The following is a 144,179-nucleotide window of genomic DNA, read 5'->3' as shown; positions in this document are numbered from 1 at the left end:
CCATATTCAGCTGAAAATTTTATCTAGTTCTTTTCAAAACAATCAATAACTTTTTTGAAGAAAATCTATGTTTTAGATTCTGTTATATCTATCGTATTTTGTATCTACCAGTTAAATAAATCTAAAATTTACATCTGATAAAGACAAAAAATTATGCGAAAAAATGGCAAAACATATATTTGAAATCATTTTAGTATCCATATCGCATTAAATTTACAATTTATATGTATTTAGTTTACTATAATGCTTAAATGTATTTTTTGCATTTTTATTGTCGTTTTGGTTATATCATTATATTGTTAAAAATCATCTTTTTGCGGGGTCTTATAATTAAATATTCATACGACATTTATTTTTTTTATAAAAACGCTTGCGTACTCTGCATTTTTTTGTTTTTAAAATTCCAAATCTAAAGCTGAGATTGCTTGTAATTAATCTGCATTAATATACAAGAAGATCATAGTATTCTCAAGTTATGAGATTGGATCTTAATATGCATGAAAATCAGTGTATTATTACTAGATTTTATTCAAATAAATTTTATTTTTAAAAATGTTCGATCGAAAATAATGAAAAATATTGAAAATTTTAACCCTAGGCTCTTCTAAATCTTAACTTTAAAGAAAAATAGGAAATAAATATTTCTTTGAGAGGAAAATATCATTTTAAAAGTTATTTATACAGCAAAAAATATATAAATGCGCTTAAATCAATGTTAAAATAATTTAATTATAGCATAAAATTATTTCTAGAGCCATTTTTTATGAAAAATAATAAATAAATTCTAGTTTTGTTTACAAAACCTAATTATAAGTTTCTTAATTTTATTTTAAAAAATTTATTTGTTTTCTTTTAGATGTACGTTTTTATATAAATATAATAAATATCTTAAGAAATAATCAAAAATTTTTAGCATATGTTATAATTTAAAATAAGTTTCTAATTATAATCATTATCGATCATGTTTCTATTTTTTTAATATTTATGACAAATATTTTCTTACACTTAAACAAAATCTAATTGTATAATACATGAAATATAAGAAAAAGTCAAATTTTGTGAGAATAAAAATAAATGCAACCATAATCACGGAAAAATAAATAATCTCTAAATAAATTTCCTTATTTACTTATGGGATATTTATAGTCAATAAATATGTTTATTCAATTTAAATATAATTTTTTTAGTCTAAGCTAATAGTTTAGAAGAATATGATCTGATATTTTTAAGAATGGTTCATAAAATTTGTTTTTTTCTGCAAACTTACAGTTATAAAGCAAAAATATAATTTCAAGAATTTTCAAAAGCATTTAATTATTCTTTTTAATCTAAGATATATTCTAATTTATTTATCTAGAATAAAATATTAAATTATTCCATTTTTTTATTCTATAAAGAGCCCATATCAGGTGTTGATTTCAATTTTTGTCAATTATTCCTAAATGCAAAAGTATTTATTGCTATATTTCTTTGAAATTTGTATCTTCGTAAAATTACATCGTGATTTGTAAAATACATCGAGACTTAAAGCTAAAATTTATTTAAAACGGATTTTAGCGCTTAAAATATAAGAATAAACCAAACTTTTATAATTTTGTACTAGAAATGTAAGCCAGCTTAAATAATAACAATTTTTTATGGTATAACTGTGCGATAAAGCTTCTGATTGCTTTAATTTTTTGTTATTGAGTCGCATTATTATTATTTGGCATTAAAATTAGTCAAATTTTATAATATTTACAACGAAATTACCTGGATTTTCTATGAAAGAGCGAACACATTAATATTCACCGTATACTGTATATTATTTCAAATCTACTTTCTATGATTTTTATTTTTGTCGAAAAATAATTATATTATATAATTCTATATCTGTGACTGTGCATCGATTATTTAGCTTCAGAGATGAAATCATACATTTATAGAATAAATATAATATAAAATCAGTTTGAAATTCAATTTGTTGTTTTTTGATGGATTTCTATTCCATTTCTCATATAATCCATGCCCATCTATGTAATTTGTATAAAAGATTATACCCCTAGAAAAAACGATTAGTGCTGTTTTAATTGGTTTGAAAAGTCTAATAATTATATCATATAGCTTTTAACCTTTATCTATATTAATTTTACAACCTTTAACAAATACTTACATCTTATATTATTATAAGTATAATTATCATGAATTTTCTTAACTCTAAACGTATAAAGATAGAACCCCAAGATATTTAGCACTATATATTAAATATTAATGAAAAATATGATTTCAAAAATGTCAAAACACAAGTTTTAAAAAAATTTATTTACACTATTATGTTTTTACATTATATACCTTTTTCTAAATTTGTAAAGCTAGAATTTAAAAATTTCTTAAAGAAGACATGGATGAATAAATAGTTTTAAAATGATACAATGACATAAAAAAAAATTACCTACATGAAATTAGAAATAAACTCGAATTTTAAATATACTTAAAAATAAAAAATATTCTGGCTTTTCATGACTTTAGATTATTTTTATATGTAAATAAATTGAAACACTGTAAAGCAATGTTTTCGCTCTGGTCAAAAACGTTTTGCATAAATGGCCCAGATCATTTATTCTTTATTATATTTTTAGCTATTTAATCTTGTTAAAAAAAACTTCGGTACGTCTCTTTATAATAAATTAGTCTAACACTTCTTTCCACTTCGTCATATTTACAATCTTTCTAAGTCACCTTCTTCTTTCCAGACTTATTAGTTAACATCAATAAATTAAATTTATTTATTTTAGTGCTAAATTGTTAGTTATAGTTTTAGTTCTTAAGCACAAATTTCTCGATCTCTCGTGCGCACAGCGTATTAACACTAGCAGCTATTTTCTCCTCTCTATTGTCCTATTCATTACAATCCTCTGTTCAAGACTTATTATTTCGTGCGTTTTTCCCAATTCCAAGGTTTGTATATATGCCTCAATCTAGTCAGTTACTTCGCGTACTTTCAGATGCCTTTTATGATATTGTGTTACTACACCGTCTCAAGTTATAAAAATAAAATAATTTTTGTCGTGCAATTTTTTATTAATGACAGCTCGGATGCTAGCAGATCATACTTTCTGAATTTTTTGTCTTCAAATATGTTTATTTTTATATGCTAGTCACATAAATTTCTATGAGAATGATAGGGGTTTTCTTTTTATTCTAATAAAAGATATCAGAATTATCATTTCTTAATTTTATATCGGTTTTTATTCTCGTATCTACTTTGATAACCGAGCATTCATTTTCCGTTAATTCTACTACTGTGTGTCTGCGTATTTTTTTGAAATTATATTATCTTGATAGCATAAAGCAAATACCCCTTGGTATTACGTTATGTATTTCTGTAGTATAGTCACGGCCAGTATTTTTTTTACAATTGCTTTCCAACTGATTTACAGTTTTAAAAAGTCATCACAGTGAACATCATCAAATATTTTTTTTTGAATTTTGTAGTTAACCGGCATGTAAAACCACGGGTAAATAATATTTGGTAGATCTAAAAGTTTTAGGAATAAAATTCCTGGGAATTAAGTTATTCTTATATAAATATAAATAAACATGTAAAATCAAGACACTTGAACACATCTCATATAAGAGAATAAGAGCAGCTGATGAAGATAGATTATGGCAATGTGCCAAAAGATTTATTAAGGAGTTGTGCAATATTCCCAATGGGCTGACTATATCTCAGTAGATGGAATTTATAAAAAAAAACTTAACACATAAATAAAAAATAATTTGAACATCGAAAATGATGTTATTGTAGATATATACTGAGGGCCTGTGTTTCATTGCCTTGATTAAAATGGATTTGACCTGCTTTTATAACTTAACAGAAGTTGTGAATGAGGAATATAGGAAGTATGACAACTTGGTGAATGAACTCGGTTTAATATGCAAATGTAAAAAAAAAATAACACCATATGTAATGACTAGTGATGGGGTGGCTACAAAATTCTATAAAAAATATGTTAAGGTGTTAAAAATACCCGACAAAGTAGAAGCATACGAGCAAGCTCAGACACTTCGCAAGACACTTAAACTCATCCTATTTGACAGAGGAAGAGCAGTGGACGAAGATAGATCGGGACAAGAGGCCAAAAGATGCATTAAGGTGCTGTGCAATATTTCTAATGGGCTTGTTACATCTCAGTAGATGGAATCTATAAAAAGAAGAAACTTAACACATAAATAAAAAATCAAAATGGACCTGTGTAGAGTGTAGATGTTTTTAATGTGATCTAAGGACTGTATATAAAGTGTCAAAAATTTAAAGGGATATTTAAGCTAAAGGTAATAATTGGATTAATTTGTGAAGAAAATCCTTATTATACTTGGCTTCACCAATTAGCCCAAGAATTTATAATTCAAACAAAAAAAGGAATATAAATAGTTTGAGACACGTAAACTACAAATATACTTGTATTTAGAATGTTTTATTGAATATGAGGGTTCTAGTGGAAAATATCGAGGAACTGCAGTAAATGGATGTAATTTACGACACCTTTCTCGATATACACAAAACTTGACAAGGGCAAGAAGCACATGTCTTTCTTTGTAAAGCTCTTTTATAGGTGTACAATAAAGCTTGTTCACAAATTGTACGTATTTAGTGGTGAATTCATTTTTAATAAATTATTATTTATTATAAAAATTGTTTTATTTATCTTGCTTAATTTCGAGATTTCCCATCTTGTTAACGATTTCATCCTCTTCATCTGAATAATTACGTTCATTATAATCCACATCAGTGGCTTCTTCATCATCAATAAAAATATCAGGCCTTTCTTTAAATAGATCAGCACCACTCAAACCTTCTTTCAAAGCTTTAACCCTTTTTTTATGAAGTTCTTCTTCAATTTTTTTCTGCTCCTTCCATTTATTAAAAGTATCCTCAGTCAATGGAGTCAGGTCTTCATCAAGGGTTTGTCTAGTCAATTCTATAAACTCCTCCAAACTAATTTCAACATCACCAACCTCTTTTAATTTATGTATATCCTTACAATTTAAATTAGGACACGTCCAGCTTTTCAAACAATGTCCAGAATTAATTGCATCAATCAGAAATCTACATACGAGTTTAGAATGTGATTCTTCGGATTTTATTTCATTGTCAATTATAACAACCTTCTTTTCGTGCCCATATTTACATTTATCTCCCTTTTCACACATCTTATTCAGAAAATAAACACACGGAATTGTTTTTGGATCTGTTCCAATTGGCGCTTTTGGTTGTACAAGAACTGGTCGATTGGCTTCTTCTAACTCTTTCTTCTTCTTTCGCTCTACAACTGTTGTTGTATTTATACGCTCTATCTGTTTCTTTACTTCTCGTGATTTCTTTTTGTTTTTCATACCGAAAGTTTTGTCTTCTATCTCTTTTTTTGCTTCTTTGGCTGATTTTGGTTTTTCATTCTTCTTTACCATTTTCACGGTTGGATATTAACTCAATTCTAATTTTTACAAAATCAAATTTTTATGGCACCATTTTAATTTCCTTAGAAAATAGCAAAGTCTTGTGCTTAAATGAAATTTTTTATGATAAATATTAATTTAATTCTAGCGATTTTAGGCAAACTTTTATCTTTAAAAATCACAATAATTACATATACCACGGTCATATGGCAATATTTTCAAAATATTTAAGTTAGAAAGAAAAATTTAATACATTCACCACAAACGTATATTTTTATTTTGAAAATATAAAAAACTCAGATTAATTCAGCTACGAAAAATATTAATTACCGGTTATAAAAATGAATATAGTATGTAATTTTTATAATTACATTATTATTAAGATTGTATGAATCATCTTTATTTTTTTCTTTAAATACCATCCTACCACTACTTATCTATATCTACAATAAATATTTGATATGGTATGAAGATATAAAACTGCATTAAATTATATTATAATAAATGTTTTTCACCTCTTCATACTTATATTTAAAGTCAATATTGACTATGGTATTATGATGAAAGGTTATTTTAAAATAATACCCTCACGGTTTTTAGTCCTAAAATAAAAAAGAATTTTAATAAAAACATTTTATTATGTTCAAATATCTAGTTCGTATTCCTAAATTTCTATTTGAATTGAAAAATGATCAATAGGATTCCTAATTTATAAAAAAATAGGTTTCTTCGTTTAAAACTTAAAATAAAAAAAGAACTCAACTTTGAAATTTATATAAAAATTAAAGCCAATTTCCGTATATTTACGCCCCTAAAAATTAATTTACTATCAAAAAGTATGGTTTTTCTGTTTTTGAATGTTATTTTCAGTTAATATTTTTACATATAATGATTATTAATCCATTTGAAAATTTTAATACTTATAACCATACAGTTTGAATATGTCTTGATTTGAATTAGATTGATATATAAAGTTTTGATGAAAAAATTCAGATTACGTGAGCCTTTAAATTTTAAGTTTTTATATAATATTAACCCATACGTTTCAATCTATTCAAAAAACTTGGAATGCAATGTATTTCAACCTTATGTTCATATTATGTTAACTTTATTAATATTTATAAACAAAATACATAAATATCGCGTTATCTTAATTTTTTTAAATTTTTGATGCCTAATATTACGATTTTCTGGTATTTCTAACAATACAAAAAAAAATTTGGCGCACAGTTAATTTTTATACCTCTTTTTATTTATGATCTTTGTTTTATAACCACCAATCGTTTATTGATATACCTTATGTATTTTAATAAAATTTGTTTCAATATTTTTATTTGTATATTGATGCTAATATTACGCACCAGAAATTTTCGTTTTTTTATATACAGTGATAAAATTTTTTGTTGGATTGATACATCCTAGACCCTAGATATAAAATAAAAAGTACAGCTATTGTAGAAGTTATTGAGCACAGCTCTATGAGAATTTCTATACTTGAAAATATAACAATACTTTTTTTACAAAAAAATCGAACTTACATGTTTTTTCAAGGATTGATTTATATGGCTATTTGACACCCTTGTCAAGATTCCTATATTTATTTATATTCTTATAAGTATATACTGAATTTTTTTATATAAAAGGATTTTAATTAATTCTATTAAATTGTTGGATAGATATACTAAATCAAAAATTATTTATTTTATAATCAAAATTCTGTGCACGAAATATTGTGAAATCGACAATTAAAATATAATGGCGTTTTCGTAAATAATAAAAGTAGATTCCCAACCAGTTATTGTCATAAAATTGGAATGTATTATAAAAATTGAATAGCAAAATGAATTCACGCAACAAAAACAATAATGTTAGAATCACTTTGCTAAACTCATAAAAAATCTACATTAATAACCATAGAAAAAATTATAAATTCAAAAATATTACGCTGACTTTTTTAAAAAAAATAGCCTCCTGTGACTTATCCATAAATTTTTGTGATATTTTTTCTAAAAATAATTGAAAATACATACACGGATTTTAAGAGTATAGAAGAATATTTTATGTAAAATATATACGAAATAACATCACTTAAACACATATTTTGAATTTAAAGTATAAAGTAAAACATTTTAATCAGTATTTTTTATAAAAATTCGTCGGTTTCTATATTTTAAACGGTTTAAAGGGCAATTATAAATTTTAAATAAAAAAAATATTATGCTATTTCCTTCTATTTATAACGATTTAAATATTTAATATAATATACTAAAGTATACCTTTGACTCTTTGTTTTAAGATCATGTATAGTTCACTGGATACAAATTAATTTTTTATATTATTCCGCTACGCAAAGGAAAAAGCATCTTAATTCTTGACAAAGTTTCTCGTGTTAAGTATATATGTACTAAGGGTTCGTAATTTTATAATTTTTAAGGGCGATAAACTGTTTGAGCCCCCGTTACATTTTTTAAGATCGCATTAGCCTTTCTAATAATCAGAATATACAATGAACTTTTGATTCAAGCTCTCTCTAATTTATCGTAGATGTTTTTTTAGTCCGGTCATCATAACAGCCAACCTCAACTCTTATTAAATATAATTCAGTCATACCAAAGACACATAGTCCATCAAATAAATTTCCTTTATAATATTTTCAGTTTCCAAATTTACTCGAACTTATTTTGGATTTAGAAGCAATTACTCTTAATTACTCATGATTCTTAGTATTAAAATCTGCAATATCTTCTTCGTATACTCTTTCTATAAACCGTGCAAACAAGTGGTATTAAATATAAAGGCGTCTATTGCAAGGATAGCTCGAGTATATTTCAATCTTTAATAATCCAGTCAGGATTTTTAACATACATCATTTGATAATACAGAATATTCAGACCATATAATGATTAAGAACAGTTGATTAGCACCCCTTTAGATTTATTATAATTTTTGTGTCTTACATTTCAGACTTTTTTTAATCTTTAATTGTGTAATTATCAAAAATTAATTTATCTTCACTTGTCTTTGATTTTTTATAGGTTATTTTTAAGGGTAAAAACAAAATTATTTCTGATATGGTCAAAATTGAAAAGGGATCGACATATGTTACATTCATAACTGCTAAAACTGTAAAAATTTGACTGTTTTTGTGCTCTAAATCATATACAGTATTTTCGACGCTTTTTTAGCTTCGTATAGTGATACAACAACTAAAAAATGTGTTTATCTATATAAATAATAAACGCCCAACTTAGTATCAGATTTAGTTTTTCATCTATCTTAGTGGTTTTATAAGTCGTATAACAAAAATACTTTTCCCTTCAAATAAGAATTTAATGTGGTAATTCCTTAAAACATATTTGAAAATTAAATTTTTGGTTTTAAATATTTCATGTTCAAATTATAGAAAAAAAAGGTTGGTTTAATGCTGTTGTGAATTCCAACTGAAACTGAAGCATACGCATAAAAAATTGGATTGTGATAAGAGACTTGAATCAATAATTATTGAAGAAGAAAATTATTTAAGTATAATTTAAAGATAATGAGTCAGAAAAAAGCATTGAGCAATCATAAATTTCGCGTAATAAAATTTGAATAGCTGTAATCAAATACTTTCCTAAATTATTTTAATTATACATAAAATTTTTGTTTCTAAAATTAAATAATACAGCTAACAAACATTTTTCAAAAAAAAGCCTAATTCATCCGACCATTGATATTTTTTTTTTAATTTAGTATTTTCATGAAAAATACAACGGAATCTAAACAAAGAAAATATTCAAAAGAAAAAAACCTTATAAATACTAAAATATAAAATGCATATGTTAACTAAAAATTTTTTGGGCATTTATAAATCTAAAATTAAACATGTTCTAAAAGAAAAAAACATTATAAATTCGATTTTTTTTCTATAGAAACCTTTAAAAACTGAGATTTTATTTCAAATTTGGCCACGTCTACTTTTTTCTCTTTTCACAGATTTATGCATTCATATAAATTTTTTTTATATTTATCCAACTAGGAAATAAAAATCTATTTTGAGCCCATTTAAATTATTAAAAATAAAAATTAATTTTCAAGCATTAATAAATATTTCAGGGTTATATCTTAGATTTGGGTTTCAATCAATAGTTTATGGCAGCCATTTGTTTAAATTTGAAGTAGTTCTTTTGATAAAAACACTTTTTATTATGTATTTTTTTAATTGAAATACGATTGAGCACAAAAAGCTTGATAAAGGCATAAAATCTAGGTTTTTTTTTCGTTTTTACATTTAAATATGTTTTAAAATATTTCTATTTGCCTCTGGGTTTGTGTTGAAGTGGCATTATTTGATAAATCGTTTTTTAAATATAATAAATTAAGTTCACTGTAAATAATAGGAATTTACACATGAGCTACTTATTAATTATTTTTATTCAATAAATTCAAAACCATATTATTTACTTAGGATCAAGATTATATTTAACGAAATATATTTTCTCGCTTGTGCAGTTCTAAATAAAAACAATTCATGTTGACATATACTTATTATATTACACAATTCCATTTCAGAAAATAAATTTATGTGCGTTTCACACCACTCTTTATATCAGTCTTAAAGGACATATGCCATATTTTTCTTAACGCTTTTATTCCAAGTTATGAAAAATAAAATATTATCAATATTTAAAGTTTAAATATGATTTTAATCTGGCATAATATCATCTTTGATAAATAAACAGCCTCAAAAGAGTAAGATTAATGAATTAATTTTGTTTATATATAAATTAAATGTTTAAAAAGAGAATGGTAAATATTTCGACACAAATATAGAATATAGATCCTGCTGCTTCTATAAGCTTTTTTAGCTTTTCTATAGATTTTTAATTAATACAAATTTAGAAATTTACTTTTTAAATTCACCCAAAATAAAATAGAATTTACAATTAGATAATGATCAAATTTCACCCTAAAGAAATGTTCACATCAGTTAACAACAATAAAATTAAAGAAAAACAAAAATCAATTAATCTCGAAAAAGCACAGTTACTAAAGATATATACATATGGATTAAAGGCAAATAATTTTACGATACTAGATGACTACATGATTAAAAACGAAGAAAATAAAGAAACTATAATAGTAATGAAAAGAATTCTTAAATACAATGATCTGAAAAATTGTACATCTAAAGAATTTTTAAAGAAGTATCGGAATGTTTGGGAGGACGAATTCTTGGTCCATAGATTGCTTGAGAAGGTTTTGAATGAAGAAAGCTATGTAAAGGCAGGGAAAATCATCAAATTTTGCGAGCAGAAACAGTTTTATAACTACAAGTTTTATGAAATGAAGCGACGGTTTTATAAAGAAAGAAGAGTTATTGTAAATATAAGCAAAGAATCTGGATTTCAGGAAGAAAGTAATATTTAAAGAAAGTTGATTGCGATAAGTGAAAGGTTTTATTAAATAAAATAAATATAATGTGATTGAAATACCTATCATGCATCAAAAAGAAGAAAATCCAATTTTGGTTTTTAAATTTCTGATCTTATTTTTGGAAAATATCAAGGCTATCAAAAACTATGGAATTTAATAGACCAATTTGATAAATTTTAAAGTTTATTGTAAGTTTCAAAATTATTGGAAAATTTTTATTTGGTCTTCTAAGAAATCATAAAAAATTTAGGGAATATTTCTAAATTATAATTAAAGCCGCAAGCAAAATATGCAAAATTTTATCGTTTTCAAATATCTATTTAAGATAATGGTTTAAAAATATTTGATAAATTATGTGCAAATATTCTCTAGCATTTATTCAAAAAAAAAATTTTCATTCGTTTCCTTGTTAATCGAAACAAATTCATCTATTCACCTTATTTATTACTCATAATATTTTTTGTTTGTCTCGATTTGTACAAAATAACATTTTTAATAAAAATCTGAATATATATCATAACTCATCTGTAACTCAAAAATATAAAAAGATATGTTAAAAAGTTCATGGTGGATTTTTTTTAAAAATCTGAAGCTTGTTGTACAGTTTAATCGAAGAAAACGCATGAACTGAAAGATCTTCGTGTAATTAGATTTTTGAAAAAAGATTTTAAATAGTATGTGATAGAATAGACCATTAAAATGCCTTAATTAATAGATAATTTTAACAAATTCATGCATTTATAAAAATTTAAACCAGATGCCCCTCGCTAATCCACAATTGATCAACAAGAATATACCCAGTATCATAATGACGAACGGGACTGTCACAAAATACCACGATTCATATATTTATTATCATGGAAATTAGCGGAAGCGGAAAACATTTACAAACTATCGAGTAGGCAATGGCATACGAAATAATAAATCCCTGTTTTGAAGATAGAAAGGTGGAGGCTGTGGTGATTATATGATCGAAAGTAGCATAAAATGGTTTAGAAAGAAAGTGAATTAAGTAGTTTTTTAAAGGTAAAGATATATTTAGGATACGATTTAAGGATATAGTAGGGTCCGAAAAGACACTTGAAATAATAAATCTTTTAACGAATACATATAGATTATGCGGTCTGAAGAGATGTAGTAGTGTTGAGTTAGATAGTTTAATTAATAATTTCATAAAAATTAAAATGTATATTATGTGTTTTATAAAGAAGCATAATAAGGTTGAGAAAGGCGCTTGATATAATATGTCCCTATATTATAAAAAATAAAGATTATTCGATGTAAAGCAGTATAATATTGCTGAGTAAACAATTGGATCAATAAGTCTTTAAGCTTGACGTTATTTTGTTCGAGAACGTAAAGATGTGTGTTTGAAAAAGGTATTAAACAAACACCTCCGAAGAGTATATTAAGTTTTTCTTGGTTAAAAAGGATAGAAATAACTGATGAATATATTTTATATAAGAATGATGATGCTGTGAATACGAAATATCATAAATTGTATATCAATGGGTTAGGAATACTGCAGGAAACGTACGCACAAAACAATAGGATTGGGTAAACATTTTAACTAATAACTCTTGAAATATGATGAAACATTAAGGATATGGTAAAGACGATTTTTCAGAAGGACGTTTTAAGCACGTCTGTTTCCCAGAGAAATCCAAATTTTTTTCTAAGAAATTTAGATAGCTAAAAATTAATTTAACCAATATTTTTTATTTATTTATGGGTGTAATGTTTTCTTTTTGCTATAGATTACATCTACCGTGATGTAGACAGCTCATTAGGAATAGCCCACAACTCTATAATGCATCTTTTGACACATTTCCCAGATCTATCTTCGTAAACTGCTCGTCTTCTGTAAAGTGATATGGGTTGAAGTATCTTGAAATAACTGATAAATTTTAATTTATTGGTTATTTCTCTTTTTATCATTTTTATCTATTTAGACGTGGTCTGCATATTGGGAATATTGCACAACTCCTTGATGCATCTTTCTCGACCTTCCCCTGATCTATCTTCATCAACTGCTCTTCTTCTCTCAAATGAGATATGTTCAAGTGTCTTGCGCCGTGTGAGAGCTTGTATGTATGCTTCTACTCTTCCGGTATTTTTAACTCCTTAACATATTTTTTATGGAATTTTGTAACCACCGCATTCCAATTGAAATTAATCGATTAATAAATATATTTATATAAGAATAATTTTTAGTAAATTTTTATTCAAGATAAAATGTACATATTTCATCTAAAATAATAATAAAATTTAAATGTCAACCTTTTCATCCCGAAAAAACCAGTATTTTTCAAGATTTTGCTTGCTGTTTTATTTTTTAGCTTCATTGAGGAATACAGAGAATATTTCAGTTTTAATCCATAAGAATATTAATGTTTATACTTTTTTTGAAACAATAATTACTACACATATTCATTCAAGGTCATAATTGAAGTTTTTTATTTTGAAATTCGATCTATTCCTATGTATTCTAGAGCAATTAATTTCATGTGAAGGTTCCTGCTTTAACAAGAACGTTTTTTTACTGTTTTATGTTTATTTAAGAGTTACCAAAATGCTAAAATTGGCAAAAATTTACAACTATAAATTGAAACAACTTCATGTATTCCTAGGATTCATGATTAATTTCAACAGAAACCTCATCTTTTTAAGAATTTCAGATTAATTAAAAGGGAAACATTGCAAACAGTGATATTTCTACTTTTATTATTGTGCACTATAAAGTTAGTTCTTTTTTTACAAACTACCCCTAATGAAAGCCTAGTTTATAACTATACCCCACAATTAAATTTTTTAATTTTTTGAAACGGTTTTGATAGCAGAAAAAAATAAATGAAACAAAAATCATTGATCAAAGACACGTAAATTCTAAAAATAATATGAAAGAATGTTAGTTAGAAGAAGATAACATATAATTTACTTAGCACATTAACACCACGTAATTTCATATCGTAAATGTAGTTATCTAGAACCTTCACATTTATAAATACAGATAATGAAACACATGTGCATCACAATACCAAAATATTTATAAATACGCATTAGTTCGTTTATATTTTATAAGCTGTTTGGTTTTTAATTATATTTTATAAAGAAAATTATGGGAAAGGCTGATAACTTTTTATTTTTAGGTCTTTTATTATTTTATGTAAGAAATAACTAAAAAATTGTGAAAAAAAAGCGTTTCGATCTTTCGACATACTCGATTGAAATATAATGATTTTGTTTTAGACAAATATTTTTGCGAAAGAAAACCGAATAATAATGATTCTATGAGGTTACCCTATTCTCAAAGATTTAATTTTAGAAAAATATTATATAACATTTTTATATTAAAATGATGCCTCAGCACTAATATATTTAAAAATTCATGATTAACAATTCCAGATACTATTTTGCTCAAAAGACATCAATATATTTGTCCAATATTAGACGTAAAGCATAAATTTTTAAAGTATTCTTAAATGGACGAAAGAGCCAACCCTCACACTTTTTTACATTTATTTCATAATATTTAGCATTGCCTTGGCATGTAATAATAGTATAAAGATAAATTATTCTGTTTAGCCATTTGCCAAAAACTTCAGATGCAACAAATTTAACATTTACAAAAATAATTTTTCGATATTATTCGATTGGTTTTAAAAATTTATATACACCCTCGTGTTCTTATAAGCGTCCAGATATCTGTTTTCCAAACTGAATTTTATAATTAAATTCTATTTATGGAAAATAAAATAAAAGAAATAATATAATTTTGAGATTAGATTCAAATACATATATATTTTTATTTTTATGTTATTATCACAATGAATAAAATTTTCAGAAAAAAATATTGATAAAAAATCAATAAATATCTTTAATACATGCATCATCTTTAGTATCAGATACAGAATTGCAAAAGGTATCATCTGTAAATAATTTTTAATATATGCGTCAAGTAAAAGATACCAGAAACAGAATTTCAAAAATCATCATCCGTAAAATAAGTTTTAATGTATATGTCAAGTAAAAGATATCTGATACAGTATCAAAAAAGCATATGTATATATGAAAGCAAAGATCAATATTCATCATCTTCATTATCATCAGGAAAATCCACAATTTCATTTTTCTGGACATCTAAAAAAGGTAAACTTTTAATTTTATTATTATCAATCGTATTTCCTTTTTGAACCACAAATTTCTTGCCAACTTCTTTAAAATCACACCCGATTTCATAAATCTTTCCGATTTTTTTCTTCTTATTGCAGTAATACAAATAATCGTCAGAGACTTGAAAAATTTCATTGAAATAGTAGCGTAACTTTCTAAAATCACTAATGGTTTCTGAATGTACAATAAATATGCAATTTTCGTATTTTAAATTATCTAATAAACAGCAATATTTTTTTAGATCTTTTTCGTCTATGGTATATGTTGTATGTCTTGTGAGATTGAATTTTTGAATTATCTTTGATGCTGTGCAATTATAAGTATCGATAATTAAAATCATTTTATGGGTTGGTATATTTTACAAATCTATCATAAAATTGGAATGTAATTGTCAAATACAATATATGCAGCGTAAATAATTGCCTATAAAATAAAAAAAAATTTCAGTTTTTTTTGTCATTTTTCTTTGACTGATAATATTTTTCAAAATTTGTGTGGTTTAAAACAAAACATGCAGGGCTTTCATCTGTTTAAGAGCATGGGGGTTGTATGATCGATGAAAAGTCAATAAAAATTTTATGAATGATTCAATGGTTTATATAGACATTCAAGTGGGCCAAATAACACACAAAAATATTGTTCTAGAAAGATAAAATAAATTTTAATGACTCATGAGATATATAATTTACTATGTTATTTGTCTTATTATTATTAACAGAGACGAAAAAATGATGATATTTTAAATTTATAAATTTACCATAACTTGCAACAGATTCTATAATTTATCATATCAAAAATAATAATATGCAAGTTTTATAAATTTACCATAACTTGTATTGATTTTTATGTTCAATTACCAAATATTAATGCTATTTTTGCCAATCTACTATAACTTATAAGATATTTTAGTTCCATTTACAAAATATTATTTCTAGTTTTTAGGTCTTAGACAATTCTAAAAATCAAATCGAAAATATAAGGTATATTATACACAAAAAAATTTTGATTTTATTAAAGAGTACGATAGTTTCTGGTATTTATTTTGGTGATTTAATGTATAGATGCCTGCATATAAATATCAGAAAAAGAAACCGAATGATATTATCGTATATTCCAGCAACTTTTTGGTCAAACGTAAATTTATTTATATAAAAAAGACCGATAATTATTGAAATTTATTTTTTCGAAATGAAAAATCCATCCCGACCTATTAAAACCAACAATAAAGACGTTTTATCAACAAAAATGATACACAATACTTAAAATTAAGAATATATCACAATATATTCAATATTATAAAAATGTGATAATTTTTAATAACTCGATAAGGATACAGGATTTTCTCCATTAAAAATTACAATTTTGTATGAATAATTATCATTCAAAGTGATTATTAAAATTTCATAATATAACTAATATAATAAAATTAAACCTATTTAAAAAGTGACCTGATACTACAAAACCGAAATCACCAAACCAATATTTATATTAATCTAAAATTTATAGATTGTTATTGTTGATTTTTACTTAGAAAATACATGCTTAAAAATGATTGAAAAGGAAGCAAGTAAGTTTTATTTACTTAAATTTATTATGAAAATATAAGATAATAATATTATTATTTAAAGAATTGTTGTGTTTTAGTCTTATAACATTACTTTTTACATATTTTAACCTATTTAACCGGAAAAGAATGAACTATAAAAACTAAGTAACATGAAAAACAAATTAGTGCCTTCTTCAAATAATTCAAATACATGAAAATCTTGATCTATATTGTTGGAAAAAAAACAGATTTGTCTAGGATTTATGGGATCTTGGGATATTAGGAATATACTATAGAATTAGAAAAATCAATTTACGTTTATTTCGAAAAAAAATTTATAAAGATATCCTTTTAAATCATTTATTTAAGTTAATGAGAGATTTTTTAAAAATTTTCAATTTTGTGCATAAACGTTTGAAAATTATAATATCTTTATAAAGGCAAATTTTAATTTAAACATTGCCCAAATTAAAATGATTAATAAATCGTATTTCCCACCTTTTTTATATTTCCTCGTATAAAAAATGAAATAAATGATTTTATAAAAGGGGTTAAATTATCGATCTTCGATGTTACTATAAAAAATAAGAGTTTAAAGAACAGAGATCTTCATATATTCAACAACCTGAAATATATGAAATATAATTACTGAAAATAGACAATATAAGCGGAATATTTACAAAATATTTCATACACCCAGACCATATAGATTTAATTGTGTAATTTTCTTTTTAACATCGATATAAATCTTTTGAGAAGCGTGCGTCTTTGTAACGTGAACATATGTATTTTATAATCTTGTTTTTAATATCCATATAGATCCTTTGAGAAGTTATATGTGCATCTTTGTAACCTGAACATATATATTTTATAATTTTGTTTTTAATATCCATATAGATCCTTTTAGAAGTTATATGAACATCTTTTCAGCGTGAACATATGTATTTTATTTTATAATTTTGTTTTTAATATCCATATAAATCTTTTGAGAAGTTATATGAACATCTTTTCAGCGTGAACATATGTATTTTATTTTGTAATTTTGTTTTTAATGTCCATATAGATCCTTTGAGAAGTTATATATGCATCTCTTTCCATTTCATTTAAATTTCCCATTGGATTTTTAGCCCATCCAACATAATAGATAGGTTTTTTAAAATTAGAAGGAAAATTAAAATTGGATTTCTCAAATCCCATTGATAGAACAATCGTATCATAAACACGTGACACAATTTTTCCTTTGCAATTTAGTGATACCTCATAGACATTATCTATTTTTTTTATTCCCTTTACATCCGTGTTGAAAAGAAAAATCGCTTTTCGATCACCACGTGTCTCTTTCATAAAAATGTTTATTCGTCTTTTTAAAGATCCAGTATCTGAAATTGCCACCTCATTATCCATATTTGTTTTTATCTCTACATTTTCCAATTCGAAAACATCTCGAACACCTGCATTCGTAAAAGCACTTTCTAATGCGTCTTTACGACTTAAAACAGTTACATTTTTTACATCTTTATTGTTATTGAATATAAATTTTATAGCATCCATGGCTACATTTCCACAACCAATAATCAGTACCCTTTTTCCTATATCTGGCTTCTGATCTATACATCCATTATAATATTTCGCTATATCAATAGCATGTATAAAATCTGTTTTATTCATAATATATTTTTTAGTATTTTTATATATTATATTGAATTCATCATTTATATTATTATTCTGAAAATCACTACTTTTAATTGAATGAAATTTTCCGTGATTATTATCAGCTGGTAAAATGTTATTATCAATTGTTTCCTTAATATTATTTGATTTTAAGTTATTCAAATACTTACGCGATTCATCTAGGCTGCAATCCAAACTTTTTAAAGTCGGCATACTATTTGAATATTCATTCCCAAAACTAAAAATATTCTTTGGCTTATCAGAACCACATGCCACAACAAAAGCATCATATCGAGGTTCCAACAGTTTAAGTTGTTTTTCATTATCTAAAACACATTTCCCTAGTTTTAATTTAAATTTGCTGTTCTTTAAAACATCATTGAACATTTTTGGATCGTATTTATTGTAAAATGAACAAAGTATATTGCCACATATATTTTTCTCTCTTTCATATGCCGTTACAGTTAAGCCATTTTCAAGCAAGTATCTTGATGTGTAGAGACCGGCTGGTCCTGCTCCAATCACACAAACTTTCATCGGGGTACATCTTTACTGATTAAACTATTTGATCACAACATCTGGAGCTGTAACATGAAAATTAGTCCGAACAAATATAAAAAAGTATGAACATACTATAATATAATTCAATGGTGGATACAAAATGCTTAATTTAAGAGAAAATTTTATATGGAATCTTTTTAATACGTTTGAGTGTTCAGCATTCACAAAAGATTTAAGATTTCAATAGATATTAAAAGCGAATTCAAATGTGAATTATTTGATTGATATCAACTTTATATTTTAAATCAAAAGATACTCTAATTTTTATGTATGCCGGTACATTATTTATATTACTGATTATTTCAATTTTACTTCGAAATCTTGCACGGTCATTGATTATTTGGACTTTTTATTGTTACTATAAAACAAAAAATTATATATTTGCCTCCCAATATTGCACTATTTTAATTAATGTCGATATATTGGTGATATTGCTACTTATTTTAATTTAGACTTCATAATCCTATTCTTTTTATCAATCGATTCAAAGTATTTCATATTCGCAATAGAATGCCAAGAAATCATACTTTGTTTCTATATAAGCATTACAAAAATTAAATCATAATTATGGTCAATTAACTAAAAATTAAATCATAATATAAAAAAAGCTAAATTAATTTTATTTATTCGTAACATCCCGAACCCAAAATATCTACCTTGTGTTCTCTTAAATTTAAAAAAAATTGCCCAAACTTACCCGTTCGACATAAAAAATTGCGTATTTCGATTTCTAAAAGTTGTGATCGATCCGTGATATCATCCAAGTTTTCTTCTAAAACAATATCATTAGCTTCATCATTTTGGCCTAAATTTCCTATTCCCGGCTCCTGTTGACTACCAGATAAATTGTCTTTGAGAAGAATAAATTCCATTAAAACAGCTTCCCTCAATCGAGAACCCGTAAATGGTGATCGACCTTTCCAATCAAAAATATTATCCTCCAAAGTTGTTCTATCTACAAATTCATTCTCACCATCTACAAGTAAAACTGGATCCTCCATCAAACAGCCAGTATAAGCATCAAGGAAAATTTTAGGGGCCTTTATTCCGAATTCTTCGGCTAAATATTTTATTGCCGCTTTCAAACAAAGTTCATCTGGTTGAAACTCCATTCTATAAATTACTATTTGATCGTATTTATTCACTAAAATAGTGTTTTCTTTAAAGTTTATTGATTTTAAAAGATCAGGTGCAGCTTCTGTTAAATCAAGAAAAACAGGATTTGTTATTTTATCACCTGTAACAAAATCAGTACAGCTCAACAAATACTCTCCTAAAAATAATAACTCTGTTTTTGTTAGATTCACATTTTCGATCTTAACTACCTTAATTGCATCTAATATTTCTTTTAAACAATCAATACTGCAATTGTTTTTCAATATCTCTAATGATCCTTCATTTACGACATTATTTGCAACATTTATCATGGTTAAAACGCCAGTCGATTCACCTTCCATAACAATACCATGTATCTCAGCAGGAACTTCTAATTTATCAATTTCTTTATTTAAATTATCGATTTCTTCTTGAGTTTTATTATATTTACTTGCATCTTTGGTGCTTTTTAAATCTATTCGCCAGAAGTATTTGCCTTCTATATATTCTTGTATTTGTGATTTTAGAGTCGCATTCATCGACGATGACGAGAAATTGTAACTTATTTTATTACTGAATCGATTAAAAAGGTACTCCACTCGAAATCGCGATGGAAATTTCGAGCTACTAAAGTACCGCAATACGAAATACAGAATGTCTAAATCTTTATCCTCAACTTCATAATCTTTTATTTCGAGAATGTCGTTAACCACCCTTTGTACTTCACTTGGTTCAAACGGATAGATATTCGGTTTTATAACTTCTATTGTTTTCTGATTCTCGGCTTTTCTCCTAAATATATGGAAGAAAAATGACAATAATATCACTAGAATTATAAAAAGTATTGCTAAAATACCGAATCCATATTGTATAATTAATGATTTATGTTCCTCCTTCATGACACAATTTTTGTTGTAAAAATATTGCGCTCAATATAAATAAGAAATAACCACACAATCTTGATAAAAAGAATTATTATCAAGAAATTTGTTTTATATCTAAATTTTCAAAAATGCAAATGTATTTTTAATCGATGATTTTTTTATCGAAAAGATTGAAATTTTGTGTTTTTTTGTCGAAAATATATTTTTATGAAACTTAAAATGTAAAACAAGAATAGTACCATATGTGATGTCTTGGGATGGGGTGATAACAAAATATCATAAAAAGTATGCAAGGTGTTAAAAATCCGGACGAAGTAGAAGCATACATGCAACCTTTCACACTCCGCAAGACATTTATACTTATCTCATTTGAAAGAAGAAGAGCAGTTGATGAAGACAGATTAGAGAAAGGTGTCAAAAGATGCATTAAGGAGTTGTGCAATATTCCCAACACGCTGGCTACGTCTAAATAGATAAAGTCGATAAAAAGAAAATTAACCCATAAATTAATAGTAATGATATGAAACTTATTAAAATATAGTAAAACAAATATTCATGCTTTTTCGGCCATAATAGAAATAATTTGCATTGATTATTTAGTATTTTAATGGGCATTACGTGAATTATTCAAGCTATTATTATTGGTTTTTAATATGTTTCATAACTTTATCATAATAGAAATTAAAAATTTGTAAAATCCTTTTTTAATAATCTTATTATTACAATAAGCCGACGATATTTTGAAATATTTCAAATATCATTAAATTTAGCTTATTAAAGGTTAAAACTGTTAATCTCAAATGAAATTTTAATAATCTATATCCTTTCTTATATGCTTGCTCAATGACATTGTAATCTTTTACAATGATAATGGTTGATAAAACACAATGGCAATATAAAACCTCGGGAAATAATGGTAGTAGGTATTGTAAGTCAAAAAAAGACTAGAAAATTATTTATGGAATCAATCTTAAAATTCAATTTTTTATTAAATTTTCAAATAAAAAAAAACTTCCATTTTTGAACAATTTATATGAGTTTAAGCTCAAGTTTTAGTTTTATATAACCATATTTCCAATCTAATCAATTTTTATTTCAAAATATAATCATTTTCTAATAGAAAAATATATAATTATTTTTTACATGTATTGAAATTATATTTTCAGGTTGCATTACGTGTTACTAAATAATATAGAAACTTACTTAAATAATTGAATCTAATATAACGAATTTAGCCAGAATTCGGCCATTATGTGTGTTCGATTGAATATTTTAAGCTAAATTCAGCCAATAGTTAAATAATATTGTTTAAATGAACTTATACATTTATGAAAATTTTTATTCTTACAAGAAAGAACAGTTTATTTTTTTTATTTTTATATATACATTTGCCATGCTATTGCGTTTATTTTACTCTTTTAAGTCAAAATCAAGAGTTTAAATTGTTTGACTTTCTTATATTTACTATTTATTTTGGCAGAGTAGGTATAAAATAGTTTTGGTTAGTTTATGCTACTGTAAATTTTTTTTTACGATAATTACGCCTTAGAATGTATTTCGAAAATACAAATCACCTTTTCAACTTCTTAGCTGGGGTCATCACTACATTTATTTGTTAAATAAATCATCGTGTTAATACAAATATGCCAAGTTTAGGGTATTTTTACATATAAAATTACAAGTTATAATATTTTAAAATTTTTGACAAAGTTTAAGAAAAGAAAAATCACAATTAAGATCAAACTAAAATGTTTTATTAAAAATTAAATGGCATTAATAATGTTTTAGCAATTTAATGAAAGTTATAATATGGAATTTTTCAATATATATTTTTGCATCGAATTTTAAGCACAAGGATTTTTTTAAACGTATATTAGTTATTTGAAAGACTAAGATCGAGATGATAATATTTTATTAGTAAAATAAAATAAATTTCAGATTTTTATAAGATTTTCTATTCAAATGCTACCCGTACGTTTCAATACCATTGAACTTTTAGTTTATAGTTTTGCTCAGCATATTAAATTTTGAGAAAATTTTTTCTATTGAAAAAAGACATCTTTTAGTAACCATATGTATTTTTTTGGTAATATTATCTATTATCTATCATCTTCAATATGTAATACGAAATAAAATTAAGACAATATTTGAGAAAAAAGGTTAAATTAATAAATAAAAATAAAACATAGCTTGATTCAAATATAAGAATATATTATACGTACATTTTTTTGAAAAACTCTAAGATCATTTTAAAGACGGGTATTAATATTCAGAATAATTTGAAAATGTGAAGCTATGAAACCGCGCTTCACTAGCGAATTTAAATATTTTAATACAAAATGCAATTAAAATATAAGTACCATGCGACATAAAATCTGATAGTTTGGTCACAAAATACCATAAGTCATATATTACGTAATTAAGAATTCCAATTTGAAGCAGAACTATGCACACAAACAATAGGGTCTGGAAGAGGACAGGAAATAATAAATCTCGAAAAATTAATAGAAATTGTGGATGTTATAAAAATGCGAAGATCGAAGGAAGAAGCTGGCAAATATGCTCTATAAATAATAAACCGGATCTTTATAAAGTTAAATTTAGTTTGGTTTTATTCTTTAAACCAATTACACCTTATATTTGATTATCTATACGGAAATTCTTACAGAAGCAAAATCGATCCTTTAAGTAAATAATGTATCTTAGAATCATATACATTTCCTTCAATGAAATAAATGATCTCCTTTACTTTATATTTATTCCCACGCCTCTTGTTAATATTTATTTAAAAATTTGTATCTATTCTCAGTTCCAACTTTTTTTCTGCCTTTTCCAATATTTTCACATTTTATGATTCCTCACTTTCATATAAATTTTGTATTTTAGAGCTTCTATATTAAAAATTTTTATTTCAAATATTTAGTTGCAACTCACCTATCTAGAGCCCAAAAGGAATCATTTTCTAAACACGAGTTAATTGCATTTCTCGTTGTGTATGTTGCCATCAGAAAATTTTAATAACATAAATTATAATGTATACTATATGATCCGTTGATTAAAAAGAGAACTACTTGTATATAGTTTTCATAATCTGATTAATTGGTACATAATTAAATTATAATCGAATTTATTTGATTTCTATTACTTTTAGGAACTTCGCTTTATATTAATAGGAACCATTGCTTAACTGCTGCGTCTATTTGTGGGACTCCCCCAGCACTTCTTTTCACAAGTAATCACCACGGATTTGGCCCTTTCTCATAGACGGCAGTCATTATGTGGAGGGAATGGGATTCTGTCTACTGAGTATCGCTAAGATATACAAGCTAAAACCACAATCTACACTTACCTTTATCCTTGCTGAACGGTGTTGGATCTTTTCCATATTGGAGGCACAGTTCAACGGCTTATTCAGCAACCACCTATTTCTCGTGGCTTGTCAATGCTTTATGGTTTATCTTTTATTTATCACTGGCCGCCCTCTTAGGTACTTTTCTTTGGAGTAAATCCGTTTGAAGATATGTGGGGTGGGTGAAAGTGGAACCCGCGACCCCTTACAGTAGTCCGACTTGTAGACCACTCTACCATACCACTCGGTATATAATTAATAAAAGATTTTTTTTATTTTACAAAATATGGCTTGAATGATAGTAAAATTATGTGTATAAGAAGAGGCTATGGTTTATATATTTGAATTTTTTTCTTCATAGTCTCGTGTTATAGACACATAAATGCCTGGAAATGTTTATTTAAGAATATCATCTTAATTAATGATAATTGTATTTTTACTAGCATTATTTTGCAGCGAAATATAATAGTAATATAAAGAAAATAAATTATATATATCATGAAGCAAAATAACCAACCAGATTAAGGCATATATACGAATCTTAGGATTGTGAAAACCCTTGAATTAATAAGTCTTGAACGGAGGAGAGGTATTGAAGAAGCCATTAGAGAGAAGAAAATAGTCGAAAGTATTAATATGCTGTACGCACGAGAGATCAAGCAAGTTGTGCTTGATAGCAATAACTAAAATAATAACGAATAATTTAGCCTTGAAATAAATAAAAACATGAAGCAAATCATCTAATATTCACAATGGAAAAATAAACATAAATAAAAGCTACCTAAAATCTAAATATTATATTCTACAAGTTCTTTCATTTAATAAATTCAAACGCTCTATATTGCCCTGAATTTTTTTTTACAACATTGTTAAGTGTAATTACGTGCGGATAATTATGATTGAAGTTCATTTAAATTTTTAGAAAAATCAATTATTTAGTCATTTTTGTCAAAAAATTCAATAAAAGATTTAGTTATTTCGATCCTCTACTGATCGTTAAAAATTTGAATTCAATAACAGTAAAATTAATGTGGGTTCTTGATATTCTGTACATTTTTTTAGGCGGTCTTCTCTATTTAATTAAATGCTTTTTTAAACTTAGTATTATTTGCATTGGAAATTCCGGAATAATTTTTCTTGACAATCAAAAAAGTTGATTATATTAAAATAATATTCAAACAAGTCTATTTACTATGATATTTTACCAAGTAAATTTTGCATCGAAAAGCTTATATTTCCATTAAACCTAAATAATTAATTAATTGAAATTGAATTTATTTATTACTTGTCGACAAAATTAATTTTCCATACAAACCACATTTTTTAAATTTTCGATTAAATCTTTGCTGAAAAGACTGTCAACCGATAGCTCCAAATCAGGCTTGTTGATAATAGCCATAAGAAACTCAGTATAAGTTTCAAATATATCAATAACAAGATCTTTATCATCAATAAACTCATCAATAAATGGAAAAACCATGTTCATCAGCGTATAAGATGCAATAATATTACCGCCTTCAACATTATCAACATATGATGTATTGTCTTTAATTATCTTGTTTAAAATTTGTATATGAAGGTAAAGTAGATTGGAAGCTGTGTACATCAAATCGCAAAATTTAATTTCTTTTGTGTTGCATATATTGGATTTACTAAGGTTAACAAATATTTTATATTCTTCTCTCGATAGATTCTTGTATTTCTTCAAGCTGTTTCTAAAAAAATCTTGGTAAAAACCCAAGACTGTATGGTTTTGGCTTATCTTCTTTAAAATATTCAATAATTCTTCAATTAAGAAGCATCCGGTTGTCATTTTTAGTTATTGGGGTGAACTTTCCAAAATAAGTTCGAAGCCAAGTCGGTTGTGTCCCTATAAGGAAGGTATATAATAATTTAAAAAATTGACACCTTCAAACTCCAGAGAGCTAAAAATAAATGATTTTCGTATGTCTTAATTCCAAATAAAGCAAGGAGCGCAAAGTGTTTTCACTTTGCACAGATAATATTCTTAAAATAATAAAATGCATCGAAATATACGTTATATTCATGTATTATATTTATGTTTAATCTTGTATAATGCTTCTACATTTTTTTTATTCACTAAGTTTAATATGATTAGTTTTCATGACTATATATTATCCATATTTTGCCATCTCTTACATTCCATCTACATCCTACTTCTTTTGGTGCTTATGGTACATCCGTTTTCCCTAGTTGAATAGTTTTATATGCAAGAATTATATTATATTATGAAGATAACAAATATTCTTAATAATAGCATCACATGAGTAAAATTCGGTAAATATATATTTAAAAAATGGATTTATACTCAAATTCTACCTAAAAGAAATAAAAACCGTTTTAATTATAAAATGATGCATATCAAGACATCCAACTAGAATATAAAATATCGTTTTCCTTAAAAATAACATTTTATTCAAGAAAAGCAGACAAACAAAATAAAGAAACAAGGTTATGCTTTGTAAATTATGGAGTGCAGTTAAAAATAACAAAGTATTTCCATTATTTTTGGAATTTATGTAAAAAATACGAATTATCTGTAACTTTAGTTATATATTGGCTATGTATCATGCCTAACAGTGAAAAAAAAATCCAGTAAGAACACAAAGCAAGAACGATGAAATTCCAATACAATTAGGCCCGTCTTTATAACAAAAATATAACACCAAGAGCTTTTGCATTTTAAAAGAAATATTATTCACCTTTTCATTTCTAAAATATAATAAATAAAAAGTGCTCTAATTATTTTTTCTATACATTTAGATAATAAGGTTTCTATTTATTAATTATAGGCAGAAAAAATTTGAGCACAAAATGTTTTTTATCCATTATTAGGGAATCGAATTACCATCATACCCCATTACTTGAATAATCAAATTGGAAAATTATATAAAAATGCCTAATATCCGCTATACCACCGAATTCTGAAAAAAAATGCATCTATTTAGCACTAAAAATTCAGATTGAAGCATTGGAGATTACCAAGATTACACTTGAAGCAAACTGAAATTTTTTTGTATATTTTCACATTTATAAAATTGTGTTTAACTTTCGCATATACCTTTAATGTTATTTCTCTGTTACAAAACCATACAAATAGAAAAAAACCATTTAAAATATACATAATAAAATTAACTAGATATCAGTCATAGAAGCATATAAAATTGTATGTTTTAGTCGATAAAAATCCCGTTAGTGTTTATAAAACATAATTACACAATATAAAGTGGGCATGTTTGAACAACTTTGAAATCATTTAATTTTTCATTGATGCGGTTTATTTTGTATTTAAAAGTGAAAATCATTTTCATGGACGTGGGGGATTTTTATATTGTGGAAAATGCTATAGTTACTAAAATCAAGGTGTCAAATAAATCAAGATAAAAATGATAAATATGCCAAGATAGATCATATCTATGCAAGCCCGAAAAAATCTAAAAATTATACTATTATTGAAGCATTAAAAAAAATTAAAAAGTGCATTTTATTGTTAATTTTTACATTTTTATATGAAATTTGATTTTATAGCCGGTACATGCTTATATTTAATGATATCGAATTTAAACTTAGATTTCTATTATAATTTCATATTCACCGTATTAAAATAAAAAAACACATATCATATCATCGATGATTTATCATGATGCATTGAAAACCCCAAGTACTTTTATATCATTTTAATAAGCTGAATATTCTAAAAATAAGCGCCCGAGAAATTGTTTGATAAACGGATGATATTTAATATTTATCTTTTAGTCATCTATCGAAAAGGTTTTTTATCTTAAATAAGAAATCGTAATACAAAAAGAAGAATATTCTATATATGTAATTATTTTGACACTACCTTTCAATTTTTTTTGAATGTACATCAAAAAATATATATTTTATAGTCTAAATGGAACATGAGGAACATCTTTTACATATCTTAAGATCAGAATGTTATAGAAATGTGCATAAAATACATGAGCAATGATTTAAGTGGCAAAACGATCAATTGTCATTATTTTAATTTTCTTATTTTCCTTCTAATATCAGTACCAAAAAGATTCATGTGTCGTTTAAATTTAAAAAGATTCATGTATAAATATTTTAATGGCATGTCTTACCAAATGATAAATAAAAAAGACCATTTATTGCATTTTCATATAAGCAGAGTGATAAATTAATGTTTTTAAAGTGTGTTTTAAAATAGGTATATAAATAGAGAACATTAAATAATTTCACAAGTGCATATCGATGAATATATGTTTTAAGGCGAAATTTTACTCAACAGAGTAAAAAAATCCCATCTACTATAATTTAGTATCTACAGATACAGTACCTTAACAGTTTGAACCAAGCCGATAGAATCACCGTTACGTCAAAACATCCCGTATACCAAAATGGGTTTTATTATCCGTACTTGCGTTCTATAGAATCATTTAAAGTTGTTTCAGCGTCACAATTAAGTGAATATTTAGAACAGTGAGCTTTTTTTACTATGCGTCGGACTGGCAGTTTCGGGTGTAAGTCCTTGCAGCAGGGAAGCATTAATTACTGGTTTTATGGTTTATTAACGCACTTGCGTGGAAGGATTCGAACCTTTAATTATGAAAATATAGGATTCTAGGTCAAAAATTTGATCACACAACCTTCACGTATGTTTTAGAATATATAACTAGATAGATAATATAAAAGATCAATGTTGCGCTTTACATGCAGATACATTTATAGATGTTTTAATGAATTTTTATGGTGAATATATCGAAGAAAATCTCGAACGCAGAGGATAAGAATTTGAAAGACTGACTTTATCTCCATAAAAAACAAATTATAGCAGGTACTGGAAATGAAGCATTATTATCAATTTGACCCATTACCTTTACAAGGGAATGAATTTTGATTAGCCATAAAAAAATAGCACGAAATAGACTTGTGAAAAAAAAGTAGAAAATAAGCGGGAGAGAGAACTCTTGCATTTCTTATTTTGACCAATCACAAAATATTTTTTTTAACCCCTTGTTTAAGTCAATTATTAACGAGTTAAAAATCCAGGACGAAGTAGAAGCATACATGCAAGCTCTCATACTCCGCAAGGCACTTGAACTCGTTTAATTTGAGATAAGAAGAGCAGTTTTGATGAAGATAGATCAAGGGAAGGTGTCAAAAGATGCAACAAGGAGTGTGGCATATTCCCAATATGCTGACCACGTCTAGATAAATTGATAGAATTGATAAAAAGAAAATTAAATCATAAATAAAAATAAGATTTATTACTAAGTTCTCGATGAATAACTACAAAAGCAAAACCAACAAAAAAACATATTAAAACATAATTTTAAGTATTTTTATCATTTTAATATAATGGTTAAATGGTTAAATTTTTTATTATTGTGAATAATTGCCAAAATTAAATACGATCCAATCTTTTTTCATGGTAGATATCTTTTTAGTATCTATGATCTTTAACAGCTCGAATTGACTTCAAAAGTGTAAGTGAACACATCATTTACATGTTTAACAAGCTTAAGACTATCAATGGTTGTTTTATGATTGAAACCAGATGCAAACGAATCGATATAGCCTATAATATATCCGTGTACATTGTGAAACACTGGAAAACATGTTCCATGAATATATTTCTTAAAAAATATTTTTCAATTTAGATGGTGAATAAACGCATTTCACTTCTTTCACTTTTATCCACCATATTTAAAGCCCACATGCCATCTACACTGTACCTTCAATTATATCTCCGACAATCAAATTTACTTTCATCTGCTTCATAAAATATATTATATCATCGATTATGTTTTTCGTTGCCTGAAATTTTTTCTAATGTCTCTTCGGATATTATTTTTACAGACAATTGTTATTCTTCAAATATCTAAATCTTTATTTGTTTAACCAGATAATATATTCTCAAATAAATCTAACATTACGTAAATTTTTAAATACATGACTTTAAAAGATTTTAATTTAGACATTGGTCTACTTTATGAAATATAATTTATTATGTTCTATTCTCTTATTACAGGCTAGTATTCATAATTCCATATATAAATCTGACGGGAATCGTTCTTTTTTATATCCTCTAGTCTCTCTATGTAAATTTATGGCTGTAGTTTTTGTTGTTTCGCCTTTTCATATATTTTTTAATATGGGAAATTCAAAAAAATTGGAAACAAAAAGTACGATACACTAGAGTCTCAATAAGCAAATAAATGCAATTTCTTTCCAAAAGATACAAGCAAAATTGTATCTTTATTTACTTATAATCTATAACGAAAATAAATAGTTAATAATACATTCCCCTGATTATTAAAGCACACTATATACTATGATATATAATAATAGTCTATAAGGCTCACTATAATTAAAACGCAATTCTAATAAGTGATGAGGCATTAAAAAAAATAATCACCGGATTACAATAAAATTTAAAGCGCTTGAAAAATCACCAAAATAGTTGATAAATTAATAAGGCACACGGATTTTAATATATTATAACAATAATTATAGAGTACAGTAGCAATGAGTAATTAGACAGTTGATTGAATTATTCAAATACAAGTGCCACATGATGTTAAATTAAAAATAAAAATACAGGTTAAAATACTCAAATAATTCAAAAATTCGCATCTAAATAAAATATTTTAGACCAAATGATGAAGAAAAAATTAGATGACATAAAAATTATATTTGATAGATGATTTTGATATTCTACAACAATATTAATCTATTTTAGTCAGAAGATGTCTACTTCTTCAATTTAAGTAAAAAAAAACCAAAATATTGATGCTTGGTCTTTTATTGCCACAAAAATAATACTAGTTATTTTCTACACCCCTCAAATCTACAGAGTTGTAACACCTGTAATATAATGTTTCCCGCAATTTCAATTAGATTGAATTGATCAGGAATCACACACCTTAAACTAATTTTTATCATTTTTCAAATTAAGAATACGAAATTTACGGTCATAATTATTTTGAGGTGTTAGTTTTCTTATTTATTTAATGTGTTATCGTTTACCCTTGCACTCTAGTATGATTTGAAAATATAGCCATCGTACAGAAAAAAATATATTGCGAAAAAAAAATTTATCTGTGTAATTATCACCAATAATTATTTCATATTTATCTGTGACGCAATACTTGTATTTTAAAAATACAGGTATCCTATTTAATTTTTTTGTAAAGCTAATTGAATTAATTAGAGGCTCGATAACATAAAATCTTTATAAAATTTCACTAAAATGCTCTAAGAAATTATTATGATTTTTCGGGGAATTTTCTATTTGAATTACTAAACCTATTTCTCAAGGTGTTATTTTTATTGGTTCAAATTTATTGAAATATAAATTGTTCATAGGAGTTATTTCATATTGATTTTGATAATTTAAATGCGTTTTAAATATATACATAGCTTTTAACTGTATATTAGTGTATGTAATTTTTTAAAAAATATAAATGTGCTATCAATATATGAGAAAATGAAATTATGATTAGGATAGTAAAATAAAAAATCAATTATAATATGTTTACATTTTTATTTATTCAAAACTATTTATATCTGGTATGTTCAGAAATTATAGTTGCAAAGATACATGATGCCTATAAATATTTCAGAACAGATCTTAGAAAAGGTTTTAAAAAAGAAAAAAAATCAGATGGTTTATACTAAGTGCATTTTAGATTAAACATTTTTCGACGCGAAAATATTCTAAAAATTAAATGTATTTTTTTATGATTTGCTCCGTTAAGATGCCGATGCTATTTCGTTTTTCATATCATAATCTACGCATTTTATTCATATATTTATTGAAGAATTTTTATTTATTCTAAATATTAAAGCTAATGAAATTTGTAGTGAACCGTTGTTAAATCACATAGCTAACTTTCTGTTTAAAAAAATCAAAGTTACAAAATTCTATCAATGACAAACGTGACAGACTGTACTATTAAAATAATAATTTTAATTAGATTACAAAAGATTCGAAATATAAATATTAAAATTGATAATTAGTTTTAATTTTATTTATGGATTAATTTTGTTAGCACATCTATTTCCCTTAACCAAAACCCGGTTTTCAATTAGGAATATCACAAGCCTATTTAATCTATCAATTGATATCTTCCTTTGATCTATACTCATATAAAGCCCCTTTTTTTAATGATAAAGATTCAAGTGTCTTTTTAAGTGTGTGAGATTGCGTTCATGCCTCTATTTCGTCCTGGGTTTTTAGCATTTTAATATATCTTAAGCGCAATTTTGTAACCACGCCCAATCAGATTCAGACAAATGGTGAAATTTTGTTTGTAAATTTCGTCCATTAAACCAAGTTCTTTCCTATAATGACTTACTTTTCATATTTCTCATTCATAACTTCTGTTAAATTATCACTACATGTTTAGCTTAATTCAATCAAAGTAGTAATAATTGATTTTTTATCTTATAGTTAAATGATTTCCTATTTCGGATTTTAAATAATGTTTGTATACTTATCTGATTTCTTCCTTAATGAACGTATATTCATTTACGCGGATTTCTTGACCTGAGAGAGTTTTGATATTTTTACTTCATATAATTGGAGCACCATGATAAAACAAAAGAAATGAATCCATTATTTAATTTTCATTTGTGTGCAATCCAATTGTAGCATTTTATTGAACATAGTTGCTAACTAATTGATTTTTTCATCGCAATTAGCAATGAAAACACAATTAATTAACTCAAAAGGACATTTATGTCCTAAATAAGACACTTTTTTTGCTCTATAACTTGGTTGAACAACAACGTCTTATATCCATCTTTTTAATCTAACAATGTAAAAAATATTGATATATGGTTTAATGTTTTTTTATTTTAAACAAATTTGTCTTATAATTAGAACAGCCATTTCTGTACATATATTAAATACAATTAATATGAAACTCACTATGTAGGACAGTCTAGATTCGTATCATATGCTATAAACAGCTATTTTTTTATATCATATGGTTTTGTATCTTTGACTGTGATAGAATATACATTCCGAAATCTTTTATAAAATGATAATTAAATTTTTAGATTTTGTACCGATGCGTAGCAATTTCATAATAAAAATACAAATAATAATGAAATGAGCACAAAAATTAGGCACTTGTACTCAGAATGGGTTATACAGAAAATAGTTTCGTAAATATCACTGAAAAATAACTTTATTTTCAAAAAAATATAAATAAAAATTTTATTAGCAATAATTATATGTTTAAATATTTGTTAAAATATATATAGATCATATTTATACGCACAAAATTTTAAGTGCATTTAAAATTTTAATTGTTTTTTTTATCATATCGATATCCAATTATATGTTTAACCGCACAAATATCCAGTCAATAATTTTTAATTGTAATTTCTGTCTCTGTTTTTTGTATAAATTGAACCGTTCTGATTTCAAATCGAATTATTTGACATTCATATAATTTTAAATAGGAAGAAGCGAAGCATAATATTTGTAATAACTTGACATTTAATTTCCAAATAAAACACAAAGAAATATAAATAGTCAAATCAAAATAATTTATATGAAATTATTTTATCCAAATTTTGTTTTATGTTGTTTACAGACTGAAAACTTTCTGAACGAATATTTTAATGGCTATATACTCAAAACCAGCCTAACCGACTATTTTAAATTGATGTTATCATCTATTAATTATGATGAAATTCAAAAAAAACAACAAGAGAAATCACTAGAGCATTTTAACACTGAGGAAAATGGCTCATTTATATTTTCCATTCTTAAATTGTGTTCGATCCAAGATCCACTAAATATACACGAAAAAAACGTGAACCATATACTGAAAAAATTTACTGCGAATATAAACCGGGCAAATAAAGACAATTTTGTTAAAAATACATTTACCACTTTAGATTTTATAAATTATGAACAAAATTCGCCTAAAAAAATTCACCTTGAAATTTCAAATTTTATGGTTTTTGTATTGAAAAATGATTACAAACTTATGTACAATGTTCTTTGGAATTCTAAAACAGGAAGATGTATTTTATGTGCGAAGTGTGAATCATACAAGAATATATTAGATCATCATACTGTTAAAAAAGGCAAGGTGCCAAAATTTAGTGAAAATACTTTTGATATAATCGATTCTAATACAAAAAACCTCTTAAATTTTACTTTGAAGGAATCATCAAATACAGAAGAAGCCGAATGCTTTTATATTAGAATAAATAGAATGTTTGATACATTTTTATGTCTAAAACTCGAAGAAATATTAACTGAACTTCAAAAACAAGAACCTAAGTTAGGAAATGTGAAAGATTTTAACGTGTGGTTTGCAAAAATATTTTTAGCATTTAAACTTACTTTGGGGTTTTTCTTTTGCAGTGAAATGTCATATAATTTTTTTCTGGATTTTTATATAAGAACAGGGATGAAACTTTCTTTTGTTTGCGTAAAATCGAACGAACATACAGTATCCTCCAAATCACATAAAATTTTAAAATTTATAGAACGTTTAACTGAAGATAAAAAGATAGAATTTGAAAAATTATATGATATCACCAATATAAAGTTCAAAAACTTGGCAAAAACCAAAGTTTTGTGCTATAATTCTAATCTAAAATTGATCGAAACATCTTTTATTGAAAATATAAAAAGTACGAAGAAGATTATCGATACAATATTAACTGAAAATCTTTTTTGTATACAAATTAAAACGAATAATAAAAAAATATATAATTCGAATTCAAAAAAAGCTAAATCCTTGAAAAAAGATATTAATAAGCGTATTGAAAGTAAGGATTCGAAACGGAGCATAAAAAAATGTGAGTCTTCGTCCGAAGTAAGTAAAAATCGTAAAACTAATAACGTGGCATTAAATGAAAATAATCACAGAAAAAATGAAAATATAACATTAAAAGAATACGAGAAGAGAGATAAAAATGTTACAGATACTGAAAGCACCAAAAAGGAAAATACAGTCAATAGAAAAATTGAATGTGTGAATGGGAATCTTCATTGTAAAACACAGGAAAATATTTTTATCAACGCGAAATCACAAGACTTAGATTTAAATGCAAAAAATAGTTCGAAAATAGAGAATCCTAGTGTAGAAATTAATAGAGACATAGATGATCATGACAGTGAATTTATAAAAAAAACAAGAAAAAATAAGCATCAAAAAATAAAAAATATATTAAAACATAAAATCTGTTCAAAAGAGAAAAAAATACACAGAGAGTTAATATCTGATATTCCAAAAATCAAATGTTACCCAAAAGATACTGCTAAAGCTATGAAAAAGAGTGACAATTGGGATAAAGAAAGCCAGACCGATACTGTGAAAGAATCAAATATTAAATACTTAGAAAATTTATGCAATAAAGATCATATAAAATTAAATACAGAGGCTTTTAAGTCTAGCGAGGATTCAAAAAATAGAATGAAATGTTCTTATTTGGAAAACAAAAGCAGCATTTTTGCCAAAGTAAAGTGTACAAGTATTTTAGGGTGTGAAACAGATATTAAAACAAATTGCGATTTAAAATCAAATATCTTAAAAGAAAGACATATTACAAAGAAAATACACCCAGAAGTGTTTCAAGGTGATGCAAAGATAAATAAAGATTTTGATTACTCATTGGAAACAGAAAATAAACAAGATAAAAATTTTGAATCAGAAAAAAATGAAATCAACCTTGCTCACAAAAATAACAAAGAAAAAGATTTAAGTTTCGCTGTGGAAAAAAATGATGCAGAAAATATATTCTTATTTGAAAATTCTAATGATAAAAAACCAAGATACGTTCCCATTTCAATTCGCAAATTCATGGTATGCGAAAATTTAATACATATTTATATATATACTAATGAAGCGCCCATATTTTATGTACCAATTCAACAAATAAAATCTAACCCTGGTGCATCAGCTGCCGCTTTTGAGAACCATAATATAAACAAATTGAAAGAGGATTCAGATCTAAATATTGCAACAGGTATTTCTTTAGCTGCATACAATTTTATTTCTATAAGCGAAAAAATATCTGATCATTTCTTTTCTGTTGAAAATGATATATGTGCATCTACGTATTATTATAAAGGTGATCTTGCTGTAATTCTATATTGCCCTTGTGGCAAGCAAAAAAGACTTGTATTGAGGTATTGTTTTGTTAAACCACAGAATAAATATTCTATAAAATTACTAAAATTAAATTCCAGTGAGGAATCTGATGAATACAAAAATTCTGAAACATGCACAAATTTTTGTGAGACAAATTTAGCATGCGGATTTTATGATCTTGAAGATCATAAAAATCATCTGGAAGAATACAATCGTAGCGAAAAATACAGAAAAAACAATGCAAGCGTTGATAATTCATTTTATATAGGACTAATAATCAACTTTCCAAAACAAGAAGAGGGCCATATTATAGCTGTTGAAATCCGCCACACATATATCATTGAGACAAATATAGGCTTATCGACCATATATGTTTATTCTAGTTGATTAAAATTTTCTTGATGCAAACTTTTTTCTATTCTATAAAATTCATTCGATCTAAATGTAACATCTAATTTAAAAATCCGAATTTTTCATGCCATAATCTCCTAATGTCTTCGGTTTCACTTAATATTTTGTTTAAAAAATCAATTCTGAAGGCTAATATTGATATAAAAGTTATAATTTTACATTTTTATTATCATGCATTCATTTGAGCTATAAAAACATCGTTTCGAAAAAATTACTTACACCTGCCTTTTAAGGCTCACAAAAAGTTAGACTAAATATAAAATTTACCTTAAATTTTTTTTTACATAAATTTTAAGAGCTAGCAATAAGATATATAATCTAGATGAAATAAAACTTGAAAAATAACACAAAAACTCTGTTTATTTCCAATAGATATCAAATAGCTTAAGTTAATAGGAGTAATAAATAAGCATATAAATAAAGTAAACAAAATATGTATTGAAAAAATCTAAATGTATCACGAAAAAATATGTTTTTATCAATATCGAAAACAAATGATTTAATATAATTCGGTATATTCAATAGAGCATGTTTTTTTTAAAAAAAAATGTGTTCTTGAAATCAAAAAACTTAAATGTGCTAGAATATTTTATAAATCTATAGAAATTATTACTGCTGATTATCTGCATCATATGTATATTTTGAAGATTAGTTTGTTATTCATAGGCGATGAAATAATAGCTATTATTTAGGTATTATGTATATTGCAGGTAATGATATATATTTTTTTATTTTGGTATTTTTTTTCTGTATAATATAATATTTGTAGATATTTTCTCTTATTTCTAAAAAGAAATAATGTTCCATATTATCAATCTTCTTATTAAACTGCTAATTCTAATTTTCAAGGATACTGCTATGTTGTTATTATAATTCCACTATCATAATTATATTAGACTTTTTTATAAGTTCAATCACATATGCAGTTTTCATTGAAGTCAGCAGCTCTATTTTTTTAAATACATACACGGGAAAAATAATTTGTCCAAAATTGCATATTATAGAATTTAAAATATAAATATTATACAAAAACTTATAAATAAAGTGAACAGTTGAAAATCTAACAGAGAAATTGAAAACATACTAATGTTGCAAAAAAGAAGTAGCATACATATAAGTTTTTACCTATCATAAATCCATAAAAAATTAATCTAAGATAGACTTTTATGAATAGATCGTAAACGCTACAAAGTTAATCAAAAGCATCTTTTCTCCATTTTCATTTGAAAACTTCTCTAATCCCTGAAGTTTGTGATTAAAATAAAGAATAAATTTATAGCAAGATTTAAATTTAATATACGACTCACATTATATTTATTAAACCTATTGTGCAAAAAAACTATATAGTATTATCAAGCCTTTTAAGACCATTTTTAATATAATTATTTTTATGGTTTTATTGTGTCTTTCTTTTAAAAAAATATTATAAATATTTTGACTGAATTAATTATACAATAGACTTATATATTTTATTTTCAACTAGTTTTTCGGGATTGAAGCAATCACTGCCCCTGTAAATCATGCAACTACTAAGACGTGATCATTGTTGTCGTCACTTCGGTATCCTTGTAATTTTATACCACTGAAATGTAAACCCTTTTTCTAAAAGCAGTACATCTTAAGTAAAAGTAATTTTTACTTCTTTTTTTTCCGATGAATGGACAAATTTTGTAATTTTATAATAACCCCAAAATACACTTACCTTTCAAATATGCTACTATAGTTTCCCATAAGATTTTATGTAAATGTAAAAAGTACACCCATGTATTGGTAAAATCTATCGAATATTCGCTACTTTAGCTTTAATAATTATGAGTTGATAAGACAATGGACTGAGTAAATATCCATTACATTGTGTTTTTATGCCATTTAATAAAATACTATATAAAATGCTTAAATAAATATATTGGAAATAATACAGTGCAAAACAACTTAATAGGTGAATAAAAACCCCTTTTTTGTATTTAAAACGTTGATAATCGTAAAAAGCCACAATCAGGCATATTTAAACATAGAGTATTTTTATTAAAGAGATAGTGATATATTAATTAACTTTCAAATACTAAAAAATAAAATTTGAAATAATTATTCTTATCTTAGAACGTATTTTAGCAGAAATTTATTATAAACTGATAAAACTTTTTATATATTGATACTTACATTATATATTTTCTAAACCCTTTGGCAAAAATTTAAAAGTAGCTAAGATAACATATAACACCGTATGTAATGACTTGGGATGAAGTGGTTACAAAATTATATAAAAAACATGTTAAGCAGTTAAAAATTCCGGGTGAAGTAGAAGCATACATGCAAGCTCTCACACTCCGCAAGAGACTTGAACTCATCTTATTTGGGAGAAGAAGAGCAGTTGATGAAGTAGATCATGGGAAGGTGTCAAAAGATGCCTCAAAGAGTTTTGCAGTATTCCAAATGGGCTGACCACATCTAAATTGTTAAAATTGATAAAAAGAAAATTACCCCATAAATAATATAGCTAAGTTTACTATTAATAAATCCCAAAAATTATTTAAGCACACTCAAACTATCATATCGTCGCAAAATAGATGACATCATAAAATTTTAAATAAGAAATAAATTGGCTTATACCATTGAGAGATGAAGAAGTTAATATAAAAATTCAAAACTTAATCTTCAAAACGCAATTATATGCTTATAACTAATATTAATGCAACATATGAGTAATTATATACACAATTTTTTTATTAGGTCGCGAATAGAAGAAACAAATCACTTTTAAACATTGTTTTTATAAAAGAAAAACAATGATTTACACATATGTAAAAATATTCGAATTCATGCTGCAACTAAGAATTTTTATGTGGTAATTTCTACTACTATTCTGCTTCTTATGGTAGTCATAGTTTAGTGGTCTAAAAATTAGACATAGAAACTAGAATTTAGATGATTTGAACAGCAACAAATTATACACAAGGGAATTCTTACAAATTTTACAGCAGCTATAGCCGAAAATCTGCAAAGAATTAAGCAAGCACTGTTTGGTAAACCCCCAGTGGAAGATCGATTCCAGCTTTAAACATGTATGTGGTTTGGCGCTTAAAAAACAGACCCGATTCCAAAAAGCGAATATTAGTAATCGAACCTATATTGCTATTTTATATATATACACCCATAGATAAAGTAATTGGCGTAGTCACTACTGTTTTGCCTCTATATGATGTGCAATATCATATCGAAGCACCAAAACTCAAATATAAAAGACAAAGTACAGTCGAAAATAAAATTATGCTATATAAAATTTACAATATTCTCAAATAATTAGATGATAAAACAGTTTTTCTAATAAAAAAAAAGTTAATTATACCGGCATTCTAACTAAGTAAACCTATCCGTGTTTACAAGATTGATAAAACCAAATCACTGAAATGTAAAAAAGGATGTAGTTTCATCTATTCTCTTGAATATATATCAGCAATAAGATCGAAAAAATTATAGATGATGAATATAACTATATTTGATGCGTAGAAAACATAAGAAACCAAACAAGAAAATTCATGTTTGTGAAACAGATAAAAAACCGGTAAAATATTGATTCTAATATATTTTGGTTATAAAAACAAATACAGGGTAAGTTAGAATCTTTACAGATGAAAACAGACATATAAAAGATGAATTATGATAGAAAAATCTAGAGGGGCTGTATTTAAATTTTAAGACTAAAAGAAAACATGCTAAACCGAATCTATTGATTAAAATAGAGTGTAATTTTAGTATAAAAACATCATTAAGCAAATAGAAATAATAATAATAATTGAAACGAAAATAATATAAAAGGAACAGATAGAACACATTTTTTAATACGAAAACAAAGAAATTCAGAAAAAATAGAAACATATGGCTTAAAAGCTTTACGGAAACCTAGTTTTGTTTTCCGGCAATACTGTTTGTTGATTTTCTCAACCTAATGTTCGTGCAAAAAAAGAAACAAGTAGATGCGAATGTTATGACTAGAAGATATCTAAAAAAACCTAATTTAGTTACTAATAGAAAACCTGTAGCTTGGAAAAATGAAAAAAAGAGTTTTTAAAACCATTTTTAGATTTAAAATATAAAAATATAGTATTTCAAGTTTATAGGTTTTAAAAATGCTCTCTGTGATTTAAATATTTCAAACCGGCAAAAAATACATGCTGAAACTTTATTTTTCAGCTTTTTGTATTTCCGATCGTTATAAACATTACGTACTAAGTTCGATTTCTGGTGTTGATAAAAGATGATACTGCTCACATATATACCGACTAATATATTAAAGTTGCCGTAAATATGTATATAATGAAAAAAACTTCAAAAATCCCCTTGTGGATGCGTTTTGAATATGTGCTGTTGTATTTTGTAGAACAACGAATCACCTCATCAATTAAAATTAGTTTATTTTAATAATATAGGAACTATAGGCAAATCTATAAATTTAATGTTGATATAAACACATTTTTAATTAAAAATGCAATATCTATATATCAAAGCAATTAAAATATTGCAGGAAAATGTGAATATTTATGATATATGAAAAAATTCTGACATTAAAATACTAAAAACTAACAATATAATATATTTTTTCTAAAAAATTGCAGTATTATGTACTTTTAGATGGATTTTTATATCGTTTTATTGCTAATTTTGTATTTAAAAATATTCAAACAGCCCATTAATTTTTTTAAATATTCATAAAAAACAAGTAAGTCTTAATTTCAAAAACTAAAAGAGCAAAATTGTGATTTTTTTTACAATGGATTCACATATTATTTTAAAAAAGTTTTGTTTGATAAAAGTGTGACATATTTTTTTTCTTGACATATCTTTATTGTTATTTCTTCTAAGTCATATAATTTGTTGCTTTAAATACAAGATTTTTTTGTAAAACGATGATTTTTAATGGTAAAAAAATATGAGATTATACCTTTAAGAAAGTTTTAGACATCTTAAAAATACTTATATAAAATAATACATTTTTGAGGCTTTAGTTTATAGAACTCTATAATTTTCTCTTATAAATTACAAGAAAGAACTTGCTATTTTTCATATCTGATATTGAAATAAATTTTCAAAAAATAAAATTTTTATATATTATTCTGATTTCATCTTCCATATATCATTTAGTTAATAACTTTGATTTTAGATATAAAATAAGAATTTATATAAATTGATAAGCATGCCAATAATTTTATAGGTAATTTTAACAAATTTTATGCCAATTAGCCAAAATAACTTTGTAATTCATATTGATATGTTTTCTTGGTGAATTTTCATGAACAATTAATAGTAATCTAAAGACTTTGGCTCTCTATATTCATTAAATGAAAGAAATTTTGCAATTTTCTTTTTATTTATGTATTAAAATCATGCAAAAGATAATCTTATCATGTTTTTCGTACTTTTTATTTTTAACTATATTATTTGGTTTCTATTTAAACTGGTAAACCAACCTCACAGGGTTTTAGTAAGGCCCGTTCTTTTAAGTATGGACACATGTGTAAAAATACGATGGATAATATAATACACTTGTTACATTTGTTATCAAGAATTATATTCTATTATCGTGCATTTTTTAATTATTAATCAAAATTTAAATTTTTACATAGATATAAAAAACACAGATAAGAAAATACACATTATGTTTTAATGCGTTGAAAGTCAATTTTCTATTCATATACTCTACATAATTTGTGTACGCATATTTATCATTAAACTGAAATGTTTTAGATTATATATATTTGAGAATAAAAAACACACAAAAAATGCATAAACATGTTTATTAAAATTTTTTGTTTTAATAGACATATAGTTGCATCGAATATTATTTTTATAAAATTAGTATCATATATGTTTTTAAAAGATTAATATATTGGGTAATTAAAAATTTAACAGTTAAAGAAGCTAGATTTAGAATATGTAAAAGAAAAGCAAAATCGCTTAGAATAAGGTAAGTTTACAGAACAATAAGATAATACTTCTCTAGCTACTTATTTAAAAATAACTTTTTGAAAAATTTAATCATTTCTAGACTTTTTTTCGGGTACAAACCTTTAATGCATATCATAATATATAGTAGAAATAAAAAGAATTTGCAAATTTTAAAAAATTTAACTACACGATTTAAAAAAAAATTCTTAATCGGTTATTGCTGCAATATGCAACTGATTTTTTAAAAAAAAATATGTAAGTTGCACAGCTATGTGTATTTTTAATATTACATAATCACAAGTGCAGCTTTTGATTTATTTTCATGTATTCTTTCTATATATATTCAATTGCTCAAAAAATACATATTTTTTCCTAATCTTTTTTTTGGGAATTTTGCAAATTTATATGCGTTTATAAAATAATTTGGTGCCAGAAAGATTTTTTAAATAAAAAGACAAAATATATGTTGAACAAAGTTTATTTAATGATGCAGATTAAAGAAGAAAAAACATTAAAAAATTACAAAAAAAAACTTAAGAAATATAAAAAATACCAATTCTACGGGCTTTTTGCCGTAAAAATTAAAACGCGATTCGATATTTTTATAATAGTGATGTTTAGAACTTTTTCATTCCACAAATGTTGCGATAATACACATTTTAAATGAAAAATTCAAATAATTCACCTTTTTTTTATCTGAAGTAGATAATTTGATAAATTTTTGTGATTTTTCTAATTGTTATCTGTTTCTTTTTATTTGCGTAAAAATGGGATGCGGACAGCTAATGCATAATTTATCATGTATATTATCTCGGTATTTATTTTATTAATTCATGCTTAAATATTATCCATCTGCAAAAAAGATGCTTACTAAATTTTTAGATGCAGAGTATGATACTTATCTCGATTTAAAGTATCATTAGGCATGAATTTTTTATCTATTTTGTATTTTTTACATTTGAATATTTGCCAATATAGTTTGTTTACAACTTAATAAATTTTAAATCAGTTAATATTGGAATTTACACAATCGCCACATATAATACCTATTAATACAATTAGACAATAAATTAAGATCAAATTCTGATTTAAAATTAATTATAATATTTTAGTTTAGAACTTTAATACTTAAGTTTAGAAACATGGCATGAAACTAATTATATGCGTGAAGAGCTATTTTTAAGCTCTTTTAAGAGATATGATTATCATAAAATCGATCATTTTAATCCTTTCTAATTCACAAATGAAATTCTAAGAATATTTTTAAAAAACATTTCTTTATGTATCATAAGTAAGAATATCTTTTATAAAATAAAATTATTACATTTGATCTAATTATTCCCATAAATACAGATAAAAGTCATAAAATAAATAGAATCACAATTTTGAAGCATAAAAGTAAAAAATATCACTGTTTAGTCACGGATTATATTACAGGGCTCAGCATATATAATTTTTTTACTTAGTTTTTGCAATTCTATAGATATATTAGAAATAGTCAAAATATATAAATAGAAAAATAATGCAATGATTATTAAAAATATTGAAAGAAAAATGTTTATGGTTTATGAATATGGATGTTGATTTATATGCGTCGAAGTATTTTTCAGTGGACAAACTTCAATTTTAAAGCATCTTTTCTCACAAAAAAAATCGTCTCTACCATTGTAATATAAATTAAATATTAGATTTTTTGATTCAAATCAAAATACACATAATATGCTAATATTCCAATGGAAATTTTAATATATTAAACAATGATAGTAAAAAACAATTGAGATGGCTTTTCTATTTAAAAAATTTCCTAAGAAATTAACAGTCGTTGTAAACGGAAGAAAAATATCAGTTTTTCTATTATATTACTACAGATTTTCCCCCTAGATTCGTAGATAGTCTTTGGATATAAATTTATATATTACCCCTTCAACAATTTTTTTTACTAAAAATTCATCGTAAAGCTTTTATTTGATGTGTTTCGATATTTTTGTTTTAATATTGATTTTTTTGTTAAATTTGTGAACTGAAATGAATTTCGATTTTTTACATGGTTGTTATTATATTCTGTGTCATTATTTTAATTATTGAATTATGAATTAGTTTTATTTTCATGAATTTTTTTTAAAAATCAAAATTCCATCCTAAAATAATGTAATTCCATGAATATACAATGCTTCATCTCTTCTAATTGTTTTTAAATATCATAACTTATTTGCATTAATTAAGATCAACAGATTGAATTATTTGGCTCATGTGCAAAAGGTAAAAATAATGCTCGAATAACAATTTTTTTAATTCTATAAGTATAGAAGATTTTAATAAAGAATGGCGTCACACACAAAAACTTAAGAAAAATGGTGATCATCAAATAATATAATGCGCATTTAAAATTTAAATTTCAAAAAAAATAAAAGAATGTGCGCTATTCTTGAGTTGTCATCATATTTTGAAAATATGTTATCTAATTAAGCTTTATCTTGTTACCTTCAAAAAATACGCCTTTCAGTAGCAAAAATTTGTTCTTCTATCATAATAAACAACCATAGTTTTCCCATAATATGATTTTCGCTTCGATAACCGGCCAATATCATTATATCACAATCTCGAAGATTGTTTAATAAAATAAAAAAAAGATCACAGAGCATAAAACACGGAAAATTGGTTCAAATTTATAAATTTATTTTCAATAAGAATTTAAAGCTGTTTAAAAATGGTATTAGCTTAACAATACAAATTATTTTAGAAATTTCAATGTGTTGACCCCAAAAATAATCATTATTATGCTTGACTCGAATGCAAAAATATATAATCGTATTGTGTTCTATAAATCATAAATGACGATTAAAATCTTATATATTCAGACATGTTGCACATATTTTTCAGTTAATGCAAAAACTGCCTAAGTTTATTATTGAATTAGATTTATGAAGCATATTTATTTCCGAAGAAGATACGGTATATAGTTAGTTTATAAACGCAGAAATTTTGTAAATCTTCGTGTGATTATAGATAACATTCATACTTGCTAAAAATTTCAATATATTTTTACACTATCATAACCTTCTATTATATAATTTTTATGCAAACATTATAACAGGTTTATGGACATAAATTTTGTAAATAAATATTTTACATATAAAAAATAAAATAATACAAAACCTTATAATAAATGGGCTTATCGTTTTCAGTTTAAGTATTTATTATTAATTTTATTTAATTATCTGAATTTCACAAACATCGTACTTTTACCGTATCATTTAGACGAAAATTAAAATATAATGTTTTGACTCGGTATATTTGAAAAATTAATTAAATTATAAGAATATAGTAAAAATGCTAAATATCCAAAGAAAATCCTTTAACCATAAAATTTACTGCCTGATGCTTAAAGCATAATATATAGATCTTATATCATCTTAAACTCTCTTTATTTGGATCTAATGTGAAATTCACACAATTTAGGTGATACAGCATACGATGGATATTTTTTTTAAATATGTCAACATAAGAAAAATTTACGGTTTTACAGAATAATTGATTGTAAATCATGTTTATAATCCATTTTTGAATAAAAATGCATATATAAATGTGGCAAAATACTTATTTTTATTATAATCTAACATGCATCTATATTATTGTATTTTGTTGGTAAGTAGAATGATATTTAAACATTATAATAATTAAATATGTGATTCTAACTTCAGCGAACTACTCGTGATGCTTAACTTTTGTCTAGATGGTTATATGAACATATGTGCAAAAATAAACCGTTCATAGAATAAAACCGACAATTTATGACGTTTAATCCCCAGAAACACAAGATTACAACAAAATATTCTTATTTTTTTGGCTTAAAATAGATATTTAGATTATTTATTTGATTTTTATCACAATGCTTTGTTCATAGATCTTGAAGGTTGTTTTATGATTGTCATAAATTTAACCAATAAAAACAATCATCGGTCAATTTACAAGAACACATTATAGAGTTTTTACGTTATAAAACAATATTAATGCTTGAATTTTCTCATTAAATGAAAACACCGAAATTCAGCGCAAATAAAAATAATTTTGGCAATGATTTCCTGATATAAAACCTAAAAGGTATTTCTAAACCCCCCTCTTTTTGCAAATATTGATTAAATCTTCCGTGTCAAAGGTAGTATGTACGTTAACTTGTATATTATTCTAGAAGTTTACTCGCCTTAAAGCCTGGGTTCAATTTCTCTACCTCTGTAACCATATTTATTTATAATTTGACAACGTTATTTTTTATTTTTGGATTAAATTATTTTTTATCAATTCAATCTATTGAGATGTAGTTAGTCTATTAGGAATACTACTCAACTTATAGATACATATTTTGACACCTTCCCCTGATCTATCTTCATCAACTGCTCTTCTTATCTCAAATGTGATGTGTTGAACTGTTTTGCGGTGTGTGGCAGCTTGTATTTATGCTTCTAATTTGTCTGGGATTTTTAACACCTTTACGTATTTTTTATGGGTTTAGATTTTATTCATAAAATTTTTTTACATAACTCTCAGTATATTCTTTTGGAATCATATTATGCCAACACACATCAAATTATTATTATTTTTTATTTTACGATTCTCAGAAAGTCTATACTAAACTGTAAAAATATACCTTTGATTTTTCATTTTTAAGCTTGTTTGTTTCCGATTTAAGATCTTTCATTTTCTAATCTAAAGATGTGGCTTCTCACATTTTTCCTTTAAATTTGCATTTTATTTTGATATTGCTTGCTTGGACTATAGAAAAGAGTGTCTCCACTGATGCTTTAATCTTTGATTCTGAATGATTTTGGCATATAAAAAAATTGGATTCGGATAACCGAGACGCATACATAAGTCTTAGATTTTTTTAAAATTACACATCACCTGTCTATACGAAGGATTTGATTTGTAAACTGCATATTTTTTTTATATTTTTGCAATCACAACATGATTATATCATTTTTATTAGTTGGACTAAATCTGTTTTGTTATACTATTTAGGGATTTTTACTATATTTTCACTTCCATTGATGCGTGAACTTCTTGTATATGCTGAACACCTGGATTACTTTGATTTGAAATTTTTTAAATTGTATTGTGTATAACTTTTAGGTAACTAAGATATGCTTTCTATGTTCCATTCGATTACCTCTGAAATTTTAGTTTTATTATAATTTACTAGCCCGAATTTTGTCATTAGTAGATCTGTATATTGTCTTTTTCCAATAATAACACGTAGACCAGAATTTACTTTAGAATTTCGATGCAAGAAGATGTTCTTTATGATGATTCCTTGTGCGTGATTTTGTTTATATCGGTGTTCATCTTCATTCAGTTCATGCATTTATTTATTCGCATGAACCATTTTCACTCGTTATTAAGTTAGAAAAAGACTTCAATGTGAGAATGTACAATTTTTGAAAACAGAATTATTCATATTCCTAATTTTCAATAAAAAAACATATTTTACTATTTATATACTTTCTATAGGGAGGGGGAGGGGTAATCATGATTTTAGCAAGAGTTCAGAAAATAAAAATAAAACGGGTTTTTTTACATTATAAACTATTCATTTTTATATTTTTTATGGGCCTTTTTAGCGAAAAACTACCGGATCCATAATTTTACAAATGAATTTCATTTTTTTTTATAAAAATGTATATGCTTAATTTTTTTGGATTACAAAACTATAAAACCAAAATCATAATTTATCGATGTGTTTAGTAACAAAGAAAATTGTTTTAAGTAGATTTTTTGGGGAGCATTAATGTATTCAGAGACATTGAATTTTACTTTTTCGGGCTTGTAAATAATAAAATTTTAAAAATTAAATTCTAGTAATTATTTATACGAAACAAAAACCCATAAGCATGTTATATCGGCACGTAATTTTTTTATTTCACACACGCAAATTTATTTTAAAGTCTGGAATTTCTTTTCATACATTTTATATTGATACTTATAAAATTGATCATTCTAGAGACGTATTTTATTATTTAAACAAATCGATAAAGTAGATCATTTGTTTTTATGGAAAATCGATAACTTTCTTATTTGGTTTTTATTTTTTGCAAATATATCTGGTACTACTACAGATTTTTTATTGTATTCATGATTATATTGTAATGGGACCAACCCATCAAATCTGATATAACTACGATTTTATCCATACTTTATAAATCGACTTTCCTAATAAAAGAAATTTAAGAAACAACAATTTCTAAAAAGCTTTTAAAATCAAAAGAAATGCTAAATTATCCAAAGTTCAAAATTATAATATTGATTGACATAAAATTATTTGAAAAGTGAAATGTGGGTAAAATCACTATCTACAAAATAAAAAAAATTGCAGATAAAATAGTAATATTGTGAAATTAAATGCAGAAATCAAACAGAAACTGTTTTTTTATAATATTACGATAAGAATAGAATTGAGTTAAGAATTCATGGAATGTAAAATATATTGTAAAATTAATTCATCTGTTTGGTTAATTTCATGTATATTTACGACAGCAGCTTTTTATACATTTCCAGTTTCAATTGAGTTTTAAATTATTGTTTATAAATTAAATTTACAATATAATTATAAGTGATTACTTGAGCATAAAAATATACATATATTGACTGATTCTTTTTTTTTAATAACAACAGTTCATTTAAAGAAGCCTACACCCGAACAATAGGATTGAAGAACACACCCGAGTAATAATTTTTTAAGGATAAGATGTATTTCGGACGGTGTAAGGCTGATGTGTTTTAGAAGAGCACGCTGAAAATTAGTATTATAGAGCAATCTAAATTATTTCACGAGCAAACATGAAAATTTAAAAGAAAAATTAGCTCTTAATAAATATTTACTCAATAATGAATATAAATATATTCAATAAAGTACTTATACTCTGAAAATAAATAATAAAATTTATTCCATAACTGATTATATAAAAATAACTCCCAATTATTATATAGCTTTTTAAAATTGCATTAAATGTGTTTTAATTCGTTTTGGTATAATAACAGTAAAAAAAAATTCAATTACATTTCATTAAATCGCTTGTAAACTATTTCTCCTACATTTAAAGATAAAAAAAGACCATATTTATCAACTTTAGATTATACCATTAATCAATCAAAATCATTCTGTTATAAAAACACTGATGTAATATATTTGATTAAATTGTACGTGGCTGCTATATCATATATAATTGATTAAATAACCACATAATATAAATAAATCTTCAGATGCGTTTTGATTTATAATTTTTAAAATAAAAAATCATCAATTTGAACTAAAGTTATATAATATGAAATACGATTTTGTAAAAACGGTTTTTAAGTAATAATGCGTAATTACTATTTTAAATAATGTATAGAATTATATGGATTCTAGTTTGCTTTTTTAAATTATAAAATTTTGAAATATCTTTATTCAAACCAAAATGGCATGTGGTTGTTGTTTAAATTGGACCATAGTAAATATTTTTTTTAATCGGATTAAAGATTATTACGATTAAAATATAAATTTAAATAGATCAATGTTGAAAGTTATTGTATTTTCTGAATAGCATAGATTTCTTCTGCAAAAAAAATGGATTATTATAAATTCTTAAATTTTTTATTATAATTTATAATGTAGATCATAAAATTTACAGATTTCGTTCTATTATACTTTAAAATTAATTTTATATGACAGATCATAAAAAATAATTTCGTTCTTTTATATTTTAAAAATATACTTAAATGAAAGATCATAAAATACAGATTTCATTCTTTTTATTTTAAAAATATACTTCAATGTTAGATCATAAAATACAGACTTCGTTCTTTTATATTTTTAAATTATTTTAGATGTTAGACCATAAATAGATTAAATTGTGTATATACGATTTACAATCTGTTTAGACGTCCTACAAAAATTAAAAGCAAACTAGTATATAGTTGTGTTAAGAGCTATGTATATTCATAAATTTACTCAAGCAGCAGTATTTTGATATTTAACAGCGTTTATAATTACTAAAAATACATGTCAATTATTTTAAATCTGATGCTTTAAAAATCTAAAAATAAAAAGCAGCTAATTTTGATCTTGTCAATTTAATTATAAAAACAATATAAAAATTTAGAAATTTCAGTCTGATTATTATAATTTTAATTTCCGCAGTTCATAAATTATTTTTAAAAATTCAAATCATAAATGTTCTGCTTTTATCAATTTATAATTTTTAGCTGCTAGAACGTATATATCTTTAACTAAGACCTAAATGCTTTTGGTTAATCTAGTGAAATAGGGAATACGAAAATAAAAAGCTTTTTTTATGAATCTAATTACTAAATAGTTCATATAAAATAAAATAAAAATATAGTTTTACTATCGCTTTCTAGGCCCATAATTTATCTAATATTTAATAGAAAGCTAGAAAAATCACAACCTAAACAGCGTTTCTTAACGCTGTACAGGGATTATAGCTCTCATACATATATGTGGCTTGGCTACCAATATCAATATTATGATTAATATGAACATTTACAAATTTTATATCTAAAAAACTTTTTTTTCTAGAAAAATATATTTATATCATTTCTAATTAAAATATAAGGATCATAATATGGCTTGTGTTAAGAAGAGCTTATTATATTTTTTTAACTAAATAATTTAATTTTTTTTTTAGTAAATAATCGGTTTTTCAACAATACAAATTGCATATCACAAAAACAATGTGTTAGATGATAAACCATCCGTATTAATGATGATAATTTACATTATTATATATAAAATTGTCTCTTATAATATTATCAATTAATTGAGATGCGATATCGAAATGTATTTGTAAAATATATTTATATGGTTTCTATAAGATTTGAATATGCGGATGATGTCAAAAGACACAATAATTTGTTTTACAATCATTCTGATTTTTAAATGAGTGTTTGCAAAAGAAAATAGACATTATAGAAAATTAAGATCATGAGTTTATCGGTGAATGTTTTCAATGATTATTAATGTATAACTGCTTGTCATTTCTTAAATAAGCCTATGCAAAACAGAATAAAGAGTCGTGGAAAATAAAAACATAAATACAATAGTGAATGGATTCTATGAATATTATAAATACAGTCGGCTTTACATTTCCATACAAGACAGGGTAAAAGAAAATAGAGAATTTTTGAAATTAGAATCATGAATTTATTGGTGAATGCTTTCGATGATAATTAATGTTTAAAGCTTGTCATTTCTTAAATAAGCCTAGGAAAAATAAAATAGAGAGTCGAGGAAAATAAAAACATAAATACAATAGTGAATGGATTCTATGAATATTATAAATACAGTCGGCTTTACATTTCCTAAACAAGACAGGGTAAAAGAAAATAGAGAATTTTTAAAATTAAAATCATGAATTTATTGATGAATGCATCGATGATAAATAATGTGAAACAGTTAACGCGAAATTCGTCAAATAAGATTTGGCAAAACAGAGTAGAGAGTTGTGCATAATAAAATCATAATACAATAGTGAATGGATTCTATTAATATTTTGAATACAGTCGGCTTTGCATTTCCTATACAAGACAAGGTAAAAGAAAATAGAGAATTTTTGAAATTAGAATCATGAATTTATTGGTGAATGCTTTCAATGATAATTAATGTTTAAAGCTTGTCATTTCTTAAATAAGCCTAGGCAAAACAGAATAGAGAGTTGTGAAATTTATAATCATGAGTTAATGATTAATTATTTCAATGATAATTGATGTACAAAAGTTTGGCATCATATTTAACAAATAAGCCTAGGCAAAAGCACATATAAATCAGTAGAAATTAAAATAATAGATATATAATTAATGTATCAGCTAGAAATGACATTCGTAAAATAAGTTTGGCAGAACATAATAGAGAGTTTTGTAATTTAAAATCATGAATATATTGGTAATGCTTTCCATGATTATTATATATAAACACACTTTGTAATACTTTAAAGTCTCTTACTGATCATCATTTAAGTTAAATCAGTTTCCGAGGTAGAATTTTAATCAAAAAACTCCTTTTTATATTAGTCCCAAATTGTCATATTGAATTTGTAAATTACTTTCCTTATTAATATCACCAAATTAATTATTCATTTCAATTGAATAGGTTATTCAATTTTTTTCGAGTATTTGAAATCATTTGATAAAATCACCTTAGATCAATTCTTAACCTGCGATTACGAAACTTAAATTAACAATTTTTTTAATAAATATCGTACCCCGATTTTTTTTCTTGAAAAATACTCCTTTTCGAATTTATATAAAATTGAAAATTTTTTACCCATCAAATGAGTTCAAGTGTTGATGTTGTACCGCCAATTCTTCCTACTGAAGAGGATGTTGAAAGTGAAGCATTAAGAGATTCAATGTGGCCATTATCGATATGGAAAGTAGCTGCTTGTGAAAGATCAAAATTTATTTGCATGGCTTTGATGTTTACAATGATTGCATTTCTTTACTCAGTTCTTCGTGTTACTAAAGATGCTGTCGTTTCGGAGAGGCAAGTGCCTGCATCTATTCTTTTTTTGAAAACATTTTTCGTTACACCATTTTCCATCGTTTGTGTTGCGATTATTCAGATCTTTCTTCAAAAAACTACAGTTGGTGTGGTTTTGAAATACACAACGGGTTTCTTTGGTGCTTATTTTTTTTTCTACGGGCTTGTTATTCTAAAATATCAAGAAGCTTGGGATTTTGATAAGTTTTTTGTTTTGGATAATTTTGGTGATGGAAGAATGTCAGTTAGAGGCTTGGAACATGTTCGTGCATTCTTGCTAACTATAAATTTTTATACATCATCTCTATTGTACGTAACTTCAGAGTTATGGGGAAGTTTAGTATTGTCGCTTCTTTTTATGAGCTTTTCAAATGATGTGTGTCCTTTCAAGCAATCATTGAGATTCGTACCTCTCTTCTACATCTTTTCGAATGTCGGTCTATTTTTATCTGGCCTTTGCATGCTTTTCCTTTCAGATTTTTACGAAAATGGATCACTTGCAAATAAAGAAAGTCTTTACACTTGGATGTTTACCATTTCCGGGATTATTTCGTTCATAGTGGTTGGATTACAAATTTATCTCGAGAAATACATACTCCCTTACCCCATTTTTATCGTAAATGAAAGAGACGCGAAAAAAAAATCAAAAAAGAAAATAGGTATAATCGAAGGCCTGTCTTATATGATGAAAAGCAAGTTACTTTTGATGATGTCTTTCATTGTTCTATCATACAACATCTGTACTAATTTGGTCGACTCTGTTTTTAAACCTGCAATGAAAGCTCTCGCAAAAGCAAATGGAATCGAAATCACATCTTCCGTGATGAAAAAAGAAGCCCAAAATCAGTTATGTATTGCTATGATCGTCATAATATTACTGTGCACACCATTTGCCCAATTAGTACAACTCTGCGGATGGATTGTCGCCGGATTCGTAACACCTCTGTGGGCTATTGTTGCATGTGTTGCAATAAATAGCATGGCTCTCATGAATACAAGCGTTCAAAACACCAATGCTATTGGATTTTTTAATAGACAATTTGCTGACTGGACTTACAGGATCGATGCGGAAGTTTTAGTTGGTCAAATAATGACTTCTGGGCTTAAGGTTGCTAAATACGCGGCTTTCGATATTGCTAAAGAAGCCTTAAGTATGAGAATTTGCCAAGATCAACGAGCAACAGCTAAAAGTATTTATGATGGTGTTTGCGGTAAATTAGGAAAGGCTGGTGGAAGTTTCGTCTGTATGATCGTAAACTCATTATCGGGATCATGTGATGTTAGAGAAGGTACCCTTTACCTCTTCATCATGACTGTTTTGATGTGCGTCATTTGGATGTACTGCGTTATATATCTCTCTAATAAGTACAACGAGTCATTAAGAAAGAAACAAGACATTGATTTGGATATCATGGGAAAAAAATCAAAACAATAAATCTACTTTTTAAAATTCTGCTTACTATAAATTCAAAAACTTTTAATTGCTAAAATGATCCTTTTTCACGATCTATAAACTTCATTAGTTGAATTTTAACAAATTTCAATAATAATACATTGTGATATTTCTATTTTCTGTAAAGATTATGTCTAGCTTCAACATAAATAGACAACAAAATAGTATCCCAAACAATTAATGGTACTTTTTTTTGTTTAAGCGAAATGACTATAGACCTTTGATCAAACCATTGGGATTTCCGCTGTTTGGAAGACACACAATAAGATATTACTTTATAGGGTGTTTGTGTTATTAATGCCCGCATACAAAATTGTTAACAGTGTATGCACGAGCTTAAAAAAATTGTATTTCACCTCGGGCCTATTTAGAACCATACATATCTTTTTAGTATTAAATATGATGCTATTCATGCATTTTAGACGGAAATAGAATACAATGGGGTAATCTTAGAATTTTTACCGGATATTCATCATCATGCCTCGAGGCCATGACTCTAGATATAAGTTTTTATTATAAATATTTTAAGCCAGATAATACCGATAAAAGAAACATCAACAATTTCATCCAAATTAATTGTTTTCGACGCACATATATGATCATAATTTTGTCCATAGATTTAATCCCCTTACTCCGCCTTCCATCTATATTAGAATAACAGACTAAAGAAAGAATAAAGGAATGATGAAATGCGAGGGTATTGTGAAGGTTAAGATTTATGGGTATTTTGTGCTTAAGACACCGAATGAACAATATAAATTCTCTAAGTGAAGATAGTTATTTACGAATAGACCTAATTATATAAATTAAACATTGTATAATTTCTTTTAGAATGTGTGGGTGTATTCGTTAAATAATTAGCTCACTTAGGAACTTTATATCATTTTTTCTTAATCTAACCAAAATATTAAAACCTCTACATATTTAGATATGAATATCAATCCATTATAAAAATTGAATGTATTTATACAAAAAAACAGATACTTGTCTACACATGCCTTTCCTTAACAATAACTTTCATTTTTTCAATCTAAAAATCATATTTATAAGGGAAATAACCATATTCGAATAAATTACAATTACTATGTTGGAAAAAAAAATAGCGAAAATTACTTGTATTGTTTATAGATTAAAGTCAATTTACAAGGTTGGACAAATATAATACCACAATCATAAATTGAAATGGTGGGATTACAAAATATCATTAGTTGTATAATAAGAAGTTGGAAATTGCGCTAAAAGCAGATGCTCAAACAATAGCATATATCTAGACACTAGAATTAATAAGTTTTGTAAGGAGAAAAATTTAATAAAAACGTTTAAATGAAATCAAAATAACTAATATTATGATATAGAAAAAAATTTATGGTAATCTCATGATTCACATGAAAAAATTTAGTAAAAACGACCAGATGAAAATAAAATAATAAATATTTATGACATAGATATATATATTATGGTAACAAGATATGGTAATCTCATAAAACTCTTATAAAAATTTGAATAAAACTTTCAGATATAATTAAAATAACAAATATTTATGACATAGATATATATTTATGGTAATCTCATAAGTCAGGGAATAAATTTGTATAAAAATATTCGGAAGAGGATATTTCAAAAGAAGTATACATGTGAGAAGTAGTAACTTAATTTTTCAATTCAACCAAGGAGAACTGTTATAGTGAAGATTAAGGGAGTAAATCGGACCGAAAAAAGTAAAATTGTGTGCAATAAACACTTGAATTATCAAGTCTTATTAAAAATTTTATGTAAATGAATTTTTGGGGCAGATATGAATAAATATGTATAAATACTGCTTGCTCATTATAATAGAGTAATGATTTCCTCTTTCCAAATATAAAAATATGTACATTGAATGTGATCTATAAAATAGATTATGGCTTAAATATTTAACTAAATAAAAAAACTTTGTTTTATGAAAGTAAAAAATCATCAAAGCGAATTAATGCTGTATTTCAATGTTTTTGCCATGTAGAGCGAATAATACTATTGTGATTTCTTTTGCGTATGTAGTGTTCAAAAGATGAAAATAAGGCGATCAAATAGCCAATTAAAAATACATAATTATGAGAAACTTGTTTTTAATATACGAAAATATGCACTTAATATATTTTTAGGATATAATACTTTATTGTAGTCATTGTTATTTCTCACACGATGGGAGCCATCCCCTGGTCACTCTTACTCATTTAAAAATGATAGAGTAAAATTTTGTCTGCAAAAATCAATATAAAGCGCGTTTCAGAAATCGTACATATCATAGATAGAATCAGAACTATTCTAAATCTTCTAGATTTGGTGTGTATATATGAAAATCATGGGTTAAAAGAGGATAGTTATCGGATATTTTCTTCAATAACAAATGGAAAGACATAAGAGGTGACAGAAGAAAATAAAGTGCAAAAAATACATACAACAATTATATCGTTTTTAATGACAAATTATCAAAATAATAATCTTAATTTGCTTTATTTATACAAAATTAAGCATTCAAATTCAATTTATTATAATGAAAAAAATATGGATTTTACAAATTATTATTGTTACTATACAAAGACACGGTAACCATACATAGATAAAAAATACTATTTTTTTACAAAATTACACATACGAATTTCTGACATTTATCTAATTTTAGGTATCGTAGGTTTTGTGTGTATCGGTCATCCTTTGTGATTTCTTTTTATTTCAGCTTAGTTGTAAAAATGGTTTGATCATAGTTTCATGCTATTTATTAAGATTATCTACCATCTTTTTCATGTTAAATTTTTTCTGTTTCATTTTTATACAAATTTAAATCAATTGGATATGTTATCTAGAAGACATTATACTAATATTATCATATCGGGCCTTAGACATGGCTTTCTACTTTAACTAAATTTATGAAGAATAAAGACAAATTCTGGAATATCTACACGAGTATGTATATTTAACTAGAATACATTAAAAGATACCATATATTAAAAAAAATTTCGAACTTTTTATTTATTTCCATGTAAAATATATTAATCTTTAATTATGATCTATGATACGTCAAAAATATTATTATGCATATGATCAATATAATCAATATGATCATTATATTATGTATGGTTCTTGATATATTTTTGACACATTAAGATCAGCTACAATAGTTTGACTTGATCTAAAGAAACCACTGGATTTTATATTCCTGAATCTTCATTTGACAAGAGACAAAAAACACAATATTTCTAGATATTTATAATCTTAACTTTCCTAACCCATTAAAATATTTTTTAAAATGTGTTTTGGTTCAGTGACTCAACAGATTAATTTTTTTACCAAAGTTATTCTACTGTAGTCAAGTCGTAATATCTAAAAGTTGGAAATCTGCAAAGGTAATTATCCAGGTTCAATGTTGTTATTCATTCGGATAAAAAATAATTATCAGTGTTTTTAAAATATTAGAATGAAATTTGTATCAAGTTACAAACCTTTAAAACTAGTTAATACCCAGAAATTCATAAAATATCTGACTTTACCATAATATAGAATATTACTGTTCGAAAAATCCAATCTTACAGCTTACTATTTTCAGTAAAATTATGTATCAAAAGAAATTTATTGGTAAAAGAGTATATAATGCTTATTTTTGCGTTATTTCATGTTTTTTTTAAATAGTTTAAATCGTTTTTTCAATTTTTTAAGAATTCTTATTTTTTAAATAGATTAGAACAATTCAGGACACAATATGTTTAGATTTATACTGGAAATCACTAAAGGATATATTAGTTGCCACCTGCAATTACAGTTTTATTATGAGTATGATATTCTATATTTAACTTTGCAAACACATTTTTAAAATACAAATACAAAACGCTTGAGTATCTATCTTGCCACCACCTCTAGATATATAATGTTTATAAATCCTTATTAAATACAAATATAAAACGCTTGAGTATATACCTTGCAACTGTTTCTGGATATATAATGTTTATATATCATTATTAAATACAAGTATAAAACGTTTGAGTATCTACCTTGCAAATGCTTGTAGATATATTATTTTTATATATCATTATTTAATACAAGTCTAAAAAGTTTGAGTATCTATCTTGTAAAGGCTTCTAGATATATTATTTTTATATATCATTATTAGGATACTATGTGGAATAAATGCGTGAATCTTAGTAATTATATGTTTCATCAAGCAGAAATTAATGCCTTCATTCATTATATTGTTAAATCCTTGTTTTATTGGGCGATAAAACTTCAATGCAAACTTTATTTCTTTTTAATCAGAACTAATTTTCAAAAATCCTGTTTTCATTTCATATAAGTTCTGAAATACTTGAAGAAATTAAAAATATATTAGTGTATGAAATTCAAAAATTCGACAAATTACTAAATTTAAAAACATTAATTCTAGAGATATATTTGTCGTGATTTTTTTTTCTAATATATTAATTTTGATTTATCGGATCATTTTAATATTCTAGAATTCTTACCACATCCAATAAATTTTGCTTTCTTTATAGTAAAACTCAATAGAAACAAAATTTAAACCGAAGCTTTATTGCACTTCAATTTTTTATATTTGTCTAGATTGACTCATCACATTGATAAAAACATAATAAGTACATTAATATTATTATTTTCATGGTCCCGAAAATCTTAATTATGCTATTACATTAATATTATATGCGAAATCTGAAAAATCCAAATAATAATAAAATAAAGATGAAGCTGTATGAAATATTAATTTAAGAACTAAACTTGTTAGGAATAGTGTTGAAATAATTATAAGGTTATATAAATATAAATTTTATATGGATTTACATTTGTGCTATAAATGACATGCAGGAGAATATAATATGCCCATATTTTTCGAATGACAATTAGAACCAAAGCAGTCTTTTTGAATTTTAAATGTATCAGTTTCTGTCGAGAAAATATCTGGATCTGCTCAAGACGATTAAAGACATTATATTTGGAACAAAAAATCTCCTTTAATTTGTTTTTTTGAAACTTTAAGGCCTCCAATAAAAATGTATTGAAAAATTTAAATAGAATCTATTAGATAATTTGAATAAAAGCAGTGGAACTATGCTTAGATTCTGTAAAAATTCATTTTTAATGTCCAAAGTTCCTAAAGCAATATATAAATGTGCAAAATATTTACTTGAAAATCAAGTAATATAAGTTTTGGTTTGATAGTTACGTAAATAACTTATTTATGAGATAAGTTCAATATTTTTTTTCTTACACTGACTTGAAAATCGATTATTTTGTAAGTAAGTCTACTCGAACTTGTCACTTTAAACAAAATATAAACACACTAAATTTTTCTATATATAATTTTATTTCCAGAGTCGATTGATAAACTTTTCTGTATCTGTGAATTTATCAATGATTCTTAAATTTATTTTTTATTTGTGACATCGGAGAATCAGGAAATATAGTCAGCTATACACACTGATGCAGAAAAATTCAAAGATTTTAGACTGCAAGGCACTTTTGTTGAATAACTCCTTATTCTTTTTTTTGATGTAATTATACAATTATACCATATCGCGGTTAGTTTTCTAAAAATCATAGCATACATTGTATAATGTTTCGATAATATTAAACCAAAATATATGTTATTTAAAATGTTCTTACATTATCAATATTTATCAAAAGTCCATATTTTTTTTATTATCTTTGTATTTAGATTGATAAATTCATTTTAACCTGTCAATTGAAAAATATATGCAATAAATCCCAGATTTTATCATTTAATTTAAACATAATACTCATAATATGATTGAAATCACTGATTAGATGTATAAATATTTGACAGGTGTTAATTAAAGATATTTCTAGCACGCGGAAATGAAAATCTCGCCTTCGTAACCACAAAATAAGATTATGCCTGCCAAACTCAAATGATGTATAATATCTATTTGTAATTTTTCGATTTTGATCATTTTTTTATTACAAAATTTGTTTATTACATCATCTGATCACAAAAACACAAAAAAATATATAAACAAATAAAAAAAATATTAAAGTAAAAATGTCCAATAGCAGATTAGATGATATTCAGAACGCAATATTGCCCCCTGAAGAACAAGTAGAAAGAGAAGCATTATCTAGGCAAGTGTGGCCGCTCTCTATTTGGAAAATTAGCTATAGAGAGATACCGAAATTTATGCGAATGGCAAGTATTTTTTTCATTATAGTTTACTTATATTCAATACTTCGAGCTACAAAGGATGCCATAGTTACTGAAAGACAGGCCCCGTCATCTATTCCATTCTTAAAAACCTTTTTTGTAACACCGTGCTCTATTCTAGGCGTTTTCTTGATTCAAAAGGCTTTACAGACAAATTCAGTGGCTACAGTTTTGAAATGGACTAACCTTGTATTTGGATCTTACTACTTGGTCTATGGCTTAATACTATTACCTTTTCAAACAGTTATTGAACCAAATATTTTCTGGGCGCAAGATATGTTTGGAGACGGTAAAATGGGCGCAAGAGGTTTAAATGATGTACTGGCATTTCTTTTAACGCTGAATTTCTGGACATCATCAGTGCTATATGTCACATCCGAACTTTGGGGAAGCTTGGTTCTATCACTTTTATTTATGAGTTTCTCAAATGATGTTTGCCATTTTAAACAATCAATTCGGTTTGTTCCGCTATTTTATATTGTATCCAATATTGGCTTGCTTTTTAGCGGATTTACGATGCTAATTTTATCTACCATAAGTGAAAATTGTTCATACAGTATAAACCAATATGTATATAATGCAATTTTCTTGATTTGTGGATTAGCTTGCATTTTAATATATTTTATTCAAAAAAATCTCGAGGAAAAAGTTTTACCATATCCTATTTGTATTATAAATTCAAGAGATTCAGGGCCTCGCGTAAAGCGTAAAATTGGAATGATAGAAGGATTGTCGTATATGATGAAAAGCAAGTTGCTAATTCGAATGTCATTTATTGTTCTGGCTTACAATATATGTACTAATCTTGCAGATTCGGTTTTTAAACCCGCAATGAAAGAATACGCTAAATATTATAATTTGACAGTTTCTGCTTCGGTGATGAAAACAGAATCAGTAAATCAAATGGGAATAGCCACAATAGTCATAGTTCTATTATGTACACCATTTGCCCAAATTATTCAATTCATAGGGTGGAGATTTGCCGGTTATATTACACCTACTTTCTCTATAATTGCGTGTTTAGCCATTAATATTCTGGCCATATACAATACAGGTGTTCAGAGCAAGAATTCATCAAAATTTATCAATGATATTTTGAAGGGAAAAGAATACAAGATTGGCCTCGAAAAAATTTTAGGAATGATAGGTACAAGTGGATTGAAAGTTTTTAAATATGCAGCATTTGATATTGCAAAAGAAGCATTGAGTATGAGAATTAATAAGGAGGATAGACCAATAGCCAAGGGAATTTATGATGGCATTTGTGGAAGATTGGGTAAAATGGGGGGAAGTATTATAACAATAATAGTTTTGAGAATCTGTGGAGCGACAGATATAAGACAGGGTGCACACTGCTTGTTTATTTTTACTTTTATTATGTGTGCTTTCTGGGTATATTCTGTTAAATATCTTGGGAATAAGTATAATGAATCAATTAGAAAAAATATAGATATTGATTTGGATCTAATTGGAAAGAAGAACGCGCCAGTCTAATAAAGAAATTTCCCTATATTTAATTTTTTGGCTAAAAAGTAATTATAATATACATACAGCATATTTAAATAACTATTTCATTTATATTTATTTCAAAAAAAAATTTATTCTATATATTATGTGTAATCTTATATTGAGACTGTATTATAACGTAATTAAATAATGACTTTGGGCCCCGCTAGCCCTTTCTGTTAATTTTCATTTTAAACGAATTTAGTTTAATACATTTGCTTATAGGCTTCTAGGTATAAGAGTATTATTTAATAAATGCTTTTCAATTTTTGTAGGATAAAAAGAAGCGATTCTGTTACAGTTTTATGATTTTAACGAGTATTTGTCATTGTAGAATCTAAAATTCGAGTTCTAAAGATCCCGACATAGATAGAAAATACAAAAATAATGATAAATGGATTTCAGAACATAAATTAGAGTTAGAAAATACGGTACTAAATATTAATATCAGACAATGGATCAATTGATGATTATCACACTATCGCACAAAAATAAAGACGCCCCTATAAATTTAAATTATACGAATCCCACGTGTCAGTAGATGCTTTGTTAAAAACCCTTTACACTCCTTATTTTTTTAATAATATATTCAAGTCTTAAAAATGAGAAAAGAGACAAACAAGCATTGCAAAGATATATGTATTGATCAATACAACTATAATTATGGCTTTTTAGCCGCTATAAAAATTTTTATAAAATAAATTTATCTTACTTTTTTTTACATATATGAATAAACTCAAGTGAACGAACTTTCTTTTTATAATCTTTTGCCATATAATATTTCCATGATTTTCTCGGCTAGTAATTGACACCATATTAATCACGAATCCATACGATGTTGCATCATGTAGAATAGGAAGTTCTTGGTATTTAATACACATAATTTTAAAATCCTCTTTATTCGCTTTAAAATACGCAATTTTATAAAAACTCTTACAAACAGTCGATGACTATCTTAATCACAATATTTTAATGCTATAATCGTTTAAAAACCTTCAGTAACTTCGGTTTATGTGAATAAAAAAATACACTGGCTGGATCATACGAACTTTGATATAAAATAATTTCAATGATAAAGAATTTGATTGCATATGATCCGCTTTTTTTTAATTTTAAACCCTACAGCTATTTAAGAGACTATCAGGATTATTCACACCCTATATTGCTTATACATCTAATTGCTTTAAATTATTTTTTAAATTATTAAATTATAAAGAATAGTTCGGATTTTTTAATCATATTACATTTATATAAATTATGACGTGATTAACCAGCTTTGAAAATCTACATAATTATTTTTACTATAATTAAAAATATTTGAGTAAATGACAATATTCTGTTGTATACTCTATGTATTAAAGAGCTATAATATGAATATTGAACATTAATATTAGCATATAAGAGCACTGGTTTTTCTTAATTATTTTATATGATGACTTGTCTCTTTATGCTTTAAACCGGATAAATTATGCGTAAAATAAAATTTAAAAATGTAATATTGTTTGTCTATTTATATTTAAAGCGCATTTTCGCCAACAATAAGTTTTAATATAGAAAGGTTTAATTATTTTAGTCTTTTCTTAATATTTGAATTTTTTCATGGGATCGCATAATAACATCACTTTATTATTATATAGATGTCACTTTTAATTTTTTTTTCTGCTTTGCTTTAACTTTCGTTGCAATCTATTCATTAATTTTATCCATAAAAATTTAATCTGGCAAAACATTTGAGTTGGCTGTGTAATATATTTACTTGATAAAACTTCTGTCTTGAAATATTTGTAAAATATTTAATATTTCACTTTCTTTTCGCGAGTTATAAATTAAAATTTTTTGACAATACTATTGTCTCTATATATGATTTTACTTTACTTAGGAACTTTATCACCTTAAAATACCACCTATGTATTTTTTGAACTCTGTATCTCAATTGATAAAATATTTTACGATTATTGTTCTGCATTTTTAACTTAATCTTATTATTTAGCACATATATTCCATAAAAAGGGTATTTTAATAATATGTATACTCCAAAAAAATGTATAGGTTGAAGGTTTAAATTATGAAATTTTTACTTTTTTTATTTTCAAGAACGTCAAAGTATTTGAATTTTTAATCCTTAATATCAGGAATTATAATTTACTTTAAGTTCAACAATAAACAAACACATAATTTAGTTTTAGACATATTATTTTTGAACGAAAAAGAAGTATTTTATTATTTTTTTATAATAAAATCATAGCGATTAATATTTACCAAATGCAAAGACTTTTCGGTTATCATCAAAATAAAATGAATTAAAGTTTCTTAATCGTTAACACTGCAAAAAATTGCTGATCTGAAATAAAATTTGTCTTTTCTATATTCTAAAATCATAACATTATATATTTAAATTGTAAAATATAGGATGAGGGGTTCTACATCCCTAAGAGATACAATAAATTTACGAGTATAACAACCTTTAGAAATTTATTTACGGCCTGATTTGTTTACATCGCTTGCCTCTCTTTTTAACAGATAAAAACGCAAAATAGTTTTTTAGTGCAAAATATATTTACAGTTTTTGTTGAATAATTCGCTTTAAAACCTTATTATATGTAACTTCTGTGTTTAAAGCCAAGTATTTAATTATCCTTTTAAACCGTATTATTTTTGCGTGCGTCTTCGATGCACTGATATTTCTTCCCAAAAAACTTATTTGTATAACAATTATGGGTACAAAAAATTCAGACATACATTATTATTGTGTGATTTGACATCAATCATGAAATCCTTCTGATATTTTCTTTTTGATTCCCTTTAAAAAACCGATTAGTTAACAATATAATTACCAAGTAATTTTATAATAATATAATAAATATTTAATTTTATATTTTTTGTGTATTTATTTATACTTTCTGGTTTATGTTAAACGTTTAAGAAAACCTTGTTTTTCCACCGTGTCCATCTTATCGATCTTTTGGCTATCTTATCTTAAATACTAATATATGCCTATTATTATTTTTTATTTTATCAATTCAAGATCTTATTTAGCATTGTTGATTATAAGTATACCTCGAATCGGTTATAAACTTCAATTTATTTAAGATAAATTATGCAACATCATGTTTCTACAATTTCTTATCTTACAATAACATGAACTATGTTATATTTATTATAAATGAATTATCAGTATTCCGGGATATTTATTTCTTTGCTTATTCAAACTAAGGGCACTGTTAATATCGTTTTGACTCTCGTTAAAGGTTTAACCTTTAAATTATATAAAAAAAGATCAACGCTTTTGAATTCACAGGCATAAATTTTCAGTTTAGTAATATTTATTTTTGAAATATTAACGTTTAAATAAAATTTTAGTGTGTTATAGTATTATTATTAGAGAGATCAGAAGGTTTTTAAAGGAAAATTTTTTAATTCCCATAAAAATTATAAAAATTCGATATAAATAACTCATTTCTATTTTGAATTTTCAGATTAAAAAATCAATGTTTATGTCTTAAGTAACGTTAGATTTATTTTTTTATAAATTGTTACCCCTGTCCAAAAAAAATGTGGGATTTAATTTATTAAAATGACTTTAATAATATATTTATTCATACATAAATTTTAAAAAAAGTAAAAGAATGCCAATAGAAGAAAATGTACGTAAAAAATTTAAATCTACAAAATAAAATCAAATAACTGCAATGAAAGTAAATGTATAAAATAATATGCAGGCATTTTTTGGAATAAGTATATAAATGAGCCAGTTTATAAGGATATATAAAAAAATTATACATTTATAGTATTTTGATTTTATTTGGCAACAAATTATTTAGCAATTAATGTTTTATTTAATAATATATAATAAATATAATAATCAGATGAAATAAAGGCTTTATAAATTATAGCGAGGTTTATATATATCGATACCCTCACAGACTTAATTTTATATGAAACTGGTGAGAAAACCGAAACAATTTCACATTTTAATTCATTTCTTCTTTAATTTATAATATAAATTTGCTTTTCCTCCTAATTTTTAAAACATTGTATTATATGTGATATATAAAAAACACTTTTAACTGTAGCCAAAGTGGAGGAAATATACTATATATCAACTTGTATAACTATAATATATAAATTAATCGTGCATTTAAATATTTTCGTACATAGAGGCTATTAAAATATTTTGAATAGCATAAAATATGAGAAATGCATTTGAAAAGATGTCTCTGCATATATCACAATAGTATGCCAATGCTGAAAATCTGTCGACAATGAATATTTTAATCATACATATCGAAAATATGCACATAACCCTTTCTACGAATTTAACAGTTTATTTTAGAACCAAAATCATGTAAAGTAATCAGAATCTCGAAAGAAAATGCAAGTATGACGCAAGCATTTTAATCTAATAAATATACAAGTACTGATGATAAATGTATTTTTAAACCACCAGAAAGCAAATTAAATTCATTTGTGCTATTTTTTCGGTTAAATTTTTTCTATAAATGATTTAGATAAAAATCGAATATATCGTTCAATACATTTTTCAAATAAAAGCTATATAAAAGTCAGATATATTATAAATTTAAGTAAATTTTTTGATATAATTTTACTAAAATATAAATAAATAAACTTTTATATCGTGTTAAAAATATACTTGGCAAGATTAGTTCTTTGTTGAGACTTTGCATCGAATGCTAAATTTCAAAAAAAAGTTCAAGAAGTTAAAAAATCATAGCCGAAGACATAAATTGTGATTAAAATAATCATATTTTCAAATGAATGTTTACAAATTTTTTACCCTATGGTTTTTGGGCAATCTAAGCTTATCATCATTACGTTATCGCGTAGTCGAGATATTTTCATCCTATTGCTTATTAAAAGCCTAAACACAATCAAAAGTAAACTTAATTATATTTTTTTTTACAAAGTTAAAATTTTTTAAATATTATAGCTTACTCTTGGAAATAAATTTAGTTGCATTTGCAATTCGTGAAAATTGTATCAGCAAAAATACTCGAATTTATTTACTAAAAAACCACATTTTAAGATCAAAAAACAAAATCATGATAATTTACCCTCATTATTCTTTTATATATAATACGGACAAAGAAACTATTTATTTTAGAATGTTGTTCAAAGGAGAATAATTCAATAAAAAAATATGGTAATATTTCTATAGTGTTGAGCAAATATTTTTTAAGATTGATTCTATCAAGAAGAAGATTCAAATTTATATGTAAAAAAATGGAGAGGGGTTGCACTTAAAGGTTTTAAAAAATTAGTCTTGATTTCATATTCAAGCTCTTTCCACCCTCAATTAAAATTTATAGAATGAAACCTATTTCAATTACATTTTTGCACTATCGAGACTAATTTACTGTTCGCTAGTATTTTTATCCATGGGTTAAGTTTTTTTTTGATGTTATTTTTTAAACTACTGTGATGTAGACAACCAATTTAGGATATTGCACAGCTCCTTGATGCATCTTTTGACACCTTTACCTGATTTATCTTCATCCGATGCTCTTCTTCTATCAAATGATATGAATTCAAGTGTCATCTGAAGAGTGGGAGCTTGCATGTATGCTTCTAATTCGCCTGGTATTTTTAACTACTTAACATATTTTTTATGGAATTTTGTGGCCATCCCATCCTAAGTCATTACATATGATATTTTGAATTCTAAGAATTTTGTGTATATTTTGTTGATCCTATATTTTTATGATTCGTTACAGCCTCGTTTCGCCTTATTTAAATCTATAGTGTTCTCCTTACGATTTTTCTGTTGTACTCATCAGACAAATTTACTATTCGATGATATGTATTTTTTAAAAATATGTAACATTTAATTGTAACTAAAAATAAGAAAAAAAAATTAATATATAATACAATAAAATATAAAACAATAAAAGAAGAGTTCACCAATAGCACTGAAAACTGGTATGAAAGGGGCACATTACAAAACCTATAAACCATAATTATGTTGCACAATTAAAAATTTGAAATTTGTTTATTTGCGTGTAATTTTCTATAAAGTCAGATTTTATTTTTTATGACTAAAATTTGTATTTTAAGGGATATAAATAAATTTCTAATAACTGTCACTACTCGAATTTCACTGGCAAGATTTATGCTTTCTTCATTATAAGTATTTAATTTTTATATTGTTCCTTGCCAAATTTCAGAACTATATGTAGAAGTGTATATCATAATTTTTAAGTGATATAGCCAATAATTTTTATATATTGATTGTTACTGTGTTTTAAAATTCTATCGAACGTAGCTTTAGTTTAGTGGTGGGAACATTCACACTATGATCTTTTTTTTTATAATTTAAGGTTTTAATATACTTCGCGCAGGTGCGAGGTCAAATCAGAAAAAAGGTAATTAAGCTCGCTTGGCTGTAGTGTAGGCATTAAATATTATTATGGCTTCCGAGGAACAAGAAATCTTTCAGCTTTAAATATTTGCTTGAATGTGGCGCTGAAACGACTTTAATTAATTCAGGAATACAACTTTAATTAATCCAGGAATACAAGTGCAAGTAATCAAAGTAATTTTTGGTGTGATGTGGATGTTTCTGAAAATCGGTGGCCTGTTGAACGAAAATCCAAACTGGTAACCCCTTTATTCTTTTTGAGTTCAAACTAAGCTTTTGATTGATAATATTTTTGAAACATATTGCAAAAAGGGTTTATCAGCCTTTTTTTATATCCTGAACTTTATAATTTCTTTCTGTTTCTTCGAAAAAAAAAATTCGGAAATATACCATAAAATCATATACGATTAAACAGCAAAATATATGTATAAATTCTAATTATAAAGGTGCTTGAAAATGTAAAGTATCGCATTTTTAGTATTTATGCCTAACAAACGCAAAGTTTTTAATAATTTTATGCAGATTCATTTAATTTTATTATATTCTGGGGTCTTATAAAATATGTTATTATAAAAAGATATTTTATTTTCTTATTTGACTTATAGAATCGTTATCGCTTTTCATATAATTTTTAAATTATATATTTAAATCATATTTGATTGTTAGACTTAGACTAAATTTGCAGATCGAATACATTTATCAGCGTAAATATACATATCTCGTAAAAAAGATGTTAGGGATATATACATATGCATTTTGAAGTCTATAAATCTAAAATTTAGTGGTTCTTATTCGAAAGTGACTTTTATACATAAAATAAAGCACCTGTGTAATAAATTTAATAGAAAATATAAATATCATTTCTGATTATGAGTTTTTGAAGGTGTTAATTTCATTAAAAATAATCCGTTATAAGAAAATAATGTTCTGTATAATTCAAAGTTTTATTAAATATAAAAAATAAACACAGCATAAATTGGTTTTTTAAGCGGCATTTAAACATGTAAAACATAAATTTATTTATTCTCTCGATTGGTCCGAATAAAAATGAGCTTTATTATCTATATTAATATTGATTAAAAGTCATACACTTATATAAAATAAATTTATTTATTCTCTCGATTGGTCCGAATATAAATGAGCTTTATTATCTATATTAATGGTTATTTATAATCTTAAACCCGTATAATATAAATTTATTTAGTCCTATGCTAGTATCGAAAAAAAAATAAGGTTTAACATCGTATTTAAATAGTATGGCAATTATTATGTCTTTCTTTTGAATAAAATTCATGTATTTATTACTCATGATCGATTTGTAGCAAAATAAGCTTAACCATTAAAAATTTATAGCATAGAGAACCTTAAATAATAAAAAAATTGTTTTTACAAAGATGTAATTAATAAAAATCATTTTCCGCATACAACATTTTTTCGCTTTTATTCTTATGTAGTCAGAATGATAAGAATATAAACTTATAAAAAAAATGATGAAGTTAATAATATATTGAATTTAAGAAAAATTAAATTAAGTTTACTTATATATTTGCTTTTTATAAGGAATTTAGATAAGTTTCCAATTTATATAGCGACATTTAAAATTCCAGTGTATATTAAAAATGATATTATCCTTTTCTTTATGAAATCAGGATAAAAATACGAGCATATAAATTTGTATTTTGACCATATAAAAAGAATAAAGATAATTGAAATTATTTTAATTTGTAAGAATATTGCCAATTCTTTTTTATAATATCAAATCTTTTTTTATCTTCTAAAAATGGTTTAAATTCAAGGTACGTTCCATTAATAATATAATTATTTAATACGATAAAAATCACTTATTTATGTATAATTATGGATTTTTTTCGCAACATATAAACGAAATTTTCTATATTTACAGTTAAAACTAATAAAAATTACATTTTATTATAAGTGTGAATGTCTTCAAAACATGCAACCTGTTAAAATTCATAATTATGAATCAAATAGGTCAGATAGATTACGCCTGTCACATTTTTAAACAGTAATTATTTTTTTTTGAAATCGTGTATTTTTAAGTGAATTTATTTGTTATTTTAGTTAATAAATCAAAATTTTATTTTTATCAATACATCTGTTTAATAATAGTTTTAGTGGTAAATGAACCGATGTGAGAATAAAAATATAAAATTTATTTAAAAGTACATTTGTTGGTAAAAAATTTAATTTGACTAGATTATAAATACAAGTGAAAACCAGAGACAATTTTAAAGAGAATTCAAACATGTTTTTTTTACAAGAATTCAAGAAATTAAATACACAGAAACTAAAAAATGTATATTTATAGCAGCAATAACTTTGTCAAAATTAAAAATTATGAAAAAATTCATTTATACAATATTTATCGAAGTAAAAAAGCAATTTTTATTTATTAATCGTTAACTTTTTTTCGTGACATTACGTGATCAAAACACTTTAGTATAAAATGTGGGAATAAAAGATATATTCGCAGATAAATAGAAAGGTATTTTTAAAAAATAATATATTTTTATTTGATATTTATAAAAAGGCGCTTGGCATTTCATCATTATATTATAATCGAAGTATGGCTTCTTGAACTTGTGGGTAAAAACGATTCCTGTTGATTTTTATAATATTCAAATTTCCATAAATACAGCGAATTTCATATTTAAGTTTTAAAAAAAAATTATAAAAATATAATTTTAAAAGCTATGAAGAAGCTTTATATACAAATTCTAAAAAATTTCTTGAACAAAACATATAGTTTATTTTTGATTTTACGCAAATTTTATATCTTTATAAATTAAATTAATTCTAAAATGGATAAAAAGCTTCAAACACTATACTAAACCTTCAAAAGATAAAAATGACTTCAAATATGACGATTTATTTTACCATAACACTTTGTATGGAATATCCTACTACAAAAGATGCCAAAAGGTCTTGAAAACAAGTATTTATTACAATAAAAAACTTTATACTATATTTTACATTTTTCAAACGATAAAGGATTGGCTTTTCTATGATCATTATTTGCAATCTAAAATTTATATACCATATTATTCATTCTTGATAAGATAAAAATTGGCGCAAAAAATAAGTATGGACTCAGATTCAATACTTTATATGGTATTATATATTTTAACGGATTAAGAAAGTCAGTTAAAACAAGCGTTTATTGCAATCTAAAATTTTCATACTATATTATTCATTCTTGATAGGATAAAAAATAAGTATTAACTCGGATTTAACACTTGATAGTATGTATATTGTACAATAGTGAATGGTTTTAGTCACAAAATACCACAAGCTATATTTATGGCGTTACGAATGTCAACTGCAGTTGAAGACTGCACACAAACAATACGCTGAAGAAAAAAAAATATGCCTCAATAGGTTTTAAAAGAAGAAGACTTATGTATGATGATTGTAATGATGATGTGATTAAATGAAACATTTATAATCCGTTATATAGAGATATCCATTATTTTCAGAGCAAACGTAAGGGGCTCTATAAATCATTTAACCAATAAATAAATTTTCATTGATCTGTACAACATAAGTGGCCTAAAATATAAATAAAATACTACATTCAAAATTATATTTTTTAATGCTTAATTTAATTTGAAGTGATAAGATATAAAAATGTAAAATATAGCTGATAAAATATATGAGAATTTAGGTTCATAGTTTTATTCGATGAAGACCATACCGCCTTTTTTCATATTTTCCTTGGCAAAAGCTTCAAAATACTGACCAACAACACTTACCGCAAGAATAATATTAGTTCCACTTCCGATAGTGTCGATAACATTACTCGTAACACAAATCATTCCGATCACAAACCCGCCCAGGAAAGCAGCAGTGGGGATGTATCTGTTCATATACTCTGCTATGTTTTGTTCTCTTATGCCTTTAACAGTCATTCTTTGGTTTTTAATTTGCTTAGCAATTGTTTCAGCATTGTTTTCGTTGATGTCGATCCATGCTCTACTTATCAATGCGCTTGTTATGAGCATGATAGAAAGGTAAATGAGGAAGGTTATTGGTCTTGTGCATACGTCTGATATGTTTTCTGGGGGGTGTATAAAGTAGCAGAATCCGGAAACAGGAACAGTTTTTCTGTAAGAGTTTCTATCCCAGACACCGAATAATCTTACGAGGAAGTTGGAAGGAAACCGTTCATGTAGAAGACGAGAAGCAAAGCCAATATACCCAACAATTTGGCTTTGAACGGTTATTGGAAGTGTAGAACTATAAAGTAATTTTATTGGCCATTTTCCAGTCTGACCCTTAACAGAAGTACTTTCAAGGGGAATCTCAACTCTCATTCCATGAACATAAATCACGCAAGCAAATATCAAAAAGGTGAAAATAATGGATGATAGATTTGGAAGGTTTTGTCGAAACATCGATTCATAAATGGCATTGAATTTATTCTTTCTTGTAATGAGAAGATGAACAAAAGAAATCAAAGCACCTTCAAATTCAATACCTCTTGCTGTTTGGAATACTTTAGGGCTAAAGGCTTTCCAAACAATATTCTCACAGACATTAGCGGCAATAAAGAGATTTACCCCCGACCCCATTCCATAACCTTTATTGAGCAATTCATCAAGAAGAATTATTATTATGCCAGAAAAAAGAAGCTGAATTACAAGAAGCAAACAAACACTCGTTCCAAGACTTTTTGGATCACCATAGAAACCTGTCATAACTTGGCCAACTGCTTGTCCTAAAGTCATTATTAAAGCCAAAAGCTTTAATGCAGCTTGATAAAGGATTCTATCCTCCTTAATACTATAATTCACAGAAAGAATATCACTATTTACGAGAGCCTGCAAAACCATTCCACTGGAAAGAATAGGTGAAATACCGAGATCCATTAATGTTCCTCGATTAGATGCCATCATCATACGCATCCAGAAAAATGGATCAGCTGAGCTTGTGTTCATTATTCCAAACAATGGTACTTGCGAGGATATCAAGTAAAGAAGAAGAGCTACGGAGGTCCATACCACCTTTTCATGGAAGTATATTGTTCGGGATGGCGATTTTACATCGGGTAGCATCGGAACAAATGGTCGTACTAAAGAAAGAAGTTGAAAGGACATTTGGGGGGTTGAAAAGAATATTTATTTTATACCTCCAACAATCAAAAATATCTTAATTAAAAATATAATAATATTATTTGAAAAGGTTGAGGCTGAGGAAGGAACTGAATCAATAAGTCTTTAAAGGAGAAGATTGACATACAGAGAATGGTTGTAAAGAGGGTAGGTTATAAAGAAATATGAATATGGATGAACTTGAATTAATAAGTCTTGAAAGGAGAATATTGACACACAGAAAATGGTTGTAAAGAACGTATGATTAAAAATAATTAAGTAAGTCTATTCTGTAGAGACATCTTAAGCTTTGCTTCCATAGAAAAGAGTAAAACTATGCTTTAATAATTTGTTTTCCATTATTATATGCACTATTATATATGATTAACTCTAATATAAAGATAAAATCAAAGTTTTGTTTTTGATGAAATGTCAAAAAAATGGAAATGAAAATCATGACGCATTATATGCACATTGTAATTTTGTGCATAAATAGAGAATATAATAAATGTTATTAAGGAGTTAAAAATCTCGGACGAAGTAGAAGCATACATGTAAGCTCTCACACTCCGCAAGACACTTGAACTCATCTCATTTGAGAGAAGAAGAGCAGTTGATGAAGATAGATCAGGGGAAGGTTTCAAAAGATGTAATAAGGAGCTGTGGGATTTTCCCAATGGGCTGGCTAAGTCTAAATAGATAAAAAAAAGTTTATGTCATAAATAAATAAAATAATTAATAAATATTATCATTATATCTATTAAATCCAATTAATTAATATACATAAAAGATTATTTATAAAACATTTATGAATATATGAAAAACACATTATTTTATAGATCATTAAGAAATATAACTATTATAAAATACTTCACAGAAATTAAAATTTTATACTATTGACGATAATTCATAATAAAAGAATATCATTTATGGGTTAATTTTTGACTTGGCTTTTATATTTTACCAAATATATGGTGTGATACAATCTTTGAATAAAACTTAATCAATACCTTTTACTTTTTCTTTCTCAGTTAAATCCTCATCAAAACCCCTTCTTTTGTCAAAACTTATAGATCAAGAGACTTTCTCAAATCTAGAGTTCAAAACATATAATTTCATCAAGAAAAATTTTATTAAATTTATCTAAAAACATTGCACTAACATTCACTATTTCTGACGTTCAAAATTTTTTTCTGGACAGTTATTCCTACTAATAAAATTATAAAATTTATTTTCAGCAAAAAACCTTTTTTTGTTCAAGCTAAACTTTATGTTTCAAATATAAAAATTTTATAAAAAAAAACAATTATTTCAATCACATCTTCTTAAAAATCCGATACTGTGTATCTTTGCCGCTCAAGGTTGATTGATTCTCGCGTTTTTATCAATAATATTGAGAGGAGGTATGTCTCGGCTTCTATTTACGCCTTAAATCATTAGTATATAACTTATTATACTTTGATAACGCACCATCACATGGTATATTGCATTATTTCATACTTATTAGTTAAGATGGTATAGTGATTTATTTGATTCTGAAGCATTATGGGTTTGGCTTTTTGCAGCGAAAAACAATCAATCTATTCATTAAAGAACACATATGAATCGATTAAGTCAATTTAAATACAAATAACAAAATTTGTATCTAAAAAAAGATTGGAATCTATAACTCGCAGAAAACATCAGTGAATGATGAACTTTTCGTCATTGAATTCTAGCAATAATAATATTCAGGAATTATATGTCATGCTTTAAAACCTAAAATTCGTTAAATTAAGAGATTATAAGTGATAAGGTTATATAAAAATAAGCATTATTTTATTTTACACTGTAATTTTGGGTACTTAGAACTATATTGAATACATATTTCGGATTTTTTAAGAATTATTGCACATAATATATAAAAAAATTGTATTAATTTGCTTATGTGCTTAAATTAAAACATTTATTAGCTTAAAGTAGAGGGCATTCAGAAATAATATCAAAATTTAAATTGAATAAAGGATATCGTTTTATATATTTTTCGATCAAAATTAAGCAATATAAATGCACATATACACCATATAATTAGATTTGCTCTTTATAGCATATTTTATACATAAGTTCTTATGCATTGCAAAAAACAAGTTTTTTTCACAAAAAGATAAGTATGGCTTTTTTAATGCCGATGATGCTCAATTATAGTTTCATAAAAAATAAATACATGTTTTTGCGCATATTATTGGCCGCATTTCAAAAGTTGAAAAATTATTTACAGTGACGTTTATAATGTTTTACATTTTATTACTTGAAAAGGTGATTTATATTTTTTTTACACCAACATGACAATCACTGATTTCTAAATTATGAAAATTTAAGGTATTATTTTTGTTTACATTTATCAGGAATTAAATTATTATATTAAATATGAGCTTTCATAGCCATAATATTTATAAATATATAAAAACAAAAAAAAGTAATTTTACGGTTTTTAAAACCGTAAAAGAACTTATTATAATCACACATTCTATATAAAATCTCCTACAAGGCATAATGAAAATGTATTAGTTATCTTTCATAAAAAGCAATAAAAATATGTAAAATAAAATTAAGTTTTTCTGAAAACAAATATTATTCTTTTTTTAATAAATGAATTATCGTTAATTAAATCGCGATCTTACTCCATTCAAAAAACATATTTGGATATAAATCAAATTTAAACACACCATGTTTAACTTCTAGAATACTCGCATATTATCAATTTAATCTGGAAATCTGAAAACAATAATATTAAGTTTAAAATAAAAATAATTTGATGACATTTAATGTCTAAAAGCGAAAGACATAAAAAATCGATCTAATTTTGTATTTTTTTTGTACATAAGCACACTAGAATGTACGATTACATGTATTTGAATTATATAGGCATGTAAAATTGTCACATAACAAAATTATTTTATCATGGAATTTACCCATCTTATACTGGAATAATTTATTGTTAGATCTATATTATGATTATTGTTTTTAATAAGCTAATATAGGTTTTTTTTTCAATTTCTAGCTAAAAAAATCATGGATCGAATATTGAAGAAATTTACTAATTAACTTAAAGCAAGACGTGCCTATTTAATCATACCTTTTCAGCAACAATAAAATAAGATTAGCTAAAAATTATAAACAGAATGCTTTATTTTTTAGGGGTATATTTTTAGTCAAAGTATATATGTGAAAATACACAAATTTATATAGTTTTAAGAATATTTTTCATATGCTCGATATTTTTACATGAAAATTAAAAATAAGATCAACGAAAATTAAGCAACAACGCAGATGAATTACATTTTAGATAAAGAATTGAACTCCTGTCTAATTAAAAAAAATAATCAATATGTTTGGAAATTGAAAACTATAGCATTTATAAAAAAATTAGGCTGCGATAAAATGAAGCACATAAATCTAGAGATAAAAAAACAAATAAATGTGATTGTAATAATTTAAAAAATAATATGCCAAAAATTTGGGATTTATGAAAAAAACAATAAGTTGAGACTTAGAAAATATTTGGTCAAAATCAAATTATATACGCTTGCAAAATTCAGTCCATATGATATAAGATTTAAACTTATTCATAGACACCTTAGTTTTCTCTATTTATCATACAATCTACACATTATTCTAATATTAAAGAAATAAATGTAGACATTTAGAATGCTCACATACTATTTCCAAAATAAAAATATAGGTAAATAATCTTTCAAGAATTATGTATTTAAAGTCTTCCCTTACCATATTTTTATGCGTATTGGCTCTTACTTACCAGTATTTCATACTCTTCTATATAGAACCAATGGCATTATGTTCTACACAATCTAAATCTGTGATTTATAGGTTAAGATTGTCCAGAACTATCAATTGAAAAAATTAAATCGTTTAGTAAAGTAGAGAAGAAAATAATTATAGACTTCAAATTATAATTGAGCCGTTCTGTATACAATTTTCTGATTTTTAAATACAATTTAAAGGGGAAAGACGCACAGAAAAATAATAATAATCAATGTATCAACAAATAAATATGAAAAGATGGTTCTCTAAATACACGTAATGGCTAAAATTTATGATCACAATATAACCAACGGAAAAATCATATAGTCACAAATTTCTACGCACTAAACATGCGCAATAGATGTATTAGGAATTATAAAATTTTATCATAATTCAAGAAACATAATAATCGGGCATATTAAATACCAGCAAAAACAATAAGGTGCGATTTCTATTTTTTGTGACTGAATACTTTGTGTCTTTGAGAATAGAAAAATGGTTAATAAAAACATTCTATGATGCAATTAAAAAAAGGCGCTGAGGCAGTAAACCAGAAAAACGCTTTTTAATGTCAAGATACAGTAAAAATAGCAAAAAATTTTTACTACTCATTACTATCAGGCTAATAAATATATTAAAATATAATTCTGCATTTAAAGCATATTTTCTTCTAAAAAAATATATTGTTAGATTTGAAAATACGAATAAAGCCATTATATGTGTTTTTTGAACACAAAGTTTTATTTTAAAACGTATAAAATTAAGAAGAAATAGATTCAAATATGATAGATTTTGAATATGTAAATGATGTAAAGTTTATTTAATCACACTGGTATGTCTTAGAAATCTAGTTTGATGGTTTCATATCATATAAATTGCGTATCGGTAAAAAGATTTCTTTTTTATTTTAATCTATTCCTTTATCAATTCACAATTTAAGAAAAACCAATTAAACATTGTTTTATTACTTAATTGCATACCTTTATATATTTTAATGCACCTATAAGTCTAATATGATGAATCTAGCGCTTATATTTTAATATTACCTAAAATATGAATATCACAAGAAATTTTAAATTTTTGTAATCAAAAATTCATCGTATCATGCAAAAAAATAATTTACAATAGCGAAACATCGAATTTGCAAAGAAAATCATTTTGTATATATTGATTTGTTTAAAATCACGAATTTTATTGATTATATAACGCTTTTTATATTAAAATTATTGCTTCAAAAAATCTTACCATGTTCCTTTAGAATATATGCGGTGTATATATGTTTTAGAACAAATACATACCGTGACAGTCTAATTCTTGTAAACATGGTATCTTTATATGAATTATATCAGATAAGAAAAACATAAAATCAGCCTTTGTTATAAAAGAAAATAAAGCTCGAACTGTCCAGTTTCGTAATAATTATTGATAAATACGATAATGAAACGAATCGTATAATACGTCGAGCGATATTTTGGAAACCTTTAAAGGGTTGTTTAAAGCCATAAAACGATTTTTATTATATGTAACAGTAATAATAAGCCAATAATACGAACTATTTTTAGTTAAAGATTAAAAAATACTATTATCATAAAATACATATAACTTTTACATTACAATAATAACATCATAGACACAACCAAATATTATTTTGCTAACATTGAATATGTAATAAAATATACTAGATAGTTTTTGGCTTAATTACAGTTTTTTAATGATTAAAATTTGATTTGGTGTACCCTAAAAGATTTTAAAATTTACCTGTTGCAAATCTTCCGTATTCACAATTCTTTGCGAAGAACGCGAAAATCTTGATAATTTTTTATGCAGGTATATCCTTTTGAAAGCGCAGAGGCTTCGATTTCTGATTATACTTAAAGTAAACAACTACTTATTTGAAAAGTATTTGCGCTATATACAGTAAATAAATCATAAATATAATAAAAGAGAATGATTTTTTATTTCGAATTATTGAATTGATTAATGCAAATTATTAAGCAGTCTTGCATAAATTTTAGAAAATAGAAATATAATAAATAACACAGTTTTTCCCTACTGTAATTTAAAAAAATATATTTTTATAATTTTTTTCGAGTCTTTATGCCTTCTATTTTGCTTAAATTTCTGCCAATTTACTCTTGGTTTGAAAGAAACAATCGAAATAAAGAATGCGCATCATATTAGAACTATGTGGTATGTTATAGATTAAACTCTATTTTACTATAAATTCTAGGATATATCTATGCTATACATTTTTTCGTCTATCATTTATTTTAATGCGCAAAAAATTAGAATGTGGATTTAATCTTTAATATGATGGTATATTTTTGTGCAAAAAAATTCAATGTGATTTTATTGGTGGTATTTTATTCATACAAAACAAGTCAAGTCTAGCGATAGATATTTCTGTATGACATCGGATAAAAATTAATAGGATTTAGAACAATATAGATGTATAATCTACCCTTCTCTATTGTATTATAGATAAAACATCCATGTTGGACATCTTTAAATCATATTGAAAATATGAGCGCAAAAAATATATGTTTCTAAAAGCATCATGAAAGCCAAAAATTATAAAAAAATTGCCTTTACATTGTGCATACATATACACTGCTAAAAATTGGCTTTTGAAGTGCTAGATATTGATTATTTAATATATTTTGCCAAATTATTTTAAAGGAACAAAGGGCTTCTTTTGATGTTTATTTAGCTAAAGCTCAAAAAATATATTAAATAACCTTTTTGTACTTATAAAATTGACTTTGCTAGTTTCTATTGTTTTTTTCTTACAAAATAACATAAGAATTTTCGGCTGATTCTTGGCGCTTGTTCGTGTGAACAAAATATTGGCACATTAATCCATTAAATAAAACTAAAAAAGCTTAAAATATCCAAAGCATATTTCAAAATGTATGTTTAAATTGCATATTATTCGAATTCAAATTTTTTGGCATTTAAATTTACTTTTGATATATATTTGACTCTTTAAAAGTTTCTCGAAGCAATACTAAGATTGTAAAATTTTAATTCAAAAAAATATTTTTAACCATGAATTTCATCATCGTCAAGTAAACTGCATATTATAAAAGTAAAAGATGTAAATATATGTGTAATTTCAGTTATAGAAAGAATTATAATCAAGCCCTTGGAAATTTTGTGTGTAGGATATACGGAGTTAGATCAAAGAAATCAAAGTGTAAAATTTATTTTTACGATCAATATCTAAAATACCTTTAATGATTTGACTTTTACAACCTAAATCATACCACTATCACAAGGAAACATCCCATCATACCAATAATAGCTTTTATTACTGACACACGCATTCGGGAATTGAGTAAAGTTCTCAAGCGTTTAATTCAAGTGCATAATAGATGCTTCAATATTTATTTACAATAGTTTTTCCGAGCGTGTTTTCTGCATATACAGCTGCTATGCGGCATTAATTGCCACTTGGATGAGATATCATTGTCTATGCAGATGGTCAATTCGAGCTTTAATCATTTAAATAAAAGATTTCAAAACATATTTAACATGAAATCATAAAAAATAATATATAGACAATTTTTGTATTCACTAGTATTATTTTTCAAGTTTTGAATACAGTTAATGGAACATTAATTTATTTTAAACGAAAAAAATTAGAAACGTAAAAATATAAATATTTCTAGCTTTGCATAAAAAATATGTGAACGAGTTAAAAATCCCTGGAGAAGTAGAAGCATATGTGCAAGCTCTTACACTTCGTAAGACAAGTGAACTTATATCATTTGATAGAAGTAGGGTACTCGATGAAGGTGGATCCTGGGAATTTGTCAAAAGATGTATCAAGGAGTTGTGAAATATTCACAATTGACTGAATACATCACAAAAGATGAATTGATAAAAATAAACTTAAGCCATAAATAAAAAAAACCTAGCTTTTTATGCCGAATATAATTCATTTCCTAGCTTTTCATTTGCCGCAAACATATAAAATAATATTACAACCCAATAAGGTAAATATATTATTTTTCAAAGTCGTTAATAAGATTTTAAAAGCTATTTGTAATGAAACATTTTGGTAACTCATACAGAGCTTTCTTTAATTAGAACTAAAAAAATGATATTACATACAATCAAAATTTTTTTTTTCTGGGATATTTTTTTTTCAATATATTAATAATCAATTATATTCACCACGGTATCTTTAAAGAGATAAATATTATATCCTTGTCCGAGCGCAACTTTAATTATTAGAAAAACCAATGCTTCGAAGTATATATAACGGGTGGATTAATTGTTATCTTTAATGCTAAGAACGTAATATTGCAATTAGAGGATTTCAAAAACGTCGTGTAATTCAATTAATATAAAAAATTACAAAAAAATATTGCTAAGAAGATAAAATACAAACACGCACTAATGATGCAGTAAATGCTCTAAATTTGGCATATATACGCAAATAAACCAAATATAGAACATTAGAATATTTTTAAAAGGTTTTTCCGATAACATAATCATGAAAAAATTCCAATCCGAAACCCAAAATTAATAAGATATGGTTTTGATTACTATACTTTTCTAAAAAGAGATTAATTAAATATATTACGTCTTAAAACAAAGAATGAAACAACTACACACATCTAATTGTATAATTTATATTAAAAATATCATTTAAAATGGGAGATGAAAAGAAAAATAATGCAATCCACGCCTTAAGACTGCAATAAAAGTCTTAATTTACCATAAAATGTAGATTTTTATATTTAATAAGAAAAAAATGCAGAAATATGATCGTTTATAAAATAATATCATAATGAGGATAAACATATTTTTATTGAATTTAGAATGTTGAGAGACTAAGGATTTACTTTATTATATTCTAAAAAAAAAGTGACATATAGCTAACATATCAGTTTTATTTTTTTAAAAACAAGTCATTACAGGCATCAACAGGTTTTTTATGCATAAATATATCTTATAACGATATTTATATTTATAACAACACTTAAACGTATAAGTATTGAGCGTAAAAAATCTATTAAGAGGACAGGAAGGTTATTGTTGTTGTATAAGACACAGAAAATCTATAAAATAGAACAATCTAAAGTTTTAGACTAGCAAACATGAAAGTTAATAGAAATTTTAGCTCCTACTTAAATAAATATTTAATATAACACATCTGCAAATACACAATAAAAATAGTAACATGGCGCATAACTATGAATCGTGTGGTTAAAATTGCCATAAGTCGTATTTTAAGGAGTTAGAAATGTAAATAAAACCGAAGATTAGTATTGAGGAAGAAGGCTGAATTAATAAGTCTGAAAAGAAAAATAAGGATAGATAAAGAACGTAAAGATGACAATTTAGAAAAAAAACTTCCGAGTAAGTCTTAAATACAATTCCAAATTTTCGCATGATATAGATTAAATTGCTAAAAACCAAATCAACCCATAATAAAAAAATTAAGAAAGATAAATTATGCGATAATCATAATATCTCCCCATGTTATACATGTCATAACTATTAAATGTATTCCAAATGCACAAAATATATGATTTCTTCATCAAATGTCAAAAATCGATGAAAATCAGTCAAAATGACTTATATTATTTTTATTTGATCATAAATTTGTCCCAATGAACATCATTTTCTGTATTTTTTGTTAACACGACAGAAAATATTATGATACTAGTGAATTGGAAAGGATTATTGAGTTAAGTATCAATATTATGCCATATATAATCCCTTTATACATAAAACGTCTGCATGGGGCTTTAAACAAGTATGCATCGCTTGTATTCTAGTCACCGTTGCAAAATATTATTTTTCAGAATTAAGTATCAATCTAAGATATATAGAACTATAAAATAATATACTTCAAAATCAATATTTTTTGATCGATAATAATTACAATAGACCCAATATCATTGGTATTTTATAATAAAATATAGAAAGCAAGGCTATTTGTGCATCTATTTGTTTTATATCTAAATATACAACACAATATTGACTTTTTTGGGAATCATAAATGAAAAATTCAAGTAAAATAAACTTGATAGATTCTATAGTTTAAAATATCTTTCAGGGAAAAAAATAATTTATAAATTAGTATTGTACAAAGAATAAAACTAAAATAATCAATTACCCGAGTTGTTTATAATAATAGTGTATTAATCGAAATCTCAAAATTTTTCAGTTCACATTCAATACGTGTAAATAATCAGATATTATTATATGCAATTAAATATTTAATTTACTTCTATCACACATAAAGTATAAGCGCTTTATATGATACATTATCAAAAACCTTTATCTTAAATAACTTTTGCATATAAGATTTTAGAATTGTGTTGTATAAACAGTATTACTTTTACTTTTTTTTATATTATAGTATCTTATTTTTTTTTGTGTTTTTGTATGGCTTTATATTTCTTATATTTTATTAGATGAGTGTAATGCTAAAATTTAATATTTATTCATCCGAAACTAGAAAAAATTGTAAAAAATAAATTAAGAACTAAAATAAAATCAAAAAGTTTATGTTTTTGCCGAATTGTGTTTACAAATTCTTCAATAAAAAAAATGACAATTAAAAAGAGTATTTATGCAATTATGTGCAAGGAAAAAATCTTTGATTATTGATGCTTCAAAAATATTAGAAATTAGAAATTATCTATGGTTTTAAAATAATGGAAAATTTAAACTTATCTAGGCTCTTTACATAACGTAAATCCATATAGATAGACTTTGCTTTTTATTAATTTTTATGATTAAAAAGGAATTATATAAAAATAAATTTTTTTTAGACGTGATATATTCTATATAAAGCGTCGTATATTAAAGATTTAGGAAATTTTACTGCTGATTAACCTTCAAATACTATTAATATTACAAAGCTCATGGTTTTTATACCTCTACTATTGACATAATCCACTTAAAAATAAATCAAGCATTTTCAACGTTTAAAAATTGAGTTGAGGAAATTTCAAACAAACTTTATAAATATTTTAATATAAATTGCATATTAACCGAATCTAAAATTAGAGCATCATTTACGTCCTATACTATAGCAATAAATTAAAAAAATATTTTGGTGTATCGATGTAATAATATAAATTTATTTTATACATTCTAGTATTATTATTAGTATGAATATATAAAAATTTATACCAAGCAGTCTTTTCCCATTTAATATAATGATAGACATCTATGAAATTACAGCATATTGTTAGATTTGTTTAATTTTTGTACAAACAAAATATTTATTTCTTTACATTTATTGATTAGTTTTGTTTGTGATTTTAAATTTTCTTTTCAAGCATTTATGATTGATTTTCCATGGGCAGACTATATCTTTATTTGAGATATATCCTCTTCGATATCTCCCCTTGTTCAATAACAATTATTTCAAGGTTTTTTCTCTATCCTATAGTTTGGATGTATGTCTTTAAGGTTTGTGACTTCGAGTTCTTTATGTAACTTTTATTTTATTGTGCTGCCACCCCATCACATTTTACGCGTGGTAAGAGAACACAAGCAAATAAATCTGAAATTGATTTGCGAATTATTTTAGAATCTTATATACTACACATTTGAAGATTGAATTCACCAAAAACCTTATAGTGTATTATACTAACAATAAACATATAATAATATTTATTCTATTATCCATTTTTCTTAAATCATCATATACCGATTTATTTATATGTTAGGAATATTCAGCGGTTATTTTTTTTTATAATTTTTTTATTTAAACATATCTTTCAAGGATAAAAATACTACAAATTTTAAGTCCCCATTATATGTGACATAGTAATAATAAAGCAAATATTTTTTTAGTTTGAAAATATTTAATCAAAATAAATTGTGTCATTTTGATGACAAAATAATTTTACAATATTATGCTATATGATACGAAAAAGCAAGTTTCTTCGAACACACTAAATACTATAGATATATAATTTTTATTTATGCTGATAATAAACATGTTTTTATAACGAAATCAAAATGAAGATTAACTCGATATACTATTTAGATGCGGAAAATATTGTTAGTATATGCTTCAAATTTTAGAAAAATGTTTAAATGCATGATTTTAGCGCATTCTAATGAAAAAAATAAATATACACAATATCTTATAATTAAATTTATATAAATTGTGATTTTAGATAAACACACCTCAACACCATTAGAAAAAATATAATTATCTATAAAAAAAATACTTAATGGATAAATATAAGACGGAAAAACAGAAATCATTTAAAAATCCGATCAAATTAAATTTTATATGCGCAACGTTACTGAGAAATAAATATTGATGTCACTAAATTACTATTTAGACCGAAAGATGGTATTTGTCTCTATAAGACCATTAAGGGAAGAATAAAATGGTTTTAAGTTTAATTTATCACTTTAAAAAATAATTATTGAAAATATTTTAATTTGGGAATATATTTTTTTGGGAATAGATGTAAAAACAAAAAAAAGTAAATACAAAATTCATTTATACGAGAATACTAATACATTTGAAAATATATATTTATTTTTCTATTAATAGCATAAATTTATTCTCATCATTTATATCTATTTGGACGCAGTCAGCCTATTGAGAATATTGCAAAACTCCTGGATACATCGTTTGACACCTTCCCCTGATCTATCTTCATCAACTGCACTTCTTCCCTCAAACAAGATAAGTTCAAGTGTCTTGCGGTTGAAAAATAATAGTATTTTTTATATATATTTTAGCCGAAGAATTAATTTTTTCTAATATAGTTTATTAAAAAAAGTTTCTAACCGAAAAATTCAGAAATAACCATTTCTGGATATAAAAGTTTATTAAACACAAATTATTTAGCCAATAAATTTCGATATTGAAATCAGATATATATCCCTGTGCCATACATTATAATAAAATTTTTCAAGGTATGATGATTCAATATAATCAGCCCAAAGATATTTACATAATCAATCATTCTTCTATGGACTGAATCCAAAATATATTCAATCCCAGCATTGAATTTAAAAAATATGGCTGAAGAAAAGAGATCTGAATGGAAAAAAGAGGAATTAGACAAGATATCAAGAAGTCTAGAGAAAAAACTAGGGCCAGAATATATTTCTTACAGGCAAGGATACGGCAACATGAAACTTTCATATGTGGAAGGCTGGCTTATAATGAGTCTTGCAAACCAAATATTCGGATTCAATGGATGGTCAACAGAAATCAAATCGACCACAATAGATTACTTTGACTATAATTCAGAGAAGAAATCCTTTTCTGTGGGCGTCAGTGTAAGTGCAAGAATTATTTTAAAAGATGGTACTTTTAGAGAGGATATAGGATTTGGATCCGCCGAAAATTCGCGTAGAAAATCTGATGCGTATGAAAAGGCTAAAAAAGAAGCAGCCACTGATGCTTTTAAAAGAGCACTTAGGCAATTTGGAAACGCACTTGGAAATTGTTGCTACGATAAAGATTATTTGAAGGATATTATGTCCGTCGAAAAAAAGAAGAAAATTGAACTTGATGTTAATAATCTCTATAGAAAGGATTCAAAGAAGGATGAATTTCTTGAAGATAGTTTCGATATTGATAATTACGATTTGACACTCAGTGACGATAATAAAAAACATGAAACGAAAAATCATGCGGGCTCGAGTGAAAACGTAAATTCAAAGAAAAAAAATATAAGAAATACACATTTAAATTATATTAATTCTTATGGATATAATCATAAGTAATCTTAAGGCTATTCCGAAAGTTTGATTATATTAAATCAGAAATTAAGCCTAAGGCAACCTTATCGTTTTTTTGTAGGAATTTTCTAAATTGTCTAATAATTAAATATCACAAAAATACGAATGAAACAATTTATAAATAATAAAAAAATAAGTTTAGCATTAAAAAGTCCTATTATTAGCTAAACTTTTTAAGATTTAAAAATCAAAATAGAGAAGCCGATCATAGGGTATATTTCTAATTATATAGACACTTCATGATCAAGTCGGAATATTATTTCCAGCAATATAAATCACGTAGACTATTTCAGGTGTTATAGATCCTATGTTAAGATCTTGTGCGCATGTATGAAAAGAAGTAAAGGTTTTGTTTAAATCAATTGCAATGTAATTAAATTATGAATATTTATCGCATAAACACCTTTCTACAGATGTTAATTTTTATCAAGGCATTTCTATAAAATTAGAGTTTTTTTTATTTAAATATGATTAATATCAAATCATTAAGTATTGACATCATACATTCACCATATATTTTGCGTGTTTAATTCATCATAAAATGCTTTATTATCTTTAAATATCGAAGCCATAAAATTACATCGGCACATTAAGTGGATTTTTGTAAAACCAAAAAAAAAATAGAAGATTAGCACGAAGTGTGTATGTATGACAAATATCGAGAAAATTTAGCAAATAAATTATTTCTTCTTTGCGAAATCTACATATTGAATATGAAGAAAATCCCATAAATTTTTTTGGCTTATTCAAGTAAAGAAATCATAGTATTGATTATTATAATAAAGATACAGAGTAAGTAAATACTGATCGAAAAAATATATTAAACAAAAAATGGTCTAATAATAACTGCAAAATAAGCAGCTTATTTTTATATGATAATCCTAATTTCGGAGTATAATCATTATCAGCCAAATTTTATGAAAAACATACAGAAATGTGATACATAAGTAAACTGGGATTGTATTGAAATATTAATATGCTACAAAATGCCATAGAAAAACTTTAACCTAATTTAAACATAAATTAAAGTTGATTTCCAACATAATTTTACTATATAAGACCGAGGATATATAGTTTCGTACAAGCTTATTACTTGAAGCTATAAAAAAATTAATAAAATTCATGCTCTTTCTATTGAAAGAGATTAACTAATGACGATTTCTGTAAAAAAAGAAAATTTTGGGATAACAACAGGAGGTTATATTTTAAGTGTAAAATCTGTATTATAATGACAGATATAGTTGATTCTGAATACCAAAAGAATAAGTATAAAAAGAAATTTATGCAATAAGAGTTTAAGACGACATTCATAAATTGAAATCTATAGCTTTATATTAATATAAAAAATATTAATTTCAAAGATATCCCCAATATTTTTTTAAAAGCATCAAATAGATGCACATAAATATATGCATATAATTTCAACCGTAAAATAAAATTTTTCTTTACGTATTAAGTTTTTTTTTATGAATTTCATCTACTGAAATTTTACAGTCTATTAGAAATTATGACAACTTCTAAATACATTTTTTGACACTTTTCCTTGTTTTTTCTTTGTCAATCACTCTTATTTTGTCAATTGATATGTGTTTAAGTATCTTGCGCAACCACTAATTATAATAATTATTAAAAAATAAGAATTTTCATATATTCCTAATAAATTTAAATTTGAGCTAAATAAAAAGTTTATTATAAAATAAAAGCAGAAAAATATGTTAAAACCCTATTTAAATATAATGTAAGATTTAAAATGGGCGCCTAAATTATAAAAAGACATCTTATTTGTGTATCGAAAGAACTAAAATGACAAAAAGGTTTACTATTTATATACTAAATGATCTAGAATATCGTTCATAATCCAATGAAAGATAAATGTATACACATCTATAATGCATATGGACTTTAGCAAGGTTTATTCTTTTAAAAATACCACCACCGTTTCTAAATTTTATATAATTTTAAAATTTAATAAAAATTTATCAATATTTATAATTATCACAATCTTTCAAAAAATAACACTAATAAAATAATTAATTTTTTAGGCTCATGATTAAATTTTCTTCGAGCACTTGTATCTATCTTATTAATTTTATATAGATTAGATCATAAAACTTATTTTGTTGTTTTACATCCGGCATTTACTAATCATAAAACTGCAATAAAATGAACATAAATATAAAGGATGCTTAAAGATTTAGAGAAAAAAAATTAAATAAGATTTCGTTGATATTTTTATGGGTATTTCTTAATTTCAGTAAAAATATTTATTTAAAATTTCTTATGAATTAATAACCTTTTAAGTCATTGGAATTTTATAGATTTATTTTTGGTTGCTCTATAGTAAAATTTTTTTGGTGCTTCTTTCAGTCAAAAAATATTAATCATGACCCTTAACGTAACAATTTTTAAGACTTGAGAACTAGTATATTTTACTAGATCACATTTCTTGTATTCCTGCTTCTTCTTCAGTTATATTAACAACTTATTTTACACGACCTATGAAATTTAATAATCCTACCATGGAATATTGAAAAATTTAACTATTTCTGCTATAAATTTAAAAAAAAAGGTATGCTGGTTTTTTAAGTAATCTTGCTATAACATTTTTTTATTATCTCGATAAACCAGATTATAAATATAAGCTTTTTTATTTCTATTAATCAGGTGTGTTTTTTCTTTAATAATGCACCGATATTTTAAGGTTCTTTTTTGTTAATCAGATGTTCATTTATTTATAATTTTATGTTTATATAAGCTAGTTATTATTATTTATTGAAGCTAGCTTCTTTTGATTTTCTTTGATATTTTAGAGTCGAATTTTTTGCGAGCACATAGCATTCACATCTTGACACTTCGTATTGTATCTGTACGTATAAATGACCAAGTTTTCTTTCACATCATATTTCCAAGTAATCATAGTTTTATCTTCCTTACCGCAGCATTGATAAATCATTTTTCCAGAAAAACCTATTCCCATCTATCAAGAAGCATAATCTATTAAAATCACTCTAATTTTTCAGGCCTGCTCCTACGCACATAAAAGATACTGCCATCTAAATAATCAAGTTGTTTTGAATGCTAATAAGTTTTTGATGCAATTGTTTATTTTTTTATTTTGCCTATAAAACATTCATTCTGTTCCACTCCAATTAATTAAATGCATATAAGGCACATTTACTAGATGATAAATAGGAAAATATTATTCGGAAAATGTGTTTTATTTCACCATTTCATTTATATGCATTGAAATGCTTGCTGTGTAATTTTCCTTTTTCAGAGGTAAATGTTCATTTTAACATAAATAACTGTTTTTGTGATAGAAATAAACTATAAGATAGTATTGTTTATATTTATTTTTTAGCTTTTATAAGTAATTTGTCTGATAGCTACAAATGATAAATGCTTGTATTAAAACATTCCTTGTACATTATTTATGAAGCAAAACCTATCACTTTTGGTTAGAAAACATCTCTATATGGTTTTTTACATAATAAATTGCACCGTTTTAAATGATTGGATGTTATTTTGCTGTTAATATTAGTTTTGACTGGATATGAAATTCTTGGAACAATTCTAACTCAAATTTAGCGTAATACTTCGTCTTTAATGAGATATACTATCTTACGGGATAAATAAAAAAAATTTTACAATAAAATTAAAAAAATAAAACAGGAATGTGAAAGTGAAAACTTCCTAGGCAGACATTATAATATCGAAATTTCATTTATTATTTTTTTAAGTTATTTATAGATATAAAACTTATATGCTAATACTTTTAAAAAAATATATACTGATTTTCAAAGCACAATATATTATATTGTTCATATTATATCTGAATAAAAAACTACGGATTTTGGAATTTTTTTTTAATCATACTATTAAAATGCATTCAAAACAAACACATCATTATTATACTTATAAAAAAACTTTGATTTTTTTATGCATTTACGTAAGACTGTATTATTTTTTTTTATACTGGATTCTATAAAAGCATTACATTAATAGCTTCTAAAAGCTTTTTGATTCTGATTACATAAAAATAAAGCAGTTCAAAGCAAATAAAAAAATAATATACAGTGAAACAACCGAAAGCTAAATAAAAATATAAACCAGTATTTTCTCCGGCTTTCTTGATTAAAACGATTCAGTATTTTATAAAATTTAATGGTATAACTGTTAAATTTGGTAAAATATAAAAAATTTTATCATGTGGTTAAAAGTGTGCTTAAATGTTAAGTATTCGTTTCGTAGATTTCTGGATGTGTTTTATGATTTTATTTAACTATATGATTTTTTTAGTTCTCTTCTTTATTTATTTAATTTTTTTTGCACATAGAGAATTTCTGCTCATTTATTACTAATTTTTATGAAAACACAAATTTGTTATCTATTTTACAAATCTATTGTTTCAAAGGGTTTCTAAGTTTACATCTGCACAATTAATTTATTTCAAATTCGTAAATATAAAGTTTTTTCCGACAAAAAGTCGAAATTTTTATGAAAATTACAAAATCATATTTTATTAAAAGTATTTAATGTGTTTCTTATGCTTCTAGCTATTTTACAACCTTCTTATCATATGAAATTCGAGTTTTTTATTAATAATTAAATAAAATAATTTTGCCAAATTAGGATTACTTATCATTCTAATGTATCAGGAGCTATGTTTTATAAATGTTTATTTAATTTTTAAAACCAAGATTCTTACATAATTTTCTTTTATAAGTGGGCGACCAGTAGTGCAAAAAAAATCATGTAAATATAATTATCTACATATTATTATTTTTTTGATTTGTATTTCGTTTTTCAAATCGTTTATATAACAAATACGGCTTCCCCAATTATTTTTTAACCTTTCCAAGGCTACTAAGCTGTCAAATGTAGGATTTATTATAAAATAGTGAGCTGCTATTATATTTATAAGTTGGTTTTTAAATTAATAACAGATAATATATAAGATTTTTTATCCATCTGATACTCGGTATTGTAAATCATAAAGACTGAATCTTAGTATGTGTCTATAAATACCATAATAGATCAAGTTTTAAACTTCTTTCTCGCATTGCTTTATGAAATATACACAAAAATTCAAGATAGCGATACATTCCTTTTTATGCAAATATATAAACAAGCGATTACCACTAGATTTCACGTAATGTTCAATTACACTTATTTAGAGTGGTTTAAAATTTCAGGGTTCATAAAAATATTCATGAGCCATCAGAAATTTGTTTCTAATTATTTTTTCTATTTTTCTTTATAGCAAGAAAAAAATTCTTTTCCCTTTTTTTATTTTGCGGCATTAATAAGCTATGAATTGAACACATTCTATTTGGATAGTCTATTTTTCTATAATTTATGCTTTCATATTTAAAATTTACTTTATTGCGTGCTATAATTTTTCTCAACGAATAACAATCAGCAAAAAAAATCGAAAGACACTCAAACATGTTAAAAATTCCTTTCTATTACATATATAATCTTTTGAGCAAAAAATAAACTTCTATAGAAGCTAAGAATATAAACGTACATATTTATATTTAGAGTTGATTTCATGCTTTAAAATAATTTATATTTTATTCTAAAAATCTTTTGTTGCAAGGTGGCCCTCTGTAATATTTACATAAAAAATCACTTCGTATCTAAATGCTAATTTTCACCTTTTTTTACAATAGCTTCTTTCGCATTTGGTTTAAAATAGATAAAATTCTAATCATATACGAAATGCTTCGAAAACTATATATAATTTTTTTTTTATACCATTTATACCTTAGGAAAATGTACATTAGTATATAGACAGAAACTTACAACTAAACTTGTTGTATAATTAATTAAAGACTTCCAATCTAGACTAAAAAAAATCTTAATAGTCTAAATATAGTCAAATCAGTTTACTTTTAGGTAAGTTTGCGTGTGGGCTCTTTTATTATTGCTCTTAAAACATCAGATGTTTATTATGACAATATTTCTAAAAATAAATTAACAGAAATTTATTTTTTCTCTATATCCAGCAAATAAAGAAAAATTAGAAATACTGTAATAAAACATTAGTTCTAGAGTGAAATTTTGAAATATTAAATAAATAATATATTAACCATTTATAATGAATATAAAAATGAAAAGATGCCATCAATAAAATGAAGTTTTGGAATAAGACTCATATATAACCAGCTGATAAGCATTTTATAATCTCGATTAACCTATAAATCCTTTATTTTTATCATAATTAGAAATAAACCACAAAAATTTATGTTACAAAAAGGCAACACAATTTCATACAAAAACTTATGAAATCAACACGAATATACGATTCATATATTCACGACATATGTATTTTATATCTAGACTTATAAGTAAATATGAGCCCAATATTGCATTTTCTACAGAATAGCAAAATCTTTTAAGGACAATCTCAGAAAAATTAAAGTGAAATGCTTAAAAACATTAATACATACAAAATTATAATGGGAAATATCTTATTTACGACTTCAAACAAGGAATTTTTTTTGAAAATATTTTTAATCATTTTTAAAACACAAAAATTTCTTGTTTGGCATCTTAAAGAATCAAAAGCCCAACTTATAAAAAATAACTAAAAATATTCTAGCTCAAAAAATTAAGCGCCCTAATTTGAAAAGAATCTGATTATTCTATATAAAACTGGCTATTTGTGTTTATGATGAAAAGAAAAACTTGATAAGATCATAGGAATAACTAGCATTGATAATGTGCTAGAAATTAAAAGCCGAAAATATTTTAATTCACACAAAAGAATAATCGATATTAATAAATATATACACGAATTCATCAAGTTTTAAAGCATGCATGATGTGATCATCTAATATAAAATACAATTTTTTATAGCTCGAAATGATAGCTAAGAGAAAGCGTAAGGAAAAAAAGCAATAATTAAGAAAAACACGTATATTAATAAGGTCTATGCCAAAAACTTAGAAGATGTAGATATTGGAGCTTAATAGTACTAAATTAACTGCTAAATAAGAAACATTAAAACTTCATTGCAAATTTAATGAGTTAAAAATATAATTAGCTACTACTAAAAAAATTTAATCAAAGGCATTTGAAAGTAGATAGATCAAACAGAAATGAAAACGATTTAAAATCTGTTCAAAAATATATGAGATTTATGATTTTGATCTACCTTGAGGATGACAACTAGTGTATACACCAGAATTATATTATTTTATAGGGTTAAATTAATTGTTATAAATTTATTTTCTTTATCAGAGTACAACTTGGTTGATTTTATTTGAGAATAGCGTATTCTACTTTCGGCTCATTTCTGATCTATTAAAGACACTATATAAAAAGCTCTCTTTCATTGAAAGTTTTGTAAGTATGAACGATAAGGTTCGTAAATTTGATGTCCTATTGTATGATTTCTTGATACTGTGTGACCCCCAAATCGCAAATTATGCAATATGTGATATATTTTGTCTTGTGTGTGTCAATCTATAGCAGTTTATATACTAAGTAATCTTAATAAAATATTTTCCGTCCACAAGTATATTTTTATTGTCATTTCTAGTTAAATCAATTTCGATAAGAAAGATAGGTTATTTTTTTAATATATGCGAAAATTTTTAGTATGTTATATATAAATTTGAGATCTGTTGATAGTCCTGTATCTACGTTGATTATTGAGAATTTATTTTCCATTATTTCTTGTACGACTTGTTTCAGATTTTTTTTACTAACATCAAATTAAGTAGAATGCAATCGTAATTTCTTCTAAATTTCATGACTAAGCATGTTCTTAAATCTACTTTGTAGCTGGTTAACAATTTTTAGAGTAGTTTTAGTGGGGGCATCTTATTCTTATACCTAAAAAAATATTTATATTCATCATAAAACAGAAGCAAATCTTTCAGAAGTCACTATTGATCGATATTTAAGCCCCGATGAAGATCCTAGTATTTCAGGTGTTGAATTTTTAAGCACATTCTAGAGTTTTTGTTCAGCGTTTTAGAATTTTAATTATACGGAATCGACTATTTTTTTTTTATCTGAGAGGTCTGACTGATAAATTTTTTAATTTTGTATTTGGTCATAAAAAATATATTTTAAATACCAGGAGCTTCGCTTTTTTATAAATTTTACATTGCTAATTTTCTGGAAATTGACTTCATTCTTTCACCGCTAATTTTAGTAGCAGGAAGTAAATTCTTTCGGATTTTATTTCTATACTTTCTATTCCGCGTCTTTGTCTATTTATTTTTTTCCAATTATTGTAGATATATTATATTTTCTATTAGAATAGGTCTAATGACATCGCCCGCTTCTTAAAGTCTGCAGTTTCTATCATATATAAACCCATTTAGTAGTTTATTAGTGATATTCATGTTTATTTACCTTGAAAAAAATAACAATATTAAATATTATTATAATTGAGCAATTAAATATGAAATATTTTGCGACGATTATGAGATACAATAATACTTTTTTTTGCAATATTAAATAAAATAATTAAAAAATCAAGTTCTATTTGATGCCCGTAACTGCAATAAAAATGTTAAGATCAAATATTGGTAATTTTAAGACTAAAAATATGATATATCATTGAAAACTTCTAGTTTAAAGCACACTAATTAACGTTTATAGTTATTGAAATTGTGTTTCTATTTAAATTAATTGATTTATATGAAAATATTGTTATAAAGCAGTTTGAAATACCACAGACATACAATAAAGCTAGCTCAAAATTTCATCCGTAAAAATACGGTGTGATACCATCTTACATAATTAAGATGCAAAGAGTAAAATATATTGTATAAATAAGCATGTCTGCATTCAATAAAAGGTACTAATCAGTATATAGATTTTATTTCTTATTGTTTTTTTGGGTTTTAACATATTTAAGGATATACGGATTTTTCTATAACACATTCGGCTTCACTGCATTATTTCTAAAACTAATAAAAGATTCGGGCTCATAGTAAGGTTCAATTCAAATAATTTTTTATTTTACTTATCCTTTTCAGATTCATAGGGATTTCTAATTATTTAAATGTACAATTGCAAAAACTTGGTGCATCTTACTCCTATTTATAATGCATCTTAATGCCTACACCGATCATATGAAATTTGATTTCATTAAGGGAAAATAATATAAATTACTCTTTTTATTTGTTTTATAAAATATAAATTTCGAAAGCGGTTTTTTATGTATTTTTCGTCGATGTCGTTTTTTTTCAGATCTGTGTTTCAAAATAATATCAATATAAAATACTAAAATACAGAGAAAAAACCTTTAAATTATTCTTGCAATCCAAGTTAATTATAATATAAAAATAATTTTCTTTGAACTAATTAAATTTAATGCCTGGGCACTATATATGTAATTATTTGTAAAAATTGTTGAGAAAATCAATAAACAGTCTTCTTGACTATCTGTATGAACAAATCAATATGCCTTATTTAAAATAAATTATGAACTATCTTTGCACATCCAAATAAAAAAGATATCTATTTTGTATATTGCAATTAATGCCGTAATAACCTATCAATTTGCAATTTAGATTGAATTTTTTTAATATGAAGATAATGAAAATGTGTGCATTCATAGCTACTTTACCAGAATATTTTTCCAGACTAACACATACCATAAAAAAATGTTTTTTGTGGGTGTTTTGAAGACGAAACTGTGGCTAGAACTAACGTCTAATATTATATTATCGTATAAATATACAGAGTAATAAAGGTTTAATTTTGAAAAATTAAAATAGTATTTATTTTTGATCTGAAGATTTAAAATATAATTTATTCTGCAATCTTTAAAAATTAGTTTGAAAGATCGTTAAATATTTTTTTTAAAATGACACATTATTGCAGCAAAAGAAATAAAAATTCATTGCGAGTGCATTTTTTGTATAAAAATAGATAAACGCGATTAATTACTAATCACACAATAGGTAAGCTTGTGTATTATGGTATTATAACGATTTATCATGTTTGATAATATTATTTCTGATGGTCTAAAATGATCATGTGACTATAAATCGTTTTTTAAAAAACTAGTTGATCGCAAGAGTAAAAAAATATGTAATGCATTTTTATACCACATTTGATGACAGTTTTATCAAGAATTAATGTCTCAAAACGCCTTAACTAGTGTTTAATTAAATTTTCAATGTTTTTTGGTTGTTTAATATAAAAATATTATAATTTATTTGAATTAAACCGCATACATTATATACAATAAAAACTAAATTGAATTTTAATATACAACTTTTTATATTCTCATACTATCACATCACAAAAAAATTATATAACATAAAAATTAATTGGAGGAATTTTTTATAAAGGGATAATCTCCCGAATATGTACATTAAAAATAAATATGAAGGATTATTTGGCTAATATTATTATTGAATATGTTCTTACATAAATATATACAATCACATTCGCCAACACATCATAAGCGAAATTGAGAGTAAAATGTCTCTGCTCTAAAATTAAAAACATAAATACTGTAGTTTTATTCTTTCTGATATATACAAGATAATTATATGTTAAACAGTGCATTATGATGAAGTATATGAAATGTATACTTATAGATAGCCTGTTATTTCCATGACTTAAATTGAGTTTAATTAATTTGAGACGAGATAAAAAACATTTCATATATCAGAATTATTGTTGATAAAATGGGAAAATGGATCGACCTTATTAAAAGCCCAATAAAAATTTTATATATCAAGAGTTAAATTTATACACATCTAAAACATTTTTATTTGGATTTCGTTGTTTTAAAAATTTTTAAATATCAATAATAATAAATAATAAAACTAAGTTTGATTATATTAAGGAGTTTTGCAAGAAATTCTAGATATATAAAATATCAAATTTAATTTCACTCTTTTATGCACTGTATAAAATATTTAATACCAAATTTTGTTTTCTTTATACAATATCAAAATTCAATTTTATTATATTTTAATTTACTTTTAATAAGATCATTAGCACAATTAAATATTTAATGATACAACTTTTATTAATGTATCAAATATTTATACTGAATTTATTTATTTTTCGGCAAGAAATCTTTTATTTATTGGTAGACTTTGGAATTGTAATTTTAGATTTTATCTTCCAGCATAGCGTGATTAATTTTCTGTGGAAACACCATATATATACTTCGGCAATATCCTCTTCTCTTAAATCTTATTTGATACCGTACCTATTTTTAAGACCTATTAGGCCTAAGATTTCCACAATCCTATATTTCGAATAGATGCTTTGATTTGCTGGTTTTAATTTATCTATTTCTAGTCCTATACAAACAAAGAAAATAATTTTTTGTTCTACGAAAATCCAAAAATTGTAATGTATAAATATATCATAATATATAACCTTAGGATTGAGTGAAACTCTTGAATTAATAGGCCTCGAAAGAAGCACAGGCATTGAAAAAGACTTTGGAGAGGAGAAGATAGCCGAAAGTATAAATACGCTGTGCGTACAGAGAATCAAGCAAGCTGTGCCTTAGAACAAAAACTAAAATTCAACTATAAATCTAGCCCATAAATAAAAAATATTGTAAAATAGTGAAAATCTTATTTTATATATGCCCTTGTTTTGTTTAAAAAGGTTCAATAAAGAATGTCCTTAAAAATCTACGTTTTAGTATTTACATTATTTTTTATACATCAGGTAAAAATAATTTTGTGGTTGCTAATTCGTGATTTGAATCACGGTGCCTTGCTTCATCTGCCCTAACTGCTCTAACCACATCAATAAGCCTTGCATTTTGTGGTAAATTCCAATACACTTTCGAGCTTTGGGGTGCATCTACATTTAAGATATTCCCCTTTAAGATCTCTTCTTCGAAACAATCATATGATCGTATTGCTTCTTCTTCTAAATACCCAACAAACCTATGTGCTGTTTTGGGAAATATTCCATAAAATATCATATAGAACCAAAAGAAAAAAGGCTGAACACTTTTTATCAAAAACAAATCTACTAATCGAGGCTTTCCGATTTCTAAAAATGCTAGTAAATGTTGCCTTTCATTCTCAGCCTCATCTAAAAGCTTTCTTATAACAATGCCATTATCGGTGAACGTTCTTAAACTATATAGGTGTCTTTGTAATCCACCTACCATTCCTGGAATCGCAGCTACTGTTTCTAGGGCGATGGCTCTATTGACGTAGTTCTTTTTAAAATATATATCAGCAAAGCAACGCAAGAATTTCACAAAATAATATGCTGTTTTATCCGAAATATTTTCAGGAATGAAATGCACCTTTTTTATTTGAAAATTATTTGATAAATTTGAAGTTAAACCAATATTTGAATTATTTAAATTAATTTTCTTTTGGAAATTCGAACTTTCTAGTTTGGCTTGGTTAACTGTAATTGACTGTCTTTTAAATAAAGGAACAATCGCACATGATAATATTTTCTGTGTTATCTTACTAGGACTTATTATTGATTGCAGCATTTGTTTATGGGTATGAAGTTTAATAATAATCCCTTTGAATATTAAACATCGATAAATTCAGATTCTACATAATCATTATTACAATTTCAAATTTAATTTAATATTTGTTTTATTCATGAATTTTGTAATACAAGATGGTGTAGAATCTATATGGCATAATTAATTAATTTATTTTAATTTAAATTGTAATCCATTTGGCACTTTGAAAGAAATGAAAAAATGCATTCTGACATACGTATTTGAAGTATGGGCCTGCACGGCTTTATAAAGCAAATAAAGTTCAGCACAAAAAAATTAACTCGTCAAAACAAATTTAACCCGCACATAACCAAATATGAAAGGAATATTCGTCATGGGCGAGTTTATTACAGATAATTATAGTAATAATAAAGTAAAATGGCCGGATCCAGAAAATAAAATCATAATGAAAATTACTTAAAATAACCCTATTTAAGACTATTAAATCCCGTGAATCTGTATTATGTCAAAAAATTGCGGAGTAAACTAATACAATAAAACTAGAATAAATGCCAAGACAGATTAAAATCCACTCGATTTGAACGATACGAATGTTTTTAAATGCGATAATAAATATGGTATTAAGAATAGAATCACCACGGTGAAGCATTTAATCAGGCATTTAATTAAATTCACATTAAATAAACCAATCTAAATGTAAATAATTAAGCAAAAAATAAAACACATCACAATAATGCATAATAAATTTAAAGAATTTGATAATAAAGAAGCCAATCGAATTTAGCTAAGCGTACTATTATTAATAAACGCTAAATAAATTATATTTTTATTTAAGAGCTAATTTTTCTTTTAACTTTTCATGTTTGCTCGTGCAACACTTTAAATTTCTGTATATTACAGATTTAGCGCATAATATTTTTAAGCACAATATTCTTACGGTCTTCCACAATAAATCGTCTGCGTTCAAGATAATATATCCAAGTTGATTTTTCAATGTTATTGTTTGTGCATATGGTTCCACGTTTTTTGGAATCCCCAATTCCTTAATATACGACAAATAGTATTTTGTAATGCCATTATCATATTTTATGACGTAAGGTACTATTTTTTTAGGTTTCTAGGGGGAATTATATTTTTTTTGTTATGTATTAATTTTATTTTTAGCTTTTAGTGTTGTTCAAGCAAAGATTTAGATCGCTTTATAGAAAAGATTTAGCTAATATTTCTGGCCATCCCAGCATTTTTTAAACGATTTCTAATACATCTTATTCTCTCAAGACTTTTAGTTCAGGCGGCTTCCTAAATCCTATTGTTTGTTCATGCTTCCTGCTTCAGCTTTTATTCCTAACTTCTCAATATATATTATTTTTTAAAAAATAATTTAAACTAAAATATGAGCAAATTAAAATATATTTAAAACACAGTTAGATGAATAATATCTATGGCACAAGCATTATACAAGTTTCCATATGATTTACAAATTTTAGCATTAAAAATCTTTTCGTATGCATATTTAGTATTTTAGAACATTGTTATTATGGTCATTTTTTTTTTGAATTTTCATATATAATTATTATATCATTATACTTTTCTGGATCACATTTATGCCTTTCACATAAAAACTTGATTTAGACGAAAAAATCAATTCTTAGGCATAAATGCGCGGAAAAAAAAGTCACATGAAGTATATTACGATATTAATGTATATGTAATCTAATGATGAAAATTTAATATGCAAAAGAAAAAATTATATGGATATATGATCTGGAATATTGGTTATCATTGCCAGAAATATATTTCAATGTTAACCTATTTTGGAATTTTATAAAATAAACATCAAATTATTAATTTAAATACTCTATAATAACAATTTAAAAATATTGTGATAAACTGATATTCCTAAAATTAGCTAAAAAATGTTTTTTGTGATAAATTCAATCTAAAAAAAGAAGTGTGTGAGAATTCTATTTTAGGACAAAGATTTGAGCATAGTAATTATAAGATCATAATTTTAAACCCTAAAAGATTACCTAAAATACATATAAACATGATATGTGAAAAATACCCCTAATAAATAATTTTTGGCTAAATCCGAACAGAATTTAATTCAGAGGAAATAAACTATCGATAAGATGATTAGATTTTAGAAATATCTTTAAATATTTTTCTTCATAGTTAATTTAAAGTTATTCTTAAAATTGTTATTTGAAATAATAGCATTGCACATTGAAATAATCTAATATTTATATTAATTTATATAAATACGCTTTATTATTTTAGATTTTTCGCAAAAAATACAATTACACAGCATTAAATCTATAGATAAATAAATATTTTATACATATCAGATATTTATTTATTTTAGGGCTGCTTTTTTTGCTATAATTCAAGTTTTGTTTTCAAGCACAACTTACTTGATATCTCGCCCACACAGCTTATTAATACTTTTGGCTATTTTCATACTATAAAGTTAGTTGATACCTCACCTCCGTTCAAGACTCATGAATTCAAGTTTTTTCTTATCAAATTCAAGGTTTGTATATATGCCTCAATCTGGTTGATTACTTCGAGTTTTTTAAGATACATTTTATGATATCGTGTTATCATACCGTGCAAAGTTATAACATGTTTAATAATATTTGTCTTGAACTTGTATATTGATGACAGCTTCATACCAGCAGATAATTCTTTTAATTTTTTTATGTTTATAACTATTTTTATTTTTTCAATGCTAGTCACACCAATTTTATGTAAGCGATATAGTAATAATTTTTATCATATATAAAAATATCTGGTCTGTTGTTTGAAAATCTTATTCGGTTATAATATTGCATCTACTTTGATCTCCGCCTACAAATTTTTCATTATTTCTTCTGCTAAGTGTTTACTGTATTTACTTGTTTTTTTTTCAAATCATATTTCTTTGCTAGCATAAGGTGAAGAGACCGAGCGATTTATTTTGTTTATATGCATATTCATGAATAAGTATTTTTTAGATGTCCTTGCTTTGGAATCGACAGTTTTAAACGAGTCTTTACAGCGCGAGCATCTTCACCATAAACATAAAAAAACAATTTTATGCTAAATGAAAGAAAATCACACTTCTTTTTGAGGTCTTAAATATTCGTACTGCAGCCACTCGATGATCCTAGTATGTCCAGATTCTAATTTTTATGCACATTGAAGATTTTTTGGTGAGGTGTTTATACATTAATTTACATAATAAACACTCTTTTTGCTTTAATTCGGGCTCTGAAAGATCTAGATTAACTATTACGTATATTGTCTCTAAGCATAAATTTTATTATGTAAAGTGCGCCGAGCTGTCTTTTCACAAGTTTTAATAAACCTGTGTATATAGGCGTTGTACTCTTTCTTGATCTAATGATGTTTGTAACTGATTGCATTTTCTAAGTTATAATTCTATGTTTTCAAAAACGTAAATAGTTCATTTATTTTCATATAATGACGTTTTTGTATTGTTTGGCAGTATATATTTCATTATTAATCTATATTCGCTTAATGTCGTTGTCTAGATTTTTTAAATTTTCACCTTCTAGCTTATATAATCCTACCAAGTAAAAAAATATTTTTTTTTATGTTCATTATTTGCCTTAATCTAGTTTTAACCGATGTGCTAATTTTTGCACAAATTTTTAGGCCGTTTAAACATTTAATTTCTTATCTTTATGAATTTTTCGTGTTTTATCTTGATTTGGAGGTTTCAAAATATATTTTTTCCATCCTTTTCTTCTATTTACGCTGCAATATTTTTGCAGTTTTCGTTTTTAGTAGTAATTTTTGACATGTATATTTCTATCCTATTGCATTTTAAAAATTTTGATGCTTCATTAGACATGGTTTTAGTTGATTTCGTCTTTTTCCACAATATTTAAGTCGTCAATCCATAGAAACTGATTGTTTGTGAAGATTTTCTTGTCTAGGTTGATTGCTACAGAAAGATATTTATCGTGCATCTACGGCTTAGTGGGTCCATACATTAAAAAACAGCTATGATAATAAGCTGTCACCTTATATAATTGCCCCTTCAATTTTTTCATTTTTTTCTTCATAAATATATCTGAGTAATAAGTGCGAGTGTTCAATAATTTAGACATAGATACAATCATCTAATCTTTAATGTAGAGCTTTTATAAGCAGTATAAAATGTACACATAATCTATCGAGTCAAATACCTTTTTTCAGAACCATGTTACGTATAGTTCTCTGTTTTATCGTTATTTACCACAAATTTTATCTTTGCCGTTCTTTACCACCCTACACTCTTCTGACTGTTCGAAGTTGGTTTTCCGATAGTAAATTTCAATATAAGACCTTGTTTTGCAATATCATTGTGTGTGTTTTTGTCGTTAATTTATAATGGTTTTACATGTATGTAATAGAACTGGATTCCGATTCATTTAATATTGTTTGTTTTGGTGTTTAGCATCTTATACCGGAATAACAATGCATCAAAAAACATTTTATTAGCCATTGCCTTGATAAAGGATATAAATAACATTTATTTTTTTTGTCTGATGTAATATTTCAAACACTAGCAATCAGGAATGTGAGCTATTGAATTCTTGATGGTATATATTGTTATTTTCGACTAGCCAAGAATTTTCTTGCTTTAGTTTAATTGCTAGAAAGAATTTTAAAGGACAATATTTGCATATAATTTTATTTAAAGATATAATAGTCATGTTGCATTCATCAATTAATCCGAAGTAATTTCACATGCTCAATAAAACATGCTAAACTTTTATCATTATGTTATTATAATCAAAATTTCCAACAGATCAAATAAAGCAAGAAAATTAATTAGTAGATAAAGAATATTCTTAAACAATCAATATATATGTTTAAATTTTAATTTAAAATATCATAAAAAGGAATCACAATTTAAGGAATAAAAACTTAAATTATACTTATTAATAAATAAATTATACTAGTAACGCAAATATTGATACATAAAATATAAAAAATTAATATTTATCTATAGGTTAATTTTATTTTTATCGATTTTATCTATTCAGTTTTGGGCAGCTCATCGGGAACATTGCACAACTTTTGATGCATCTTTTCCAAACAAACCCTGATCTATCTATTAAAACTTCTCTTATTCACTTAAATATGATGATTATAAGTGTCTTGCGAAGTGTGTTTACTTGTTTTTTTGTTTCTACATTGTCCGGGATTTACAGCACCTCAACATTTTTTATATGATATTTTGTAATCACTCGCTTCCTAGTCATTACATATGGTATTATTTATGCCTTAAAGATGTAAAAAATACCAAGTTCATCCACCAAGATACCCCACAACTGATATTTTTCACTCTAAACTTCAGTTAAGTTTTCAAGGCAAGTTTTACCTATTTCAATGAGCGTAATCATATTTTCTTTTTATCGTATTGAAAAAAATCAGATTTATTTTGTTTGATTGTAATTTCTGTTTTTATTCGAGTATCAACTTTTATTTCTGCATGTTCGTTTTTGCTGATCTCTTGTACTGACTGAGTTCAGATCTTTTTGGTTTTCTTGAAGTTGTATCGTCTTAATAGGAGGAAATATAGACATCGTACGATTTCATTGTTTCTTCGAGTGTAATCATGCTCTAACATTATCTTGCATCTTTTTAAAGGTGATCAATTGTTATCATGGCTTCATTACGATGTGGGCATTATACTCTCTCACCGAAAAACACATTTCTGTCTTAAATAAAACAAAATTTTACTTCTTCACTTGGTTATATGTCGCCGTTCAATCTCAATCTTCAATATTTAACGTTATCAACCATATCATTATTCTTGGCTTCAAAAAGGATTCGGTGTAATGGTTTTTCTTTTATTTTACACAATAAAATTTCTTGCTGCATTTTCTCGCGTGTCCCAAAACGATTATATTGAAATGATATGTATTTTTAAGATATTTTTAATCGATGAGAGATGTGTCTTGTTATCTTTTACTACTTTTAAAATTGCAGCCCTCCTCGGTGAACTGCTTTTACTGTTTACAAGCAGTGTTTTTAGCTGGTAGATCATCTTAACAGCTTTTAATCATAAGTTACTTAGCCCTTGTCATAGTTAATTTCTCTTTATACATAATATTTTTTTATTACTAGGCTGGAGGTGAATATAAAATTCGTTTAAAATATCTCTTATCTTAATATAAAGTTTATTGTATTCTTCGGGTTCTAATTTATATACGCCTTTATAATAATTGATGTGTGATCATGCATGTTTTTTAATAGGTTTGAATAAATGTCCAGAATTAAGTTTGGTCTTACATAAATTTCTTATTCGATTTAGTATTTATTCTGCAATTATGTCAATAGTTTCTTGCTTATGACGATTCGATATTCTCAATTACTCCAAGAAATTTATAGGCTGTCGGGTCTATAGTAAATGTTGCTACATTAGCGCATATTTCATGGTTGGTGGCAGACTTGTTTTTGTTTATTTCGAGGCCTACTGCATTAAAGAAAATTAATGTTTTTGTCCGTCATGAGTTTTTGTGTTTCTGGAGTTTTTGATATATAATTTTGGGTCATCTATGAAGAGTAGGTTATTTTTTTATAGGTGTATTGATCTTCCATTACAATTACCCCTGGAAAGCGTTCATTGTATTTTGCATAAGGGATCAATCCATAAAACAGATAAAAAACGTGAAAGACTGTTTTAGTAGTATTCTTCTTATTTATTCTTTTATACATGATTTCTTCATTATTTAACCTATAAAATATATGCTTCATTTATATGTAATCTCTATATTAAAAGACGTTACCCATGCTGGTTGATTCAAATTTTCAATACATGCATGTAGGTAGTTATTTTTGATTGAGTCAAATGCTTAGCTTTACATCAACCCACAATGTATATGGATTTTTTAATTGCTCTTTATATATCGAAATATTAATAAGAGCTTGTTATTTTGCTCCTTTAACGCGTCTTATTGTTCCTAACTGATTTTTGCAATTTATTCTCTTGTCTCCACTTCATACAGAATGATTTTTGGAACCATTATTGTCGTTAACTTATTGAAATTCGACATACATGTGATTAGTCTGAATTCATTTTCTATCTTGACTTCTTCTTTTGGTATAAGATATGTCGTACCAGAGTAAAACCATTCTTCCTGATTTTTATTTTGCAAACTTTTATCCGATAAAATCTTATATATGAATTTATTAAGGTTTGTCATTTTTTTAATGAAGAAATAAATATTCCATCTGGTCCAGCTGCTTTCCAGTTTGCAGTGATTATATTAAATTATCAAATTCAACTTTTGTTATGAAGCTTATTTTTTCCTGTTTTTGGATAGGTAAGAATGGGCATAGGTAATCGTTATAATCATTTCCGTTGTAATTGTTTACGTACCTTTTCCCCGCATTTTCATTTGAATTTTTTTGATCTGTTCATCTGAAGCTTCGATTGTATAATTTTTGTTTTGAGACAATCCTCTGTAAAAAAAGGTCTTCTATTAAGCTCAAAGCACATATTTTCTCTGGTAAAGTCACATCTTTTTTTGTACTGCTCTATTTTTTTCTGAAAGATTCTGATCTTTTCTGTTTAAACATTTAACATTGTTTTGAGTTGAGATGATCATCTATGTATAGGATCATGTTTCTTGATCGCATTATTTTTCTTAAATTTTTTACTTCCTCTTCTTTAACTTCACTGCGTTTATTTTTATATAATTCTAGTCCATCTCTTATTCTTTCTAAGAGCACAATTTTTTCTAAAATATATTGGTTGTCTTTTTTCGGTTTTGTTGAGAGGCGATTGTGAGGCTGTGTGTGGCTTGTAGCAATACTATAACATCCGACATATTCTTGGGATTCTGGGAGAATGCAATTGACCCTATTATCATATTAATGGTTTGGAGAATATTAGAGTCAACTTTGTTTTAAATACGAACAATACAGATTTATGCAATAAAATCGAAATATCTATTGAATGCTAAATAAACTCACCATAGCCATTTCATATAATTTTATGTAGTCTTAGGGAGTTCAATCATAAACGTAAGACTTTTAAATTTCTAACTAACATAATATCAATGTAATTAGTAAAAAAATGAAAGTATACACAAAAATAGACAATTTAAATATAAATTAGAAATTAATTTAAATCATATCGTTTTGAAAAAAAAAATTCGACTACATATTTTTTAATAAATTCCATCTTTGTCGAAAATAAATAGATTCATAAAAGATTTCATGGAAAAAATTATATTGTAATGATTAAAATGTAAATTATATATAGCTGATAAGACAAAAAAATTACTAATGTGGGTATTTAGAACCAAAAAGCTATATTAAAACTATCAAGCTATTTTATAAGAGACGATATTGTCGGTGTTTATACATAGATACTTATAAATGATTAATTCATGCATAGAATTACTTTGATCAATAAAAATTTCATAATTTACGAATAAAAACTAGCATCTTATCGAATTATAAATCTGTAAAAGATTGTTATATTTTTTTCCTTCAAAACTTCTTATAGATATGTTCAACCTAAATCCTTTTTTTTGCTGTATGATCTTAGTGATATCTATATAATTATGTCTGTGTGATACAATCGAATTACTAAAATTTGTCTCAAAAATAAAGATATAATTTTTTACAATTTTTCATATTATAGTCCATCATTTAACAAATTATCTAGCCCTAAATTGTATTGATTTCCTTCGAACTCATTCTTTTTGCACCGCGATCAAAACAAAAAATTTCTTGTCCGCTATATACCGACAAATGACGACAAAATACAGCATTTTATAATCTTTTGATTCCCTTATATTGTTTTCTTTTATAAAGTTTGAATTTTGTTCTTGACTGTTCTTTTTCTTAATAATTATAAAAAAATTACTTTGGAATCATTAGATATTGATATGTTAATCTTACGTGTATTTTCAGCCGATTTTAATCCAAAAACCAAAATTAAACAGATAAATGGAGTTTATGTGTCTTTTATAGTTTATGCTATTCTGTTTTTAACATTCATACGTAAACGATCCATGCCCTTTTCGCATTTAAAATAATTTAAAAATGCACAAATAATTTTTTAAAAACTTATAACACAGAATCTTACGCAACTAAACCAATATTAAAATAATTTGGTGCAAGAATATTATACATTAATTTCTAAACTTTTTATTTAAATATACAAAATAATGCAATAATATAATACTATAATATCTTTTACCATATTTTGATTCCAATTTTTTATTTTAAAAATTAGTACTATTCCGTATTTCTATGGGATAAGCTTCTAGTCATACTGAATACACAAAATTTAAATATATATAAATACATAAAATAATCTTAGTTTCCTTTTTGAAATAATTATTTCAAAATAGCTTTAATGTAAGAAATCATATAAAATGACATAATTGGCACTTTAAGTCGAGGTGGATTCACTCCTGGCATCAAATTAACTATCCGAAAATTAAAAAAGATATATTGTAACCGATAGATACCAAGCGCTTATTGTCAAAACAAGAAAATTGATTATAAAAAGTGTTATTTTTTGGTATGATCCTTGAATTGATTTAAAGTCACAAAATATATTTCACAGAAAAATCCTTTTTGATAAAACGAAACAACAACGAAAATTTGCTAACTATTTTATAAGATGACAGAATATTATCATTAAGGTTATATGCACGGTTGGAGCATTTTTTATAAATTTATTAGCTATTCAAAGAACCCAATAAAAAGTTGAATATATTCGTTTCATTTCAGCCTGGTTTTTTACAATATAAATCAGTAGTTTATTTAACATTTTCATATTTATAAAATCTTCTTTGATTTCTGTCAGGTAACTGTTAAATGGGCAGCTATTTTAATGATCATAAAAAATGTCTTACATTTGAAAATATGAAATAAAAAAATCATTAATTTCTAAAAAGACTGCACATAAAATACATGAAAACATCTTTATTTTGCAAAAATCACATAACCACTCCTCGAAATCTTTAAAAGAATGTAAAATACAAATTTTGTGCATCTTATGTTTCGAATATATACTAATAGCACCTAAATTGGGCTAGCGGGTCAAAAAAATCAGAAAAAAATAAAAAAAAATGCATTTAATTCCTTTCTGAATATTTAGTTCCGCCTTTAATTTTTAAGATCATATTTCTAAAAACTAAAGTATATATTTATCATTAAAATATCAAATAGAAATTTCTATAGCTATCATGATAATTTATTGATGAAGAAAAGAAGATTAGTATATAACCACTAAAACCATTTTAAAAATTTTAGGTGACTTAAAGAACATCTATTATGTTTTTGACCCATAAATTAGTATTAAAAGCTTTTAAATTTCATATCTTCTTGAATTTGTTTCTTCAATCTTTTTAAAAATAAATCTTAAAAAATTAATGCATATGTACATTTGAAAATCATAATTTGAGTTTTAGGATGTTTTTATAGCAAAAAGTTAGATTTAAAGCATCTTTGAGTTTATTTTTTAATGGAGTTAACACAGAAAAATGTTCTTAGTAATTTTATGCAAACACAAATTAAGCCATCAAACTGCTTAATAAAATCTAGTCTTAAATCATTTCTATAAAATTATATACGTAATTTGAATTTAATAAGTTTTTTACTTTGATGAAAATTTTATCGTATAATCTATCTATAAAATAAAAAAAATACTTATTTCAGATTATAATTTTTTCAAGGCTTTATAATTGTATTAAAAAATTTTCCAAAAGTTTTTATTAAATATTAAGCCAATATTTTATCACATTCATTTATTTTCATTTTTAAAACTTAAAAAAATCCTTTTAATATTATTTAGCCATTTGAAGTAATTGATTAAGAAATATGATAATCTTTTTAAGATATAACTATTAAAAATCTTAGGTGATAACATTGATTGTTTTTCTCAATCCAAAAAAAACCTCGAATTAGAATATATATTTTTGACGATTATAAATAAGCTTCATTATGCTTTAATATCAAAACTTAAAATTATATTTTAAAATCCAAACCCAAATTATATTACTGCCATTTATATCTATAATATGCATTTTTAGGAATTGAATCTATATAAATATTGTCGAAATTTTTTTTTACCACAGATGGATTTATTAAACGATGGATTAAAGTAAAAAAGATTATAAATTTTGTTTTATTATTATATATTAGTCTATATTTAAGTAATCCTAAATTTTATGTCTAATGTTGGAGAAGATAATAACATCCACAATATACTTTTTTAAAATATAGCCTAAGTAATATTCAAAACAATATGATAATGTAGTGCAAAATTCTTGTTTATATAATCTCTAATGAAATAGGTTGTATTTTAAAAAAAATGAATATCAGGATTCAATTTAAAGATATCACAAATATCATGTGTCATATTTATTCAAACCGAAAAACATCATTTTATACTATAGTATTTAAATAAATCATTTAAAAAAATAATAATTATAATGCAAATTTTTGCAAGAAAAAACTCCAATCTTAACATTATTCGGGATATATTTTAATTTTACATTGATGTTATATAAAAAATAATCGGAAATAATATCTTGTAAATAATATATATTCATTCACCAACAATATTTTTTTTGTATTCCAATGAAATATTGTAAAACTGGTATAAGAACTCTATTTATAAATTCTTGATATAAATCTTTCGCATGTAGATTGAATTGGAGATTTATGGAGTAATTATTTTCATAATAAAGATAAAAATAGATATGTATTAAAACATAGATTGAACAAAGATTGATCTGATTTACTTATAAACAGAATTTAGCAAATAATCTATTTCAAAAAATTCGAACAAATGACCAGCATGTGCTAAATTCTAATTATTTTTTAAAATCGAAAATTTATTTTTTAATTAGGAACGTGGCCACATTTTCTCATTCAAAAATACTTCTCCCATTTTAATTATCCTAGCGAGAATTTCAAGTCTCTTATTATTATAGTTTTCAAATTTGAAGGAAAAGTTTCAAGGATTGATACCCTATTATTTTACTATATCAGGATTAATTTTTTTATAATTATGCGAACTTCAGTAAATTTTCGTCATACAGTCATGTAAGTTAGGATTCTTTTATCGGGCATTTAATGAAAAAGAGATTTAGATAGCAAATAATCTGATTTTGTCATTTAAGACGGAGAAGTTCAATATTCTAATAAAATATACACAAAATAAATAAAGAAATCATTTAAATATAACAGATTGGATATTCTTAATCTATGAAGCATATATATGTACCAATTATTCAATGCCGATCAAAACAAAAGTCCATGTATTAAATGAAATCAAACTATAAAATAATTGATATTTGATGCTCGATTACCATAGAATTCGATTTTTTTATATATAAAAATTTACAAAGCAAATCACAAATCACCTTGAATATCTATAAAAAACAAGAAAATACCAACTAGACTGAAATTGAATAGTCCAATATTTTTTTCAAGTTAAATTGCATCATGGAATCTTTTTATGTTTTCTAGCAATCAAACGTATATAAATTACATGATATATCAATATTCAAGCAAATAAAATGTGAGTTAGAGTCAATGATAACTATTTTTTAATTATGTGTGTATTTTCCTCTTTTCATAAATTCCATCTACAGAAATGATTACGGCGTATATATAATATTTCAAAATTCTTTAATCCATCTTTTGACGCCTTTCTCCGATCTTTCTTCTGTCTAATAATACGAGTTCAATTGTATTGCGAAGTGTGAGGCCTTGCGTATATGCTTCTACTTCATCAGAATTTTTAATTGTCCAACATATTTTTTTCAAAATTTTGTAATCAATCAATTCAATTCAAATCATATCGTACTGATATTTAACATTTTTTATTAAACTAAGTTGATCAGTGAGTATATGTATAGAATCTAATTAAAATAATATAATTAAAATACGGCTCAAATTAAAATTTAGTTAATTATGTTCTAGATCATGGATGAATATTTAAACCAAATAGTCATCTAAATAAAAGACAAACAGAACACGTAATAATATAGGGCATAAAAATTATTAATAGATAAAAATTAAAAAGGTAAGCAGAATTTTAATTAACTTAACACTTTTAAAAGAAATTTTTGTAATTTGTGTTAAATTTTTTTATGAACAAAATAGTGTGGTAATAACAAGCTTGTATTACAATAATTTATTAATTATATCTATAAAAAACCATCTGCGCACATTATAATTTCTATTTTGCAATGGAATTGGAAGTATACTACATTCCCTAAATGTTTTTGCTTTTAATCAACTATTAGTTCTATATTATAGGGAAAATGATAACTTTCTTTTAATCATAGACCAAGCTGCTATCACACACGAATTAAAATGAAAATAAAATACATGTTTAATTTTCTATCTTTTAATCTCGATCACTAGTACGTTTTGGATTTCATAATGTGTTTTTTGCATTATCTATTACCCTTTAAATTTAGATTTGTTAGATTGTTAAATAAAATACTCTTACGGCAACGTTTGATGTGACCGAAGAAAGAACCAGATCGGACACATATAAAAACATTGGGATAGGTACAAAGGCATGAATGAAATGGTCTCGTCAGTGAAAGATGATGCAAAGAAGTTTCGGAAGAAAGAAGCAGTCCAAAAGTAAAAATACAAGAAGCGCATGGGGCAAGAAAAAAGTTGTATCGAGAACAAAATCCAAATATAGAACTACGAACAAAATCCTATAATTAATACATAAATTAATGTAACTCTTTAAGATTTAAAAAATCTGGTTTTAATTGATTAAAAGAGGAAACAAGCGTTATTATATATATTATGTATAGTTTGTAATTCATGTGATTTAAAACTTTTTTTGAATATCTGTCCATTCTTTTTTTATGTCTATGATAACCAAATAATGCACAATTTGAATAAAATATTTTGCCTTATAATAATTATTTAGGAGTTATGTATTATATTTATATTAATTTTTACATGATATAATTCAATTTATCTATCTTTTTGGTTAATTTTTTTAAGATGAATAAAAGTAATTTTACTAGTTAATGTTCAATCTAATTGCTTTATGATGCCATATAATTGTTATAGAAATTATTTATTAAATTTAAAAATGTTACGAAACTCTTTATGCCATTATTTTAGATATTTTCACTTTCATTCAATCTACTTCTCTCATCATATAGCATATAGTAATAAGGCGTAGATAAGATATAAAACAATTTTTCTATCTATACAAAATTATTTTTTTAATGACTTAATTTATCAAATTATTGCACAAATAAAAATTCTTAGTTATAGTTTTTCCTTAAATTGAGTGCAACCATCGAAACCCTTTTTCTTGTTTTTTATGATAAAATTATAACTTCGCTCTTTTTTATCCCTATTTTGTAAATCTAATATATGATATAAAATTGCTATCATGTAGATATAAAAATACATTTGATTTTTAAAACATGATTAACTCAAACTTTATAACGCTAGACTAAAGAAAAAATTATAATTTTAAGAAACATAAAGAGCATAAATGTATGTTATCGACTATGTAATTCAAATTTTTATCAAATGTCTCAATATAATTAAATTTATATGACTAGTTTTGTTCAAGTGCGCATTCTACTTGTTGCTAAACACCTATGAAATTTAACAAATTAGTAGGTAACATTTTACGACATCAAGAAATATAAAACAACCAGAAACTTTTTATTTTTTTTATCGAAGCTGATTGGTATGTTTTTATTGAATATTCTCTTCTAGGTTTTTTATGCAATATTTTTTTATCTGTTATGGTCAGTATTCAAGGATAATACCATTATTACACAAGGCTAATTTTATGTATTATTGAAGTTAATAAATATTATATTTTAATTTTTTTTAATATGGTTTAAAGTGTTTGAAGATGCCAGGTAATATTGCTCAAATCCATTAATCTAAAATACCAGTAAAATAAAATATCCAATAATATATAGTAAAAATAACTTGAAATGTTTTTTTTGATCAGTTTATGACACAACTAATATATCGTAAGATCATTGCCTTTACAAAATAGGGAATTGAAAACACTAAATAAGTATACACTTTACGTAAAATCTATTAAATAAATATATGATATGCTTTATTACGATCATATCCTTTTAAAAGAAGCAATATTATTATCTAAAGACAAAATACTTTTTATCTTATGCCAAAATTTTTCCTACCTAAAATTTAATTTCATATGATAATAATTCAAATATTTTTATTTTATCAACTATTCTATGAATCATGTTAAATAACAACAAAATAAAATATAAAATACACAATTAGCTTAGAACGTTTAAGATTTGTTACAGATAAAGTTTATATGTATCTATATACAAAGTATGATTCTCATAAAAAAAATATGTAAATAAAACAATATAAAATCTAAAAAATGCAGTAACTCTATAGCAAAAAAAATGCACAATAAAGCGTTTATGTTTTTACCGCAACGAATCCCCAAATTCGAGTGATTCTTAGATGATAAATACTCACATGATGCAGTCTGTCGAAACTAGAAATTAAAACTAAAAAATACAGATAAGTTAAGAATATATCATAATGTTGCTGCCTAAGATCTTTTTAACTGGCTAAAAAAGATTATTCCTACACCATTTATAATAAATGTGGCTGCTTATAGAGTGGCGGTAGCAATTCATACTAGCGGCGAAAAGTAGATAGAATTTTTGATCCCCATATAAATAAAAACCTAGATGTAAAATTCTAAACCAGGGAGATAAAACTGTTTACAGGAATGTGAAATACCACACAGAGGGTGAATGGGATAGATAAAAGTTACATATAGTCATGTTCCAATTTCTATAAAATATAAATAAACGAAAAAATATATGATTCATTTACTAAATCATACATTTAGTTGTTTTTGATTTTTTTTTAAAAAATTAAGGTAACAACAACAATAATATACATCGAAAACTCCGCACATAACTTAATTGTCGATAAAAATATAATAGAAATTATATAGAAAACTATAAAAGAAAAATTCTTTCTGTATAAAATAAGATTATTCTTTGTATAAAAAACATTTAAATCACATACTTTTTTTGGCGCGAAAATAAATTTTATGTACTATTTGGTAGTTATAAAATCAAAAATTTAATTATTCTATATGGTTGATAAAAAAAATATGTATATAATCGAACAACCATTATTTAAACCTGAAATTTATGATCGCTTAGGTTTAAGGGACTTACATAAATTTATTTTATATCTGTAATAATACCTTATTTTGACTCTAGTTCTAGTTAATTATAATTTTATATTTCTTTTCCTTTAATTTTTACAATAAGTACACGACTTTCTGTACAATCCAAAAAAATTGAGTTTATTGATACATCCATACACTTTTTATGCATATGACTCATATTTTATCAAATAAAATTTTCTAAATATATGATATATAAAAATAGTATTTGTTGTATGCGTTGTATTCATTTAACTAAATAAGCCTAATTAATTTTTAAGATATGTATTTTATCATATTTTTCTTGTTTTAAATTTAGCGATAAACAATACATGCAAGTTTTTAGAAATTATGATATGTTTGATTTTTACCTTGAATTTTGCATATCCATGAGCTTTTTTGTTATTATCAGACTTTCTTTAATTTATTTAATGAGATAATAAACTATTTTATCTTTTTTCTATTTTCAATTTTCAATTTTTTTATTTTATCTCTAATGAAACATACTAAAACCATAAATAATATTTTATGTCAAAAATATAATATATACAGTATAATGATACCTTGGGATTGAGAAAAACCCTTGAATTAATAGGTCTCGAAAGTAGGTGGGGTATTGAAGAAGACTTCGGAGAGGAGAAGATAGCCGAAAGTATAAATACGCTGTGTGTACAGAGAATCAAGCAAGCTATGCCTGAGAACAAAAACTAAAATTACGACTATAATTATGGCACATAAATAAAAAATTAATTATTGAAATTGATTTCTATTCCTTTAATTATATTTTTATATATTATGTATCCCCAAAAAAATGCTAAATGCTATAACAAACCACCATAGTCGAATAATTATAGGAATCTGATTATTATTGAATCATCACAAAATTTGGCTTTTTATCCTTTTCTATCAAAAATTGCCGGCAAAAATTTGCAGCCTTTTGATTTTGAAACAGAAGGAATTAATGGTATAGTAACATTTGAATAGATATATATTCAAACATGCAATAAAGTGATGCAGTTGATTTAGAAACGCTTATAATATAAACTTGTGATTAACCGCAAAGAACGTGGATTCATATAAATTTACGTTAAACAGGAAATAGCTGCAAGAATGCAGTCTAACAAAACTAGTAGCATACCCTGAAAAAGACTAATAGCCGAACATAAATTGAAGATTGCTGTTTAAGACGTCGTTAAACTAGCGTTTGTATTTAAAGACAACTACTGCTTTCAGCAAGGATATCGGGTAAGTGTAGAGTGGTGGTATCATAATTAACCAGCGACGAAAAGTAGATAGAATACTATTCCCTTACAAAAGCAAATCGCTTAATAAATAAGAACTGATATACGGAGAATTGAATGGTAATAGGAATGTGAAGGACTACATGTGGAGTGGCATCAGATAATCAAAAATTCCTAATAGTCGAAATTGAATTTCCCAAGAAGAAGATACATACGAGTAAATTATAAATGCAGTGGATTTGTCAATAATTTTATAATAATACACAAAATATGGGATTTAAGAATACTACTAAGTATTGTATACGCACAAACAATAAGATATAGGAAGACATTTGAAATAATAAATATTTAGATAAGAAAATGAATTGAATAGAAGGCTAAGACGATAAATAGAAAAAAGTATCAGTCAAGTCTATTCAATTAGCATTCTAAATTATTCTCCGAACACCAATAAAAAGCTGAAAATCAAATTAACCTATAAATAAAACTTTATTTTATATCATACATATCTGAAAGGGTTTGGAATTTTTCTTCGATTCACAAATTAAATTTATATAGCGACAAATCAAAATATTTCATTCGGATGCCTTTGATTATTATCTCCTATATACATATTGATTTGTGTCTTTTAATATCCACATTTTTACATTACTTTATTTCATCGGCATATAAACAACTTAAATTCTAGAACGCATAAGTTTTTTTAATTGTGTCTATATGTTAATTCTTGCCACAATTTGTAGATCAATAAAAAATAAAATTCGTTTTTTTCTGGATTTATAATCTTATTCACATCAAATAAAATCTGATAATTGTGGGTTTAACAATATTGAGGACAGCATAGGTTTGTATTTTTTGTCTTTATCAATAATCTATTTACATGGTTTTATTATACTATTTTAAACATTTATATTTCATTTAAGAATTTACTATTTAAGACAACATTCATAAATTACAAAATAAACCAGAACAGCAGATTAAATTGTTTCTTTCAGTTTTACCTTATTTCCATCAATTTTATGTAAAGCAAACGAATATATCCTTTAACAAGGATATTTATGACCGCTTACCGCTAGATATCGCATATAAGTTACATTAAAACATTTATAACTATCGGAAAACCCAATTCCTAAAACTAAAGCGACACAGTTCAAGGAAACATTTTCTCGATGCAAAAAATAGTCCAATACCTCAATTTTTAATATTGATGCAAATAATAAATCTTCATTTTTCACATATTATCGGTATTTATAGTTTTATATTATAATTTATGTTTTAAGTGAATTAAGATATGTCATATTTTAATGTTATATTATTGTAAAATAGTTTTAGAAGCTTAAATAAGCAAAGTATAACTAAATTAAAACTATATAAAATGTTGAAAAATAAAAAAATACAGCATAACAGCATCCAATTTATACTGCCATCACAGATATAACGTAAATTTTTGTATAGCTGTGTATTTAAATAACAACCAAAAAACTGTCTAACACTTTATCTAATGAACATTAATCGATAAAAAACAATTTAGAAATAAAAAAGAAACTATTTCCTTACGTATTTAACTTAAAAACATTATGAATCATGTGCGTTATGATGTATTTTAGGTCTATTGTTTAAGATCAAAATTAGTGTATTTAGAAATTGTTTTGACATATAGATCATATAATTAACGTAATACGATTATTAATTCATTTTACGTAAGAACGCACAAAGAAGATTCTGGTTCAAGTCAATTACTTATATTTTAGTCTAGTTTATTAAAAAATATATATATCACTTAAGTTTTCCTCCATTATTATATGTTTAAATATGTCTAGAGAAATATTAAATTTAAATTTAGATAGTATTAAATGTATCCAGTATTTTTGACCACTCCTTTATAAATTAAAATCAGTAATTGCCCGTGCACTAAAGTATTCGAAAATACTGAAAGATTATGTAAATTGTGAATATGTAGTTTATATGATATGGTATGAATCTATTTTTGAATGATTATTTAGATGGATACATATTCGTTCACAAAAAAAAATTAGCCATGATTTTTCCTGCATATTTAGATAATTTAAATATACCTTTTTTCTATATTTGATCATATGCAGGCTCTATTTTAAAATAAATTTAACTAGATATAAAATTTTATTCATATAGAATATTTAAGCAATTTATTTCTGAAAAAAAACGCTGAAAAACACAAAATTTCCCACATAAAATGCGTTTTTTTAATAAATATGACTTTTTATAATGTAAATTTGCTTTTACTAATATATATAATTAACAGCAAAATATAACGGCTAAAAAATGGTGTGTATGCAACTAATAAAAAAAGATTAGCTATACATAATATTAATTTAAAATTTTATAATATAACATGTTCTGTAATTTTTGTTAATACGAGGATTTAATTGTAGAAAATCTTCATTCGGAAAATACCATAGAATATATTTGAATTTCTAAGCAAAATTTGAATATAAGTAAAAATAAAACTGCAAATTATATAGATTATTTTTTTACTTTTCTTCGAATTTTAGACACACAAAGCTTTTTTACTTGCACCAAAATCAAATTTACACTAGAATATTTATAGAAACACTTTTTAGAGAATGTAATCTATTAATTTTTTTGATTAAGAAAATCATATATTTAGAATATACATATATTTATCAGAATAAATTTTATCTTGAAACAGATGCTGGACTAAATTATATATTATGCATGAATGATAATCATGATACTTAAGAAATTTAAATAAATCTGGTTTGGAATATTATGAATTTGAATAAAAAAAATTAAAGAATAATGCCATTTTTTTCAAAAGTAAAAAAATTTAGATCTATTGTAGGAAATTCGTGTAATATAATTATTGTATTTATCACAAAGGAATATTTACGGCAAAACCACACTAAAATCTCTTAACCCGTGTATAAAAAATCATGAGTATATCATCTAAGTCAAGTTTACGATCATATCGAGAAAATTTATTTTTTTCTTAATGTTAGGCTCATTTTCATCATAGAAATATAAATCGGTATAATTTTTTGTTTTTATTGTTTAACTGAATTACAAAACCAGCATATGCGATCATAGTGACAACATAATAGTTTTTAGTATGAACACTCAAGTAGCCTGTCCTTAGAGTTACTAAACTCAATGAAAATATACCCAAGGTAAAAAAAAATCGGATATATTAGATCAAATTATATCTAAAATAAGTCTAATGAAATAAAAAATTTCAACTTGCTTCTAAATTTATTCGACAAATTGCACATATCATCATATTTTTTATTTCAAATTCCAAATATGCTGTCTAATTACAACCACACAATAAATAATGTCATTACAATACTATTAAAGTTTTTATTTTTTTGGTTATTGTAAAAAATACTCAGTTTCAAATTTGGTCCCTCAAAAAAGCCAATATGATTATACCAAGTTTGTTCAAAGTTTTTTTGGTTGCTGGAATAACATTATTTTTTAAAAAAAATACGATAAGTTTTTCGAAATAATAGTATTTTAGATGTTCAAAAAAAAAAACTAATGTTTTGTAGCATTTTAAATTGCATTTACCTTATATAATAACGAAAAAATCAATCAAAGGTAAGACACCCAATATAAAAAAAGGTATTAAACTAATTTTTTTTACATTTTTTTGTTTTTTTATGTTTTTTTGAAAATAGAGAATTTTAGATTCGCGTCAAGTTATGATTCAAAGAAGATTTTTTTAACTCAATTATATAATTTGGTTTTAAATTAACACTATTAGAATTTTATCTATCATATTTATTCAAAAATATATTGAATAATTAAATTTATAATAAATCTTATTTTTATTATTCTATGATCAATCTATTGTTTAGGTGTAAATTGTTCCGAAGTAAGAACACACCATGATTAGGATAATATAAATATGTAATGTATAACACAAGTGAAAGATAAAATCGTGAATTATATAATATTGCTATCCTCACATTTACATTTAAAATAAAAAATAAAGAATTAAATAAAGGTAACGTAGGAATTTTATTATAAAATTTACAATCACACTAATTAATGGAATTTTGTATAAAATTACTGTCTTAGCGAATTACGGTATTTTTTTGAATTCAATCTTACCATTGCTAGAAAATGAAGCCAGATTTTTCTTTGTTGATTGCATAAATATTCATCTGCTAAACTACTAATCTTTTTTGTTACATTCGCATAAGATAATAAAGTTTTTGGTACATAATTCTACAGATATGGGCTGTTTAAATATTTTTCCAATGTTAGCGCATTTTAATATTCGTGAAAAAAAAATTAGCATGAAAACGATATTTTAGATCTCTATCCTACAATTAATTTTTGTACTACCTTCAGTGCAGTCTCATGATACTATAATTACACGAATCTAGATTTTAGGGTTAGACTTCATAAACTATACAAGGACACCAATTTTTTTACAATTCACTTTTATTCGTACATAAAATCATATGAAGGTTCGCTCGATAGATAAATTAAATTTTAAAGGATACCAGAGAACATTTTAAATCATTTAAAGGATTGAAGAATATTTAAAAAATATATTTCACAGTATTTTTCTATATTATGATCTATAAAAATTTCAGAACATGGATAAATTAGGCAAATTGAAAAATAAAAAATTTCTTGTTACAGAGTGTTCAATTTTAAACTTTATAAAATAAATTATGCGCCTGGCTGAAATACAACCTTTTGCAAAAAAAAATTATAAGATGTTGTATTTATATTTAAATATAATCAAAGTATTATATAAGATTGTAAATTTGATGAATTTATTATATTTCAATCACAATTGGAAGGGCACAGACATTTAAGAACACATTAATTATAACTTAATATATTTGTTCTTTGAATGAATGTTCTTATTATATATAATACTTGTATTTTTCACTTCTAATATTTGATCTAAATAATCTATCAATATAAAAAGTCGTTTTTGAATATTAAATATATCATTGATATATTAGTATTGTCTCTTATAGAATATTTAGATAATTTAAAATTATATGAAATACTTTAATAAAATATTGTATACATTTAGACATATTTTTAAATTTAAAATTTAATTTCTATGCATAAGTTTTACACCATAGTAACATTTTTAATACTTTGTGTGCATACTAGCTATATAAATAGCAAGACATCTATCATATATTATATTTTAAACTTAAAAATTTAGCAAAAAAAATCTTTATAGGATTAAAACCTTTTCAACTTAAAAATTGCATTTTTTTCGTAGCTAGGCTCTTTCTTTTTGGTTATAATATCATTTAGAACAAAAGATACAAAAAAAGACTAGAAACTGCTTAATTCTTATCATACACGTTTATTTCTCTGTGGTTCGTGTTGATATTGCAATTTTAGAGATTGAATATGCATTATAACATTTTGTACTGATTTATTTTATTTGCATCTAAAGTACCCATCTACATTATAAATTAGGCATCTAATAGGTGATTTATGTTTTAAGTGTTTTTTTGTTATTTAAAATGCAATTTTTATACTGTTTTTAGCAGTTTGTAACTTTTATTGTTTGTTTAGATGATGGTCAAGGTAAGATTCGTATTTTTATCATGATAGGCAAATCCTGTTTTTATAAAACTTATATCTTTTTTAACTGCATTTAAAAAAGACATATAAATATTCATTACAAAAATTTTATTTTTCATGTGTTTATTCTATTTTTATGTATTTCATACTTATCATTGAAGCAACAAAAAAGATCAAAAACCCTTACCTTATACTATTATAGAATAACATTTTTCAGATGTGTGAGTTTAAAAAGTCAGTATTGTATACGCATTGTATTTTATATATTAAACTTAAGCAAAATAATTTTCTACCTTCTATCAATATATGATCCGAAATTTTTGTATACGATAAATGTTTCTTCATGAGAATAAATTGTGCGTTTTGTTTTTAAACCAATATTTATAGTCATTTCTATGTGTAATAGCGCATTAGTATCTAGTATAACTGATATAATAACATTGTCGAAATCGAACTGAATGCAGCAGATTGGGTCACTATGTTATCTTTAGAATAATTTTAAAAAAATAATCAAATATAAAATGGTGCAATTAAGATAGTTATATTCTGGGTAATTAAAATATTTATAAAAATAGATGATTTTGATGTACTATTACAATAAAAGTAATATCTAAGGTACACAGAATACAAGGTTAAAAACCCTAGAATTTGAAAAAGAATTACATTATATTTTTCTAAATATATTTTTCATAATTAAAAATTTTAGAGCAGTCTTTTAACATCATAGTTGATTTATATAGAAAAATGTACAGATTGTGCTTGTAAAAACCATTCCGGTTAGAATTTTAATAGACTAGAAATATAATAAGAATCTATAAAATTTATTTTTATATTGTTTTTAGACAAAATTGTATTTTTATGCTTTCTCTGTAATTTAGCATGAATTATTTTATTTGCAACTTAGATATAATAATATATGAATGCTTACATCATAAATTAAAACATAATTTTTTCATAGATATGTGAAATACAATTTTTTTTTTGGTGAATTTATATATGCAATAAATTTGTCGAATATAAAATGTATATAAACATTTTAGCTGTTGAATATATCACATGTCAAAATTTTAGCGATATTCCAATCAAAATACATCTAGTACGTTCTTATTTAGATATAAATCTGACGCAAAAAGGGTACAAGTTATATGATACACAGATATATTGCTTGCTATATATAAAACCTAAAAGGTACAAATAAACAAATTTAACTAGTATATGGGCTAAGGTAGAATACTATCTCCATATGTGTTTCTAATCAATTTATCACGTAAAATGTTAATAGAAAATCATTTGTATTCAATTGGTTTTTAGGCCGACAATACAGATTAAATATATCATTTCGAAGTTTCACAATGCAAAATAAATTTATTCACACAGAAACATTTTGAAAAAACAGAAAATAAACCTTTAGATGTGAAAGCTTCCCCTTATACCGATAGAATGATATGGCGTCACTATAAAATTGTCCGATTTTTTTCGAATTTGTAAAGCGTTGCTGATAAAAGGGGCAAAAAAATTTCTATAGGTAAACCATATTAACAAAAAATGACATAACCTTTGTGACGGGCATGATATCTAAGAAAATTAAGCTTCTTATATTTTATTTCATAGTTATAGTATTTTTTTGTGTGCAAGAAATAGTTTTACGGGATTTTATGAACATTTGTGTTTATAGAAAACTGTATCATTTAAAAATAGGCTTTTTGCGTTTTAAAAAGCTTAAAGACTCTATTTATATATGAAAGTAAAGAAACACCTATTTTTATGCATTCTTATAAGATATTTGTTTCCACAAATATAATTTTATTAGTTTCTAAGATTATCATAAGGCTTTAACGTTAAAATTGTTTAATAATTTCAGATTTTTTTGTCACCCAAATGAAATCTTTTCACGATGCTTACCTTGTTAACAAAAAAAATATTGATGTGAAATTAGAGCATATAAATCTTGTCAAAAAAATTTTAATGTTTTTAGTATGAGAGAGGATAAAATTCTCTACATAGCGTGGCAATTGAACTGGGATTTTTTTTACATTTGCAAATATTTTTACGAAAGAAGTTCGACTATATAACCATGCAAAAAACGTTCGGTTAAAAATTTAATACTATATTATTGTTATTACACCGTTGAATTTTAGGTAAAAAATAAATGAATATGAATATGAATCTATAGTATTCTAAGTTTTTTTTAGATTGAGCAGCATGATTCAATAATCTAAATATAATAAATAACTTAAAGGTATTACTCGCAAATTAACAGAAAAAATCTGAATACAAACCTCAAATATCGTTTCTCAAAAACCTAATAAATCATTATATGTTTTTTAATCTCGAAATTTAGGAATTTTTGTGTTTACAAAAAAGGAGAAAAACTTATGAATCTGATTATTATTAAGAATTAGAATTATACTAGAAGCGAAAATACATATATAAATCAACTCAAATTATATTACATTTAAATCATGTTTTTTATATATTAAAACTAAACAATTGCTTAACAATATAAACAAAGCATTCTGATGGAAATAGAACCACAATTTATTTCATGTTTCATAAATATATAAAAAGCGATGAATATGTTAATTTATTGAAAACCTTTATTTTTATTGTCAAAAATAAGTGGATATATATAGGCTTATAAATAAAGCTACAAAATATTAATGAAGCATTAAAACGCATTTTTTTTCGATATTAAATAAATAAAAATATTTCTGGTTCCACAAATTTTTCATTTGTAATCTTTTCGTGTGGAATATTCTATTTAATTATTAACATTTTGCACAGATATTTTTGATTTGCTCTTATAATGATTCAATTGATATAAATGCCAGAAAAAAAACTTCAAAATTGGTTTTTTTCTATGAAGGTTTATCCATTATGCTTCCCACGTCCTAAAAAAACTCGGTACTTACAATATAATATTTATATATTGATTAGTGTAACGTGCCCTCTAAAGCAACGGATAATTTTTTATATAAAAAAAGCAATAATATGAAATATACAAGCATCAAATTTCATAGTGTACATTAACAGATTCGATTCATAAAATTGATCATCTAAACACTTACAGATAATTATATACTTTATATTTGTTTTAGTTGATGTGAAAAGTTGAAACTACATAAAAATTCTGGATTATATACATAGTAAATAAAACAATAGTGTACCTTTTTTAATAATAAATACATATCGTGCCATTCTTCAGTTGTCTGTGAAATATCATTCAAAATTTATTTATATCTACTTATAAATGAATCAAGAGTTCTAAGCTAATTTAATATTTCATCCCTTTTGTGCTCTGCAAAACGCAAATTAAAATATATGTAATTAAGTCATTAATTTAAATTTATGATAAAAATGTTACAAATTTCATGATTTCATATTTAAGAAAAAGAAGTTCTGTTATTCAAAATGAATTAATTGATAATTTAAAAATTATATCAAAAAGTAGATTATATTTATTGGTTTTTTTGCCTTTTAGTTTTAAAAAGGCGTTTAATGTAATCTTAATATTAAATTTATACTGAATGAGTTCATCAATTCAATCAGACACATTATATTTGTGATTTTTTCAATCTAAGGGTTCAGTCAAGATATTTTATTTTAATTTTTTTCACAATCCTATTGTTTGTAGTTTGGCATTAGCCTCGGCTGGTATTTTTTGCATTGATGCTTTATATTTGTATTGATTTTACTTTAAACATATCACCATATAATGTGCTTGATTGTCCTTGTTCCTTTACTTATTTTTATCTTAATAATTCATGCTATAATCAATTTTCTTGCAATTTAGAGCATTAAATCCGTTATAGAATGTATAAATCGATAAAAATTATTTACTATGCGCAACCTGCACACGTAAATATGTTATACTCCATAATTATTGTTTACCCTTATAGTAACCAATATTTTTTCTATACACACATTTCCATATTTTTCCAATTCATAGGTCTAGTGTGAATTATTATAAAAGAAAGTTTTGCGATTAAACAATAAATTATAATTACCTATCCTATTGCAATTTTATGTATTATATGGATATCTCAAAGCAGTAGTATTCAAGTAAAACTATTATTTAGGTGATAAATGTTGATATTTTTTCATATCTTAAAAAACTTACAGATAAGCATGATAAAGTGTTGAAATATATTAATTTATATTTAAATTGAATATATATTGGGTCTACATACATTGAAATACCCATGATTATAGTGATGATCTCTATTTACATTCCTATTTGACCCATTGATTGCTCATAGTAACATAAAAGAAATATCAAAAGCTGGTGATTGGTTTCTAATCTTATATTGTGAAGTTTTATGGCCTTTTTAGTGACAAAGTAAACACACCCTAATCAATAATTTTGGGTTAAATCTAGTATTGCAAATGCCAGAAATGTTCTGTTAATTCAATCTTGGATTTTATCTTTTCTTATGACCTATAGCCACAGATATTTTATTTATTAAATTTAAGATGACCGATACTTTTAATTTTCAGCCACGATATTTTAAGCTAAATACCACTCGATAGTCACATAATTTCTTTAATACACATTTCAAGATTCATTTGTAAACTTTTTTATAATCGATATGATCAAATGTGCCTTCAAGCAATCTTTTGCAATATAAAATTTTATTCTATTGATAAAAATGGTCAGATCTTATTCGATTTTTTCTTTTGTTCTATAATAATAAAAATTAAATAAATACATTTTATCGATTCATTTTATTTTATTTATTTAAATATAGTATAAAAAACAACAATACATATTCGCAACATATATTTCTTCAATTAAATATTAAAGCCTCATAAAAATCACAAATAAATTAAGCGCATAATACGATTCTAATTTTGTTCAACCATAATAAAAACCAAAATACAATGAATTTCGTATTCTAATTAATTTTTGTCATGTATATAATATAAACCTTACTATAATAAGATATACCGATAGTATAGAACTTGAAAACATATCGCATATTTGTTTTATAATAAAAATTTGGTCAATATATCTTTTTCCTGGTTAGAAAAAAATAAAATATTTGAGAGTGTATGCATCTATATTGTGTTTAAGATTTTAATACTGATAGGGAACAACATGATGATTTATGAAGTTCTTTAGTTATAATGTATTTAATTAGTTAAGATTATATTTTACTTGTAAAAAAATTTGATTAGTTTACATTAAGTTGGATTTTAATTTTTTTAAAATAATAATAAAAAAACAAAAATATTTGAACTGGATAAAATAATATCCATAAAACTCGATCAAGTTTATATTTGGTTTTTCAAAATCATGCATATGTTATGTACGGATATACAACATGTTTTAAACAAAAAATATACATTTATAGTTTTTCTAGATTGTAATATTTATATCGTAATCTTTTTATCAATTTTTATTTGAAGAAAAATAATTTATATTTTAAAAATTTATTCAACAAAAAATATCCTTACTACACGCCGGCAGATTTTTTTCTTACATAAAAAAGATTTTGTATCGGATTAATATCATTCGTTTTCAAGAATAAATTTTATGACCAGAAATCATTTTTCTTTACAATCCAAATTGCAAGCGAATCTTTGTTTTACACGTCTGTATTATGTGTAATCCTTGAATATCATATATTTACACAATAAGAGATGATAGTTTTTGTTTAAAAATTTATTTTTTCTGTACATTATAGTCTTATATACAATACGACTTTTGTATTATTAATACTTGAAAAATCAAGATTCTTTCGCATTATTAATGGTCTTTGATATCTAAAAAAAGTTGATTTTACAATGATGCATACTAACACAAAAATAAGTAGTAATCGGATAGATTTGGCAGTATCTAAATCGATATTGTTATTTTTCTTGTATATTTTTGCCGTTCTTTTACTATTAATTCCATACTTATATCAATAATAATTATAGATAATATGTGTGAAGTATCGCTGCACAGAAACACTTACTTACAAAGATAATGCTAATAACCAAAAAAAGTAAGAACAGACCGTTACCTGATATAAATTTTTGTTTTAAGCAGGATCGCATCAAGATTTAAATATATCTAGATTATCTGCCGTTCACTGTTTTTATAGTCTATACGTGGTATCTTAAGATATAACAACGTAAATTAATTTTATATACTCAAGATTATGATCTATGAATAAATAAATCGTTCAAAACATTATGTCAACATGAAATGATCTTGCTTTATATAAAAACAAATCTTTGGCTATAGCATAATGTGATATGCGACTAAATACCAGATAATAAAAAAATAAATCTCAAAAGTTTTGCATATTATGCATGTAATTTCGATCTTTATATCTTATTACACCATACTAAAATTTTTTATAATAAAATAGTGCTACATATTTTTAAAATGATATATAGCCCATCTTTGAATAAATAATTAGATACATTTTTTATAGATTCGAATACCAGATAATGCATTGCTATATATATTTTATAAAAATGTTTTTAATATACTTGAAGTCATTTTAGGCCTCGAATTAATAAGATATATGATTTTTATCTCAGTCGTGTTATAAATTCTTTCCTAATGCTCAAAATATAATGTTCTAAACCGAATAAACTATTTACACTCGCAAAATACCAATTCTTCGAGTAAAATTTTTTTTTATTATTTGCTTGGGAATATATGAATGTAAAATGATCTTTTTTATCGTTTAATTACAATTTATATTTTACATTAATTTTATTACCTTCCAAATTTATATTTATTTTATGAAATAGAGTGATAGAAATTCACTTTTTTTTTTATAACGAAAAATATACATATTAAATATGTTTTTTTTCGAATCGTAGAGTAAATTTCCGATTTGAAAAGTTGATATATTTGTATTGCAGTAATTTTATATATCATCCCATCTTATGTTTAGATTGTTAAAACTATTAAATGCAGAATACGATTAATTACACGTAATAAAAACCATAAATATTACTTTATATATAAAAAAGAATAGTTTTCTCTATCTTAGAAATCAAATTTTTTTAGGTGACTCGATAAAAAGATTTATATTGTTTTCGGCATATGTGCATTTATAAATGAAAAAGAAATATATTCTTCATGATATATCATACAACATTATAAAATCCTCTTGTATCAATATATCCAAAAAGATTTTTTAACCTTATCAAATGTTTTTATTATATGTTCCTTACATCTTAAACCTATTTTACTTTTTGTATCAAATGTAGTATATTTTTTATTTTATAAAAAGTTTATACACCCGATGAAGACGAAAGTGTATGTAATTTATTAGATCTGATTGTACAAAAGTATATTATTTAGATCTGAAAAGACTTAAAAATTTATAATACTGTAAAACTAGAAAATCCACTATTGCGGAGGATTCTTAAAAACAATTAGTATTTTCCTGTATATAACATTCTTGTTTAAAAAAGTTGATTTTTATGGCAGGTCTGCAATTTAAAATGTAAATTACAGACTTTATGTTGTTTAATAACATAAATCCGCATACATAAAAAAGACAAGTTCAGACTAAAAAATTCAAAATAAGCATTACTCAATATAAAGGTATTTTAAATATATAAAATATAGATATAATTAGATATATAAGTATTGCAATTTTTTTCTTGGAAAACAAGCATACAATTAACTAAAATAAATTGATTCTTTTAATTAATCGTTATAAAAATGATTTTTGTATGTTCATTTTAAATTATGATAATATGTTGTTTCTTTGCTTAATATTATTTTTTATCTTCAATTTTTTTAATCCAAAATAATTTAGCAAATCGTTAAATCAAAAAAGAATGAAATAAAATGATTATAGAAAATCTCACAACATAATGTGATAAAAAAAAAGGTTGTTTATTGATTATATAAAATATTTTTCTCATAAGTTTTTTTTTATTTTTAGTAAATTTTTTATTTAAATTAGGTATATAGAATAGCAGAAATATGCTTTGCCTGATTTTGAACTTTGTATTAATTTATAGTTGAATCTGGTTAAGAATATTTACACTTTTTACTTTTTTTACAATACGCATTTTTTTAAAGATATGTTTATATTTGTGATTTGATTTAGCATTTATGATGCTAATATTTGATGGCAAAAATATGGTATTGACCATATAAATTATTCACTTTTATAAGAGTAATGTTTAATTTACAAATGTAAAACAAGAATAATAGCATATGTGATGACTTGGGATGGGGTGGTCACAAAATAATATAAAAAAATGTGCTAAGGAGTATAAAATCCCGGACGAAGTAGAAGCATACATGCAAGCTCTCCCACTCCGCAAGACACTTGAACTCATCACATTCGAGAGAAGAAGAGCATTTGATGAACATAGATCAGGGGAAGGTGTCAAAAGATGCATCAAGGAGTTTTACAATATTCTTAACACGCTGACCACGTCTAAATAGATAAAATCGATAAAAAGAAAATTATCCCATAAATGCATATCTATCATAAGACCAATACAATATAAAATTTTATGATCTCTAAGGAGAGGAGAAAATTGCCGAAAGTATAAATACGCTGTGCGTACAGAGAATCAAGCAAGTTGTGCCAGAAAAAAAACTAAAATTACGACTAAAAATGTGGCCCATAAATAAAAAATAAATATGATCTCTAAAAATTCTGTTATAGGAAATAAATACAGCCAATGATTCTGAATATATATCGTAAATATGATTAAAAGGTTCGTATAGATTGCAAACTAAAAATATTAATCATAATGAAAAGTAGAAATCTTCGCAAACGATATTTACTGCAGATCCAAAATATTTTATATTAGCTTTCATTGATACAAAATTCACATATTTCGAATATTCTTAAAAGAAGACATTTTTTTGCATGGATACATAAAAAAATAAATTACGAATGATGCAAGAATTAGCAGGTAAATAAAACCATCTTTACTTAATAAATGAATTTATGAATATAATTTTACAAATATTTATGTATAACTTAAATATCTATCATTTTGTGATAATTTTCTATATTTCATGTACTATCAATTTTAAATTTATATATAAATTTACGCGGAAACCTCATTAATAGAAAATTAAATTATTCTATGTATGAAAATATATCAAGTGAATGTATTGAAATCTTAATATTTTAATATAATATTATAAAAATATAATATGAGACTTACGATTTACATTTATTCGTGCATAAATCCAAGAAATGGTTTTATTAGTTATTCCAAATCATTTTTGCGTTTGTCTGATATAGTTCATCATGACTTAATAAAGAAAAATATAATTTACATTGAATACGCGATTTTTCAACTCTTTATTTGTATTGCTGTGTATTTTTACTCCTTATTCCAGCTTATATTACTGTTTTCATATTTAATCTGTTTTATTAATCTTAAATATTTATATAATGGTTTTTAAAAGATAAAGGCTATTTGAAAATTTGTTAAATTTGGTTTCTATATACAATATTTTTATTCTACACTATCACTATATTTTAAGAATGTTATGCCGATGCTTTTATTATATTATAAATATTTAAAAATTCAAAATGTTGTATATTTATGCATTTTTTTCCTATCAACCCCAAAATACGTTCTTATTAGTTGATATTGCTTTTTAATACAAGAAACATATGCCGCAGGTCTTAATTTTTTTTTATTGTAGCTTCTCTAAAAAAACCCTTTCTTTGATACTCATTTTAAATACAATCAACGTGCTTCACGCATCTTCATATAATTATTTGCTATAGTTTTAATATAAATATATGTTTCTAAAGTATCTCTAATTTATAAATTATATACTTCTATAATATATCAATATGATTACACTACTTTATGTTATATTTTAGGATCCAAGGTGTTATTTTTCAATTATAATGCAATATAAGTAATAAAAGACGTTTTTATGGTATTTATCGGCTCGAAGTTCAAGTTTTTGCTTGGTGTTAAAAAAATCACATACTTTATTTAGTAAAGATTAAATCATTTACATGCGTAATTTCTATTTAGACATATAAATTACAACTTTTGTGTTAAATGAATGTACATTTTGAAAAAATTTATTTATTTAATTTTCAAAAAAAGCATGTTTTATATTTGTTTAGATCTCTTTAAAATATATAAAAATCGGATTATATGTGTTTCTTGTTCTTATTGCACAAATCTTTAGCTAAAATATCATAGTAAAAAAATAAATAATTGTTTTCAAATAAATATTTAGTGTTTTATCAAAAAAGGATCCTTTTACCTTTTTATAATTTTAATTGAAGCTTCATATTATTAAAGTTATGCAAAAGTACAAAAAATCTCACTTTTTTTTGCTAAATAAAAGACAAAAATCGTTTTTTGGCGCATTTTGTCATTTTTTCTTATTAATTATAGAAACCATGGGTGTCGTGTATCTTCATCAAGAAATTTCATGTATATAAAACTAACTCTATAATATAAAAATGCCTTTGTTTATTTCCTGCCTATTTTCATATTTATATAACCGAATATATATCCAGATCAACCGATGAATGCGCTATGAATTATTTAAAATCAGACATGTGATTAAAAAGGCAAAACGTATCAAGTTCACCTGCTAAATAGGAAAAATAACATAATTAAAATACATAAATTACTATAATAGATTTTATAGGGTAATCTGTGAATCAACTAACCTGAAAATATAAAAAAGTATGTCTAAAACTATAAAACTGATTTTTATGCATTTAAATATTCTACAAAATTGCCGAGGAAGTTAAAAATATTTCTATCGCATCAAAACAATAAATAGTTTTGAAATATTAAAATTTAGTATAATTATATGCAAATTTTTTTTAGTATATTTATTCAAAATTTTATGTTAATTAATTAGATTATCAAAGAACATAGAAATGCATATTTATAAAGAAATTATATTTTAAAACGTCACTTGCGTTTAATTTTCTAAAAATTAAACATGAAAAATATAATAAATGCAGTGTATGTGTATAATAGTAAATTATTTCTTAATAAATTACATTTTTTTTATGCTTTAAAATATTCAGAATATTAAAGTAGCATGGATAAATATAATCTATCTTTTTATATTTATAAAATAGTTGCAAAATAAAAATATTTATAACCCTTATCTTATTTTAAAATATAAAAACACAAAATATTGCATATGTGCCATGAGAAGAATTATATTTGCTCTTTCCTAATTTAAATACGACACCCATGGTTGTGTAGATTTTTATAATAGAAAAATTAAAAAAAAACCAATAAATTTGATGAATAAAGACCATTAAGTCGAATAACCTTAGATGTTCTCATAGATTAATAGGTCTAAATAAAAATTTAAAGGCTTTTTTCGTGAAAAATTATTAATTTTGCTTGTTTTAAATTTTTACAGAATTTCACAAAGATCCATAGGATTACTAATATGTATATTTATCCTATTGCAAAAATAGAGCCTAAAGATATCAGTATTTGATACAAAAAGCTTCCTTGATAAATGAATTATATATAAGATATTATCTTACCTAATGCTATTATATAGATTAATATTGTTTTTTTGATTGATAATGGCTAGATATTTTATTAGATAGAAATGTTGAATGTAAAAAAATGCTTACACGCGCACTCTTATGATAAGAAAAGAAATTAATATAAAATCAATTAACCAGAATATTATGATGAATACAGTTCCTTAATTGTGATTTTTATAAGCATAGATGACAGAAATGAACCGAAACTATAGATATAAGCTATATAATTACAAGAATAAATTAAAATCTTATTCAATCACCGGTTATTTTTTAATACCTAACCTAGTATTTTAAATGAATTAAGTTCAAATCATAAATTAAAATATGAATATATAATAATGTCACATATACACAAATATTCATGATAGAAGATTGAGTAATATTACCGTTATATATCAATCTAGATATAATACAAAATTAGGATATTTTTTTTGATGATATGAATCTAGCTTTTAGAAAATATAAAATAAATATTTCAAGTTAAATAATAGATTGTGTAATTTATAAAGCAATTTTTATAAATACATAATTTTGTTTTTTTTTATAAATAAATCTCAGTATCTATCATATTTTAAGAACATAAACAGTCGCTAATATACATTAACATATGTAATATTATCCTTAGAAATAGATGTAGACAAAATACGGCAAACCGGAAGCATTTGGACGCATAAAAACAACTGAATCATAGAAAAACTTCGAAATAAAGTATTAAAAGCAATATTATCGAAAATTGGGAAATAAATACCAAGAGATCAATTTAAAAGAAAAATGCGACTAATTCCAAATTTTCCATGATAAATGTGATCTTTTGTTTATTAACTGCACAATAAGACTTCTTGGTAAATAAAATTTACAATTTAATTCCACCATAAATATGTATAAATTGTATATTATTTAGATGATTAAATATAAAAACATTGTTAAATATGTATCATATCAAGGCTTGAAATAAGTTTTATATCTTTTTTTTTAATTATGTAGATGATAGAATCTTTTGATGAATACGAACTTTTAAATAAATTTTATTTGTCTTATTATACAAAAACAGGTGGTACCAGCGGAAAGATTTATTCCTTTTAAGAAAAAAAGTTCTGATGTAGTCATTTAACACAAGAATCAATATATATTCCGTTTTATTCCGTTCAACATATATTTTTTATATTTCAAATCATTATCAATAAACCTATTTTTGTATTTTTATCTTCTAAAACGTGATAAATAAAAAAACCAAGAATTTGGGATTTTTGATACCTATGTAATTTCGTGTGAATATTTTCTAAACTATACAAAATAGATATAGTGCATTTATATTATTTTTTTCTTTGTGATTTATTCTAATTATCATAAAAGATTTATAATAAACTAAGGTCTAATCTAAGCTAATCATAATTTTCGAATTTTTTATTTATACATTTATTCTTTTGTTGGCTGATAATATATTTTTTAAGTTTAATTATATAGCTAAGCGCAAAAAAATTATATAATCTCCTTATTTACATCCAATATGTGTTAAATTAACTAATACATATATAATAATCTTATTACGTGCCTTTGATCGATTTTTTTGATAAATCTAAGAGTAATTTTTATTATGTTGAGTATTAGCTCGAAAGAAAATTACACTATTAGAATCATTATGTCTAGCTATAGAATTAATTTTTTTTTGTTTTTTATATAAAATACAGAAAAAAAATTCAATGACAATTACAAAAGATTATGTACAATAACCCACGAAAAAAATTAAGAAAATTGTGTGCCAAGCTAACTAAATATAATGTATCATTATAAATCATTTTACATAAAACATTGCTTAAATTCTTTATGAGCTTGATGAATTTAATTTGGTTTTTATTTGTTCGAATTATTATATTTAATGACTGTAATATAACATCGGGCTACAAAAATATGAATAATTTTTGCTTGTTATTCATATAGACATACCTCTAAAATTGAAAACTAAAATATTAAATTACAAGTTGAATAGACCAGGAATATCTTAAAAAAAAAATATATTAATCTTGTAATAAGAAAGCATTTAATAAATATAACTAAACGTTTAATTACTGTAAAAATTTCTAAGGATTCGTAGTTTTATATTATGCGTTAAGTTCCCTCTTTTTATGATTACATCCACAGAGACGTAGAAAGCAAATTAAAAATATTGCACAGCTCCTTAATGCATCATATGACTACTTTCTTTGATGTTCCTTACAAACATCTCGTCTTCTTTCGAAATTCATGGATTCAAATTTCTTATATATTGCAATTTTTAATAGATAGGATGGATTTATAATTGATTTATAACATATAGAAACAAGTGCAATATAATTTACATGATGTATGGAATATCAAGATAAAATAGTTACCCGAATGATTTATTATGACCATTTCATTATACGAATACCAGAATGGGGTTCTCTATGCCTTTCTGCTATATTTTAAGCGTATATATATAAAGATGTTGCCTTTCTATCATTAAATTAGATCTTTTACTTATAGTCTTCTTCACTTTAATGTATTTGGATTTAATATTCAACTTCATATTAAATCTATAATTTTTTACCATTCTAATCGAATTTACTTTATTTATTTATGTTTAGCTTCTATTACTTCTTGAAAGTACGCTTTAATTTATTAGAAATGATTGCTTAACTGCAGCGCTTAATTTGGAACTCCCCCAGCACTTCTTGTCACCCGGAATCAACATGGATTGGGCCCTTTCTCATAGGCGGCAGTCATTATGTGGAGGGGATGAGATTCTGTCATCTGTTCATCGCTAAGGTGTACAAGCTACAACCACACTCTACACGTAAATCTATCCTTATTGAACGGTATGGTATTTTTTTCATACTGAAGGCACAGTTCAACGTCTTACATAGAAACCTCCTATTTCTCATGGCTTGTCAGTGCCTTATGGTTTATCTTATATTATTCACTGGCCGCCCCCTTGGGTATTTTTCTTTAGAGTAAATTCGTATCGGAAATTGGTGGGACGAGGGAAGTGAAACCTGCGACCCCTCACACTGGGGTCCGACTTGTAAACCACTCAACCATACCACCCTTAAATCTATAGGTAATATATTTTTTGTATATAATTTGTGTGTTCTATAATTGTTACTTATTTCAAGATATAAATACGTTTTCATGTCCGCCTTAATTATTATAAATATTTTCGCATAGAAAAGGTTTGTTTAAAGGAACACATTACTGTTTTAATATCATTGGCATATAATAAAATGTAATTATTGATGGGTTATAATTATTTTTATGGGATTTATTTTTATGTTTATAACAGTTTTTAAGATGTGTATCTATTATAATATTGCTCCTTTTATTTTTGATTATTTTTACTTTTCTCTTTTATTATTTTTAATTATTAGATCGATATTTATGTTTGATTTGCTAAACAAACCACCAGAATATGAATCCTATGCTTATTTTATATTAAATAAAAATTGACCATAGATATTTTACTAATGATCTTCAAATAAGGAGGAAATAAGATAATAGAAGAGGAGAGTATCCAGGTAAATAATTAGCCAAATTTCAAATTATTATCATTATAATCGTAAAATCAAGACTCAATACCTCGTTTGCTCATACTATCTCACGAGAAATGTATCACGTCATGTTTAACAGAAGATAGGAGTGACAAATAGATTTATGTGATGTACAGTTATATTCTCAAATATTCTAAAAAATGCCGTAAATTTACTGGAAAAATTTCTTTGGTGTTAAAATCTTGTTTAGATTTACAAAGTAAGCATAATCCATTATAATCATTACCATCAAATTTTTGAAGACAATGGTTGGTATATAGAGAAGACTCATATATTTATAAAAAAAAATATAAGCAAGAAAACTCGAATATCGAAATAAAAAAACAAACTTATATAGTGATCCTGGGAAATCTGTTATAGACTCATATGTGGAAATATTTAACCATAAAAAATTATCGTTATCTTACAAAGTAAAATTTTCCTGTGTGCTAAAGTATCACAAATTATGTAATGGCTTATATAAATTGTATAAAATTTATGTATTAAACTTCATTTATATATACTTGTGCGTTATTGTTAGAGCATCACAAATCCTTTAGAAAATTATTTATGCAGGTAGCAAAAGCCGGTATATATTAAAAACGTAAAATATTGCAATTTAAAGAGAAAAAATCAAAAAGAAAATATATGAAGAATGATTTAAGATATATTTTATAACGCTGACTGAATGATGCAAGATAAAAAAGCGCGGAATAAAGGCTGAAAAAGCAGAGTTTAGACACTGAAAAACCAATGCAAGGTTATTGTACATAAGAACTACTTAAAAAAATATGATTGTAGCGTAAATATCTATAGTTTTTACAACACCGCCAATAAAAATAAAAGAATAAAGGCAGAAAGAAAACATTATCGAAATTCGGCCCGATTTCGTTTCAGTTAATGCAAAAAAAATAAGCAAGCAGATATATAAGTACTTTATCACGCCGTAATTAATGTGCCTACAAATATTTTATCAGAAAACAAAGTTCACTGATAGCATCTACTTACAAAGCCTAAGACACCCTTCTAACGGCACAATTTGATTCATACAAAGACAATAACTATATATTTGCACATCATTTTTATTAAGGTAACATATTGAAATAAAAGAATGTAGAATTATGCCGCTCTATTCTGTTTTAAAAAATTTCAAAATTCAGTTCTATTCATGTGTGCCAAATTATTAAAAAAAATTCAGTTTGACTACTATTATTTTACAATTAGTGGACGATCTAATGAGTCGTTGTATTCTTTTCTTATTTTAATATGGGGGAAAATGTAAAATGTGCTTTGCAAAAAGCCATAATCACATTGAGTTGAAACTGAATACAGCACATTAAATTCTTGGAATTCAAAAAAAAAGTAAATAATGGACATTGGTTGTTTTATTAGTGATAAGCATTGCACTTGTTGCAAATTTAATTTGTAAAAGTCTAATATTTAAATATATGGTTGCCATATACACTAAGTCTATATACGAATACACGATCCGAAGTATCTAACGGTTCTGTTAATTTCCCATAAAACTTCTGGTAAATATAATGGGTAAATTTGAAGACAATTAGAAAGTATTGCATATGAAATAACAGGGTAGTAATCTTAAGCTGAATGATTTATGTCGTAAATATTAATGCACAGTTTAATGTAACTCAATTGATATTATTATAAATGATAAAAGAAAAAAGCTTGCTATAATTTTTAATCAAAAAAAAATCGATTAAAACGCGACGAATGCCAAAGGAATAATTATCGAGACTATTTGATAAACATATTCGGTTTTTTATTTACAAGTACAGCACAAGAATTTTAACTTTGCATCAAATTTATTGGTATCATAATAAATCACCTTGAATCTCTTATAACCATTAAAACATGCTCGAGACAATATAGATGTATCCAAAGCAAACAGATTATAAAAATCGCATAATTTACATCATATGGTATAGATATTGTATATGGAATCTAACAAAGAATATTAAAAATAAAATAAAAGCATCCTTAACAAGAAAATAAACAAATTTGAATATTTTATGGGGAATAATACTTGATCTGATAATATGTGTATATTATTAAATAGAAAAGTATGAACGATTTCGCAAATGAATTAATTTTTAAAAAAGCTATAAAAATAGGATACATAATGTTCTGTATATGCAAGCAAAACAAATTTATTTATTTATTTCTGTAAGCATAAATTTTATTGCTATATTTAACATGAAAAATTGCATACGGAAAATGATTGAATTTACGAATTCTTTTAGATATTTTACGTAAAAATTGCACTGGATTATTAACTAATGAATTTAACAGAAAAAATATTTTATATAACTAAGGAGTAAAAATTTAAGCTTATTTTGTATCTAATGAACATTATTGGTCATATAATTCTTAAGATATAAAATGGCTAGTAGTAAAGAAAAATTATTTAATGAATTTTCAGATTTATAAGACCAGATATGGGTAACCTTTACGGTTTTTGAGGCCACATTCTTGTTTTTGAGATGATCATGAAGCCACATTAAAAGATTCTTTATGCTATATAATATATAAATTACTTTAACATATAAACAAAAACACACATTTATTTTAGTTTGTACTTTAATTATCTTTTAGATGGTTTTTCTAACATAGTTTCATATCTGGCTCAAATCCACAGATTTTTTATCTAAATTTATATTTGTATGAATTCCTGTCAATTGTTTTCTCAGTTGATAGTACAATTAAGCAAAGTGGGAAAAGTTAGACACACTAATACGTAGTTAAAAAACATTAAAATATACGACGTGTATATTTTTTGCAATTTAAGATACTACATTGCATTTTCTCATTTTTATTTTAGATCTGTCTTAATGTCATAGAGTATTTTAGTATAATAATCTTCTCCAAATCTAATAACACCCATAGATGCTTACCAGGAGTCTGCAAAGTGTTTACAAGAACGGGTTCAAACACAAGCTGCATTTTTATTTCATGTTCTAGCAGACACTTAAAGGTTAATCATTTGTAATGTTCAAGACCGTAATACTTCAGAATATAATAACGACTACGTTACTTCTGTAAAATTCTGGAGTATTAGATTCTTGAGCAATTATTTATAATTTATTTCTTAAATCTTTCACACGAACATCTGATCCCATAAAAATCACTATTTTTTATAAAAACTATAATTTTTCCACATGTTGACACATTTTAATTCTTTCCTTGTTCCGAAAAATTAAGTTCATTCTGTTTTATGTGATATCACATAAAAAAGCAAGTTTGTGACAACGAAATATCTTTTAGACGACAAGCCGATCCTTCTTACTAAAAGACCAGGAAATTCGTTTTTTAAGCAGGAAAATTTTTATTAACACAGATAATTTGAATTCTAACGAATTGTGAAAATTAGGGAAAATTTATGCGGTAGTTTCTTTATCCGAAATCAGCAAATTTTTATGTGGAATTCTTTAAAAGTGATTTTTCTGCCAAAATTTACGATTGAATTATCGTATAAAATAAAAATACATATAATTTGTGAACTTCGCAAAAATATTTTGTTGATACAAAATTCAATGTGATTCAAACAGATTTTTTAGATTGTGCTTATCTTTTTAAAGAAATGCGATGAATTCGTTTCGTTTGTCTCTGTTGCAGGCGCAAAAATTGTATGATATTTACCAAATTATTTTAATTTATATTTAACATCCACATTATTCTTCTAGTAGTAAACAAATCAATACCTGGTCTCTTACAATATAATGTTACTAAAGCCAAACTTCTATATGACAGCAAATATCGTAGTAATTATGCAAATAAAATCAAGAACCTGACCAGAATATGTTGTATCTGTGAAAAATTTGACAGTAATGATCATATGGGTATTCGAATTGTAATAAATAAATAATTGCTTTTCAAGATCAACTGACAATTAATGTCGTTCTTTAGGGGTATCGTATGATAATAATGTTGAAGTTGCTTTCGTAACACAAAACGGGTCATGATTATCACTGTTTTGTTTGAGAATTCCCTGATTATCATAATATCGCTTTATAGTTTGCCCGGTTTACTTATAGAAAAGTTAGTCAGATAATCGCCTCGTTAGCAATTTGTTTTTATAATACATATTATGTGTAGCTTAGCTAGCTATATTCATTTTTTTTTACTAAATAGCTTCTGTTTTCGTGCTTCTCCTACTAAAGCATAGTGTTTGTGTTCTCTATAGGAAGCAAAATGTATATTTGCATATTATTCTTCAACGTGAGAACATATTACCAAAATCAAACAGACAATCTTATATTTTGCTGCAACGAAAAAAAAGTTATCAATAAATGTTATAATTATATTTTTCTAATTCATGGAATAGGGGCGGTAAATTTTCGTTAAATTCACTGTTAATTGAATTTATATGACTTAAGAAAAAATGAATTAGCCCATGTGACCACAAACGTTCCTCTATAGCAATTTTAGTTCTAAATGCCAATTTTGCCCACATTCGGTTTATTCTCTGATAAAATTATAGGTTGGTACATATCTAATAGTACTAGAACACAAAATAGAAATATTGATTTTAAATTAAAATTTGTTCAAAATCGATTTCTCTATTTTTTTTGGTATGCTATAATTTTAATATTCTTACTATCTTGCAAGAATTATATTTAAAATTATAAAACATTAATTTTTTTAATCAATCACATAAAACTTTCACTCGATTATAATAAAATTATGAAATTTAGTGGAGATGGATATCTAAATATCTTTCATCGTCACTACTTTGTGGAGGCTTTAGGTATTTAATAACTGTACTAGTTTTTTGTTTACATAATTGATATTTATAAAGATTTTTTGGTGTTTTTCACGTATAGAAAAAACAGATAAAAAAGGATCAAAAATAAGCACTTAAAATAGTTAAAAATATTTTTAGATATAAATGGTACAAAATCACATAAAAAACAACCGAAGTATACGTTTATCAGAACAATTTCAATATCCAACTATAAAAAAGGCTAAATCGAATTCCGTTTCCCGCGATTATTCTCTAAAGAAATTGATTTTTTTTGTTTAAGCTTAGTAATAGCCTAAAATTGTATTTAAATTGCATCTTTATCGAAATAAACACACAGTATAGTTTATATAAAGCATATCTACAAAAAAAATGATGATCAATTCGGGATTTTCTCTTCCAATTTTAAAAGATTAAACTGAAAATATTCTTTGCAATTAAATTAGTTTTAATGTTAGCAAAAAGGTAAAAACAATATTTTCAGGCTGTATTTATGCATATGGTTTCAAGTTTAAAGTCACTCAAAAACAATTATTTCTATAAATTTTGCCTATTTAAATAGTATTATTATACTTATAACACACATAAAATTTAATAAGATGTGAAGTCTTATAAAAACACAAAGTTGCTCTTTGAAAGGATAATTAATCCTAACAAAATATGTATATGTTAATTCTTATTCTATGTCGAGAATAAAAAAAAAATATCTAATATTTATCCTCCAAAAGCATTTTTATTAGCTTTTACTATTATTGTTTAAATTTTTTTTTGAAGATATATATCACGTCTCTTATATCTAAGATTTTGTTTTTTCGACTATCCATATAAAAATAATATGCCAAAAAACAAACTTTTTAAACATTAGAAATATTCCCATCTGTTTCAAGGAATTCGTGTTTTGTCCCACTTTGGGGGTTTAAATCTTATATTTATAGAATCGTAATTTTTTTATTTTTATATTCTTTAATATGCGATTTTTGATATCCTCATCTTAAGACCCTTCCTATTTCTATAAAAAAGATTCATTTAAAGTTTATGGAACTAATACAGTATACTTTAAGGCCTATTTTACAGATTTGAAATAAATTTTGTCTGTGTTTAAATTTGAATATTTTAACTTATTCGGTAGGAATCTTATTTTTTTATAATTATCATTCACTTTGCAAAGCCTTATATTAAATTATCTCAAATATTTACACCAGTTGTGTCTCTAGCAGTTATGTAGATTTGCCAACGTATAATATGTGGAAGCTTCTTTTACATCAATTATCAGGTTTTTCTTTTATAAAATATTTGGCATGGTTTATAATTATTGTATTTTACTTTATCTTTGTTGTTTGATATTTCTCCGTTCTCAAAATATTTGAAACAAGCATTAAATATAAACATACAAATACAATGTTTTATGAGATCATAGAGGTCTGGTTTACATATAATAGTCCCATTTAATATTAATTGATGCCTTTTTACCTATCCTATGCTCAAACGTGTTAGAATTGGAAGGATTCTGTGCAATATATGATCCTTAGACGCTAATGATCTTATCGCTTATTATCTTATATGTATTTTCTGGGGTAACTACG

Source organism: Rhyacophila brunnea, unplaced genomic scaffold (assembly GCF_057557595.1).
Source record: "Rhyacophila brunnea isolate RB1 unplaced genomic scaffold, BYU_Rbru_1.0 scaffold_37, whole genome shotgun sequence".
Classification (NCBI taxonomy): domain Eukaryota; kingdom Metazoa; phylum Arthropoda; class Insecta; order Trichoptera; family Rhyacophilidae; genus Rhyacophila; species Rhyacophila brunnea.
Note: the sequence above shows the minus strand (reverse complement) of the source record.